The sequence below is a fragment of the Nyctibius grandis genome, chromosome 8 (genome assembly GCF_013368605.1).
Source record: "Nyctibius grandis isolate bNycGra1 chromosome 8, bNycGra1.pri, whole genome shotgun sequence".
Taxonomy (NCBI): Eukaryota; Metazoa; Chordata; class Aves; order Nyctibiiformes; family Nyctibiidae; genus Nyctibius; species Nyctibius grandis.
The window spans coordinates 16,653,760-16,758,077 of record NC_090665.1 but is presented as its reverse complement, the minus strand read 5'-3'; the positions used below and the strand labels follow the sequence as shown (position 1 = coordinate 16,758,077).

Sequence of the window (104,318 nt, the reverse complement as noted above, 5' to 3'; positions counted from 1 at the left end):
TTCCTGCACAAGTCCTGTTCAGCTGATACTATGAAATTATTTTAATTTAGATTTATGTAAATGCTATCAACAACAGCTCTTTATTTCATTTGAATCATAGAATGGTTTGGGTTGGAAGGGACCTTTAAAGGTCATCTAGTCCAATCCCTCTGCAATGAGCAGGGACGTCTTCAACTAGTTCAGGTTGCTCAGAGCCCCATCCAGCCTGTCCTTGAATGTTTCCTGGGATGGGGCATCTACCACCTCTCTGGACAACCTGTTCCTGTGTCTCACCACCCTTGTCATAAAAAATTTCTTCCTTATATCTAGCCTGAATCTATACTCTTTTAGTTTAAAACTGTTACCCCTTGTCCTATCATTACAGGCCCTATTAAAAAGTCTGTCCTCATCTTTCTTACAAGTCCCCTTTAAGTACTGAAAGGCTGCAATAAGGTCCCCCCGGAGCCTTCTCTTTTCCAGGCTAAACAACCCCAGCTCTCTCAATTCAGTCTTAAGTGCCAAAACCTTGATATTTTCACTTCCAAAAGAACTTTGATATTTCCTGGAATTGCAGATTGTCCCTTTTCAGAATAGTACTGGACAACATGCAATAGAGAGGGCGTATCCCTATTTTCTTGATAATCCTAGCACCTAAAATGACTCTTACAAACTGATGTACCCACCCAGTTCCTAGGATTCCCAAATTTGCTTTGGTCTGTAAGCCAAGGATTTGTCCATGTTATGCCTTTAATTGAATCCGCTACTTTATAGAAATAAAAAAACACACAAGAGTTGTCACTGGAAAACTTGCAGAGCCTCCACCCTTCCCCAGGCTGGAATTCCCACTTTTCTCTCTTTTTATATGTCAAGTTTCACTCTGAGTTCATTTATCAAATGACAGTGTGGTTTCTGGCTTTATATAAAAAATGGCTGTGATGAGTCACAGGCCTCCCCCTCCCTTGCTTTCTTTTGATGCTGAGATACCAAGTGCAAGTGCAGTATTGACAGTATTATTACACCTTCTTAGGAATTTAGGAACTTCTTAGGAACTGAACTTACATTCCTTAATTAACATTTTTTTTTGTCTCTTTGCTGACTTCACCTCAAATAGTAACATATTTAATATAGTTGCAAAGCTTCATAATTCATATTATCATTTAGCAGAGAGACCAGATGTGGTGCATTAATCATAAAAGTGGTACAGTTTTTCAGTATGGCTTTTCTAAATTACCTTCTGGTCCTTCCATTTGTCAGTTTGTGCAATTCTGACATCCGTTTCTACTTGCCTCTTCTCTTCATAGGAATAGCTGGTATCCAATTATTCTTTTTTTTTAATGTTTTACCCCCTGTTGTTCAAAGTCAATTGCTTATTTGACAGAATAAGAAAATATTAAGGACAATGGTGCTGATTTATCATTAGTTGAATTGTTTTTCATCATAATATAAAAATGATAAATTGGACAACTACTGCTAAACTGCAAATATTCCTGTAACCAAAGAGATCTAATAATTATTAACCAGAGTGTCTGCTATCGAGCAGGATGCTTGAAACATTCATAATGTTGTGAACAGATACTCCATCATAGTACAAGTCTCCTAAAGGATTGTTTCAACATTTCCAGAGAAGCATCCCAGGGTCCATTAACCACAAGCATGCACTTACAATGACCATATCACACAGCAGGTGGAGAAATTGCTAAAGTACTGATCAGACAAATGGATTCTAAAAGACTATTTTTAAGCAAGACCTATCTTCCCAATAGTGCATTTTAAACACATTGGTCCAAGGAGAATATTCAGTACATAAAAGGAACAGGAACATAAACCATGGAGTAGAAGGCCATAAAATTAAACAGGCAGAACCCCTGAATTGCCTGCAGATACCTGTGACTCAGGCAGTCCCATGGCCGAAACTTGCAGGAGCAGAGAGAGGAGCAAAGCACTTCGATCTCTGCAGGACAGCTTCCAAACCCTGGCACGGGGCAGGGCATCATCAACTGTCAGTAAATGCTGTTCTTATCTAGAGAGCTGTAAAAGCAAAGACAGATCAGCTACCCAGTCATTATCCCAGGCTCGATGTAATCTAAATCAGCAAGTACTGAAGTAGATAATATTATGAAAGAAAATTCCAAAGCAGGTTCCCTTTGCTTTGGCAGATGCAGGAAAGAAACATGAGACCATTAATTATGCTTGTGCTCAGGGAAGGAAATACGAGAGGAGTTAGAAAATTATGTCACTAAAATGGAAAAATAGACTTTCTGTTTCTGGTTACAAAATAGAATTACTTTTATGAGGGATATATTAAAAAAAATACGTGGATCCATTATCATTATATAAAGACAAGGCTAGCTCATGTCTGTATACGAATAAATTTCTGGAGACTTACAGCAGAGTCTGGTTTATAGATTGCAAAACGAAGAGAGCGGGTATTTTGAACAATCTACAGCACAATAGCATCCTCTCCCCTCCAAAAGCACCACTACCACCAGAGACTTTTAAGCTCAGCTCTGACCTGAATGAAGAAAGTGAGTGAGTGTGGAGTCATTGCTGTGTTATACGACACACTGGGCGATGCTGACAAACTGGTAATGATCACAGCCATCTTCTCTTCAAGTTGGCTGCAGGTGACACTGGAGGCATAAGGTAAAGGCACATGTGAATCCACTCAGAAGTTATGACTGTGCAGTGTGAGACTTTGATTCTGTATGTGCGGAAGCAGAGAAAGAAAAGTTGGAGAAGGCATCAAGGGTGCTCCAGAGAAGTCTCTTTCAGGCTTAGAGTGTACTTTTGGGAAAAATGCTGTCAAAAAGAAAACTGGAACCATGAGCAAAGAAGCTGCCTATTTTTTGGTGTGTGCTTTAATTATCTTGTGTTCAAGAAAGAGAAAGTTTTGCATCCTCTATAAATAAGTAGGTTTGTATTAAGGCACACAGCTTCAGTTTCTTTTTTTTTTCTATCTTCTGAGTGCTGTAGTTGAAAAATAGAGATATTTTTAAAGAGCATCAAATGTGTTATGCTGTCATACTACTATTGCACAGGTGATACTGGGGACCTGAGTCTCATGGTGCAATTTCACGTAATTAGTTTACTGTTACTGGCAACATAGATTGGAAATCAGAACTAAGCCTCGTGAGAAACTATTTCATGCCAATACTCTCATTGCTTTTCCTGAATTTCCCTCAACTACTCTTATTTATAAGGCTATACATAAAAAGGAGAACAGTTTGATCTAATTTATGTACTGCAAATGTTCTTAGGAAGAAAAGTTTTGTGAACAATTTTAGTCCGGCCAACTAAAATACTGTTTTCTTACTTTACTGATAAGAAAATTCACTATCTGCTTCCAAAATATCATAAAATGTATGGGAAGGGGAAAATGAGGAATGAACTCTTTACAAAATGTGCAAATGATATAATAGCCTTTGCAGCAAGAGATGGGAGAACACAAGGAAATTACCATCAGACGCAATCATTCCTGCACTTGTTTTCTTGACTTGAATAGGAGGCCCTAACTTAACTGAGCAGCTCAACAGCTACATTGGAATGATAAAATGGGGAAGTCTACATTGGAAGGACTTCCTTCCTCAAAGGTAAAAATCCAGAACAGCAAAAATACCCTTTCTTTGACTGACAGATCAAGTCGAAAGCGCTGAAGTATTTGGGAGGGAACATCTTGATACAGCCATTCTCTGCCAGGTACAACATTCATAGCGATGATACAAAAAGAGTTACTGGATTCCTCTTGTTGTTTGTGCTATGCCTTCTGTTGTCCTTATTCAGTCTTTGGAGCATAGAGTCCTTGGCAAGAAGGAGGGTGTTGCACCACTGATGTAAATTAGGACTGTTTCAGTGCAACAATAAATTGTACCAGGGCTGGGCAGTTCTGACTAGGAGAATTACAGTCAGTCCCTATGGCCTCCTTCCCATCAGAGTACAGGGGTCATGGAATGCAAAACTGGGGCCAGATTATTTCACTGGTGGCTGGAGCTCAGCTATCTGCCTTGTGCGTTACAATGGTACATTTACTTTTTCTAAATGCTGAATTACTGCCCTGGGAGATACACACGTGCGTTCCAGGCCAGAATTTGGAGTTTAGCCTAATATTATGTTTTTTAAACACATCTGGCATCTATTATGTTGCTGGGTAATGATTTTCACAGAATCATCATTACTTAATATGTAAAGAAATGTCATTGTCAGTATCAGTCTCAGCATGGTATTGCAGAGCAACATGCCTGAACGCTAGATAAGTGCTTCTTGCTATGGGCAAAATACCATATGTTGTTAAAATGCTAAAGTATTAAGGCTAAAAGTTACAAAAAAATGGATGGAACCTATATGGAAATTTGAGCCAAGTCTAGAGACTTGTAGAAAGTAGTAGTTTTGTTTACAAATGTATCACAAAAGTAACCTAAACACTGGAAAATCATAGAATCATATAATAGAATCATAGAATGGTTTGGGTTGGAAGGGATCTTAAAGATCATCTAGTTCCAACCCCCTACCACAGGCAGGGACACCTTTCCACTGGACCAGGTTGCTCAAAGCCCCATCTAACCTGGCCTTGAACGCTGCCAGGGAGGGGACGTCCACAGCTTCTCTGGGCAACCTGTGCCAGTGTCTCACCACCCTCACAGTCAAGAATTTCTTCCTAATAGCTAATCTAAATCTACCCTCTTTCAGTTTAAAACCGTTACCTCTTGTCCTATCACTACATGCAAAACAAAGCATTAGAGAAACAGCATTATAGGCTGAAATTAGATATACTTGGTATAAAAATGCTTCAGTGTTTTTAGTTATATGGAAACAATTGCATGAAACTTCTATGCAGTTTTAACTCAGCAACAGTCCTTCAGTACTTTAAGGATCAAAAGTGCAGGGCCAGAATCAAGCAGCAGTTTATCCTTTTTGTATTCCAGGAGTTACTTGTTTTAATCTTTTCAGGAGCCTCAGACTATTTTGGTTTTAACAGTCTGTGAGGAAACTTCCCATATCCACCAAACAAAATAAAGGCCAGACTGAGTCAGTAATACTGTTATTTAATTTCAGTGCTCCTAAACTATACTTAATTTCAGTTTGGAGGTGGACAGTTGAGCATAAGCAACTGTTTTGAAAGAGTCTTTGTGTTTAAATGCTTCAACTCACTTATTGAAAGGGTACTTTGAGAGGAGAAAAGTCATTCCAGATTCTAAGCCTGGTGTTTGGGCTAATTCTTGAGATTACAGTCGAGTTTCTTTTTCATCCTTGCAGGAAAGGAACCAAGAATGCCTGCCTCCACCACGTAACGTTTTCTGGCAGAGGTATAGCATCTTTGAATAAGGAATAAGAGAATTTGCAAGGACTGGTAAGTATTTATTTAAATTTCTATTGTTACCTGTTCTACAGTTGGAGAGCTGTACTGCTGTAACTCCTTCCACTTCAAACAAATTATGCCTGGCTTTCAGTGTATGTTGAAGACTAATCAGGCTCTTGTGCTCCTGTTTTATGTATGCTATCATTCTTTAAGAGGTGCAGTACTTTTTGCCTGAGGTATGCTGAGCCAGCGTTTCCTCATATTTCCAGATGTACTGCAGTGCACTGATAATAATTATTCTGCACAATGTCAAATAGTAGGGACTTCTTTGCTGTAAATAGGTACAGATGCAGATATGTGATGCTAGGTATATAGATTCTTGAAAGGGAATGAGAGGAAGAGTTTTATATGGAGCATGAGTGCAACCAATAGATCATGATTATTATACTATCTATCCAGCACAACATCTCTGTATTCAGCTAAGTTTTCAAAGCTCTTGGTTCTTAGGCTCTTAAACTCTGCTGACACTTCTCTCTGCCTTGACACCACCCTAAATACACCTAAAATATTTGCTGGCCTGTCTCTTGGTTATCACCCTCTCCTGGTTGCAGCTTTTACCCAGGTGAAATTGTGCTTCTACGGATTCCTTAATAATTTTCTGTTATTATTAACCCTGCAGTCTCTTCTTAAGTACCATTATTCAATTATCTGCTTTAAATGTAAGTGAATTTCAAATACATCTAATTAAGCTAAGTGGATTCTAAGCTCAGTGTATCTTCCGAAGCACTACTATGTCTCTGACCTGCCCTGGTTTGATAATTTATGAATTTATAGCTGTAGTATTGCTTCTACATTTTCTGTAACGTAGAAAAAGACTCCAGCATACATTCCCATCCAAGCTCTAATGCAAGACTTATACCCAAAAGGTTATAGCTATACAAAAATGATCAGAGGTCTGATCCAAACACAAAGTTTCGAACAGGACTTTTGATCATACTGCATCCTGGTTGTGTTCAAAGTTTATTTTGACAATTTGACTCCAGAATTCTTCAGATACTTTGTATTAATATGAGAATCAGGGGTTAAATGTGCCATTCAAATTTGGATACTTTAGCAGTCCATTCTACTCCTAATCCCAGTTTGTCTGTTTTGGTTTAGTTTTGTGTTTGAATTACCCTCAAAGTATTCTATTTGTGAAACCATGGGCCGTATTAAAGTCACACATATCCCTAGATGGGATGAAGTCAGTCTAAACACCATCAAAATGTGAATGCAAGCTCAATAGTTATTAGAAGCACAAGTGTACAAAACACAACAGAAAATAGAAAACCTGTATTGTTTGTTAAAAACAAATTGTTAAATTTTGTAAAACAAAACAAAACAAAAACAACCAACAAACTCAAACACTTGATTCTGGGATAAAACAGTCTCTTTTTTGACTTTTTGTATCCAGGTTTTAAGTCCAGAAAAGAGAAATACAGAACTGTCAAACCAAACAGACCTCAACTATGTTGCAGAGAAGGATTTGGGGGTACTGGTGGGTGAAAAAGCTGGACACGAGCTGGCAATGTGCACTCGCAGCCCAGAAGCCCAACTGTATCAAAAGCAGTGCGGCCAGCAGGTCAACCGAGGGGATTCTGCCCCTCTGCTCTGGTGAGACCCCACCTGCAGTGCTGCATCCAGCTCTGGCGTCCTCAGCACAGGGAAGACATGGACCTGGTGGAGTGGGTCCAGAGGAGGGCCACAAAAATGATCAGAGGGATGAAACACCTCTCCTGTGAAAAAAGGCTGAGAGAGTTGGGGTTGTTTAGCTTGGATAGGAGAAAAGTCCAAGGAGACCTTATTGCAGCCTTTCAGTACTTAAAGGGGGCCTATAAGAAAGATGGGGACAAACTTTTTAGCAGGACCTGTTGCAATAGGACAAGGGGTAATGGTTTTAAACTAAAAGAGGGGAGATTTAGATTGGACTTAAGGAAGACATTTTTTAATGATGAGGGTGGTGACGCACTGGAACAGGTTGCCCAGAGAGGTGGTAGATGCCTCATCCCTGGAAATGTTCAGAGTCAGGCTGGACGGGTCTCTGAGCAACCTGATCTAGTTGAAGATGTCCCTGCTCAGTGCAGGGGGGTTGGACTAGATGACCTTTAAAGGTCCCTTCCAACCCAAACTATTCTAGGATTCTATGTGTCCAATGTTAGGTTTGCTGTCAGATAACAGCTTACTGAATTGTTGCAAGAAAGAGTTACTGTTAAAAATAATTCTTATAAACCCCTCAGTATCCATGGGAATAGATGGAAGTAGATACTACGATCACTACCTAAAACAGCAAGTGGGCATCAGAGGAACCTTGCTTTTGCGTATTTCTTCAGTAGATAAATTCAATGTTTTCTAGTTGATGGAAATGAAGTTTTCCAGGCTGTGAATTCCCGCGTTGCCCTGTCTTTCACAGAAGCCCTTCGCTCTATGACAGCAGGTACAATTCACAGTTTTTAAAGCAGAAAGCAAAGAGTACCAACCTGAGCTCTGATTAGACTAAGATAGAAGGCATAGAATTTGTGGAGGCCATACTGGTAAACAAGATATTATTTGGAAAGACTTTCTAAGTTAGTTTGGGCTAATAATTGACTGAATACTTGGACAGGAAAGAAAATCTCAGTACCCAGGAGCTGAATAAGATTTTTTCATATTTCTAAATGAAATTAAGTCCCCAAACGCGGTTTCATTTGGTACAAACTATTCTGTTTAATGCTAAAAAATGTTTATGTAAGTGCTTGTCAAAATAATGACACAAATGGATGACACAGAGAAAGAGAAGATCATATTAGTGTTCCCGAAGAAGGCAGTGCATGTCTCACAAAATTTAGTTCTAATTCCTACCTGTGTTTGAGAGGAACTCTCTCCTCTCCTCTCCTCTCCTCTCCTCTCCTCTCCTCTCCTCTCCTCTCCTCTCCTCTCCTCTCCTCTCCTCTCCTCTCCTCTCCTCTCCTCTCCTCTCCTCTCCTCTCCTCTCCTCTCCTCCCCTCCCCTCTCCTCCCCTCCCCTCCCCTCCCCTCCCCTCCCCTCCCTCCCCTCCCCTCCCCTCCCCTCCCCTCCCCTCCCCTCCCCTCCCCTCCCCTCCCCTCCCTCCCCTCCCCTCCCCTCTCCTCTCCTCTCCTCTCCTCGTTAGGTTTCTGCCTCACAGCAGTGACCTGACCACCAGTCCCTTTGACTAGAACAGTCCTACTTTGTAAAATATACTTAAATATTCATGGAGCCAGTTCGTGAGAGAAAAAACAATGCTCTAGTTTGGTGGTTCGGTAACCCTCCTGGGGAGGGTGGAGGTGTTAGTCCCAGTCCCAGTGAATGTGTAATTATTTATACAAAGTAGAACAGTGTCAACCGGAGAAGTAACAAGTCCTGTCCCCCCTCCCAAAATTTCCTTGCAGGAATGAAGAAGGCTAAAGAAATAATAATGCATTCGCCAGAAATCTGCCAGCTATAGCTAACAACGGTTTAAACAAACTCTTAAAATAATGTTGAGATTATTCCTGAAATAGCTAAGCTTTTGGATGAATAGATGTTCTTCCACATCTCTGAGACAGGCCTTGTTCCTCATATTAAGTGAACAGACCTTTTATCCTCCAAAGCAAAACAGCTCTTAAAATAGAAATCATTCACAACATATTTTAAGATCTTAGCATCTCATAACATCATACCTCTATCCTTGCTCCTATTGACATCAATGGAAGGAAAAACACTATTTATATGTCCCACAAGCAGATCTGTCTCTTGGAGAATGCTGCTCTATAATGGTTTGTGTCTGACAGGAATAAAGAACTCTTGAGACCCGCCTGCCAGTTGAATAGTCACGGCTGTATGGAGCTCTGGCAATAATGTTTTTGCAGTGTGATTGCCGAAGACATCAAGCAAGGCAAGGTTCTTAGGCACAGATGAGTTTTCATTGGACCAACTGAAAAGACACAACATTTCAGGCAACAAATTCTTATTCAGGGCTAAGACAGAAGGAGCAAGCTTTAAGCTACCTGCAGGCTGAGGAGAACTGCTCTCACTTTATCTCAATTTGTGAATTAGACCATGTGACACACTTTTCTAACATTTTCTTACAGTTCATATGAGTTAGCATTAGAGAACTCACAAAAAGCATAGATAGTTCCAGTGCATTGCTGTGATTTTTTTCAGTATGCACATTTTGCTAAAGTCTGAGCCTTAGAGAGATATTTTGCATGAGGACACTTAACTGTTACTGTCACAAAGATGGTATCTTACTGATGACTTACTTGTGTATAACATGGCCCCTAAACCAACATTCTCCTGATGGCTAACATACAGCAAAAGTAGGTATATGATGGGATAAAAGAGTAGGAAAACAATGAAATCTGGACCACAAGATTAATATGCCAAGCAACACTTAGTAGGAAGTTATTACACTGATAAAATTTGCATTTTAAGAAGGTAGGTCCCTGTGACACCTCTTCTGCCACTGCATGTGTGAAACCTGGTCCTGAATTTGCTCTAGGTGTGAAACTCCTATGACTAGGGAGTTGAGAAGGCCTGGGCTTTCTAGCAGTGAGTCTCTGCTGAAGTCAGGTGTCAGATCCATCAGCTTGGCTTTTGTGGCAGTGGTGCTACACCTACTAGCAGATACACAAAGGGAACACAGACATCACTTCTCTGTTTGGCGCTCATGCAGAGGTTTTGGAGAAGCAGTAGCAAGCCAGGATGGGAAGAGTGCTGGGAGTTCCTCACCAGTCACAGCAAAGAGGAGTGTTGTGTCCAGAACTGGGGGGACAGTCACCTCTGAGTGCCCCAGCCCAAAGCCCAGAGACCTTGGTGCTGACACCTTCTTCATCACCCTGCCTTTAATCTCCCCTAAATCTCTGCTCGCTTCCAGTCAGTCAGGCTCCATGTGCTGGTTCTGTGTGGTTGGATATTGGATGCAAGCAGTGGAGGGTATAGCACAAACACCGTCTCTGGTCCCCCTCTGTCCACCCTCTCCCAACTGCACAAGTGCCATTGCCAAAAACATTTGGAGGATTGCAGTGGGTGACATTTGGCTGTGTGGTAAATTTACCCTGGGCAAAGAGAGCCACTGTTACTGCAATGAGCTGTTCAAGTCTGATTGAAGCTACTTGCTTAAGGCATCAAAACAAGGAGCTTGAAATAGGAGCTCTTCTCAGGGCTTCCGAGCAATGAGTTTCACCTTGTATGTCTGACCTAAAGACCCCTATGCCTAGCCTGACAAAAAAATGGCATCAGGAATTAGAAATTCACCACATCTGGCTTTAAGAAGGGAGTAAAAAAAAACTAAGAGGTTTAAAGCTTTAGTCACCAAAAGTAGAGCTGTCTGAAAATTGTTTTTAAAGCTCAGCTGTAAACAGTGTAATAATTCATATTACAGTAACCATAGAGTCATATCCCTTTTGTTAGTCATATGTTTTGCCAATAAAATGACTTTATAAAACAAAAAAAAACTTCATAGAGTGTGGAAGGTCTTTCAGGGGACTGTATAATTAAAGCACAGTATTGTCTGACATCTGGGAAGAAATTCTTCACTGCAGAACAATACATGACAGTTAACCTTTAAAAAATATATTTTCAGATAAAATATATATTCTATAAATATGTATTGTATAATATATACTATATAAAATATATAAATATATGAAATATATTTCAAATAAAACTTTGAAGGAAAGCTGCTGTAAAAGCAGAGAAATCCCTGTCTTGAAACTCAGACATGGAAGGAACACAGCAGATTTCTGCATCTATATGTCTTATGTAAAAACTGTGAAAGAACAAGCAGCTGTCAGCAAGATGTAAGAATCCACCAAGTGATATTGTGATGAATACTCAAAAGTTAAGGAGTTAAATATTACATAGGCTCTGTCAGATGGAAGGAGAATGACTGAGCAGCAAGAATTGCATTGAACCTAGTATATGTAGCTGATATAGCAGGTGAGCAAGTAAAAATTGGTGCAGAATCTGTATTAAGATTTAGAAAAAAGGAGATGTGTGGTGGAACTCTATCAACCAGGAAAAACATCTTGGAGAGTATAGCCATGTGTCTTTCCAGGTTCTGAGCTAAAGATGAACAAAACTTAGATTATTACAACAAATTAAAAAGTGTTAATGCTTCTAAAGCCATAGCAAGGAAATGCAGAATTACTGAATGTGCTGGCATCTTCCCTGTGTGGGGCAGGTCAGCACCTCAGGCCCTTTTCTATAGGAAGAAATCAGAAATTCTGTCAAAGAGAGACTGAGGCAATTGCAGTGGTCATAAAACTAGACGCTGACACATTTTTCCAGCACCACATTCCCATTGAAATTCAGTGTGAAACTGGCACACAGCTCTAACTGGTGTCTTTTGAATAAGCTCCAATGCCTCTCCGCTACCTCACTAAATTCCTTGAGTCAGGAGCGCACAATTTACCCAGTGTCACAGAGAAGAAATGGAGGCACAACCGTATACGTATATTCTAAATATAGTGTATTTTACTTTTGCAATTTGGAATGTGGAAGAAGCTAATTGCAGACATTACAATATGTACAGAAACGCAGTGAGGAAGTGTAGTGGATGCATGCATTTTTTGAGGAAGCAGCATTTCTCTGTTCCTGTGGCTGCTCTGCTGTGTGTGCCATAGCACCTTCCACAAAACCCAGCCCAGCCTGGGAAAACAGGCTTTGGGCTAAGGGGATGAGGGCACCTGGCCTTGGTAAATGAGTGTAGCGAGCCACTGCCTGACTGAGGTTAAGGCATCCTTCAGACTGGCTGTCACTGGCCAAGGGCTCACAGGAAACAAACTCCTCTCCTGGCCCAGGCCTCTGATGTGCAGGATGTAAAACTCTCTGCAGTTCTGCATGTTTGGTTTGTAGCTGCTTGTCTTTGGGTTTCTGATCTGGGTTTTCAACCATGACTTCCTAACTCTGTCCAGCTCTGGTCCTGACTGTGGGCTGTGGCTGCGGGACGCTGGGCTTAACCTCTCTCGTTGCCTCAGCTTGCTGTCCTGGTGGTAGCAGATAGAAGGCTGGGATGGTGGGTCTGCACAGCAGAAAGCGTGAGGCTGGGATCCTGTGTGAGAGCTGTGGCTGTGCAGCTGCAGGATATGGGGGATGAAAGTTTTGCATATCATTTGGAGACCCATGAAGCCGGGCACCTCTGCATCAATTTTTTTTTCCTCCCGTAAGTCTGTGGTGTCACACAAATTCTGTGTAGGCTTAAGATAACTATTCAAATGAGCATTGATGAGAACATTGCACTGTAATGCCAGATGGACCAGAGAATTAGTCTGGAATATTACCCGCAGTAGTCAAAGCTGAGCAACATGTTAAAACTATTTTATTTTATTTTGTTAAAAGCTAGTCCCAAAGCAACTGATACTTCTGAGATGTGATCTCTGCATGAAAGTAATTTAAGGGAATGTGGGCGTTTTCAAGAAAATTCTTTGAGTTAGGGGATAATGTGGGGAAAGTTATATTTCCCCGTTACATTCCTATTTCTTCCATTACGTTCCCATCATAAGATAAAAATCTTTGAATGCACAATTATAAGTGAGGTCTGAAATTTGAGACTTAGCATCAGCATACCCTGTAGATTCTTGTCCTTCCTACTTATAAAGGGCCTTACAAAAACACCAGAGTTCAATGCACGCTGTGGTAACTTGTGTAAGAGGAATTGTAAATCTTTCACTGTAACTCACTCTGCTAAATCCTCTAGAAGAGTGTGATAGATGAGAAAACTCCCCAACATGCGAAACCTTTCTGTTCTCACCATGTCACTAGAAAGGGTCACTGTTTACTGCATTAAGTCACTGTTTGCTGCATGACCTCTAATCTAATGAGATGCTTCCTGTGGCAGATCGAGGGCTGGAATAGCTGGACAGATTGTGGTGGTTCTATTATTAGAAGCCTGTTATGTTTGACATTGAGCATAAAAGATGGGGCTCATACTGCAGAACATTTCTCACACTCTTAGTTGAGAGTAAATCCCTGCAGTTGTTATTGGAAAATATGGTCAGGTCTCCAGATTCTCATTGATCAGACTCGCAAGTCAATCAGTCATGTTGAGATAAACAAAATCTGTTGAAAAAGAAATGATGACTGATATCCTAAGAACAAAATCTGACGAGAAAAGACAATAAGTCTTGCTATTACCAAAGCAAATTCTTCAGAGTCTAGAATTTCACTTGAGGATATTTTGTGTGTAGATATGTTGTGTGTAGACTTAGTCTATATAATGTGTGTGAAACATCCAGAAAAGCTTTACCTATAGATAGACCATGTGAGGAAATAAGTACATTCAGTTTTCAATGGTATGTCAGAATAAATTGATCATGATGTTATTATTGGATTCAACTGAATCTACAGGCATGATTGCATGTTGCTGCCTTTTGACCATACGTCAGGTGGGGTGTAGAGTTATTTACTCTTCTTTAGTGCTAATACAACCAATGGTATAAGACAGGAAGGACAGACTATCGAAAGGCCACAGGTAGTTAGGGAGTCAGTTGTATGTCCTATCTGTGTGACAGCAGTATGCGTGGCTACACAATGTTAACAAGACTCAGGCAGGGCATTGGTATGAGACTGACACAGGGGGAAGCGCCCCGTATACAGCGTGGGCAGTCTTACTATCTGCTCCACCTTGTTTTTTCTCAGAGAACTTCCACCCACATTCGAGGCAGTTGTTGGAGCTCAGCTCGCCCTGAAGGAGTCAGAACTAAAGAAACATGGCTCCAGGCTTCAAATTTGTGAAGAGAAGGTGACGAGATAGTGAAGCTGGGTCAGAAAGTATGAAGAAATAAATGGCTGGGGAAAACATTTTTGAAAGGAAGAAAATAGCATAGTAAAGAAATTTGGAAACACTTTGATGAGATACTAGATCTGCATCCATGCAGTGAGGCTGCTGACTCGCACGGCTTGTGCCAGCACAAGATGTATGCGTCATTGGGCAGCTTGCACAGGAGCTTGTACTGTAAAACACTTTCCCATATGTCAGTGTTAAATGAGAAAGGAGCGGACCAGGCTCGCTCATATCCTGACTTTGACAAGGGCTGTGGAGATCATCTGACAGCCTCGGGGCAGCTCTGGCTTGTGCCTGTGCTTACAGGCTTACAGAACAGGCTTATTCGAAGGATGAATAGCGGACAGGAAAGCACGGCCGTCTCAGAGGTGCTGTGTGATCTTTGGTTGCAGGTTGGGAGTGAAGTGCCGCTGGCCAAAATGAATTGGAGCTCCCCAGGAGAGCTCGAAGGTCATGGCAAGCCAAGAGCTGGTATCCGTGTCTGTCACCGAGCAGGAGGGATGAGTGTCAGCTCTGCTTTACAAACAGCATAGCTAGTCCAACAGCTTCTGCTCAAGTGGTAAACTATGAGCAGGGGACAATATGTATACTCTGCAGTTGAAGGAGAGGGAAAGGGCTAGTTAACTAGCAAGCAGGGATAATCATAGCACTGTTATGATACTTAAATTGATATTTCAATGTTGGAGCCAAAAAGAGGACTGCAATATTTCAGAAAGTACTTTTTAATGCTTTAGGTGTTGAACACTGTAGCATGAAATATATGTGCATTGTTTGACGTTAGCTGGGAATATGGTAGGTAGGCTGTAGTAACATGGACCTGTCTGAAAACTGAGTGGCAGAATAAAAAAGCCGTTCACATTCAGTAGGCGACAGGTCGGCTGTGGCAGGGTGGAGATGGCGTCGTGCCAGCCAGGTGTGTGCCTCATGGCTAACTCGGGCTTTACCAGGGCCAGTCCTGCTGACTTGCCCTGAATTTATCCTGAGAAATCTGCACAGAAAGTTCTGGGCCAGGAAGGCGCTATTTCTGAACTGATGACTTTCGAATGCTTGACCTTGCAGCCTTCCAGGTACCGGAGGATGAAATCCTGCATAAGGGGATACTTTCAGAATTTTTTTTGACTTATTTCCTGTTTTGTTTCTTTGCTTGTTTAGCACACACTAGTTTTAAAGCGATATGTAAGTCTAATAGGTATGTTAATCTGTATCTGCTGTGGTACGTATATGGTAAAGGAAACAGAACAAATGAACTTACTTTAGTCAATATGTTTAAATAAAAAGTCAACATGGCAAGACGCATACTCTCACTCTGACTGACTCATGCTCAGTTTAAGGTCCAGGAATGCCTAAGAGGGCAGCGTCATCCCCTCCAAAACAGTTTTTCTTTTCATATGGGATTATATCAGTGAGCAGCTGCCTCTAAGGCATTATTTTTTGCCAGACTGTCAGGCTCTCTGTGCCAGCTTCTCCCTTAAAGTATTATATGGATGGAGCATCCCTTCCAAATGAGCCCTGGGGGCAGTGGGGGTGCCCAGTGGAGGGGAGCCACAACGGGCAGCGCCTTCACCGGCTGCGCAGCGCCCAGGGGAAACGAGACGGTGGGCGGAGGCGCCCGGTGCGCGCTCCTCTGCTCCCCTCTGCGCGCTGCGAGTGAGAAATACCGCGGCTCGCTGCCACGGAAAAACGTGTCCTCGCTGCAGCCGCGCGGCTCCCGCGGGCCTCGCCGGGCGCCGTCCCCGCGGCCCGAGCGGTCTGCGCGCTCCTCCTGGCGGCCCCGCCGCCGGCCCCGGGCCTCGCCGCCGGCCAGCCCGGCCGCCGCTGCAGCCGCTGCGGTTTAGAACAGACACTGCGCCACGCTGCACTGCATTTGATCACACACAGTGCTGTGCTGCGGTTCGGGTCTGTGCATTGACTGGGCAGAGTAAAAAAAAAATCTGAATTAGCTGACATTTTTCAATATATGTGAATAATTTATTTTGTCTTTTTTTCATTTCAGGCTGGTGAAATATGAGAATTCAATCAAGCTCTGAGATTTCAGAGCACCGATGGCTGAGTTTGAAATCAGAGGTTTGTTTTCTTAAAACTAAGACCAAACCTTGTGTAGGAATCTCCTGCTGGTTGACCTCAGCATCCTCGACGGGTCTGCTGGGCACAGACTAACGTTGCAAAACTTTCTTGTGAACACCAGGCCTGAATCTCTTTATTCTGAGGTTCACTCAGCACAGCAGGCAGGCAGGGCTGTAAATGCCTGGTTCTCAGGCTGCTTTGGCTCGTGTGTGTGGGGGCAGCCCTGGTGGGATCATGGGGGGCTATGTGCCACGTATGGACCAGTGCAGTGTAGAGATATGCTGTGCCGCTCTGCATTCATGTTGCATCTTCTGTGCAAGTACTGGGGCGATGTGATTAAAGAATAAGTAGGGTCAGAGGGCTTTTTACCAGCCAGAATTATTCTCCAGCCTGTTTGTGCCTTCCAGGCAAAATGCAAAGGGAAGAGAATTGATTCTGATGCTTGTTTGTGAATTTAACTCATGAATCACTTGTGAAGGGAACCTCACTACCACTAATCTATTATAGAACACATGGGAAGTTTTCACCTTTGAGACTTCATTTACCAGCCTGTTTGTTGCAGGTTGTTTCATTCATGAGATATTGGGTGACTGAAATGGCTTTTAAAACAGAGTGCTTAATGTTGAGTAATAAGCTGGAAGTCACTCATGTCTGGGACATATCGGGCAGTTCTGCCCTGACACTGAAGCTAGAAATCATGACACTTCCAGAGCCTGAAAATCATAAGTATTTGTTAGCTATACGTGCATATTTGGCTAATGAATAACATTCCTTGGGGTTATTATAATGCATCAATAAACTGCATTTGATACACTGCTAGGTGAACATCTAGCACTTTCCACAGAGGACTTGCACTCCGAGCCACAACTGCTGTAAAGGTGAGATGGCCAGATTCACTGTGGATCTTCACTAACTCTGCTTGGAGAAAGTCACTGTGGCTTTTAGAAGAGCAAGCAGGGATTACTTCACTTGGTAATAGCCGTAAGTCAGTCCACCAGTTCATTCGCTTTGTGCAAATCTATGTAACAAGTCTGCCAGCAAAGTCAAAATCAACAAATCTTTTCAACTCGATGAGATTAATGTTTCCCTTTTTTTTCCTTTAACAAGGAAGACTTCTACAACGCCTTGTTGGTAACAGCTGGAGATCTCAACCAGAGTATGTAGGGCACTACCAAGTTTCTTATAAATGTTGCTGCCTGAACATATTTACCATGTAAGTAATTCAGCCTTATGTCTGAGTACAGGAATATACTCATCACAGCTTAACTGTAACGGAGGTATGTGCTATTTTCCATTCATTACATCAATTCACTATACCCTTTGGATTACTGGTCATCTCAGTAGAAGCAGATTCTAACACACACTGGCTGTTTACTCCCTCTGAGGTGTTAGGGCTGCTGAGTGCTGAGTTAGCCATGACTTTATGTGATCTTAATTATACAACCTGAATCTTGCATTTGAGCAGGTTTTCCACTCTTGTATACCCTCAGTTCCCTGTGTGTCACTGAAATCAGTTGTCAAATTGTTTTTTATTGTCCAAAGTACATCTGAACTTTAAAATAAAGGATAAGGCATACTCTGTTGGAGTGGAATACTTATAGTTTGAAGGAACATGCTCTATTACTGAGGACAAAGGTATTCTGCACAGAATATTTGGCTTCTGTGTTTAATCTTTGAGTCTATATAATACAGAAATAAACATTCTTTTTAACCAAGTTGGCTAGTGAATGTATTTTATAGTGCTCAGTGAGTCTGATTACTGTTCCAAACTGGTTTACTCCAAGCTATGGTTTTCTACCAGACTACAAGAAATGATGTTTTGTTATTGTAATTGCTATAGTTGGAAAATTTGCAGGTTTATTTCATGACTAAGCTGGTGTATTTCTAGCTTTTACATATGTATTTTGCTCTTTGTTTCATATTAAAATCTTTCAGACAATGGTCTGAAAGGAGAATGGTTTAAAGGACTAAGGCAGAGGAGGGAACGTGAGTCCTGGGTGCCAGAGGGTAGGACCCTGCCTAGGGCTGAATGGCAGAATTTGCTGTGCCAGACTCTTGCTGGCAGCATTTCCCTGGCACTGTCTGCTCATTAGGGCTCTGCTTCTGAAGCACGCTTAAACACGAGGAAAAGTTCACCCCTGTGAATGAACAAAGCATACGTTGATATTAAAGTTAAGCATGTGCTTATGAGCTTTGCTAAATTTGGGATAATGAGAGAGAGAATGCCTGTGCATACAATGGTATCAGAGAGGCTGGCCCAGGGACCTGTTTACCTTTTGCTCATTATTTATATTATTTCTGAATGCTTCAGATATTGCTGCTTGTTATCCACCCCATTGACAGTTCATAGGTGTCTTTCCAAGTGCTGCTACAAACAAAAGCTGAGATTTTGGGACAGTACTGTGTGCCAGTGATTGAATTCCATAGCTGTGGATGCAGAGAGCCCAGCATATAAAGAGGGGAAAAATCAAGGTTTTTCTTCTTGTACAAGTGACATTGCCCAATTGCTCAGGACAACAGAGGAGAGTGACAGAGAATAGATGTTTCCTAGCAAACAGAGGATAATAGATGAGAAGTATCCTTCAGACCAAAAATGAAGGAAAACTGTGTTTTCATATTTCGTCAGTCAGGACACAAAAGGATTAGATCTTGAGGGCAGGAGAGATTCAAATTAGAGAACTCTCTAAAATTGTTTACTCTCCAAAAAGACTGTGTGATATTGTTGTTGTCATTCTCCTGTGAAGTATATAAAGGCTGTGCTCCCTGGCAAGTGAAATATTTCCAGCTGGCCACCAACAGAAGTGTACTGCCACTCTTGATAAGAGATCTGCCTTGTAATAGAGGGCTTTCTGATGCAGAAGAGTGCACCTGTAGTGTCTGCCCCAGAGGCTCTCATTACTGAAACCAAGACTTAGCCTTAGCATTAATACTGATTTGCTTTTCATTTTTACCAGCTTTTTAATTTTTAATGTTTCATCTCCACTCACAGATTCTACTAACCATACATTATCCTACGATGAGAGAATAAAATCTGAAGGTTAAAGCTGTGTATCAGATGTCCCTTTGTTCCTCCACAAATAACACTGTCCTGACTTTTAGGGCCATTTGTCAGAGAAGTGATGTCATGGTAACAAAATGTAGATTGCCTTCAGGTTTCTAGTTGGTTATCAGAACAACTATGGAGCCATCTCAGCTGAAGGCTGAGGTACTGGCCTCAGTAAATTACCTGTCCTAGCAGTGACTTTTGTTGCCTTCCATTCTGCTCAGTATTTTGCCATCCTCAGTGACATCAGTTTTGTGAGGTTTTCCTCCGGCATGTTCATGTCCAGCAGTCAGATCCAGAGCCTACTGATAACATTATGAAAGGCCTTAATTGTTCACCGTAGGATGCAGCCTTTTGAAGCATTTGTTTATTTGTAGGATGTACTCTTTTGAAGCATCTATTTGTGAGGTGGCAACGGCTGCTTGTGCTGGGCTCATCAAATACTCGAAGTCATTACCATATTTCACATAGGATGTACAAACTCTGCAAATAGGAGCTCTCGAGAATTTTAGAACTTTTGAAGGAATTTTACAAACCTCAGCTAGAAGATCCTACAGTTTTCCATTGTGTTCAGCCCTTTAAGAGTACCAGGCGGTGCCTGCAATTACCTTGGGCTGCACCGTGTCCTGCTGAAATTTGACACAGAAGGCTTAAAGCAGATAATTTATGTAATGGCGGTTCATTGAGTGCTTTTTGGTGTCTGACTTGGACTGAAAACAATATTCTGCCACTTGGAACGTTTCTAGTCTGCCAAATGGGAGACTTTATTTGATGCCAAATAGACCTCTTCATTTTGCAGTCAATATTTTGCGTGATTCTTGACATAGCTGTTGCTACCAATTTAACGATTTTTCAGTGAGCGCTGAAGGCAGAACACCAATCTCCTTATACATATTAGTGAATTTTAATATAACAGGGGTGCCTATCATTGATTAGTTAGCACAGATATTGGAGAAGTAAAAAGGCAATGATGCTATTTTATTGCTTTAAAATATAAAAGGCAATAAAATGGCAACAATATTTTTGTTGTGGTGTAGTGTTTTCAGAAATACCAACACCACTACACAAGAATTGGAAGTTCCTGTACTTATGCTAACAACATCTGTGTTTGAAGATAACTACATTCAACACATTTCTGATCCTACAGGTGTCACAGTAATTTATATGAAGAAATGAAAAACCTTTATAAATGCATTCCTGCAAAAATGTACTCAGAATCAACTTTATTTATAGCTCACACTTTTTTTTTTTTGCTAAAAATGCATAGTCATTACATATACAGTAGTCAGCATCCAAAAGTGTACAAAGAGTAAATTTTCAAACCCTCCCAACAGAACCAAACAAAATTCACACTTTTTGTTCATTGCATGCACAGACCCTTTAATGTGATACCTCTTACTAAAGCGTGTTTGGTCTCTAGCAGACAGAATTGACTTGCTATATAAACTGTTTCTCCATACTATTAATCCCCAGCTACAACCACAAATCCTAAGGTGTTCACATGAAATAGCGAAGTCCTACTTCAGAATCCTCCATGTTCTGAGTATGGCCCAGGAAGCAATTGCCCTGAAAGCAGAAGTCTGCTGGTGGTGTTGCCTTACAAGGAACTTTGAGCAAAAGCCTGCTTCCTTTGTCTTGGTCATTAATTTATTACTGAACTCAGTGGAATGAAGCAGCATCTGTCTAAGCAAGCTGTGAAAATAATTGAACTTTATTCCACACCCATCTCCAAGACACTAAACATCTTGAATGGAGGTCTGTGTATTTCAGTGCACGTGACACTTCCTCAGCATCTAGCATCTCATCTGAGGAGAAGAGGGTAAAGTCTCAGCTGTAATTTGGGTGTTGGTTGTGTAGCCCTGACTTAGAGGTGTCTAACAGAAGCTAGGAATGTACTCGGATAGGGTGAATTTCTGATGGTAGAGGCTTTGACTTAATGAACCACTCAAACCCTTTGATGTCTTTGTTGTCTTTTATTTTTTTTGTCTCCACTACTGCTGCCAGTTAGAAAAGCTCTTAAAAACATTGTCCTCTACTAAGTGGTGCTGTTATATCAGTCCTTCCAGGAGAAGGGCAGAGTGGACTAGCAGGATGATTAGTCAGGGCTCCACGGCAAAGGAAGAGTACACGTATGCGATAAAAAGATCCAAGTTCAGTTTTCGCTCAAGAATAGGATTGGCTCCATGTTGTTGGTTTTGGGAAATGGGAGGGGAAAAGAGAAAGTTGTTTGCTGATCAATATAATTTTATGTTCCCAAATGATTACACATGTTTATTTAAAAGCTTAATTTATTTAAGGTCTTTTTACTCTGGTAAGAAGTAGCTTGAAGTAGGTTGAAATTCCCAATGGCAATTGAGACATAATCATAGTGTTACAGACACTGATGGGAAATCTTGCTCCATTGTTTCATGGTAACTGGAATACAATCCATGGCTAAATGAACAGCGAGGCCTCATGTCAGCATTAGAGTGCCCCTCGGTACAAGTCACCAGTGAGAATTTCTGAAGAGAAGAGTACTTAACTCATGTATGTTTTCTCTTTACTCCTGACCCTTACGCATTTAGTCAGCCTGTTTACTACTGCTTAGGTCTTGATTGCCCCCCATCTGAAGCCAGTGGAAATTTTGCCATCGGCTCCAAAGAACACACGATGTGAACCTCCTAGGAGTATGGCAATGACGAGGGTTTGTCCCAAGAGTTCATGATCTAGAAACGTTCACGTTCCTCTCCCTGTGAGATGAGGAGCTACGGAAAAATATCACATTCTCTCTGCCGGAGTTCAGTAATATTTCTTCTTAGCACCTAGGAGGGTCTTTGCATTTTTAAGTGCTTTACAAACATTAGCTAGTCTTCAGAGCAACCCTGCGAGGTAGGTAAGGTATATTCTCCCCATCTTACAGATGTGGAAACTGAGACACAGAGGGTCAAATTCAACCCTGGTACAATTCCAGTGTTTTACATGAATTAAATTCATTCAAAATGAACACAGTTTAAACAACTTGCCCTAGATTACAGAACAGGTAGTGGCAAAGCAGGGACAAGAACCCAGGAGTGCCTGACTCCTTCGCTTGTTACTGGCCACTTGGTCATTTTTACTCTCATAGGCAATGAAAAACAGTATAACCTGGGCAATTACTACAGGTATGATTTGCTTCTGTAAGGCATGTGGATGGTAATCAACTGAGTTAAGTGCAATAGTACTTTATGAATGTGCTGCCTCAGAGAGTTTACTTAAACATGAAGTAAAACTTTCATACTGTCATTTTCTGCAGGTGCACTGTTGACAAATACCCAACAAGAAGCTGGATTCAGCAAATAAATAATAAGCACAACACTTGGACAACTAAGCGAAACTATCATTTTAGCAAAAAACAATGTGTTTCTACTTTTAACTGCTAAATTTCTACAAGTGCAGCATGCAGATGAAACCTTTCCCTTTGTTTCCAGACTGCAGACTCCAGTTTGCTAATGAAGCAGCTCAGAGCTGCACAGGTATCCGGATAGTGACATTCAAGTGAATACACTGCAGGAGAAATAGTGTATCGCCACAGAATACGGGATAATTACTACAGACCAGATATATAAATCTTACACAAAGATAAGCTTGAAGCTTACAGGTTACTCGGAAGTGCCCAGAAGCTAGGCTTATTGAATATATGCCAAGGTGTAGACTGCAGTTCTAGGCACATGCTGATTGCAAGGGGGGGTGTCTGTGCCACCAACACTTCAGGAACTGCCCCCTTCAACAGTCAGTTCACACTGGCACAGGTACGTCAGTCTGAAGGTCAGTGTTGGCCAAAGACGGAAAGACACATAGGCGTTTTCACGCCATCCCCTTGTGCTCCAGTCCTCATCTAGTCCCCCATCCCCACACAGATTCTACCACAAAAGGCCTGAAAAGCCTTTTTGGTTTGAAAGATGAGCTGTGGAGTCCACAGTGTAGACCTTATGGCAGGTAGCCAGGCAATAAAAACATTATGACAGGTACTTAAGCAAAAAAGTTTGTTGTCTGGGATGTCCTTATGCATCTAGGCTGCAGGTTAGACCTCCTGTTTAAGCTCTGGACGTGCTTACGGATGTTCAGCCATGTGTGCTTTCATACCAAAAAGAGATCCTGCTCCCTTACAAGCCACACAAATGCTGACATTCACTTCTACATAAGCAAAATCAAGCACTATAAGTATAGATGTCTTGTTCCACTTTTAACCTCTTTAACTCAGTTTTGTTCTGTCCGTATTTATGGAGACTGGCTATCAGACATGGAAAATGGAGCAATTATCTACATACATGTCCTTCACTGACTAAACACAGACACTCGGATAGTATTTCCCTAGATACTCTCCACACTTATTGTAACTTTTTCATTTGTAGCCACATTTTAAACAGACAAACGAACAAACATACACTAATTAGAACCCTTAAAATCTAATCACATCTCCCATACCCATTCACTCCTGATTCATGCAGCCTGCTTACGGAGGCTGAGAGCAGTACTTGCAACCAGCATTTACAAATAATTCCACGAAGTGCTCAGGCCCATACACGTGCCTCAACATTTTGCCAATAGAAACTTTTAAATGAAGCAATATTATTAATATCAGAGCCAGGTACCAAATCTGCAGTGTGACTGGGGCTCGCCGGCAACTCTTGTAGCAGCAGCAAGATTCCAGTAAAATTGCAGTTGGTTGCAATCCAACCTTTATACTGTTATCTGTCGTTGAGATATATATAGACGACCCTGTGTGGCCTAGCTGCAAATATCAAATGTATTTTTACAAGTTAGCAACAGCCTTTTTTGACATTGCCTCTTGAGATGTCCTCTATGTTGTGACTGACAAGCACAAATACAATTCATTATACAGTATGCTTTAAAAGCCTTTTTTTTTTTACATTTGGCTTTTACTGTTGCTTGTTTCTAAGCTGTCTTCTAGTGCTGAGATTTGCTGTCCCCAGCCTTTTTGATTTCTTTATGAGTTTTTAGTTGCTGGTTGGACATGCTAGTGGCATCTCCCAGGCAAACCCTTTCTACATAATTAGTTTTGAAACTTGGATGAGTCATTGGGCTCTAACTACTATGCCTCTATTATTTTAACTTGAATATAGCACATCTCAAAGATTTTGGCCTCTTTTTGCAGTGGAAATTCATAGGATGACATTGGTGCAGGTATTGATCCGTTTGCTTTCTATTGTGAATTTCCAGGTTTTTTTTCACAATATAAAGCATATTTCAAATCATAACAGTGTTGTGAACCAGCCTCCTCTCCCAGTGGTGCAGGTCGTTTTCTGCTTTTTTGGCAGCTGAATAAAGCAATGCCATATTTATGACAAAAGTTAATGAAAATATGTAAAATTAAAAATACTTCATGTAGTTTTCATTTTCTTTTAATGCAGGTTGGCAAATGAAAACAGAACACAGACAGCCACATGGGGCCATGCTGTTTTTTATGGCCCATCAGTGACAACTCAAGAGGCCACAGTCTGGGAACTGCTGTTTCAGAAAATTCTAGCCAATCTCTTTAAGAGACCACATGTGACCCTACCACAAATTATATACTAGCAGAATTGTGGCTGGCAAAGAATACGTATTTTTGTTAGGCCATTCTCATTATTCACTGAGATCTAAAAGATCCAAACCATTATAGTTAAAATGGGTTGGGTATAATTTTCTTTTAGCTTATGCATTTTCATAGGGAAATTTTTACAAAGCTGGTATTGGTACAGGACATATCAATTGTTGCTTTCTGTGATGATTCTGACCCATATTAAGGATTTGACCTGATAATCCCTAGCTATTGTCCTTCCTATATTCCCATTATAAACAAAGGGGACTTTGTGTTACAGAAGATTATGGGACCGGACTCAAAACATTTCCTTGGGGTTCAGATGCTATGTCTGTGAAAATGGGAAAGACCCAAGAGGGAATGTATTTCCACAACAGGGGTAAAGAGGCTGAGTTAAAGAGCCACTACGCTATTGTGCGGTATGACACCCATGTTTCCGAAGGAAGTACCACCCTTCTTTTTGAAAATGGGGTATACAAGCAGTTTCTCACCTGAACTTCAAGTTGTAACCCCCTTGTGTAATATTATTGCATCCTTGTTACCTGTTCTGTCAGACAAAATCAAAACGCACATGTTTAAAATTTGCACATAGCTTACAAAAATGTCTGTATAGAGAGTAAGTTCAATCTATAGTTAGCTGTTTGTTGTGAGAGAAGGATAATACCTGGGTGGCTGTGAAAAGATACTGCTTTGGAAAATATCTCATAATTCTTGTCTTTGACCCCCCCACCCCCGCCAAAGCTTCTGAAAGAGGACTTCAAAACACTCATCTGCAGCCGCAACTATTCAAAATAGGAAAAGATGGGGAATGATGAGAAAGTGCCAGTATCCAGTACTTGTAGAGCTAGATTTTAGGTCCTGAACTCAGAGTCAGCAGTACCTTATTCTGCAACTAATTTTAGGATGGTGAATCTGACAGAGTGCTCTAATTAAAGAGCAGAAGAAACCAGTTCTGTGTAATTCTTTAAAAGATACAGAATGAGATCTCATGCATCAGTTACTCTCTTTACATCCGCACAACTCCCATCGAGCTTGGCAGGGGCTTATAGAAAGTCTGGCATCTGACTTTGACTCTGAAGGGCTGATCTGGGGGTGATTTACCAGGGAAGAGAAAGGGGCCCCTTAGCAACCCCCTTAACACAACAGATATTCCTGACATGCTGGGGGAAGAGCCATGCTATTATGCAGTGCCCTTCTTCTGCCCCCGCTCCAAACTAGTTTGACCCCTTTCTGGTTCAGTTATTTTACATATCCCTCTATTTTATTTTAGTATCCGAGTGGCTACTCCAAACACTCACTGCCTGTCTAATTAAAGTCTAATTAAAGTCTCTCCATCAACTGGTAATTCTGTAATAATTCACAGCTGTTTTTCCTCTCTCTGTTAAATCCATTGTTCCCTGGCTGAAAAGGCTGCAAGACCTTAGAAACTATAGATAGCTATCGATTTGTTTGCATTTAAAATCCAGTATGTGGCTGCAAAGGCCTGTTACAGTATCACAGAGGAAGATAAATGTCAGTGCATAATCTGCTAGGAAATTTCACATAGGAGTTGATTAAAAGTCTATGAGTAATCATTGCACAAGTGTCTTCAGGTGTATATATATATATACACACTATATATGTAGCTAATAAATATATAGCTAGATATATAAATATATATGTATATACAGAGCTAGTTTAAACCTAATTGTTATGAAATTAGTAAGTGGCATTCACAGTTCATGCATTCTTCCTAGTAGCAGAGCTAAATTATTTCAGCTTATACTCTAAGCAGCAACATACCAGTAAGCGTTTGCTTGCTTCCCCTGGTAACCTAGTAGTTTAAAGAGCACGAGCAGTTCCGCCATGGTCATTTTCTCTGGCAACCCTCTGCGAAAGGGACCTGGCTTTTCCACAGGGACGTTTCCCCCAGGTTTCACAGCATCTTCAGGACATGGTGGGGCTGGTCTGGGGGTCGCCAGTCTGAAGGTCATTGGCCCGAGGGTCTTCAGCCCAAGGGTCACTGGTATGGTGGTCGCTGTCCCAGCTAGTCCTGCTTGCAGAGGTCTGCGACGTTGAGGAACCTCCTGATGACCACAGCCAAGCAGAGCGTCAGGAGCAGCATGTACCCCACGGTGCCCAGGTAGGTGGGGGCGGCCAGGGGTGCCTTGAGGAACTCAGCCAGCCCGTCCTCCACATAGTGCACCTGGTCATAGATGCTGAGGAAGGTGAAGATGTGAAAAAGCTGGTGGCTGTGCCCCACGATATCAAAGAGCCCCGGCTGGATCCGCTCGGGGATTTTGCTGACGTTGAAGAAGGCGGCCACCAGCAGCCAGCAGTAGCGCCGGTAGAAGTAGATGAAGAGCGTGGGGTTGCGGGTGCGGAGGTCAAAGAGGAGGCTCTCCAGCATGATGGGGCAGGCCATGCTCAGCGGCATGGCGAAGACGAAGGTGCGCACGGCAAAGGGGTAGGCGCAGCAGGCGGCACGGCTGCGGCAGCAGGCGGCCGTGCAGCCCACGGCCAGCGCCAGGGCCACGGGCAGCACCAGGGCGCGGTAGGCCGCGATGGGCAGGCTGCAGTCCAGCTGCCAGCCCAGCCGCTGCTGCACGTAGTGGCTCATGGCGCTGGCGTCCAGCAGGCTCAGCCCTGGCAGCAGGTAGTAGGAGTAGGCCACGGTGCTGGCAAAGCCGTAGTAGCTGATGGAGGCGTAGTCCAGGTAGAAGAAGGCGGCACGGAGGCGCGGGGAGAGGCAGCTGAAGAGGTGGGCCGTGCAGCTCATGGCGAAGGTGAGCAGCACCCCCGAGGCATAGCACCAGAGGGGCAACAGGGCCGGGTGGTGGAAGGGCACATCCCCGGCGCCCCGCAGCAGCAGCAGCTGCCCGAAGCGGCTGAGGAAGAGCAGCAGCGGGATGAAGTGGGTCCAGAAGTTGAGGGTCTCGTTGGTGGGCTGCAGCACCGAGGCCAGGCACTCCTGCGCCGAGCAGTGCAGCCGCCGGTAGCCCGAGAGGATGAAGCACTCCACGAAGTCCTCGGGCACCTCGTCCCACCGCAGCAGGGCGGCGGGGCGAGGAGGCGGCGCCGCCTCCTCCTTGTCCCCCTCGCCCGCCGGCATGCTGCCGGCCCCGGGCCCCCCGGCCGCCCCCGGCCCGCCGCCCGCCGCCGCGCCCCGCCGCCCGGGCGAGGTAGAGCCGCTGCTCCCGCAGCCGCCGGCGGAGGAGCCGCGGTGGCTCTGCGCTTCTCCTTCTTCTCCTCCTCCGCCGCCGCCGCCGCCCCCGTCAGCATCACTCATTGCAGCAGGGGCAGTGGCGGCACCGCCGCGGCTCCTCCCGCCCCGCCGCCCGGCATCGCGGTAACTGGAAACCAGCGGCGCATCCAGCGCGGCCAGGGCTCCCGGGGCGCGGGGAGAGACGCCCCCGCCGCCCCGGGTAGGGTTTCCTGGGGAGGGAGGCGCTGGACACCCGAGCCGCCGTTAACGATTGATGCGGCCCCAGCGGGGGGTGCGGCCGGGCCCGGGAGAGCCCCGCGGCCGCCCCGGCCGAGCCTCCCCGCAGCGGGGTGTGCGGCCGGGCCCGGGCAGCGCAGACCCCTCAGGGCCCCTCTCCATCGGCAGCTCCCCCCGAGTCCCGGGGGTGGGGACAGATGGCACGGGGACACGCGAGCAGACCCCCACGCTCTGGGCGGGGCCCCTCCCACGGGGGTGTTTTGGTACAAAAAGCACCAAGGGGGCACCGGCATCGGCTGTCCGCGGGGCTGCGGGCGCTGCTGCCCGGCCCCGCGCCGGCGGCGACAGCCCCGAGAAAGGCGAGGGTGACCCCGCGGGCTCGGGGGATCCCCAGCAGGCGGGACAGACCCGGGGAATACCCCCAGGCAGAGGACAGCTGGCGGCTGGGTGGATTTCTGCCGTGTGTGCTTCAGTGAGGCCGCCCGAGACCTGGCTGCGTTGGTGGCATTATCCCAGGCAATGAACGCAAACGTTATTTTAGGCTACACGGTCCCGGCCAGGCTGCGGAGGGTGCGCGACGCACTGGCACATCGGGCACCCACCTTATCTCCGCGCTCCGAGCGGGGCGGCTGGGAGGGAGACTCGGTGACGGGCTGACCGTAGCTGCTCCGTGTTGATCCTTAGACAAATCCTACATTTATCGGCATTGCCGTTATGCAAGCAGCGCAGTTACATAATCGGAATGTGAAAAATACTGGGAAAAGCACTTTATGCGTGTCACTGTACCTTACCGCGCCTGAAGTAAATAAAAGGCAGTGTGGAAAGGTAACTGGTACAGGCGCAGGTAGGAGCCAGGGTAAGGAATTGCTCTCCGCTGTTTTGACATGTTTCCTTTTTGTTTGTTTTCAGATGGACTTAAACATCTGATAGCTCTGGGTTTTCCAATGTCTGCATTACATGGTGATATTCAGATATATAAGTATGGTCATATGGTATAAACCGAGGTCCAGTGGAGTCAGGACATTCTGCCCAAAGATTTTGATAAAAATCTTCTATTCAATAGTGGATCATGACAACATGCAACATCTTCTGAAGAAGGGGGTAATCAGAAATATGGTTTTAAAAATTGGCACAAAAAAAGTAGTAAAAACATGTTGCTGAAAGTGATTTTCAAAGCATTTTTCATTACAGTGAAAACATTGATTTTATGGAACTGTCAAAAGTAGGGCAGACTGGTGGCACTGCTTACAATCTTCATAAAAATTACACAGGAGTCCTGCTAGGAAAATAAACACAACTGAACAGTGCTGAAAAGCCAAGGGGAGGAGTAAAATATTAAACTAAGAGACCTATTTTTTAGATAATGGGCCTAACGTGCTCTGATGCCCACGTGTTTCAGAGGGCGAGAGGGTGGGCAGGGGTGGCTGGTGGTGTGCAGGGACGTACCAACCGGACACTCCTTGAGGAGCGGCTGACAGAGGGCTCTGCATGAGCCGCCGGCCGTGAGCCTCAGCTGCACCCAGGGCGAGCAGGGCCCTGCTCCCTGTGGGCTCTGCCGTGGGTGATTTGGGGAGAGGAAAGGCTCTTTGGGATGAAACGAAAACTGCTCAGCCTCTGGTAGAGGTCAGGATTCAAATGGGGCTGCTCTGCACTAGAAGGGCCACCCTGCAGAAGGGACAGGCTGGATGCTGGACCATTTGCTGCATCACCATAGATGCACCTGGTGGTGAGGGGGCTGTTAGAAGATACCCCCTCCCCTGCCCTGCTCCCCCCCCACACCACACCTGCAGGCGCTCCTCAGTAGGGCTCTGGTGATTGTTCTCCCCAGTCCCTAAGTGATTTATGGTGGCAAGTGCCCCTGCAGGCCCTAGGGAAGAGGACCAAAGTGACCATGATCTTCAGCCTCCCTCGTCAAGGTTAGGTAAGGAGAGGTGGTTGACTGGGAGCAATCTGGTTTTAGACCTGCACTAAAGAGCCTGTTGGAAAGCCACCAGCAGCTGTTGCAACAGATGGTGTCTAAAGAACAACAGCATACACGGCTGGCTGGGAACTGCTGGCCTTGCAGCGGCGGCAGGGCTCGTTCGACACGTTCTGACTTCCCTACAGCCTCCAGACTTTCAGGGATGTGGGAGGCATTCAGCCCTCTTGCCTTAGGGAATACTGGGGTATCACCTGGCCTCCTGGGAGAGACACCCATGGGGTTTGTGTTTTTGGGGGGCAGCCCAGGCTGGGAGGAGCAGGTGGGGCTTGCTTGTGGTTCAAGACTGACACAGTCCCGGTGGCCACTGGGCTGTCTGGGTATTGGTGGAGATATGTACTAATGCTGCAGAGAAGAGAAATATCTGGAAATTTCTCCCTATTATTGATGTCTTCCTGTCATATTTTAAGCGACCTTAATATTTAGGGGGATGGGGGCTCTTTCTGTTTCGCAGAGCTGAGAATCACTTGAGAAACTTGTACATACCGGCTCCTCTGGAGGAACCACAGGCCCATGGCAGCTATCTAGTTTTGTTTGCTTTGTCCCTGGTGGGTTTATCTGTTAACACTGTGCTACAGATACATACAAGCAGTGTAAAATAAATATAAATTTCCTTTGCCTCTGTACGGGGATCTAGCTTTGGCTTGTCCTAAGCGCTCTGCTGATGTCACACACGCATAACCTGGGTCTCCTTGTCTGTCCAGAAAGTGCCATGGAGATCTCGGAGCTTCTAAAGATCATGGTTCACATCATTGCCAAGTGACAGCAAAGTAGCTTTAGCAGCCACATTAATGAAACTCATTACTAACGATCTGGTTCTTTTGCTTTTTTCCAAGGCTGCCTCTTCACAGGGGAGAATGGTGTCTGAGGACAGATTGGGCTTTCATGAAGACAACTGCATACATCTTACATTGAGTTAATTATTCTGTTCCCAAGCCAGCTGTGGGGTAGTGTACTGGGAACCTTACAATTTAAAGCACTTACAACCTCAAAATAGCCTCTTACTCATATGTAGTCCATCAAGGACAGTATTACATGACTATTATGTGGTAGGCAAGGGAAAATCAGGGCATTTGGAGGTCACAGAGAGGAGTCCACGTAATGTAGTGCATGAAGAGGCCTCAGTGCATTTCTCTAAACCAGAGTTTTTATTTAGAAGTGCATGGTCAGCATATACCAGGGTTTCTTCCAGCACGTGTAGAATTTTCTGCAGGCTTTCCCTCCAAATAACCTTTGAGAAGACTCAAAACACTGATGAAGGTGATGCCTAATGAGGTAAGTAATGGAAGATAATGTTAATCAGTGCTGGCTGAAGACTCAAAAGAAAAAGATGTGCCAAAATACCAAATGTAGCTTCGTTTCTATTATACTTTTGTTTTATTCATTGTTGAAATGCTTTCACAAGGTGTCATTTTGTCTGAAATACCAAAAGCCCTATAAGATATTCTGAATTACTTCAACCCTCCCCAATGACATTATGCCTTTTAGTTAGAAAAAACGCTAATTTCATCTTTTGCACTCTAACGTACTTAGCACGCTAAGGAAGAGGTTGTATTTAGCCCTCCTATAATCCATTGCCTTTCTGAGTGAGTAAAGAAATTAACTTAAATCTAGCACTAGAAAGTCCTCTTGTGAACAAGCAATGATGGTGTTTGGAAGATTTAAGATGCTTTTGAAGATACACCTTCAGCCTCACCCAATTCAACCCACTCACACTGGCAAACATCAATCTTAAGAGCTCTTGCTTGACATAATCCTTTCCCATACAACGCTGTCTCTCTCTTTCATTTCTTTTTCATTTCTATTTTCACCTTCAAGACAGATTTTACCAATTTCTTTCTTAATAAGAAGTTTTATCCGAGTAAAAACATTTAAGCTCTTTTTTTTTTTCCTCTGGATTTTTATCCTTCTTCACTAAAATCTCTTTAGTAAATCTGATTCTGTTCTGACATCTTCTGTGGAACTCCACTGACCACGAGTGAGGGTAGAATTTGGCTCTGTTTCCTTAAGAAGAGTAGGTGTTAAAGAAAGAGAGGCTTTAGCCTCGTCTAACTTTGTCTAATGTAGCTAATGCTTGCAGTTTCTCTGGGAGAACATCTTAACAGATACACAGACATACAAACATGGTCCTTTTGTCCTATGTGATTTTTTTTTTTTTAATCCTTTCTCAAGTGTGTATCAATCTCATGAAAATGATGTCTCGACGGGTAACCTTCTACTGCAGCGATTATGATCTTTTGTAATAATTGAGTAGGCACTGTGCTTTGATCTAATACTGAAGAGATCAACTTTCCTTTGGAGATTCTACCCCACTATCTTTTTTCAGACTGGATAAACAGGAATCCTTGCATCATTTTCTCCTTCTTGAGTAACTAATTCAGGTCAATTATACTTTATAAACATAATTCCTTAATAGATAAAGAAAAGTGAAACTGACACTTGTGTTTTGAAGCCTCACTTGGAGATAAGAGAAGCTTGATATGGTAAAGGGAATAACAATAACTGACACCATCATGGTTGCATAGCTATGTTCATTTTAACCTCTTTCACCAGGAGCTTCTAATTTTCTGCCGTCTTTACCTCCAAGTTGAATATTTTCAGGTTTGTGTTCTTCATGCTTTAAAAAACAGCAATAAAACCAATCTGAAAAAAACTCTAAACACAGCAAACTGGGAAAACCCACTTCACACTTTAAGAAAATTCCTCTGAATGTGGGAAAAAAACAGGCAGAAAGACAAGGGTAATGCACCGCAGCATGTGGTTTACTTAATGTAGCTTAGTGTTAATTATTTATGATAATTCATGATTTTCCCTAGTATATTGCCTAATGATATCTGTCATTGTAACAACAGTTAATAAACAACTCCCAGGTCTGCATGCAACCAGACCTGCTGCATTATAATGAAAAATATCTAATATTTCCTTTTTAATATTATTATTAGCCTACTCTTTCCAGCATTAATTCTCTACAGATTTCTGCATCTCACTCATCTCTCCTCCCTCCCCTTTCTCTCCCATTAAGCCCAAGACACTGACATGTGTTGTCATTCACTGACTGTACACAAGTGGTACTGTACTATTGCAATGTGTTATAAATAGAACAGATTCAGGAGTACAGTTCATTCTGAAAAAGTATCTTTAGAGATGACCTTTGAATCTCTAACTATATACTTCCTGTTTTTCACAGAATGCTCTGGATCATGAGGCTCTTAATTTGGTGCAGTTTATTAATTACAAAAGAGCATAGAGGCTGAGCAGTAAGCAGAGGATTTAAACAATGAGGTGGATAATTAAAAAGGATTAATGAGGTGGATTAAATAAAGGGATTGAGGCCAAATGGAGCATGAATTTTCTAAACATTAGTGGCCCCAGAACTCTGGCATCCAAGGGCACGTTCCTCTTTCCAACTAGATGTTTGCTTTTTATCCAGAAGTGTAAGTCTTTCTTTCATTCCAGGTTTATTAATGCAGTCCCAGGAGAGCTGAGGAGCATCTAGTGCTCCTCCTGCGGCCCTAAGTGCACCTTCTGTCCAGTACAAGTTCTCCAGCTGGTTTGCTTCCAACTCATTGCTGCACCTGTTTCCACTACCGTGTTAAAAAAAAATCCAAAAGTGGGTCATAGATGACATTAATCCTATGCCTCTGCAGGCTGGTGAAGTGGTTCTCAAGAAAACAGTGAGAAAGATGGGGGAAGAGAAGGACTTGACTGGATTCTGAAGCAATAAGATCCTGCCTAAGCCATCTCTAAAGTTCCTTGGCCAACACCATTCCTTCCTGTGGAAGGGCTCCTCTATGGGCAAGTTTGGAGCTCAACAAATCCTAAAAAGACTGATGGAATTGTCCCCAAATCCCGCTGTCAAGGAGTGGGTTTTACTTCCCCCTCCTTCCTACCAAGCTAGCAGTATTTCCATTGCAAATCTGTGCAAAGCCTCGAGGTGCCCACAGAAAGCTGTGCAGGTGGTTGCAGAAATGGAGAACAGTCCTCCAGAGCAGAAGGTGAGATCCTAGATGGTAAGGTACTGTGTCAGCTGTAGGTATAGCAAACACTTATTGTTGTAATTGCTTATTGCTGATGGGGGCTCAATAAACCTCTGATATCTCTTGATCCTTAGCTGCCAATCCATTACCAGAAAATTTTTGCATAGTTATTTTGCAAACGGTAGAAGGAGGCTTGAAAAGCAGGGAGAAATGCATATTTCTGCCACACGCCCCTTCTCTGTCTGCCTCACCTTTTTCTTAGTTGCAGCAGCACTGTCTGGCCAACCACATATTTGATTGCAGCGTAAAGCAAGTTGCATCTACAGAATGGTTATTATTATTATTATTTTGCTATTTTTTGTGTGACTTGGGGAGTAGAAATCGTGCAATGTAGTAAATTTCACCTAAGGCGTGCGGAGAGGTGCAGCTGGGGAGCAGCCCCCGGGGCGGTGGGGACAGAGCGATGCGTGGTGCCCGGCGGCAGATGGGCCCTGTCCTCTGCCGGGGCAGGCGCACAGAGCGGCGGTCCTCGGCTCCCCGCTGTCCCTGTGAAGCTGCTTTTCACAGAGGAACAAGAAATGGTCGTAGATAGTTTTTACTTGTGCCTGCGGTGCTGGTTGTACGCATTGATCCGTGTTTTCCAGCTTTGAGGGAGACTTTTCTGCAGCTCCTGAGCGTTTGTTTTCATGACGCTGTAGTGTTATTCCACTAACCACTTCCTTGACAGTCAGCGTCAGGACCTGTACTATGACAGCAGCTGTGAAAAGACTCATGGCTAAACCTTCACCCTAAAGATAGCTGCTGGCAGGGCAACAGGCTCTCAGACCATCTCCGCGTGCACCTGGATTCACACCTGCAGCAAGCGAGGTTTCCTGAGGCTTTTGCCCTCCTCTCTAAACTCCCAGTCCTCTGCAGTTGCCCCTGCCCTTCTCACCCTCTCTTTTTGCTTTCCTTTTGCCTCTTCTGGAAGCTCCTACTTCATCCTCAGCTGACAAACGTGGTTATTAGCGCAGGCCATGCTCTCTCCTGCTGCTCACAGGGCAGTAGGTGTTGGGAGTTGGTGGATTTAAAGTTCTCACTCATTTCTGTGGATCTATCTACTGTCTTTTCCTTAAGTATTATCTCAACCCCAGCGTCTTCCACATTATGATGAAAATCTATAAAAGCAAGGAATGCAAGACTCATTATAAATGCAATGTGACCTCAGGTTACAATCTCTAGTTAAGCAATGTTCAATAAAGTAAGTTGCTGCAGTGATGCGCTATCAAGCCCAACGACAGAGGATTTGCCGTTGCTATCCTCTTCACTGTTCCTGGGCTGTTCTTGATTTGATGTAACATTTTGGTGGTGTTCAAAACAGTGTTCTTTCTGCTTCACTTGGCTAGATGTTTAGGGGCAAGCCCTGCCTCCAAATTGTGTGACCACGTGCTGCTCAGTGCCTGCGGACCTGGACGAGGAGAGCTGCGCGGGGCGGCTGAAGCGCGGGGCGGCTGAAGCGCGGGGCGGCTGAAGCGCGGGGCGGCTGAAGCGCGGGGCGGCTGAAGCGCGGGGCGGCTGAAGCGCGGGGCGGCTGAAGCGCGGGGCGGCTGAAGCGCGGGGCGGCTGAAGCGCGGGACTCCGCAGCCGCGCAGCGCCCGGCCCGTCCTGCCCAGCCTGACCCTGCGTGAGCACCAAGGGCACTCGGGGAATTGCCACACCACCCACCCCGTGGGCCTTCCAGTGTCCTCAGCCGAGTCCTGCTACTGCTCTACTCATCCCACCGGCACCTGCTGATGTCCTGTAGGAAAACGGCCGATGATTTAAAAAGGCTCCGTGTGATCCTGCCCTCCGAGGGGCTCAGTGTCTGAACGCCGACCCCTGCGTTGGGGTTTCTCCCGCGGGACCGCGTGTCCCCCACAGGGGCAGGAGAGGGGCTGGTGCCCGCTCACAGCGCAGCGCTCAGCAGCGCGGCCCGTCCTCGCGCGGTGCCCCGGGCCGGCCGCCGAGGGCTGTCGGGGTGCCTGCCGCACCGCAGCCGGTTGCTAGGCAGATCTGAGCAGCCTAGCGACTTTTGGGCTTTCTTCTGCTCATGTGAGAGCAAGAGACCCGGGGGACACAGACGCCGCCCGCGGCAGACGGTGCGGGGGCGGCGGGGTGTCGCGGTGCCGGTGCGCTGCCCCCGCCTCTCCGCTGAGGAGAGGGTACGGGGACCGGCCCCGCCCGCACAGAGGCCGCCCAATCGGTGGCTCGGCCATCGGCTTCCCGCCCTCCGCTCACGGGCTCGGTGGGATCGGCGCTCGTTTCCTCGCCGCCAGGGCTGAGCGAGGGGAGAGGCAAGATGGCGGACAAGGCGCCGAGCGGCTCGCAGAAAGCCAGTGGGAAGGTGAGGCCGTTCCGGGGGGCGGCCTGTGGCCTGCCGGCCTGCTCCGCCGCCGGGGGCACGGCCGCCGTCTGCTGGCGCGGCAGTGGGGCCCCGGAGTGGCGAGGCGCGGGCGGCGCGGCCTGCTCCGTCCCTGCTCTTTGCTCGGGGTGACTGCGGGCCCCGGGAGGGGGTGGGGAGGCGGGAGGGGGGCGGCGCGGCGAGGCCGGGGGCCCGGGTCTCTCGCGGGGCATCCCCACTCCTCGGGACCGTCCTGGGCACGTCTCTATCCCGGGCCGGCGGTAGCGGCCTCCTCGCGTCCCCGTGCCCCCGGCAGAGGGTGCGTGGGCGGGCGGGGCCCGCGGGGCAGCGGGGTCCCGGCGGAGCGCGCTGTAACGGCACGCGCGGGCCGGCCTGTTCGGACCGGCGCATCCCCGGGTTTGGGTGCGGACGGTTAGTTCATGCCCGAGTCTTACAAGGGCCCGTGTACGTGTCTGATTTCGCTTATGCTGGGAGTCCTGCTCCCCGCGTGGGCTGGAGCCCGCGTGGGGTTGGTTTCCAGCTTGCGAGTGTGAAGGAAAACGATAATTTGAGAGATGGAGTCTCTTGATTTGCGATGAAATTACAGCTTTCACAAAACTACCGTGGCGTTGCCCGCTCTTTGCACCGGCCCCGCTCTACTTCCTGTAATCGCTGTTGGTTGGGTTTGCAGAACAGCAGTCCAGGTAGTGCAGGAGTTCTGGGCAACTTGTCCAGAGCTGTGCGCTGAAACCAGCGCCTGGCTGGCTGCGGGCGAGAACAGCCCAGCGCTTCCTGCTCCCTGAGCATCCCCCTCCCGCCAGGAGAGCAGAGGGTAAGGTGTGTTTTGGGGGATGCACTGGCAGCTGATGGTTTGAGGATTAGTGGTTAGTGACACTCCCTTTCACTCAGCTTTGTTGCAGGTTTTACACTAGAAGTATATAAATCTTTGAGTTTTGTTGTTGGGTTTTGTTGTTTTTTTTTTTTTTTTTTGTGAGTGTAAATCAATCAAGGGAGAAGCCATATGTTGGCTCAGGAATTTCCAGTGCTATATAGATGAATAATTTTTGCCCATTTTTGTATTCAGCTAAACCAGGATTATTTTTTTTTTTTTGCTGCTAGGAAACTAACCGAAATGTAGTTACCAAGAGCCTTTGCATGTTTATCCAGTTATTAGAGTAGGAGAGTTTTATTTTTGTTTCCCTTTTATGATCTATTCAAAATATTTTCAGGATACATTTTTTTGGATCTTGCCTTTGGCTTGAAGCTGCAAGTAAGAGCTGGATAGAAGACTTTAGTAGTAAAGTAGGTCTTGATTTATGGCAAATGGCTTCCAGGGAATAAAATATTTTGAGATTTCGAGTATAATTAGTTATAGAATAATAATTTAATTATTGATTACTGCAACCAATAACATGGTGCACAAAACCAATCCAGATGTGATCACTTTCTTTTCAGTTACATCATAGACTTTTTTGTTTTGTCATTTACTATTTCTGTACTGATGATATTATTTTTTTAATATAAAATAATAATTAATTTATAAGAATTGTTTTCTGTCCTAGATCGCAGTTCTGCAGAGGTATGTGCAGACACTTAACTCTTCATACTAAGTAATCCATCCCATTGAATTCAGTGAGACTACTAGAGAATGTAAAGTCAAACACGTGTGTTAGTCTGTCGAGGCCTGTTGAGGAGGTCCCGTATCTTACCATCTTTGTGTAGTCCCCCCTCACCCCTCAATTTCCCATTACTCTAGATGTATATGCAGTGTTTCCAGTAGTCTTATTCCCGTGCTTTACATTCTAGATCTTCTTGTTTTGTGTTGTCACTTTTATTTTATGTGCCAAAGAAAATAGCGATAGTACATACCTGGATCCATGAGAATCTTTTTGTTGAAAAGTGAAATAAACTAAGACATGCCCAGCTCTTGGGGTTTATTTCCTTCAGAGTCAACTTTCTCTGGGTGAGCGGAGTGTATGCGGTGTCTGTCTTTGTCATTTCATGACTGCTTGCAATGTGTATATCCGTAGAGATACTTTTCAGATGTCTGCAGAAAGAAGTATGCCATAACTACTGAAATTAGTACTATTCTTATTTTTTGAAATTAATTTATTAACACAAGGATAAAAATGTGTATTTTTAGTTGAGCTTGTATGAAAATGTTTATGGTTTAATAATCTAAGCAAATAACCATTTTGCTCAGTTTCCTAAAGTCATTATTTATCAAACATTTTGATTTTTTTATTCATTTAAGATTCATTTACTTACATACCAAAATTGAAGTTTTAGGCTGCATTTCTTTTGGTGCATTGTATTTGCAAGCTATAAGAATAATTGTACTTGCAAAACAAATATGTCTCGTAGACTCCATAGGATATGTTTCAGTGGCAATTCCAAGATGTGCCTTTGCTGGCTTCTAGCCTACCTCCTGGGAAGACACAGTGATGTTTTATTTTCTGTGTTCTGGGAAGAGCTGTGGCCTAGCAGTTGAAGGCTTGAACACTTACAGTAAGATACGGTTTCTCCCCTTCAGAACGTGTGGTGTTTGTTCTTCGGTCGTAGTGTCCAAGTACTGATTTTGAACGTCTAGCCAGTTATTTTGTTTTATACTCTAAAGTCAACCTTGCTTCAGTCAGGCGTTGTCTATTTGAAAACCATTGCTGGAGATGGTGCTGGTGCAGGAGCACCTATTGCGGATGTGGCTGTGGTGGTAGCTGCTTTTTGTGATACTGTCAGCTTCTAAATAAGTTTAAGAGTCTCTGATGTGAAATGTGTTGCAAAAGCATCATCTATTCCTTTGTTACTTTGAGATTAGGATAGAAAGATATGTGCTTGAGATTTCCAGAAATCTAAATAGGAAAGAAGGACAAAATTAAGGGAGAGAAAATAGAGATTGCCCAAGACTGCCAGGAGGTCAGTGTAGGGTATGATTCTAAAATGGCAGATACTGATTATGTTCCATTATTATTTTGATGTAATGAAATATTAGCTGCTCAGTGACTCTGCCATTTTCTTATTTTATCTTCTGAGAATAGTGACTTATTGCATGTCTACTGCTCTTACGTATAATACTGTACAAATTGGGTACCATGTGGCAGAAGAGATTATCTACTTGGACTAAGGTGTAGGTTTCACATTTTTCATTCTAAAAGATGTTTTAACAACATTCCTTAATCTTCAATGCATTTCTCAGGCTTTGGAGTAAGTTATGTGTTAATGAAATGTTGCAGAACAGTGATTACTTGCTTATGAATGGACAGCTTTCCTTGGTAAGTTGGTATATGAAGAGCAGCAATGTAAAATCTGTATGTGGTGAATTCCAGTTAGATGTAGCATTCTGCAGGACGGGGAAACTCGTGATCTCTAACTTTCCCTGTATTGTTGTTCAACTGGTGACCAGGAGCAGGAGAGGCATAAGTGTGTTACTCTGTTGATGGAAACCTAAAAGGAGATGTCTGTCCTTCTCATTTCCTCTCTAGCAGTAGAAAGTTAAATGTTGGCAGCTCCTGTTCATCTGAGTGTAAGGTTATAATGGAATAGCATTCCTTGTGCGTACCTTGGAGAAAATAATCTTCCGTTTACTTTTGTGTCTGCAAGTGATGTATTGAAATAGTGAATAATATTAATGTGCACTGTTCCAGTGATTGTAAAGAGTAAATAGATTAGCTGTAAAATAATTTGCAGGTGTTTGCAAGCATTTGTGTTCTAGACAGTTTGGCAAAGAAAGGAAGAATGAGAAAAGACAATTTGGGCTGGAAGCCTCCCCGCCTTTGCTGGATTTTAACGTCTTAATTTAGGTTGTGATACCATTTGCTTTTCTTTGCTGATACAAAACAATCCCAGCCTTAGCTACTTTTTCCCTCCCAAACATTGTCCTCTTTAGTTGATTTGGCATGATTTTGGGGGAGTAGGGGAGCCTGCTATGAATTGGAAATTGGTTTGGCTGAACCTTCTCAACTCTGTTTTTCCTAGGTGATCAGTTAGATCTGGAAAAGTGATCTAGCTCAGTGTGAGCAGCTGCCCAGTATGGGGGAGAATCAATGGAAGGTGTTGAAACACGGCAAGAGTGTCTTACACTGGAGTCTCTTGTAAACACTTTACCCTGAAGCTATTAGTTTTTGCAAGGGCAGGGCTTTTATTTATGTCCAAGTTGTAGCCATTACAGTTGTAAAAATAACATTCAGCATTTGGAAGGCCACGGGATTGTCTTCTGGGTTTTATTGGCAGCTTTTGTTGCTCTTTGTTGTTTTACTAAATTACATCAGTGTTAATTATTAAAAAAAAAAAGATATTTGCTTATGTTATACAGTGTGTTTTAAATATTTGTGAAATAACTTGATCATGCCAGTTTTACCCAGAGATCGTTAAATTTGGAGAAGCTATGAAGAGCTGGATTTGTGGGCACTTGCACTGCTGACAGGAAGGAAGATTTGGGAGAGCAGTCGTCTCTTCTCTGTTTTCTTTGGAAGCTGCCATGAAGCTGGAAGAAAATTTAAACATCAGAATCGGAGAGAATGCTCTTTGCTTTGGCTTTCTGATAGGAATTTGTCATAAATCTCACTCTCATAAATCTCACTCCTTTGAAGATTTTTTTTTTTTTTTTTGAAGGTTGTGTAAACTTCACTGGACTCAGTAATGGAGCTTTCAGCCACCTGACCTCCAAGACTGTGGTTTGACAGGGCCGTATTTTACTGGAATGCCATTTCAGCTGCCTGTATTGCTACTTGAGTTATGCTGGCACAATTCTTTGAGGGACCTGTGCATTCAAAGAGATTGAGAAAGGGATCCAGCTGGAAAATAGTTGGTTAAGGGAAAAAAAAAAAAAGATAGGTTTAATGCAGAGTGGTAGAGGCAGTGAATTGGGAGTAAGAGGACACTTATAGATTGATTATGCTGGCAATGACTGAAAGATGGACTCAACACATTTTTTCTGTCACTGATTTGAACCTGAAGGAGCTATCCTCACATCTCAGTCGTCATCAGGTGCAGGACAGAACTTCGGTTAGGTTTCTTTCAACAGTTAGTTCAGTTGAGCTACTTAACATGATGAGAAGAGGGGAAAAATAATTCTGTTCCAGGTTTCAGAACAGGTGGGTAACATCTTCTGAAATGCTCCTCTCTGTGAATGTTAGACTTTGTGATTCTGCGGGGTCAGCTCAGCTGGTGTAACTCTTAAGGAAAATTGCCCCTTCTGTCAAGGTGATGCAGATGCCTGTGAAGTGCAGTGCTGTGAGAAGTAGTGGTTTTTTAATAGCTGCTACTTAGAAACAGGCAGATAGCAATGTGTAATTTTGTAAAGAATTATTTCATCTTGTGCTTTGTGCGTACAGTTGCTTGGATGGTCAGAAGCGGTACCAAAGGTATGGACTAAATTTATAGTTTATAGTTGGGAAGAGAAGATTTTATTCTTAAAAAAGAACTGTTTAAGAAGCAAATAATGTGCAAAACTGCTAGTTGCTGTGGGAAAAAGTTGGTCTAAAAGCTAAAACTGCTTTTAGAAGTTTTCAGAGTGCACCTTAGTAGAAATTCTGCTGCTTGGCTCACATTCGGGGTGCCTTGCTCCACAGTGCCGTGGTCCCTGTTGGTAGGTTGGGAAGCGCTGCTGTACTTCTAGCTCAGCAACCTGCAGGCTTTTCTGATTGTTGGCCTGCTTTCCTGGTGTTAGCCCGCAGAATCTCTTGTGTGCTGCTGTACATTGAAAGCCTTTCCAAGCACTATCATTTGCTCTGTTGCTGGAGAAACAGATGTGGTGTCTGTTACTTTTTTTCCGTTCTTCCTCAGGATGTCGTGTTTTAAGTGTCATTGTACTGAGCATTGATGCTGTTTGTTACTGTGTGTGATGCCTTGTTTGTTGTCCTCCCTGTAAGCAGCTTCAGCGCCCGTCCTCATTGGAAGGTGTAGCTTCCCAAAACTTCTATGAATGAAACAGATCTGGAGAACTGAGAAATGATCATTTCACAGAATCACAGAATGTTAGGGATTGGAAGGGACCTCGAAAGATCATCTAGTCCAATCCCCCTGCCGGGGCAGGATTGCCTAGACCATATCACACAGGAACGCGTCCAGGCGGGTTTTGAATGTCTCCAGAGAAGGAGACTCCACAACCTCTCTGGGCAGCCTGTTCCAGTGTTCGGTCACCCTCACCGTAAAGAAGTTTTTCCTCATATTTATGTGGAACCTCCTGTGTTCCAGCTTGCACCCATTGCCCCTTGTCCTGTCAAGGGATGTCACTGAGAAGAGCCTGGCTCCATCCTCTTGACACTTGCCCTTTACATATTTATAAACATTAATGAGGTCACCCCTCAGTCTCCTCTTCTCCAAGCTAAAGAGACCCAGCTCCCTCAGCCTCTCCTCACAAGGGAGATGTTCCACCCCCTTAATCATCTTCGTGGCTCTGTGCTGGACTCTCTCTAGCAGTTCCCTGTCCTTCTTGAACTGAGGGGCCCAGAACTGGACACAATACTCCAGATGCGGCCTCCCCAGGGCAGAGTAGAGGGGGAGGAGAACCTCTCTCGACCTGCTAACCACACCCCTTCTAATACACCCCAGGATGCCATTGGCCTTCTTGGCCACAAGGGCACACTGCTGGCTCATGGTCATCCTGTTGTCCACTAGGACCCCCAGGTCCCTTTCCCCTATGCTGCTCTCCAACAGCTCTGTCCCCAACTTGTACTGGTACATGGGGTTGTTCTTGCCCAGATGCAGGACTCTACACTTGCCCTTGTTATATTTCATTAAATTTCTCCCCGCCCAACTCTCCAGCCTGTCCAGGTCTCTCTGAATGGCTGCGCAGCCTTCCGGTGCGTCAGCCACTCCTCCCAGTTTTGTGTCATCAGCGAATTTGCTGACAGTGCACTCTAATCCCTCATCCAAGTCATTAATGAATGTATTGAATAGAACTGGTCCCAGTACCGACCCTTGCGGGACTCCGCTAGACACAGACCTCCAACTGGGCTCTGTCCCATTGACCACCACTCTCTGGCTTCTTTCCTTCAGCCAGTTCACAATCCACCTCACTACCCGATCATCCAGATCACACTTCCTCAGTTTAGCTGTGAGGATACTGTGGGAGACCGTGTCAAACGCTTTACTGAAATCGAGATAGACCACATCCACAGCTTTACCATCATCTATCCACCAGGTAACATCCTCATAAAAGGCTATCAAGTTGGTTGAGCATGACTTCCCGTTGGTGAAGCCATGCTGAGTGCCCCTAATGATCCCCCTATCCTTGATGTGTCTAGAGACAGCACCAAGGACAAGTTGTTCCATCACCTTTCCGGGGATGGAGGTGAGGCTGACCGGTCTATAGTTGCCTGGGTCCTCCTTCTTGCCCTTTTTGAAGACTGGAGTGACATTCGCTTTCCTCCAGTCCTCAGGCACTTCTCCTGTTGCCCACGATTTAGCAAAGATGATGGAGAGTGGCCTAGCAATGACTTCCGCCAGCTCCCTCAGCACCCGCGGGTGCATCCCATCAGGACCCATGGATTTATGGACGTCCAGGTTGCTTAATTGGTCCCTGACCCAGCCCTCATCAACCAAGACAGATTCCTCCTCTATCCTGACTTCTTCTGAGGCCGCAGGGGTCCAGGGCTCCTCAGGACAGCCTCCAACAGTATACACAGAGGCAAAGAAGGCATTCAGTAACTCCGCCTTCTTTTTATCCTCTGTCTCCAGGACCCCCACCTCATTCATCAGTGGGCCTACATTGCCTCTAGTGTTGGCTTTACCTGCAATGTATTTGAAGAAGCCCTTTCTGTTGTCCTTGACCTCTCTTGCAAGGTTTAATTCCAAGGAGGTCTTAGCTTTCCTAGTTGCCTCCCTACATCCTCTGACAACAGACTTATATTCCTCCCAAGTGGCCAGCCCCTCCTTCCATGATCTGTACACCCTCTTCTTCCACTTGAGTTTGCCAAGCAGTTCCCTGTTTAACCATGCAGGTCTCCTGGTACCCTTCCTTGACTTCCTACCTGTTGGGATGCTCTGATCTTGAGCTCGGAAGAAGCAGTCCTTGAATGCTAACCAACTATCTTGGGCCCCCTTACCTTCTAGTAGCCTGTCCCATGGGATTTCCCCTAGCAATTGCTTGAAAAGGCCAAAGTTGGCCCTCCTGAAGTCGAGGGTTGCGATTCTGCTAGCTATTCTGTTCCTGCCACATGAGATCCTGAACTCTACCATCTCATGGTCACTACAACCAAGGCTGCCCTCAACCTTCACCTCTTCAACCGGACCCTCCTTGTTAGTGAGGATCAGATCCAGCAGCGCTCCTCTCCTAGTTGGCTCATCCACCATTTGCATCAGAAAGTTATCATCAACGCACTGGAGGAACCTCCTGGACTGAGGATGGCTGGCTGAGTAGGCCTCCCAGCAAATATCAGGGTAGTTGAAATCCCCCGCAACAACCAGGCCCTGTAATTGCGAGACTGCTCTCAGCTGCCTGTAGAAGGCCTCATCACCGTCCTCATCCTGATCCGGTGGCCTGTAATAGACACCCACAACAGTATCACCCCTGCCAGCCTGCCCCTTAATTCGCACCCACAAACTCTCAACTCGCTCCTGATCCGCCCCTGGACAGAACTCAATACATTCTAGCTGCTCACTCACATAAAGAGCAACTCCACCACCTCTCCTTAGCGGCCTGTCTTTCCTGAACAGGACATAGCCATCCATGACCACATTCCAGTCATGCGAGGCGTCCCACCAAGTCTCTGTAATTGCCACTAGATCATAGCCCCCCGACCGAACACGGATTTCCAACTCCTCCTGCTTATTCCCCATGCTGCGTGCATTGGTGTACAGGCATTTCAGGGAGCGAGCTGGGCACACCGATTTCACCCCAGGGGGATGGGGGGCCTCCTGGTCTACCTCAACACTAGAGCGTTGCCCCAGTGGTGCAAGCCCAGCTACTACCCCATCCCCCTTCGAATCTAGTTTAAAGCTCTCCGAATGAGCCCTGCTAATTCCTGTCCCAGAACCCTTTTGCCCCTACGACATAAACCTTTCCCATGTATCACTGTCACGCCTGTTGTCTTATAAAACCAGCCATTATCAAAGAACCCAAAGCCCTGCCTGTAGCACCAGTCTCGTAGCCAGGCGTTAATAGAGAGAATCCTACTATTCCATCCCGCGTCATCACCTGAAAATGGAAGGAGGGAGGAGAAAACAACTTGTGCCCCAGACTCTTTCACCAACCGTCCTAGGGCCTTGTAGTCTTTCTTCATCCCCCTCAGACTACGGGATGCAGCTTCTTCCCCACCTGTCTGGAAGATCAGCAGGGGGTAGTAGTCTGTAGCCTTCACCAGGTTGGGGAGTTTCCTGATGATATCCCTGATTCGGGCTCCAGGCAGGCTGCAGACCTCCCTGTGATGGGGGTCAGCTCTGCATATTGGGCCCTCAGGTCCCTTTAGGAAGGAGTCTCCAACCACTAAAACTCTTCTCTTCCTCCTTGTGGAGGAGGTAGCTATACGCCTGTCAGGTTTTTCTGACTGTGGTGGGACCTCTGATATAGGTTGCCTCTCCACCACATCCCCGTTGGACCGGCTGTATTCCACTAGGGCTTCATATCTATCGCTCAGAGGCACCTGTGGAGGCAAAGTAGGCAAGGAGGGCACTCGCCTTTTGCCATGGCCATAGACTTGCCTCCACTCACTCCTCTCTAGGTTATTGTTTTCCACCTGAGAGGGGCAGAGTACAGGGGTCCCTTGATCCTGGGAGCTCTCCAGCAGGTGCTCCCATTTTTTTTGTTGCAGGGAAGGCAGAGCCTGGCTCCACCAGTCTATCTCCATTTCAGCCTCCCGAATGCTCCTAAGCCTTTCTACTTCGGCTTGAAGCCTTTCAACGTGGCTTTGCAGCTGTGCCGCTCGGCCGAGCAGATCATTTACTTGCTCACAGCGCACACAGCCCCCTGACACCACAGAGACGCTGTAGCATTCCCTGCAGCCTGCGACCTGCACCATCGCCTCCTTCCGTGGGAGCTCTGTCTGGGTTCCCACATCCATTTTGGTCTTCTTCCACCGGGTAGATACCATTGTTCTTTCACTGAGCTGGGAAATACCTGTTGGTGACACCCCTGGTTCACAGCTCCTTGGCGCCTTCCTCGCCTTGTGCACTGGGAGGGAGTCAGAGCCTCATTCTGCTGTTGCCAAACAGCCTCCTTCCCCTAAGCAGTGCTAGGTCTTGACTCTGTCAGTACACTAAGGCAGACGGTATTGTATCAGTCCACCTTTGAGACTTATCTTTTTAACTGCAGGTCTGGAAATTTTTTGGTTTAAGGATGGAATTGTAATGGATGTGTTGGTTGCTGCAGGGTGGCAGCTGGCAGCAGGAAGAATGCCCTTTTCAAGCTCTGAAATTCTTTTGCACAGTGTCTTTTATCTGTGTGATGTTGTGCTATACATTCATAAACTCTCTGGGGGAGGGTTTCCTTAAGCTACGTTTTTGCAGTATGTAGAACTGTGGATAACAGATTACTGATTTAAGTGCCATAGGCAGTTGTGAATCACGAAAAAATCCAACACCAAATACAGGGGAAAAGTTTGCAGGAAGCGATATTAGTAAAAGATGCTTGTGGTATTTGCTTCCACATGTATTTTAGTGAACTGCTACTGGAACACGTGAACTAAACTTTTTATTAACTTTTTGCAAAGATGTGCCTTGTGAGTAATGTATAGTGTTGCAGGTAAGTGGATTTGGGAGGTCTTTGAGAATAAGATGTAATTGGGTTTTTTTGTTTGTTTGTTTTTCCCCTTTCTCTTTCTTAAAAAAAAAACCAAAACCCAAACATATATGCCTAGGAGTCTTTTGCTTCTCCCTTTTGAGGATTGTATCTTTGTGTCTCTCTTTACATTTGTGGACTTAGTTGTGGTTCTTGAAGTGCTGTCTACCTTTTTTTTCTAAACTGATTTCACTGTAAAACATAGAGACATTTATCTTTGGACAAGTGTATTCCTATCTTAGTTGATGAAAAAGCATGATGCAAAATGAAAACGAGGTCTAGTAAATTATCTTCTAGAGTAGCATTTGGTGTTTGTCCGTTTTGGAAGACTGGAGATGAGCACCGTATATTACTATTTCTGGTAGAAACTATAAATTCCTGGTAATAAGGAGAAGTGCTAGTGTTCTGTAAATAATGAACAGATTTTAGCCAATGAGAATGTTTTATTTTGACTTAAACTTCAATTTAGGGATGAATTGTGCATCAGGCTGTTATGTCTTAAGAGTAGATGTTACGTCAGTGAGGTTTTCTGAAATTTAGCCATTATAGAATTTAAAAGTGTGTTTAGTCCTGTTTGTTGGAGTGTTCTCCATCACTTAAACTCATTTAAAAAACTGATTTTAAAAAAAGCCTATGCAAATTTTGTGTATATGGTGGTTTATGTGTTAAAGTTCAGTTACAGTTTAAAGTAATAATATTAATTAGTACATAGTCACTTAAATTACTGTTCTTGAGGTGTCCAGCTTCCATCTATGCACAACATACTAAGAGCAGTTTTGGAAATGATTTTATAGTAAGGCAAATATAATTAAGCACTTCATGTAATCTTTAACAGCCTTTAATGACAACTCTTGTAGATTCAGTGTAACAAACAATTTTTTTCTCCATGTAGTGGTGTTACTGGCATGTTTATAAAATCCAGCTGTGGAAATTTAGATGTTTTTAATGGTAGCTAGAACAGTCTATCTTCAATCCCTTATTTGCCTTATATTGACATTGTTCATGCTGTGACCCTGTTCAGATATATCATTAAAATACATTATGTGTATCTTTATTCTTGTGTATTTGGACGTTGAAGTCGAAATGAAAAGTGTGTTCGAAGACCTGAATAAAAAGAAAAACAGGTTGTTTGTTTCCTTTTCTGTGCCTCACCTCCTCTTTATTCTTTCTTCAGGCCAGAGTGCCAGATGCAGTACACACCACTGGATCTGCTGATACACAAGTGAGTCCAAAATATTTAAAAACAACACCACCAAACAAAAAAATCCAGCTAAACCCAGAAACTCAAAATAGGCTTGTTCTCTAAGGAAAAGTACTTGCTGCAGGCAGTCTGGTGCATTGGGTATCTAATCTGTAGGTGTTTGTAAATGAACCATTGATTTTCATGTTTAAAAATATTCCTTTAAACTTTCAAACAACTGCTAGTATAGGAAGCTCTGCTGCATTAATATTGCATTCATAATAGGTACTTGAACAGGAAGAAGCTGTAAGAACTGTATATGTTTATCTCTTACACTGAGGAATAGTTCAAAATAGGAGGTGATTAATCGTAAGAGTCACTGTATATTGAAGTGTCTTTTTGTATACAATTGGCTTCTCAAAAATGAGATAGTGTGGCCCTAATTTCATCCTTTATTTGTCTTTCTAACAGAATTTACTTAAAGCAAAAGGTGAAAATAATTACCTAGTCTATTTTTTTTCCCCCACTGAAGAGACCTTCGCTTGGTCATGTGGTTGGTGCATTGCTTGAAGGCCTACCTATTTCTGAGCTAAAATGAAAACAGGCAGCAAGAGCCAAACAGAGTGTTAATACCAGACAATTCATTCTGTGGTTTGAGTTTTCTTCAAGGTTTCAATTTGATTTTGTATATGAAAAAGTCAGTTACCAGCTGTTAAATTGCTTGTAAGATAACATTTTTCAAGTTGTGATAGCAGAAACTTTTCATAAAGAAGTAGGTCCTTCTGTTGATTTGCTTTAGTTGCTACAATTTGAAAAATTACACGTGAATCTCTTTTTGAATATTTTGTGTTGTTGATGGAACTGGGACTTCAGTACGTTGTGCCTTCTTATAGTCGATGCAGCGTTATGTTTAATGGGAGTTTGCTTTCGTACAGTGATTTGATTACTCAGCTATAAGTTTTCTCTTTGCTTCCATCATTTGCTTTAGCGTTTTCATTGTATTGTTTTCTATTTTTTGAAGGAGGAAGGCCTTCAAGTTTTGCATAGCTCTGTTGTTAGGAATTCTGCGAAGCTGTGTATGGTTAATAATAATGTTATAATTGCCTACTGGAATGTAACTTGCAGGCATATATTAGTTCAATCCTATTACCTTTATATTGCTCCAGCCACTTTGAAGGTTGTGGAGGTGGTGTTTTGTTTGTGTGTGTGTGGTGTTTTTTTTTTTTTTTTCTCTGAGACCCTTTCTAAACTGAGGAGATCTTAGTGCCAGAACTCTTGTTATCTTACAGCTGCTTCCCTTATGTCACTAGAACATATATTCATGTGGCTGATGTGCAGGTATCCTGTAACAGTATTGTGAGAGATTATTTCCTGATGTCAGAATAAGCCTTGGGTAGGAGTGTGGTATTTCTTTTGTCTGCATTGCTGTGCCATAGCAGTATGCCCATGTTTTGCCAAGGTTGTATATTGTTTGTCATACTGAAATATAAGCTTTCAGACAACAGGAAAACTGGATTTTATTTACTTTAAAAACACCCAGAAGCATGAAAATTTCCTGATAAACCTGTCACAGCAGCTCATGTTGACAAGCAGTGACATAAACCAGCTAACTCCACAGACAACGCTGCATTAATTTGTAACTGATAGTTTTCCTTTTAATGATGACATAGGGAACATTTTTCAAAGAAATATGAGCTATTTTGGTCATACGCTTGGCACAGATCTAAGAGGTGTTTGTGATGCTAAACAAGGATTATAAACTAAAGGTATTTCAAACAGTTGGTTTTCACAGTGCTTTTTCGTATGTAGAAGATTCTGAATAGGAAGCTGATACTAGAAATAAAATGCTTTACAAAGAAAATTATTCCTGGAGGAAACTCTTTTTGCAGTTGGCATCTGAAATTTTTTAATAATATGATGGTTAAGTTGTTCACCTTATTTATCTTGATGTTTTATTAAACTGAACTTTTTTTAAGTACTGTCATTGCAAATGTGGTAGTTTTAAGCATCACTGTGCCCTGTGTAAGAGCATCCAAACTATTTTGAAAATAAAGTCTAATAGCTTATGTTTTGCTCTTCTGGGGCTTTTTTATTGTTCTTGGGCTGATTCTCTATGAATTACTGTGTTAAGGTAGGAGTTTCCAGAGGAGGTTTTCATCTTCTCTCTCCTTTCCTTCCCACTGCCCACGTCTTTTGAACGTGGTCTTCATCCTGTTGTTTTTCTTCTCTCAATGCTTTCCTGTCTGTTAACTACCTAAATAGAATCTTAAGGATTCCAATTCCATACTACCCAGAAATGACTGTTACGTGGAGTCCATCCTTCGTCAGGATTTCAAGAATGGAGGAATGGAGGTTAAATTACCTAAACCAGAAAGAATCAATAGCTAAATGTGAGGGGTTTTGTTTTATTTAACTAGTAGCTGAAAACCTCAAGAATGCATTTTCTTTTTCAAGCAAAAATATTCCACTTAACCTTGAAGTACAACTGAAATGTAGCATCCATTTTGTTCTTCAGTTACAACTGTTCAACCTTGCGCAAACATTCTTCTGGCCAGAGTAGTCAGAAAAGCTTTTAGACATTTTCTTTGTGTGGTTTGTGTTATTTTGTGTTTCCCCACCTGGAAATTGCAATGATCAAAAAGGAACTGCAGTGCAAAGCATGTATTTCCAAAGGTTTAGAAACTGTGTTGTGTAGTGATAAGATCTCCAGGCTCTTACAGCAAGTACCTTTCAGATTTCAGCTGTGTATGAATGGTGTATTAAAAGCTTTCTCATTAAACCAAGGATGGTTTGTTTTTAAAAAAAAAAGTAGATTAAAATTTTTTTGTTGTGTTGGATAATGGCAAGTTCAGAGAGAAGTACAGGAAGCCTTTTGTTTTGTTTAGGTTAAGTCACTTCAGGGAGAAAGTTTCTGGTCTAGACAAAGGTAAAGAGTAACATTATTTTAATTGTTTTGTAAGCAGTTTAATGTTTGTTTTCTTACTACTTTTGCAGCCTTTAATGGAAAACAAACTTAAAGCATTCAGTATTGGCAAAATGAGTGCTGCCAAACGGACTCTGAGCAAGAAAGAGCAAGAAGAATTAAAAAAGAAGGTAATGGTATACAATGAAAACTTTTATTTTTTTATGCAGAGCTGAAATAAGTTTGCTTTTAAATTACAACCAGCGTTACCACCAAATTTCTTAATTTTGATAATTGCAGCTTTCTAAGAACGAAAGTGAATTGTATTTTATGTGATTAATTCGTTCTTGGCATCCATGCCGTTAAGATAGAGACAGAGGCTTGCTTCTCTTTCCTTCTATGTGAGAAATAAAGTTCTCTGGCTCCTGAAATGCTGAATTACAACAATTCATTGATTGTTGTATTGCTCAAAATGAAGACAGCCATCACCTTAGTTTTTTTTTAATTCGTTTGCTCTCTATCATTGGATTTCAATAATTAGAAAGAGTACCTGTTGTCTCTGAAGTTGTTTCAGTATGCATCCTTGTTGTTCTGCAAAACATATTTTTGTCTAATGGCTTCCTTTGGAATTAATAAAAACATTAAAATTTGATACTGAGTTTTAGGACACTCAGGAGCATCCAGATATTAGGAAATATGTAGCTTATAGTTGGTAAGGTGCAAGTTTTGAAAATTTTGGGCTTTGAACTTTACACACACAACTCTTACTATATTTCAGTGGGATATCTCCTGCTAGGTTGTTGGAAATACTAGCCTAAAGAAACACGTTAGTGCTAAACTTAGTGTCTCACTCAACTTTATTAAGTCATTGAATTAACTTCTCTGGGAAATACATAAAGGTGATCCTGTTGTTAATCTCCTTCAGTCATATGGGCTGATGGTAATGGGTGAGATGGATTATGTACTGTTCTCTGATGCTTAGGTCAGGAAAGCTCCAGTCGCATAATGCTGGTCTTCCATATGATCTTTTCCCTTTGACATCTTTTGAATGTTAAATTGCCATGTAAACTCTTGTAAATGAACAGTCATATTTGAGCATTATTTGCTTTACGTATTATGTGCTATGTTCTTCCCACATTTCTCAAGAAATCTTAATTCTGTCTAAAATTGAAACTCATTTGATGTAGTTTGTAGCATGAACTCTAGAAAATAAAACGAATGTCACATATCTAATTTAAGAATAGCTGTCTAGTGAAGGTTGTTCTGTGATGATAGTAAATAGATTAACATTTGCTACGTAGGAGGATGAGAAGGCTGCTGCAGAAATTTATGAAGAATTCCTTGCTGCCTTTGAAGGAAGTGATGGTAATAAAGTGAAAACATTTGTAAGAGGAGGAATCGTTAATGCGTCTAAAGGTATAACTAATCTTTTTTCGGAGGGAAGGGTGGGATCATTTGACTTTGAATAAAGACGAAGATTGGCTTTGAATTGCATTTTAAAATTAATGTTGCATTAGAAACAGAAAGGGAAACTTGATGCTAAAATCTGCTTTATACTTTGACTCATTAGGTAGGTAGTGGCGTGATTTGTCTTTTAAACTTCAGAGGGAAAAAATGCTTTGTTTTTAAAATACCTAGTCTTTGTTATTTTTCTTCATATTAAAAGATGTTAAATTACGGAATGTTTGTATTATCACTTTTTTAAATGAAATAATATATTGAATTGAATTAACAAGACTAAAGAAGAACAGCATTCTTTCTAATGAACAGTATTGTGCAGCATTAGTTAATACAATTTGTTTTTAATTTGCCTTTAATTTCAGAGGAGCATGAAACAGATGAAAAACGGGGTAAAATCTATAAGCCTTCATCACGATTTTCAGATCAAAAAAATCAACCAAGCCAGCCATCTAATGAGAAGCCTCCATCCCTCTTAATGATAGAAACCAAAAAGCCTGTAAGTTTCCTATTTGAATATTAACCACATACTTAGGAAGTATTTAGAAGTACTTAGGAAAAGGTCTGTGTGATCTTGCAGAGTAGTTTTATCTGCATTTACCACATATTAAAAAAGGTGGAAATTTTGATTTGCTTAATCCCATAGCAAATAACAAGATGATGAAATGCAGAGGTCCAGTAGCCCTATATCCAGCATGATATACTTAGTACTGCACTTTGATTTGACTGCTCTGTGTTTTTACTGTGTTCCTGCTAACTGAGACTTCTCATGAGTACAGATTTAGTGACTGTTGCAAAGTAACAGTATTTCCAATCCCGAGAATTTGTGAAGTTGTAGAAGCAATTCTTCTTGCTGCCATCTGTTTTTAGGTTCTTATAACTTAAAAAAAAATGGACCTTTGCATTAATCTAAGTTTTTCTTAGTGAGGTTTTTTGATTTTTTTTTTTTTTTTGTGGTAATGTTTGAGAAGTCCCTTTAGCTCTTTGACTTGTACCGAATAATTTGTAGAACTTACACATTTTTGAAGCTGAACAGCTGAACACCTTGTTTTTATTTATTTATTTTGACTTCTGCATGGTTTCATACCTTTTTTTTTCCCTTAATCTGGGATTTTCATTTTCTGAACAAACTTAGTCTTCAAGTCAAGTGATAATTACATATGATTACTGTTACTACTGTATATGTGTAATGTGTAATTAATATCTTGGATATCTTTAAGAAGTCTTTTAATAGAGCTTACTACAATTTTTAAGCTTAAGTGAAACATATATGATACTGCCTGTTAGGGTGGGAAATGAGATGTAATGTGATAATTGTGGGTAATCCCATCCTAACCTCCCTCCAGCTTTAAACAAAACTCAAATTTAGACTAGTGGGTTAATACTGGATGGCAGTTTTGATTTTTCGTTGTATGTAAAGCTCTTCAGTTACAGAAATTAATTGTATCATTTTTTTATTATGCTGAGCTCTATTCTGTCATATGCAAGTATTTGTACTGTAAGAATATTACTGCTTTTCAAATTTGTCATAAATACTTATCAAGTAATGCAATGAGTTTACTCACTTGCCCTGTCCAATGGTGATTGAAGATAATGAGGTAAAAATGATTTTATTTATTTGGCAGACACTCCCCAAAAACAAAAACAAACAAACAACTTTGCCTGGGGTGAGTAGGAAGTCCAGTTTTTCCAAAGCTGTAGTGTGTAACACAATAAATATTTTGTATGTCTGCCTATTGGAAAAGTTTTCATTTAAATTTGGTTATATAAAAGCAATGTTGTTGAAGATGAGTTCACATGAGTTAATTAAGGTGCATATATTACAGTAAAAAAAATTACAATATCCATATTCTTTGTCATTCAAGAGTGTTTTTTCTGAGGATCTTGAACTATTTAGAGTAACTGTATCTTCAGACCTGTATTTATATTAAAAAGGAAGCAAGAAAAGGAATTATTTTCACGTAGAATGTTTGTGGCTAAAATAATTGAATATATATGTAAAATAATTTACATATATATGTACACACATATATGAATTTAATTAGAGCATGATGGTTTGCTAGGGGTGTAGTCAGCTTCTAAGTGGAACAAACTGACAAAATATATTATAGATAATTCAGACTTGTATGTTGTAGAGAGTGTTTGATCACACATGCTGCATTGCAATAATGAGAAGTAACAAAGTTCAGTTTAAGCTATCCTTAATTTTATATTTTCTAGCTTTGTGTTTGATAGTGCTCAGTCTTAATGTTTTCAAGTCTGTTTTTTGTTTGTTGTGGTTTTTTTTTTTTTTCTCCTTTAGTTTACTTCGTTTGAAAGCTGTGGGTAAAATATGCATGGACATTATCTAAAATTTTGTTTTATATGTTTAATTTTTATTTTTGTTTCATTTTATCTGCTGAAATGTTGGCTGATATATCTTTCATTTTAGCCTTTGAAGAAAGGAGAGAAGGAAAAGAAAAAGAGTAATTTGGAACTTTTTAAAGAAGAATTAAAGCAGTAAGTTTGACTAGTTTTTACTGTAAATAAAGAAGATGCAAAGTTTTTACCTTGTTTTTACAGGCAATATTTAGGATCATTCTTGATCAACCGTTTCCCAAAGTAGCTTTTTGTTTTGTTTTTTTCCCCAAATGCTTATGGAGTGATATGACTTAATTAACAATGTCAATGATAGTTAAACAGAGTACAAACCCGTGCTGGTAGATGCTCGGTGTAGGTGTCTGTGATTTGTCTGGATAATCAGTTGCCATCTAATTAGTTCTGTAGTGTTCCTTGATACTTCTGCCCTCTCTTACGCTGATTGGTGAGAGGAAGTGTTTACCACTATTGCTGAAAAAGGACTTCTGTTCTGAAATCTAGCATTGACCAGAGGCTATAAAATGATCAAAAAACAAACCAAAAAAGCCTGGTATGCTTGCCTAAATCTTTGTTGAAATGAATGGATTTCTTGGCATGTCAGAGATGTTTGATTGGACTTTTGAAACAGTTTGGTACTGCCTTCTGAAGGAGAAGACTATCCAGAGCAATTAATGCATAAAGTATTTCAGAGATCTCAGTACGTGAATGGCTGGCTATGTTTCCAAAGCTATGCAAGATGATTTTTGGATCAGTTAGGTGTGAATAGAAGCTTTGATGGTTGAATCAACCAGCCATCTACGAGGATAAAAAATGGAAACCTAGGTTTGTTTCTTTGGCAGCTGCTGTCAGTATGGTACTTAGGAGTGGAACTTGGGATTCAATTTGTTACAAATTAGCAAGTGTGAGCCTGTAAATGAGAAGACTTGTTAACATGGTCTCATGCATTGTTAAAGTTAGTGAAGATTCAGCAAGACAAGTAGGTACTGTAATGGATGAGGATGTTCAGGTTTTTGGTGTTGACTTTTTCTCTTGATGGGGGTGTAGCAAAGAGATAGCAAATTGAAATGTGTATCAGACTCAGGAGGGAGTTGTAGTATGAGATTGAGCTTTAGTATTAATGCAGAAATAAGACTTGTGATTAAAGTTTAGAGATGTGCTTCAGCTTGCATAATTTTAAAACCAAGCTGAATAATGCTTCAAAAAGCAAATTCTTCCACTTTTAAATGTGTGATACAACAAAAAGAGCAGCACATGTGTTGAGTATAAATAAGTGCCATATATTTGCCATAATGTTAGAGATGGAAAACAATCTGTATGCATTAGAAAACAATAGGTACTGCATTATAAATCCATAAATGGCTCTTGTGAGTAGTGTCTGAACTTCACTGCTGTGTGTTCATTAGTTCATGTAAATGAATTGAATTGACAGCCTTGTATTCATGGTACACAATATCTTTGTACAAGGATTTAAGGCCAAGCTACAAAGAACCAAATAGTTACTTGTGTGAGTACTATCCTCAGAGGTATAAACTGAGACAGGGTCCTGTATGGTCATATGGGAGTGTCTGTTACCCTACAACGTGACAGCCTACATGAATAAGGCTTAGAAAAGGTAGGAGGAGAAATAGACACTAAGGAGTTATGTGCATCTTGAAAAGTCATTTGAATGGTCAGTGGGTCTCTGGCAATCGGATGTGGAATTCAGGTCACTTTTTCAGAGCACAATTCTTATTTCTGGTCTTGTGCTTCTCTACCCAAGTCAATTCTGTTTGAGATTAAAACACAGTATGAATGAGAAAGCATGCAGCTGGAATCATTCTGGTGCATATATTCCAGTTGATTAAACAGAAATTTGAAATTTTTAACAAGTCCATTGTTTAATATTAAAAATTTCCCCTATTTCTAAAGTTAATTGAAAATTTTAGAATAAAAACTTCAAAATGGTATTAAGTTGTTACTTATCTTAAACTTGTTTTGTAGAATACAGGAGGAGCGTGATGAAAGACATAAAACAAAAGGCAGACTGAGTCGTTTTGAACCACCCCAGTCAGATTCAGATGGCCAGCGTCGTTCGAGTAAGTAGATGTTATTTTTTACGTTTGTTCGGGATACAAAATTTGTAGGCTAAATTTATATATTTTTCTTCTGTTTATTCAGTGGATGCTCCTTCAAGAAGAAACAGATCATCTGGTGGTAATATAGATTCTTTTCTCATTCAATATAATGTTGTCACTTAAATGCATAGCAAGGATTATGACTTCTTTTTTTTCTGTGTTTTCCTCCATCATTGTAGTACTGGATGATTATGCACCAGGGTCACATGATGTTGGAGATCCAAGCACAACAAATTTGTATCTTGGAAACATTAATCCTCAAGTAAGTTTGGAGCCAAGGAATGAAGTGCAGTGTTGGCATGTGTGGGTCCAGCTGAACTTTGTTTTTAGTGGCAGTTTTCCCCCTTTCTTATTTTGAACCATATGCATGTGTTTAAACCCATATACTAGGTACAGTTGGTGACTGCAGAGGCAGTATTCATGTAAATGAATGCTCTGTACGTGATGCTGCAAAAGTTAAGGTTTAGACTTACCACTTACTAGATGCAAAAATGCTCAGTTAAAATTATTTTTGCATGGATATCTCTGTGCAAGGTGGATCATATCTCAAAAAACTGAGTGTGTTCAGATTAAAATGCAATTTTTGAAGTTATTACTTTTGCAGTAGATCGCATTGGGGAGGTATCAATGAAGTGTTGTTCTTCAGGAAACTCAAAAAATTGAAATCTTGACATTTGGACAATAATATGAACGAGTATCTTAGAAATACAGTAGCAAGATGCTAAGTTTTACCTTTTTTCGTGTAGATGAATGAAGAGATGTTGTGTCAAGAATTTGGACGCTTTGGACCGTTAGCGAGTGTTAAAATTATGTGGCCAAGAACTGATGAAGAAAGAGCAAGAGAAAGAAATTGTGGCTTTGTTGCTTTTATGAACAGAAGAGATGCTGAAAGAGCATTGAAGAATTTAAATGGTAAACAGATTTCTCAGTTTGGAGTAGTAATTATCTTTGTAGGAATACTGAGGAGTAACTGTAAGCATGTCTTCAAGTTGTTTTATCAGACTAGTGATAGATATACTGTAACTCCAGGAGATACTGCACTAGCAGTGATTTTAGTTTACACTGACTTTTACTGGAAGCTGAATGTCATTAAACTGTAGTGTACACAAGGGCTGGAAATACTTATCACTTTGCTGTGATAAAGATGTAAAATTTCTGACTGTTTTGAAATGTGAGCAGGAGGTAATGTTTGATAATCTCTCCTCTGTAAACGGACTATTTTAAGAAGGAATCTATTACTTGTAGTTCTTACCGACAGTGTATTTTTTGTGAATAAATTTAACTAGTGGACAGGATAAAATCAATAATTGGTGATAAATATGTTATGGTCTTTTGGATAATGGCTAAATTCCTTATACTGAAGAGGTAAATGTACTATACCAGACATGTAATTTTGCATATGGATTATCTTGTCTATCTTTCATTTGAAAAAAAAAAAAAAGAAAAAAATACCTTAGATGATGAAGAAAGCTATGTCCTTACAGTTCAGCAAGAGCATGAAAATCAAAAATCATCATCCTTGACAAAAGGAATAGAAAATGAAAGGTTGCCCTTGCATAGCTTACTCAAAATGGTCCTTTACTAGGACCATTAGTAAGTAGGCTTACAGTATTTAGGAGGTCTAATTGGTTATTACATTTGGTTTTGCATAACCTCATTTGAAATTTGTTATTATGAACAAAACATTTCGAAGAATTGGAGTGCAGAAATAATGTAACTTAAAAATTACTCTGTTCATTCTGATGTGCTGAGTATCAAAAGTTTTAAATTTTTTTTCCCCCAACAATTGAAGTAATTGTGTACTGTAGTCTCCTGAAAATGTACATTGGGGGAAGATTAATAAAATATTTCATGTAATAGGCTTTCGTTTGCACATGATGTATTTCGATAGATGTGATACACTAGTCAACAATGTAAGCAAAAAGTAAACCAGGGCAGGCAAACCTAAATGCTTCACTTGCATGGAGAAATCTAAAGCGATGTGGAACCAGTGTATAACAGAATTCTGGTTTTGTTTTGGGGTTTTTTTTGGTGGTTTTTTTTTTTTTTACTTTCACTTTTTCAGGCAAGATGATTATGTCATTTGAAATGAAGCTGGGCTGGGGCAAAGCTGTACCTATACCACCACATCCAATATACATTCCACCTTCTATGATGGAGCATACCCTCCCGCCTCCTCCGTCAGGACTGCCTTTTAATGCCCAGCCTAGGGAGAGATTGAAGAATCCTAATGCTCCAATGTTACCACCACCAAAAAACAAGGAAGATTTTGAGAAGGTAACTTACAGTACCCTGGGCCATAGTTCATTGTTAAATACTACATCTGTCACAGTATTTCAATGGCTTCATAGACTGGCATTGTTCAGGCTGGCTTTGGCGGCCGTTAGTGTACCAACTCACTGGCTCCCTGCTCTAGCCCAAGGGAACCTACGTAGTTCCTGAAGCTCTGTTTCATGTCTGTGTTAGGGTACAGCATATTGGGTCTTGATTTATTTTAGTGTTGCTTTAAATCTGGCTATCATTTTCCCCCTCCAGGCTCCCTGGATTTTTTTCTCCTACGTCCCCCCCTTTTGTTGGCTGCCAAATTGCAGTATCTAAATTGTTTTCTTTAGAGGAAATACTACGTTTTAATTTGCGTAGCATTATTTTTACACTAGAGGAATGATGTATTTTGTGTTAAAGGTAATTAATCTGGACATTGAGTAAGTATTTTATGCTACTTATGGAGTCAGTTTTCAAACTTTTTTTTTTCTGGAATATTAGCTGATTAAAAGGGTAAGTATCTTGTAATCACAAACCAACTTGATTTACATTTGTAAGAATTTGTTGATTCTTTGAATGACACTTAAATATTAGGACTGTTTTTTGTAAGACTTGGGTATAAAGTAATACCAATGTGATCCAAGTCAACTAGTTTAGAATCTTTTCATAAATTTAAGAACTCCTTTCTTAATTATATGCGGCGTAGTACCTATTCCATGCATCAGTGTACATTCTGACAGGAATGTTCTGATACTTTGCAATTAGTGAACCTTTATGGTTCACTGACACAAACATTTGCATTTTGTGTAATTGCTTAGTTATAACTTCACAGCAGTGATTGCCTGCAAAACTTGTGATAGATGTGTAGTATTTTCATTGCATATGTATATTTTTGCTTGTTACTTGTTAACAATACTCACATATTCTATGTTTATTATCTGATGTGACTTCATATACAGACTCTGTCGCAAGCCATAGTCAAAGTGGTTATCCCAACAGAAAGGTACATGTTTTTCTTTATTATTACTGATCTAAATATAGAAAATTTCCCCTTCGGAATTTTAAAGAAAAATGGTAATGTTGAGGAAAAGGTAATGGCTTGACTGAGCAATGGTTCTTTCGTGACACTTGAGAGAAATGTGTGTATTTTACAGTCTTACTATCCTTATCTTAATAACGCTGCTTTTAGTGAGGATAGATTTAAATAATTATCTTTTGCATTGAATTTGAGCACTAGAAGTAGTTGCAGGGTAATTTTGTGAGCGAACACTAGGGTGAAATAGCTTATCTTAGAGGCGCTGTGTAAGTCCTTACATAAACCTCTGAGTACTTCATAGCTAGGATGCAGCTGTCTTCAGTGTGGTGCTGTGGGGGTTTTTCTTTCTCTCTCTTTTTTTTTTTTTTTTTTTTTAATTTGTGCAATTTGTAACTGATTCAGTTAAAAAGCGGTTTTGATTTCTGTTTTTTTTTAATGTGCAACAGTTAATAATTTTGGTCATTGAAAAAGGTAGTTCTGTATTGCAAGGGTATTTTTACATTTTGGTCCCCATCAGTCCTCCTGCCTTCACATTAGTGTAGGTATACTCTTGCTCAGTTAAGCTAAAACCTTTTCCCAAACACAGGAACACAACACTGTTTTAAAAGTAAATAAGCACAAAAGATTACCAAATTCTCTTTGACATTGGCCTTGGTGAGCAACACCAGCTGAACTGTCTGCGGCAGCGGGGGACCAGGAAAACATCATGGGATGGATTGGGAAAGTATACAGTTTTTGACCAGACATTGGTACGATCGGCTCCAATAAATGTGGTTTTATTATAACTGAAAAACTCTTTTTTTGTTGGCCAACTTACGCTAAATGACATTTTAAAATAATGCACTTAAAACTATCGTCTTTTTTTACTACACTGTTTTAATTGTCCCAAAGTATTTTTTTCTTTTTTTTACGTGTGTATGTGGGGGGGAAGAGATTTGTAAAGCTAGTTACAGTAGTATATTAACGTATTTGTCATTAGGTGCTCAAATGCACTAGTATTTTTGATGAAATTTTAGGACAGTACAATTTTTGTTGAGTAGAAACATGAATAATTAGGGTGGCCAGGAGGCGTCTTGATTTGAGAAACATACTGAGTAGTAGAACAAGTACTTGTAAAACTGTACAGTGCTTACAGAGTAATTAACTTTCAGAGAAAAATGCTTCCATTTTATTTACTGTAGCATTTTGAAAGCCTGTATCATGAGAAAAGCTCATGTTAATTGAGTTGTATTTGAAAATACTTAAAATTTTTTTTCCTGATGAATTTAAAAGGTGCTCATGACAACTGCTAAGACATACAGTGCATCACATCATGCAAAAACGTCGACTGACTTCAGTGGGATAATACATTTAATTACTCTCTTTTCTTTGAAAATTTTCAATATTGGTTTTTAAGGTCTCTGACTTCTTAACATTTACTAAACAGAAGACCTTGAGTATACACAATCAAGTTTTTTCTGAGAAATTCACTTTTAGGTCATGTCTTGTACATACCAAAATGCATGTAACACCCTCTTTCACATATGAGATGTACTGAATCTTTTTTCATACATCTGAGGTCATTCCAAAGCAAATGTTCTTGTTCAAGCATGAACTGATCTTAAACAACTTTTTTGTACTCTATGAAAGAAAAATTAGATGAAAACCAATGGTATGGTTCTGCAGGAAGCCAGAAATGATCACGTTGAACTTGCCTTAAAATAAATGAATGGTATAATAGCTCAGAGGCTTGAAAGCTAATTGTATTTTTTTTCTTACTGATGTTTTCAAATACAGCTCATATTACAAGAACAGTCTTGCTATTTAAACTTTCAGAACATTACTTTAAATAAAATGGTTACAGAATTCTTGAGACTATGTCCATTTACAATGTTTCTGGGATTATAAAAAGCAAACAGACAGGAAAATTGAGCTGTAGGTGGCTGTTTTGTTATCTTGTGTAATATTTGAGACAAATGTAGATTTAATGCTAGCTGGTATAAAACAACATTTGCTAAGTTTGCAGATGGCAGGAGCAGGTTGTTACTATGTTTTTAAGCTGAAACTTTTTTTTTTAATCTAGTGCATTATATTTGTGGCAAAACTTTGAATACTCATGGTAGAATATAATAATCACCTCATTACTAAGAAGTAATAGAAAATTGTGCAGGTTTTCAGTGTAACAATTTTTGAATTTTAATAATTTTAAAAATTGCTAGAAGTAAATCTAATGAGATATATGTAAAGAACAGAGATCCATTTGTTACATCTAAGAAAATAAATTTAAAAATGTAAAAATCTGCATTTTTTTTTTGTTTGCATCACATTCAAAGGACACGTGCTGTGAAGCTTTTGATATATGTAGGTAATCTATATTTGGAAATTCAGGATCCTGTTTCCAAAAAACCCCAAAAGGCTGGAAACTGAAGATCACTATTCTTTATAAAGCTTATATGACTGTCTCCTGTTAACATGCTTATAAGTGGCTCTACATGTTCAGATGTGGCTTGAAAAATGTGCACTTCACATCTGCTTCTTGCCTGCCTCAGGATGTAGTGCTGAATGAAATGAATACAGATTTTTAATTGTGATTTGGCTCACTTGAGTTTGTGAGGGAGGAAACATTGGATGGTATGACATGAAATGATGGACAGGTTTGTTCTATGTCAATAGTTGAGTCTTGACCAAAAAGAGATCATCTAAATTTAATAAAGCCATTGCCCTCTTTGGCATCAGGAAGGCTATTTGCTTTTCCTTTCATACTTGCATAGTTTGAAAGCTGAATGCAGTTTCTACTGAATATTCAAAAGTATGTGTGTTTACTTTTAAGCATAATATTCAGCCACTTGTTCCTCTGTAGAACTTTAGCTAAACACTTTGGTCTTAGTTCTAGACAATTTAGATGAGGGCCTAGTTTTTGATAGTTAGTTGTACTTTGGTGTCGTCCATTTTTATGCATAAGGACTATTAAGCTTCTATTAAGCAAGAGATGGTTGTAGGCTAAGCCGTGGAAATTCAGGAAAGAGGTGTCCTCTTAAATTCTTACTCCACCACTCCTAGGCATGTTTTTATTTTAGAATGCCCATGTCTATGATGCAAGGCTATAATATGTTCCATATTACCTTATCTTCTATATGGTTTTCTTAACAATACAGCAAAATAATCTCCTGCACAGTTGTAGTATCTTAGGTGGAGTGTAGTTTTATATAGTGTTAGGTCTGAATCAATTTTTCTTTAACTGTGTTGTTGTTGTAGGAATTTGCTCGCTTTGATACATCGAATGATAGAGTTTGTGGTACGGGAAGGGCCTATGTTTGAAGCCATGATCATGAACAGAGAAATCAACAATCCAATGTTCAGGTGCTTATTACTTTGCTTCGATTTGTAGTGCTAACTATTTTCACTGTTGCTAATGCTTTTCATTTCTGAAATACTAATAAGAGTTGTTTTTACTATGTCTATGTGCAGATTTAAATCATACAAATTGTACAAATGCTTGTGCTATCTTTTTGTGGCAAAGAATGCACTTTTATTCCAGTTGTTACTAATGTGTGCATATAAATGCACTATAAAATACATTTGTACATATATAAAAATATATATAATAAATACAATTACATTTAATGCCTGCTCTTCTGAGGCATTCAAAGTTATCAGTGGATGCAGTAGCATACATTTAAAAAAAAAAAAAAAAAATCTCCCCCAAAACAGACAGACTAACTCAGTGTAAAGTCCAGTTTTCCTGGATCCTAATTTCTAACCTTTAGCAAGAGCTGGGAGTCAATTTTTTGATGTCAGTGCAAATAGAATTAAACTTTAGCTGACATAGTGAAGTTGTGAGAATTTCCAGCTTTTGTCATTAATGGAATGAAAAAGGATCAATTTCCAAATTTCTTGTGGAATGCAGTCTCTGAAAAACTTTTTCAGGGAAAGACTCAATAACCTTTTAAAAATGTTTTATTTGCAGTAAGGTTGAAGTGCTTCCTTTTGATTTTTATATACAAATTGAGAAAATACCCAGGTCAATTAAATCCTGGCCATTAAAATGGACCTTTTTTTGTCTCCACCCCCCACACCCCGCCCCTTCCCGATCTTGTCAGAGTGTTCTGACTGACAGTTTACTGGTGGAACACTTCAGGTCATTTAGTATTCGATGTGAGCAACCTAACTGTATAACTAAGAGTTCCTGCACTGCTTGTGCTAAGGTTGCAGTTGCTCCAGTAGTGACGCTGATGATTCTTCTGCTTTACTGTGGGGCTGCACAGTTGTTCTTTCTGACCCTGCTTGTTCTGCTTTTCGCTTCTGAGAAGTGCTGTGCCTTTGTAGAATTCTGCTCTCTGCTTTGCAGATTGCATGAGTATGTGCGTGGAGTGGTTGCACTAGTTCTTCACAGCTGTGCTGTAGGTGTATGTGATTTTAGCTATCTTGAGTTCACTCAGTAGCTGAGATGGGATTCTGAAAATGATTTGGTTGTATTGTTTTATTACTTCCTTTGAATTTGCTTCAGTTAAATAATTTGTAATATGCTTTGTGTCTTTTCTTTGCTCTTCGGTTTAGGTTTTTATTTGAAAACCAGACTCCAGCCCATGTGTATTATAGATGGAAGCTTTATTCAATTCTTCAGGCAAGTAGAATTTTAGTGACAATTCATAACTTCAAGCAGAGTGAAATAAAAAGAACACCAAAATAAACACAGTTTTTTGTAGGGAGATGCTCCAACCAAGTGGAGGACAGAAGATTTCCGTATGTTCAAAAACGGATCATTTTGGAGGCCGCCACCATTGAACCCATACTTGCATGGGATGTCAGAAGAGCAAGAAACAGAAGCGTTTGTAGAGGAACCGAACAAGAAGGGTGCACTTAAGGAAGAGTATGAACTTCCATTAATTTATAGTGCTGTTGTAACTGCTAATCTGCTTAGTTTTTTCCTGTTGTGTTTTAGTAGTTAAAATACGTCATCCCTAAAATGTTACCATGCTTGTCGTAATATTACTTAGAAACTCTTAACCTCAGTGCTTTTCAGGTAGTCTTTTTTTGATGATACTTGTTGCTAAATATGTTCTGGAGTTGGTTAGATTTGTCATCGTTGAACAATGAGTCCTTTCAATCCAATTGTTATTAACCCTTTATTTGAAGGGGATTGGGAAGATGAGAATTTTTCCCTATTTTCTGTTCCTGTCTGTTGGTGGGGGTATATAGCACCTTTCTCAACACTGTAATGATCTCATGAACTGAACAGTTATGGTCTTAAACTTACTGTTGCTGTTCATCAGAAATTAAAATTGGGAGCACTTGTTACTAAGTGAGAAGAGACAGATCATCAGATTTTTTTTTACTGTGAATTGGAAGTGTGGTGGGGAAGGCTATGGTAGTGGAAATATATACACAACTTTCTTAATTTTGCTATTGTTCCAACTGTGTTCTTAGCATGTGGATTTTTTTTTTGTTTTATTCTTTTAATCATATTTATGATACTAGTCATGGTTCTGAAGGCTTTAATACATAATTTATTTCTTATCTCTTCTTTTCGAAAGGCTCAAAAAGATACTCTTTTGAGTGTTCTCTACATATGGGGGCAGGGAAAACCTGAAATAATTGTTTCTTGCTAGCTTTCTGAATCTCATGTTTTCTTATTCTGCATCAGAAATTACTTGCATGCTTTAGATGTATCTGGTTTGATTTAGGCTTAAACTAAATCCAGAAAAATAATTACTTCGTTAGACATACTGATCTACTGCATTAGGTATTTCTCAGTTATTTTTCTTTGATTTCTGGATGTAGTAAAGACTTGAGTGGGATTTTTTTGCACTTTGTTTATTTATGTAATGTGGATGCATATGTTCATGAGTCATTGAAAAAACTTGGGCAACAGAATATAAAAATATTTCAAATTACTTTTGATCTGAAAATGGAGAAATCAAAACCATCATTAAATGGAAATTCTCCAAAGTACTGTTAATTTTATATTGAAAATATTAAAATTCCTGGTATTTCAGACAGAGGGACAAATTAGAGGAAATTCTACGTGGATTAACGCCTCGGAAGAATGATATTGGTGATGCAATGGTTTTCTGTCTAAATAATGCGGAAGCTGCTGAAGAAATTGTAGACTGCATTACAGAATCATTGTCCATTCTGAAGACTCCTCTTCCTAAGAAGGTGGGGAGATTCTGTATAATCTTATATTTTAGGGGAAGAGCTCACTTAACAGCACATGCATGTAATGTACAAGTAGTATTTCATAAATTTCAGCTAGTGTTGAGGTTTTATATTAAAATGTGGGCTTGGATATAAGTATGTTCTTTTCCTGTGGTATTTTGTTGCATATATTTATTCTTTCAGCCCTTTGTAATATTATGTAATAATGTGACAGTGGCTAGTACCCTGTAGCATAACAGGGGGCTAATTACCTCTTAGCATGTTTATTAACAATATGGCTCTGTTACACTTAGTTCTGATTTGATACTTCTAGATAGTTCAGACTACCTTGTATTCTATCTGGAAAAATGCATGTATTTTCAGGATAATTTAAACTCTCATGTTATCTTAATTTGAACATTCTTTATTGTAGATTGCAAGATTATATCTAGTGTCAGATGTGTTATACAACTCTTCAGCTAAAGTTGCCAATGCTTCCTACTATAGAAAATTGTAAGTATCATATTTTAGGTGATTATTAAAAAAATCCTTATATTCAGTTTTGTACATGTCTGGATACATGTGGTTGTAGAGAAATTCACGCTTTTCTGTGAGGATACTTTTACAACACTGATGATACTTACATCTCTTTGCATGAAAACGTATAAGATGTAGCATGTTAGTGCATAGGATTGCTCTGTAATGCAGAAAGAAGTGTGTATGCCCTGTGCAAGGGTCCACTTGGGTGGAACCTCATGGGGGTGAGAATAACTCATGTGCCTCTTTACAGAAAGATAATATGCCTGTAGATAATATTCAAGATATGGTGTAGCAAACAAGCAATGTGAAGAGATCAATATTTGAAATAGAATTGTTTTGGTTATGAGGTGTTTTTTAATTCTCCATCAAGTTTGGAGAGCCTATAATGGAATTAAGTACTTGTGTTTCTAAGGTGCTGAGCAGAATTTATGAAAAATGTCCAAGGGAGAGAGTACCTTTGTCCTATTTAGATATTTGATTGTGTCTACTTCCTGGAGTCTCTCTAACATTATAGTAGCATGATGGGGAATATTCAGTGTGTTACAAGACTCCAGTGATTGCAAATCATGTTTCTTGTTGCAGTGTCTCTTTGCTGTACTAGTTTATTTTTTGCACATTGACAGAAGCTCAAGGGAAGCTAGGCAGCTGTTACTCACTGTGCTTTCCTTGAGGGCCTCATTGAGTAAATTAGAATAGAAACATAACTAAGAATTTTTTGAAAATACAAATTTAATTTTGAGACCATTCTATCGTTGTGTGTAAGGTTGTAAAACTCCTTTTATCCTCCTCCAGTCCTTCCAGGCTGTATAAAGAGACTGCAGCAGATGTGAAGATCTCCCTTCACAGTTCTGTTGTTGTCCAAGGTGATTTAATATATAGTAATCATATTTACGTTATAGTTCAGTTCATGGCTACTATAGGGATCAGAACCTTGTGCTTTTGAGTCCTGTGTCCCAAGTATTTACGTTAATTATGTATGTCCAGAAAACATACATTACCAAGTTTAACTAAAGAAATGTATATGTTTAATTCTAGTTTTGAAACAAAATTATGTCAGATATTCTCTGATCTCAATGCTACTTACCGTACAATACAAGGCCATTTACAGTCTGAAAATTTCAAGGTATGTATTTCATTGTTATTTACATGACGTAGAAGTCAAATAAATAGATGTTCCTGCACAAGAGGTTGCATACTCTGATAGGTGGTTTAAATCTCAAGCTTCCTAATTCAACTTTAAAAAAGCAAAATAAAAATAATAACATTAAGTTTTCTCTCTTGCAAAGATAACCTTGAAATTAAGGAAGAAAATGAGCATCTAACAGCTGAAGTATACTGGTAGATATATAATTGTGGAGTTGAGAAGATCTCTGTCTAGTACTTGAATTGCAAACAAGGCCTTCTAGCTTTTTGATTATTTTTGGACCACCTATGTTTCAGTTTCAAAAATAAATTTGGGCTGCTCAGTGTGGAGAGAAACTGCTGGACATAACAGCATAAAGTTACATTTTAGCATTTTTGGTGATAGGCTTTATTTTTTGAGGTCTGATAAGCAGTCTGACCATGGGTAGTTGAGAGTGATTTTTGAGATAAAATGCTCAGATTCTCACCGTCCTCACGGTCAGCCTAGCTTTTCCTTCTGTTTTAAAGATGCCTCTACAGTTCTTTTTTTCTTTTTTCTCTCTCTTTTTTTTTTTTTTAAATCAGAAACTTTAAATACAAAGCTTATGGTGTAGTTAGTTTTTCTGTATGAAGGTCTTTATCCTGGTTGTCCTACCTTCTCTGCTTCCATTTACTCTTGATTGAGAATCAGTTTTGGTTATCTGCTGTTCTAAAACTTTATTAAATTATATGGTAAAGGCAGTCACTAGATTTATTTTTTTTTTTTATTTAATAACTACAACCCTCTCTACATTTAATGTGTGAAGCTTGAGCTGAAGCCTGTCATTTCAAATATGCTTCACTTCTACAAAAAAAATGAAAGTAGGAATATAATTTCAGTTCAATAATATGAATAAGCCCGTGTTAATATTTTATTTTGCGAAGGGAAAGATATTTTCTGTTATATTTAGTAGAGACACCTGCTTTGAACATCTGAGCAGAATTAAATTTACTATTGGGATAGGAACTGTGAAGAGCTGAAATTGATAATGTAACAGGAATTTAAAGGAAAAATTAAACCCAAGTGAAGTTTTAAAAAAGTAGTTCCTATGTACATATTTTTGTAAAATTACTGGTCTTGCCCAACATAGCATCATTGTAACATACTCCAGTATCAAACTACTTAGGAGTAGCTCTCTGCAGTAGTAGTCCTCTGTCGTGTATTTCTGATCACTTAAAATTTCTTAATACAAATTCATTAGCTTTTTTTTTCCTATTGCTTCTAGCAACGGGTAATGACGTGCTTCCGAGCATGGGAAGACTGGGCGATCTACCCAGAACCATTTCTGATCAAACTACAGAATATTTTCTTGGGGCTTGTAAATATCATGGAAGATAAAGAAACAGAGGTAAGTGACCTTGGTAGTGATGCTACCAGATGGTGAGGAAAAATGTGTAAATATAAAATAGGGCTGGCAAGGATTATTTTGATTTCACTGTGTTAGGGTGAATAAACCGTTTGTTTTTTTTTTTTCCTCTGAATCCTTGCTCTTAAATACAGGTGTAAAAGATATTTTCAGATGCAGATACTGTTTAATCTCTTTATGCATTTGTTGCTTGTAGGTTAGGTGCTGTGGTGGAGTTATATTCTGAAACCATTTCAGAGCAAAGACTAGTGCAGAATGGCAGGTATTTCCTTTTTGTTGGAAGTACTCTGTAGTATCTGTCTGTGAATTTTGAGCTCGAATTTCAGGCATTAGTTTTAGCGTCTGAGAGTTCTAAATAGCTTGGCATCTGGCTACCTGAATCATCTGCTCTCTTTTTGAGAGTGTCATCTGAGCTTCCTTTGTTCGAGAGGAAGGTTGTGATAGGTCGTTTACACTAGTGATACTCTACTTTGATCCTTGCTGTGTTGTATTAGAGCAGTAAGGTGCGAACTTTCTGGTTATGCTACAATGTTTATCTTTTTTTTTTTTTAAAAAAGAGGTTATTTTAAGCAGGCTATGTAGTGAGTTTCAGTTATTGCAGTGACATGTATAAATTATTATTCAATATTTTGAAGCTTTATGCTTAAAATTTCTAGAATACTGTTAGCACTGAGTGAATGTGTACTGATCTGTTTACAATTACATGTAAATATTATTTAAGAGGATCAAGACAGTGGACATAAATAAATGGATGTGTGTTTAAGATAAGTTCATTTTGTAACTGGGGAAACACGCCTTTCAGGACAGTGGGAGGGAGACCTACAGTATAATTGGAAGGTTAGAGCAGGGTGGATGTGCATGTATGAAGGACAGTGCCTGTACCTGACAGGTTAGAATATGTAGGTGTATTTGTCATTTATGTGTGTTCGTTTAATTTGTGTTCCTGCTAAATTAGCTGATTTCTGTCGGTTGTTCAGATTGCTGGTTCTCAGGGAATCTTTCGTATGTAGTAAGTATAATTTATCTGACGGTAATTGGCTCATTTTGAGCTAAACCACAGCTTAACATCTTTTCTTTTGAATATAGGTATTGCAAAGCTTCCAGTACCTTGTAGACAAATTCCAACTTCTTGTTTATATTTTTTTATGGGAGGATATTGTTGTATTTTTCCTCTGCAATAAGCAACTGCACTTGGTAGCAAAAATTGTTAAAGTTGAGTTTTTTGGATTTTAGGTATTTTTAAAGGTACTCCTTTAAAAAGAAATGAATCAATAATTGGAGAAGTAAAGAAAAGCAGTGTAGATTTGTTCTTGAAATAATTAATTATTATTTGCTTTCAGGAAGTACCAGATGATCTTGATGGTGCTCCCATTGAGGAAGAGCTTGATGGTGCTCCACTAGAAGATGTGGATGGAATTCCTATTGATGCTGCTCCTATTGATGATCTGGATGGAGTCCCAATTAAATCGCTGGATGATGATCTCGATGGAATTCCTTGTAAGAAATGTTTCAACTTTACTTTCAATTTGAACCTTCAATTTTTGATGATATTTTTTTTTCCCCTGAGTAGTTTTTTCAAGTACAGCCAAGAATTAACATGTCATGTAGCTTCATAAAATGTTGAATTGATTAATTTCAATTTGTTATAGGAAGAATTAGTTTAAAAACTGCTTTTAGATTGTAATTGCTTCAGAGACACAGTAGCTGTCTTGTGATTTTATGCACATCAGGTTCCAAATCCTAATTTCTTTGCAAATAATAAAATGGTATAATATGCTTCAGTGTTGAAATCTCATTGTTCTATTAGGATTTTTCTGTTTGAACTTTTGAAGAGCTTTGGAAATGATTTTTCTGTGTCTCTTTCTCCAACAGTGGATACAGCTGAAGACTCAAAAAAGAATGAGCCTATATTTAAAGTTGCCCCTTCGAAGTGGGAAGCAGTGGATGAATCGGAACTGGAAGCTCAAGGTTAGTTTTCAAAGTATATATTAAACTAAAACACTTCCCTAAGTAAACTGAAACCTTAATGTCACTTGCCTATTTCATGATTATTTTAAACTGATCTGTTTAAAAGTGTTAATATGATTTCTGCAGTAGGATTTTCAGTTGTAACTCCTTATTTGGTTATAACTTCAGTAAAGAAAACAGTGTATTCTGGTTTTGTTTTTCTACTTCAGTAACCTACCAACCTTTAAAAATAATTTCCAGTTCATTAAGAAAAAATGTTGAAGAAAAATCTGGGTATGTGGTTGGCAGTCTTTCTAAATATTTGTTTGGAAGGTAAGATTTTGCAAACTGACAAATACTTGGCTGCTTTTGACGAATTTACTGAAGCATGATATGCTGTGTAAGTGAATACCTCTGTAAATGGTAAATGTTCTGATAATGTGCAGTTTTGACTATTTCTATGAAATAGAAAGTCTGTATTAAGTGTTAGATGCTGGTGAATTTTATTACATTGTAATTTCTATTATATCTATAAGTACTAATTTTCAGATTAAGTGATAGCTTTTTCTGTTGTCAAAATGATCTTACTGTCTCTTCTAGCTGTTACTACTTCTAAGTGGGAGCTTTTTGACCAACATGAAGAATCTGAGGAGGAGGAAATTCAAAAGTAAATACTTTTTCATTCTGATGAAAACTTACTCATTTTCTGCCTCTAAGATTGTCTTTGGAACTCCCTATAAGATATATATGTATATATTATAAGAGGAGAACAAAAATTAAATTTTGAAAGTAGGAAAATAAGAAAATGGAGAAAAATCAGGATTTTAGTGCAGCATGCTTTCAGCCCCCATATTTTTTTTTCTAACACAATAAATTACACCTTTTGGTAGAGTTGTTAACCATAAGCTTTAAATTGATGCTGATTTGATAACTGAATGTCAAATAGTGAGAACTAAGGTAGTAGTATTTTACAGTTTGGAAGTCTTGATGTCAGAGATATATGAATGTATCTAAACCTCCGCCTCTTGCTTTTGAGACAAACACAGTGAATAATGTTCTGATGTGTGTGTTTCTTTGGATGCTAATAGACTCCATGCCATCTGTTGGTTTTGAGCCGTCTTTTACTTTGTTCTTGAGGCAATTGGGAGCATCTACTAGTAATGCTTTAAATATTTTACTGCATTGCATGTAGTACTGCAGCACTCTAGTGGCCAGTCTGAGAATATAATTTTGAATATCTGCCATGTCTCGGGTTTGTCTCCAAAAAGCAAAAGTGTAGTGAATTTTGTACTTTTATAAAACTTACTATATCTGAAAGGCACGATTACAGCACTTAGAGATTTTGTTGAGGTAGTGGACTAGTTTTGTAGCTGAGTTAGATATGGATTTGGTGACTGTAAATTTCAGTAATTCTTCTGCAGTCTGTTTATATGAAAAGTGTAAATTATCTGAGTAATAAAAACTAATGATTTAGTTAAATGAAAATATTAAGATATCTGTCTCACAGATGGAGGCTGTTTTGTAGCTGCAGACTTTTGCATAACATAGTCTTACTTAACAGATTTCAAAACTAGTAACTAATCATAGAATCTAAGTAGGAGAGATGGTAAATTTTGTAACAGATAATTGTCATAAATATATATATTGGTTAATTCTGTGTGTTTTCTGTAAAGTCAAGAAGAAGAAAGTGAAGATGAGGAAGACACTCAGAGTTCTAAGTCAGAAGAGCAACACATGTATTCCAATCCAATTAAAGAAGAAATGCCGGAATCCAAGTCGTCAGTTAAATATTCAGAAATGAGTGAAGAGAAGCGTGCCAAACTCCGAGAGATAGAGGTCAGCATGTGGTGTTTTGTGCCACCCTTCTGTACCTTTCCAATCCTTCCCCTTGAATTCTCTACGTATAGTAGAGAGTTATTTTTACTGAAATAATTATAGATGTATTATATAGTGTTTTTTGTAGTCCAGTGTATTTTTATGAAGGTGTGTTTGTTTACAGCCTTGCCTTGCCTTGTTTTGGCTTTCAAAATAATGCAGGAAAAAAAAAAAGAAAAATGGAGTCAAGGGGTATTGCACGTTGAGAATTACTCTTCTTTTTCAGTGTCCTTTTTCAGTACCGCTGGTAGCCTTAGCTTGCTTGGGTTCCTCTACACTTTCTTCCTCTTTGCAAGTGGGAGTGACTTTTGAATGTGGCCTTAGTTCTATGCCTTTCTTGTTCTCTCTGTCTCTTGCCTTGAAGTGTCTGTATTTTATTGCATTTAAAAATTGCTCTTTTCACTGTGTCATCCATCAAACAAAGAAGTAGATGCAACTAAACCAGGTGGTCCTGGCAATGGGACATTTTAATTGAAGACTTCCACGCAGTTTATAGGGCTCACTTGTTCTTCTGTCCTTTCTCCAAGCATAGGTGTAGTATAGCTGTTAAGGTTGATGAGCACAGTTTCTTATGTCTTCATGCTGGCTTCTGAGCTTGTAGTTGACTGAGAAGCTAACTAGAATGTGAATTTAGCATGAACTTTGTCTAGCAGTGAAGCCTTTCTGTCATTACAGTGCCATGCAAAAACAGGTTTAAAATTGCATGCGACTTTCCAGCTTGTATTCAGTATTAAAACCCATGATACATTAAATACTGAAATGCTTGTACCTTCTGTTCAGTGCATTAAAATGATATTAAGAATCTGCTAAACTACTTGTTGCCGTTGTAGCATCTCCAAGTGACACATTATAATTTGGGTAATATTTTGAAGGTGGAATTGTGGCTGCCTACCTATTTATGCTATAATGTAGTAGTTAGCTAGAATCAGAGATTGGCAAAGCTCCATAGTATTCTTTTAAGTTGTACAAGCAATAATATTTTACAATGTCACAACTGTTGTTTCTCCTAAGTATGCTTCTGTTAAATAATTCAATTATTAAAATTAATGGGCTATAACTAAGCACTTAGAAACCTCTTGCTTTGCATAGCAGTTTGAACATTCATGATGCATAGCGATTTGAAGTGAGTAAATTCTGAATTTGAGAAAAGCTAAATGGGATTTATGTCTGACTTGACTCATGGTGGCAGTAGTTCTGTAGAAAATATATGACGTTAGACTAACAGAAGTACAACTGAAACTAGTTTTAATTATGCTGTAATAATAATTGTAGTGGTTACGGAAAGAGCTTTCAGATTGAGTATCTGTTGTATAGATGTTATCATGGCAGTTGTGGAGGAAGGTTAGGAAGTGTTTTACTGTAACTATTGTCAGTTTTACACTGCATGAGTGTTTTACGTTCTTTCATCAACGTATCCTTGTTAAAGAAAATTGGCAGAGTCCGGGTCTCTAGGTTTGCTGGTTTTATTAAACAACTCAGAGTTGGACCACCACCGCAGTGAATGGTACCTGACTCAAATTCACTATCGGTTTATATAGAAACTAATAATCAATTACATCATAAACATTTCATAAGCTTCTGTTAATAATCCACTAACTATTTCAATTCCTCTTTCTTCCTTCGTCAAGAGTCCACAAAAGTCCATTCTTTTCCATTGGTTAGCTGATCTTTATGTTCTGGTTCCGCTCCGATTCCGGTCAACACCCCGTCCTCGATGTTCTTGCTGTGATCGGCGTCCTTAATGTTCTTGCCGTGATCAGTGTCCCGTCTTGATCCAGGTTGACCAGAGTCCGGTTCCCACCGCCAGTGTCTCCTAAACATTCAACCTTAAAAACAACTGAAGTTATATTTAAAACCTTATCTATACTAATTTTTATTTCTAAGTGTCCTATATTTCTTTTAAGGTAAAGAAAAGGGTAACCATACATCCCCTTTACTAAAATCATCAGAAGGTAATACTTCTAGGCCTACTCCTGCTTAGCTACTCATTAAGCTCTGATTGATGATTTGTTCAGTCATAGGTCAGGATTACACAAGGAGCTTTGAGAACAATATATTCATGGATTGTGAAAGCCCACCTGTGTTTATTCAGATAGACTTATGTTAATTATTCTATTCACTATTCTATTTCACCCCTATTGATTCTTGTCTCCCTAACTCATAAGAACTTTCACATTAATTATGTGAAAATTTCTATAACAATCCTGTCTGTAACAGTTTCAGGTGGTAAATATTTGAGGTTTCAATGTGCATGTTGCCATCTTTATTCTTTGTGGTAAGTAAATTACCATCTCAGTTTCAGACTTTTGGAATCGCCAGAAAAGGATTGTAATTTTTTCATTTTCAGAACATTTCAGACACCATGGGGAAGTACTTAAATTTTAAAATTTCTCCTTGAGTTTGTCATTGACAGGAAAGTACTCCCTGTGCTACTTTACATCATGCACACTCAAAGTTTCTTCTTATTATGTACCCAGTCCCTGCCAAAGAACACATCTGTTATTAAATTTAACAATTATGCCATCTAATATACACTGTTAAAAATGTCATGTAAAATCTTTGGCAAAAAAAATGGCAAAGTCTGATTCTCTAGCAGTTTACACAGTGACTACCAGGGAAGACGAAACACATTTTCTCAGCCATTTTTTTGAAATTCGTGAATACAAACAGCAATTCTTTCTCTTGGCACAGTTAGTAAATTAAATTTGTCAGCTGGGAGGGGAAAGTGCAGTAAGAAACAAACTTTGGCCACAGCCATCAGACAGGTGCCATCAGAGAAGGCAAGTTATTAACCCTTTGTTTGCCTTCCTGCATACTGCTGTTAACCTTGCTGAAGTGTGAATTCTTTCCAGAATTTAGCAAGAGCAGAGGCTTTTTTGTAACACCCAAAGAACAGTGATTTCTTTACTGTTTTTAAGTGTGGAGAGATTGGCACTTCACTTTACATTATAACTCAGATTTCAGAATGGTCTTTATGGTGCTATACATGTGTGTCTCTCTTTTTCCCTGCCCCAGCGACGTATAAAAGAAAGATATATTCCTCTTTGTAAAGAGACCTCAGTGCTGTGAAGGATTAGAAAAATGGGAATTTTGTGTTACTTTAATTGTTCATTAAACTTGTTTCCTCAGAACGTGCAAAAACTCACAGACAAAATGAAGCAGCATTGTCCTCCTTGGACCTTTCTCTGAGGTACTTCATTTCTGTCTCCATCTGGCTGTGTGAGATTTTATAATCCTACCCCAAAAAAAGCACAGCACAGGCTTCATCAGCAGCAGGAGGCAGGCTCTTCATGAATCCAGACGTATCGGTGCTTCCAAAACGGTCAAACGGGAGATTTGCCCTCTTTAGTAACTGCCTTTACTCATCTTCATGTTAGCCAACCGAGACCTCAAAGTAGTGTTTGATTGCTTAATCAGAGGTAGAAGATTAATGGTCTTTGGTCTTCCTGTTCAGCCTTTCTGCTACGTACCACTGAGCTCCAGGAGATGCAGGGTTGGATTCTGTTATGCCATCCTGTGTCTGTCCTCTGTCAGTATCCCTCTGCCCAGTGCATAAACTGAGATCGCACCCCCAAAAATGCGTCATGGTATTTGAGGTGCAGCTTATTTTTCTACTAAGAGCCAAAGAAGTTTTTCCTGCATGTCACAAAGGAAAGGATACTCTCCTTGCTTTCTTGATACAAGTTGCTGTACTGGACAAGATCAAAGTTCCTTTAGTGTAGTATTCAGTCTCCAACAGAGGATGACTAGAGCACAAGATAAGAATAGATTAAGCATAGTCCACAAGAGCTGATTGTATCTGAGGCCTGTTCTGGATTTCAAGGCCCTATATACCGTTGTCAAGAAACTGAAGTTCCATACAGTTTCCATTATTTCTTTCTCCAGATTATGGTGCTTAGTATGCAGGATACTCACTTTTGTGTATTTGTTCATCAAGTCATAGGAGCTATCTGAGGCTTTTAATCATCACTAGAACAATATAACCCTTTGGTCGTTACAATCCGTGGAAGTTTCTGTACCTAGCTCATTTGAGGCCACTGCCAAATGGCAAAAAGATATCCAGTTAAATATCTTTCTTACTGCAGCTTGATAATAACAGATGAGACAAATTGGCTCTTGCTTGACCACTAGTTTCGCTATTTACAGCAGGTGTTCCTTCGAAGATAATGACTATCTTAATTCAGCAGGTTCTGGTCTATTTTAAGTCTTTGAATCTACTTCAATCTAACACAAAGACAAAAGCGAGGAATTGCTTAGCTCCAAGAATCATGGCATCCTGTGAGTGTGAGCATGCCAGAGGTCTGTTATGGCTGAACAGATATTTCACATGTGTACATCAGTATTGCTGTCATCTGCTGTTGATAATGTTGTAGCTGCAGAAGTTCCCCTGCCCATAGGCTTGCTGGAAAACTCAAGCTTTTGAAGAAATATTTTGCTCTGCTTCTGGCAAAGTCTAGGACTTGTTGCAGCCGTTATTGGGGTGAGTCTCTTTTAAGGAAAACCAAAACACTTTGGTCTGCTTGCATGTCTATCCTGTCTGTAATCAGTCTAGATTTGAGTGCAATTATGTATCAAGCAGAAATTCCTATATTTCATCAAGCATCTGGTGATCGACTTCCTCGTTAATCCTAGTATGTAGTATGTAGTTAATTTACCTCAAATAAGTTGTGTTTGAACCTGGCCACTTGAGTTCTGAGGGTGTGTGATGGTGGAATAATCTGTGAAAAAGCCTTTTTTTCCCCCTGAAGACCACTGTGTATGGACTCAGTACCAGCAGAAGATTAGAAAAGCAAGAACAGTTTTTGAAAATAGATACATTTTAAGCAAGGGAGGCTACCCACGGCACATCTGTGTGTGTCAAAATGTAGAAAGCTGTGGGCAGGGCTTCAGTTTGTGTCAGTCTGTGGTTTCCCTGAACCCTGGCAGCAAGATGTTGCCCTTTTCTGTAACTTGCTAGTTTACTGGTTAGTCTGTAATCAAGGCGTCAACTTCTAGGAAAGACTGACTCTTAAACTCTCCGCAAATGAGTTTGAGGAGAGAGGGAGAAAATTTCAATATGAGAACCAATAGACAAGGGGCATGTGGAGCTGTTTATCTTGAATTGAGAGAGATACCTCCTCATGGTTAGTGGGGATTATGATCCCTGCATTGGAGCATTTAGTAGAGATTGCTCACAGGAACTCCAGGGGTATTTAACACTTCTGCAGTCTCTGAAAACCTCTACGCTCTCTCTGCTGTGGGAGACTGCTGTATCTAAGAAATCAGTATTACAAAGTTTTGGCACAGGGTTTTGAAAAATTTTCACCTTCCATATTACTGTGCATATTACTGACTCCAGAGATACATTGACTTTGTCGAGACTATCTGCTCCTAAGGATGAACAGGCTTAGTAGTTTTTGTCTGTTGGACAAGAATAGTTAAAGAATAACCAATTCAATGACAATATATTAGTTTTTTTCTAAATGCAAGTTTACAAAGTGGAATGCTTACAAAATTCATCAATTAGATGCTTAAGAAGATTTAAGCCTAAGTCTTAAGGATCTGTTTCTCCTGGGGCCGTATCTGGAACCATATGACAGGAATATAAGCATCATGTACTCTACATGAAAAGATTGATAAGAAGAGTGTTCAGTATGGCCAATATGCTATGAATAGTGAAATGGTCAAGAGAGATAATCAAACGTATAAGTTTATATAGTAATTCTGAGTGGTAGAATTCTTTAGAGAATTATTTTCTGGACTTTGGGACCTAAGTAATTAATTTTCTTTTAAAACATAGTTAAGATGGTGGTGTTTTGGAGCAAGTAGCAAAAGCTGCTATACATGAAGGTGTAGAATGAGCTGATCTGATCTAACTGCTTACCTCTGCTGAAAGGGAATATCCTGATCGTACCTGTGAGCTCTGGCACTTGCTCATTCTACCCCTGAGCCAATACATCTCACTAATGCAGGGGGGAAAAAAACTGAAGGTGGGGGGGCGGGCTTCTGCTAGATTAGTGAATTGATCTGCTTATGGAAGGCTCAGCCAAGCACTGCAGCTGCTGCAAGGGCAGGGTGGAGGAGGAACCCTTTGCTTGGAGTGCAGGAGTGGAGAAGGAAGGTGGAAGAGAATGACCTTTCTGTAGTGAGCTGTTGATACTATCTCAGCATTTTGTAACACTTAAGTCACCTTTTCCAGGGGATGTACTAGACTCTACCCACAGCATCTTTCTAAAAGAAGTCAGTTTACATGGGTTCATAGGGAGATACAGCAAGTATGCGGAACAGAGATCTATTGATGATTGGTCTTTAGAAGACCACAGCTGTCTCGGGAAACCATATGATCATAACATAGTTGGAGTTTGGGGAGGTGTTGAGTCAGTGGTTATTGTATAGGCTTTTCCTATTTTTCCTCTCTTCCTCTAGGCACCTGCTAATGACCACCTTCCCTGCCCCGCATCTGTTCATAGTTACTGGAAAAGTTACATGCAAATAGTTCCTCTTGGCATTTTAAATTTCATGCCAGCAGTGGCTTGTGTGACATGCATGTAAGACAGGCTGCTAGAAGTTCAGCATTTCTTTGCATCCAGATTAGCTCATTAAATCAAGTAAAGCATGTTGATCGGATTCCCAGTTTTTCTTCATTTCAGGTTACTTTGGGCTATAGACTTCTGCTTCCTTGCTTTCAAAATATGGTTAAATGGAGATAGTGTCACAGCTTTGGCTAAAAATGTAAAGAAATCAAATTTTGTTTTGGTGTTTTTTTGGTGTGTTTTTTTTTTTTTTTTTTTTTTTTAATTATCTGAGTGATTTAGCTGGGAAAACAAAGTAGAAGTCTTATGGGCATGTTCATACCACGACAGCCTGGGAGGCCTTCTGGATCAGCTAAGGCTCCTCTGTACTCCTTCTGTTCAGTACTGAATGTGCTAAGCAACCAGCAGCCTTGGAGTAGTTTACATGATGGTAGAGAATGCAATCTTGATTTCTTGCCACAACAGGTGGTACAGGGTGACACTGAATATATGGTTCCAAGAGGTATTCCTGCTTTTGAAACTTCTGCATTTGAAGGGAGGGAGAAGGAAAAAAAAATGCCTTTATGGAAGGTGGAGTGGTATGTGACAAATGGCGATATCAGTTTTCCATTGGCTGATGACTATTTAATTGACTGAATTGTAAGCAAAAAAGAAAAATGCTCAACCATAGGTAGAGCGTACTCTGTAAATGAGGGAGGTAAGCAGAATAGTTGTCAGAAATTTATTGTGGTACAAGATAGCAGTGCCCTTTTTTTCCCCCAGAAAAGTTGGTGGATCATGTTTGAGACTAAAATGAAAAATGTGTTGTTGGCATAAGCTCTGTAACTGAAGGGGGTCCTGTTCAAAGTAGTGCTATCCTTGCCTGGGTTTTATGTTTCTTAACATATATTCTGATCAGCCCTTCCAATTATTGACTAAGGAGAAAAAAAGGTATCACAAAACGAAGAACAAATATGCTAAGATACCTTTTCTGAAGGTATCTTCGTATCCAGTCTGGCCTGCTGCTTTTGAGAGGGAAGAAAAAACCTTTAGGGTTTGATTTTTGTGCCTACTTCATATTAGGGAATTGAGGACCTGGAGAATAAGAATCCTTTCAGATAATCAAAATGGACATAGTTGCAGTCTTTTTCTTTGTGTGTTTTCAGTGTGTAAGAGTTAAATATTTCTAAAGAGAAAAGTATTTTCTGTGTTCACTAAAAATGAAACCTCGAGCATTGGAAAAATCTACTCATATATATAACTGTGCAGGTCGGTATTGAAACAGGAAATACAGGAGGGTCAGAGCATAAACATTTGTAAAAGGGCTGACAAATACAACATGACTTATTACCAAGCTCTTCCCCACTGCCCCAAAAAAGAGACACCTCCTCATCCAAAAAAATTGAAGGCCATGTCAGTAAGAATAAAGAATTGACAAATGATCAGAGATGTGAGTGAAGTTTTATTATGTGAATCAACTTGGAGAAAGGTTTTAGTGTATCTAGACCAAAAAAAAAATCCATATAGAAAAATTCTGACATTTGCTTAACTTTGTGACTCAGTTTTGGGTATTATCGCAGTAAATTTAGTGTTACACTTAGCAGCACTGGTGAACTGAATTTTGTTGCTAAGCTTGATAGCACATGAAAGAGTATTATGTTAGTAAAAATCACTTCTCAAATCAGCCACTCTGTGCAAACAGCCCTGAAAAAGGAGATGCATTTGGTTTATGTCCTAATTATGTCAGTCATTTGATTTTAATATTTAGGGTTAAATGGAAAAAAGGCAGTTTCTGAAGGAAAACTTGGAGTAGACAAAAGAAGTTGAAACAATATATTAAGACACCTGCAGTAAATGATCTCATTTTGAAAGAAAAAAAACAGATAATGATCTAAGAAATATAAGGGTACAGTGTTCTAATGATGGAAACATAATTTAGTAGAATAACAGAAAAAATCCCTTTATTTTTAGTTCTTAACATGTCTGTAAACAACTGCAGATGCCTGCAGATGAGTGTGTGGTTTTGTTGCTTTGATCCAGTTTAAATAAAATCAGTAACTTTTTGTGCACAAACTTGTATAGAAAGAATGAAGAACACGGATGATAAATCATGGAAATTTCATTTTCAGCCACCTGCCTAACTGGATAATAATAAGCCAAATAATCTAATGGTCAGTATTATTTTCACAGCTTAAGGTCATGAAGTTTCAGGATGAGTTAGAGTCTGGGAAAAGACCCAAGAAACCAGGCCAGAGTTTTCAGGAACAGGTTGAACACTATAGAGACAAGCTGCTCCAGAGGGTAAGAAATGTTCTTTATGTTTGGCTCTGATTCTGTGATAGGCTTTTATTGAGTTTATCAAATGTAAGGTGGCATTAAGTGTAACAACACATGGGTCTCGTTAAAATTCTATGGTAATGTCAACTGCATGTCTAAATCCAAGTGCTTTCTGCAGAGTAGATGTAATCTCTCTTTTTAATCAAAATAGTATAGTATTTCACACTGTACAGATGAGTATCATTAGAACATATTGAAAGCTTAAAGAGGTCACTTCTGGATCTACTACATAAAGCAAACTGTTAGGTGTGGGAAAGGAAAGGGAGAGCTGTCAATTGAAGATCTTCATCAGACCTTGAATTTTGCTTTTAGTAATTGATCCATTGTGCTAAAGGCTTCCAAAGGAAGAGAGAGAATAGTATTAAGCAGCATATGTGTTTCTGATTCTCCAGTGTCTAAGATTTCCTGGGTAATTCCAGCTCATACTGTCACACAAAAGTGAATAATTCTGTACCATTACCATTTTTAGTAGTCCTCTCTGGACTATGAAGTCAGAGCAGCTATAAAAGTTAGCATCATGTATGTGATGTCACGGGATCTTGAATCTTTGAAACTAACGAAAGAACATGTAACCTGTTTGGACAATGTATTTAGTGAGGGAGAGTAAGTGGCAGTTGCTTCTCTAATATGGTTTCCCAGCCTGACAGATCAGTGATGAAATTAGGTACCGATGCAGTTGCTTGGAAGCTAAATACAGTAGGCAGTTTTCACCAGGTGTTTGTCTGTCACTTGCTTGTGTTGTGTGGTGCTCAATATCTGACTAATTCACTAAAGTAATTTTGCACAGTATCTTGAAGAAAGAGATGTGTAAAAATTAAGCAAGCTGATCCCTGAAGGAGATTTACTCATTTGGAGGTTGATGTTAGCAGTTAAGACTTCAATTTTTACAAGTAACTTTCCTTTTAAATGTAGTTGTGTCCTAAAACTTTTCACTTCCTCGGTGTTTTCTGTAATTGGAGAAAGAAGTGATCTGTACAGTAAGCACAGAATGTTTGGTGAGACAGTAGCTTAAAAAAATAGAAACTGTAATCCTGATAACTTCATTAGATGCCTCGTGTTGAATTAGTTCAACTAGATTGCAATATTTTAGATATTTAATAATTATCATACTTTTCTGTTTTCACTTTCAATGATGAACACCTGTTATCATTAAAATGAAGTATTTCTTAACTAGCATTTAGTTAAGAAATACTTCATTTTAATGATAACAGGTGTTCTTAAAAAAATAACCACCCCATTGTTAAGGGAATAACTTTATCTTTTGTTTTAGTGCCATAATAAAGTTAGTTTGTATAATAAGAATAATAATGTAATACTGGTTCTGATTGCATTTCCCATGAACTTGGTGGTTGGTCATTGTTTTTTGTCTAATTTACTACAGAATAAGCTTTCCAAGAGTAAATTTCCTACTAGTATTGTATTTTGTTAAGAGAATAGGAACTTATAGCTATTTAAAATACTGCTTATTCCTATTTATCAAGATGAAATAATTAGTTATGCTATCAAATAAGCCAGGGACATCTTAAGATCCCATTGATTTTAGTGGAATCTAACAATAGTTTGCAATAGTAGGTATAATGATAAGGGACACTTTAAAATTTTACTGCTAAGTCTTGCATGTAAAGAAAATGTGAGACTAGATTAGTATAGCTGTCCTGGTATTTCCTGCACTTGTGTTATTATCTTCCCCCTTCCTTTTTTTTTTCCTCCCCTTCCTCCTCTTTCTTTCACTTAGCTAAATCATCCCTTCTTTGTCTTCTTTATGGGGTATGCAGGGAATATCTGTTTATTTTTTGACATGGAAGAAATTTGTTTTTATGCTAGTACTGAAAGAAGCACATCTCTTGATCTTTGTGTTCAGACTTGCTGATCGTTCAGGTTTATTTTTGTGTAACTAATTTTCTTTCTGTTTGACAGACAAACAAAGTGTGCTCAGGGTATATATTTTCTTTCAAAATGGTCCTGTTGGTATATAGGAATGGACCATATTTGTGTTTTTTTTTGACAGAGTAGATGTTATTGCAGAATCTTGTTTGTTGTATTTTTGTTTTGTCTTTAAATGTCTTGTAGTTATGAGATTATCTCAATTTTCAATCTGGATTAATGAACATGAATGCATATGTTTTAAGTAGAAAGAGGTTACTGGTATTCTTTCACCTTTAATTCAGTTTAGAAAATCTATTGCAGCTGTAATGTTTCCCTGAAATTTGTAAAATTGAAGACTCTTCATTTCCAATTAGATACTCAGACTTGCTGACATAGGGTGACATCGTTCATGTTTTTGTCAGTGTTTGTGTTACAATAAATGTTTCTGCTGTGTACAAAGCAGTAGCAAAGATTTGGAGAGCGGCTATAGTGTGACCATTAGTTCCTTCCCAGATTATGTGCTGTGTTCCTTCAGTGCTTGCTTTTTTGCTGTTTGTGATTAGCTTGATTGTCTTTACTTAATAATTAGTCACACCTCATCTAAAATCATGAATGCTTCTAATAATTTAGGAAAAAGAAAAAGAGTTGGAAAGAGAACGGGACAGAGACAAAAAGGACAAGGAAAAATCTGAAACCAGGTCCAAAGATAAGAAAGAGAAGGAGGAATGTACACCAACAAGAAAAGAGAGGTATGGCTTTCCTTGGAGAAAAGTGGATGGGAGGAAAAACCTCATAGTTAGTATCTTTGTATAGGGTGGCAGCCTTGAAATTACGTTGTATCATGCATCTTATTTTAAAAGAAAAACACAAAACCACCCAAACAAAAAACCCCACCCAACAACAAAAAAAAACAAGCTTTGGATATTAAAATGTGTTTCAAAATTTTAAAGGACTTGTCATTTTTATCCTGCCCCAAGTGACCTGTAGAATACGTCCTTTTGAATATAATCCCCTTTTGGCTCATTTAGGCCCTGTGGAAACATGGTAAAATAATGACTAGTTAAAAATGGAGTATATTTAACTCTCTTTGGCAGTAAATTGGCAGCAGTGTAGTACTCCGAAAACTGTACTGAAGTTGTACCACAAATTATTTGCAGTAGTTTACATGTTATTCATGTCATAGTGAAAATTCTTCAAAACAGCTAGTTTTAGGGTAGTTGACTGTGCGCTCTAATCTTGTATAGCCAAACTCTTGGCAATATACAAAGATCAGTCACAGGCCTTAGTGTTTTTTGTTATTTTTTTTTCAAACAGAGAAAGTCTGGGGGGACATTTTGAACTTGATTTTTTTTTTTTTAAGTAATAAAAAGCCTACTGCTTTTTAATTACTTGAAGGAATCTAATGTTACATTGGCAAAAGAAAATATCTACAGGAAGGAATCCATTTTCTTAATATACATTTTCATGTCTTTGCATGTGTATGTACGTAACTGTTTGCTTTCTTTACAAAGGAAAAGGCGACACAGTGCTTCACCTAGCCCATCTCGCAGCAGTGGCAGTAGACGAGCAAAATCTCCATCACCGAAATCGGAACGCTCGGAGCGCTCTGAACGCTCCCACAAAGAGAGTTCACGTTCTCGGTCATCACATAAAGATTCTCCCAGAGATGTCAGTAAAAAAGCCAAAAGGTAAGCTGGTATCTTCTCTATTTCAGGTTGTAGGAAAGTGAAGTACATAGGTGTGTTTTGGTTTGGTTTTTTTGTTTGTGTGTTTTGTAGCAGAGCATATTTGATACACAAGTATTTTCTCTCATAATAGACTATATTGCATGTTCCTGGTTAATATCTTTGGACACTTGGTATCTGAAATGTATACAGCCTCCTGCCTTGATAGCTCAAGACTGTTCACTTCTGTGTTCTTGTTTATCTGTTTACTGATAATTTTGAGAAATACTGCTTTAAATGAAACCACCTCTCTGCTTTGTTAGCTCTTTATTTTCAAAGGACAAATCTGCTGTAGCCCATAGAACTTCTAGAATTATAGTGAGCATGCAGTCTTTCACTGATGATTTTCTTACATGAAGCTCCTCTCCCATGGTTTGTTTTTTAATTAAAAAATCTAGACTACATACTGCTTCTGGTTTTTTTTGTTTCCGAAGTAGGTGTTGTCTAATCTCCAGACTGACACAAATATTTGTCTCTAGTTAATGGTAAACTTGGGGTGAGATTTTATTATTATATTTATGCTTTTGTAGCTCAAAACTCAAAAGTTCAGCTTCCACTTCTTTTAGAGGTGTAAAATATCTTATTGATGTAAGATTCCTCAGACATACTGAGGAAAATTCTCTTGATGCTGTTGAGAAAATCATAGTATGTATTTACAGTAACCACATTCTTGTGCTATAAGTTAGGAATTCAAATAGAAGTAGAAAAGTATTTGAGATTTTTTTTTTAAAGTTAATATGATGGTCATTCAATTTAGATGATATCAGATTAATGTATGAGGTGTGGGGTAGATGACAGTAAGTTTATTCAGTGTACATTCTTTTTCTGTCGGGTTACATCACAAGCTGAACATGTTTGAGAATCAAAATATTTCAGCATAATATAATTCAACATAATTTTTCATTTCTGTTCCCTTCTGTATGGATATAGGCTGCTATTAGTACAAGAGCCAAGGTGACTGAGGCATATGTGGAAGGTTGTGAATTCCTTATGTTGGTTTAAGAGGGAGTTGGTGTTATTTTTCTTGTGGATTCTAAGCACTGAAGTTATGCACAAAATATATTAAAAACCTTATGATGCAGAAGTTGCTTTCTTCTCAAAAGCAAGATGCTGTTCTGTTACTTCCCCTTACAAGAGAAAAATACTTTCTACCTTGTTTAGCTCTATAAATGAGTGCCAAATAACTGTGGATAAAGTTGGTACTATCAATTAGTATTTGACATAAAACTTCATTTTTTTTGCAGGTCACCATCTGGCTCCAGGACACCCAAAAGATCAAGAAGATCACGATCCAGATCCCCTAAAAAGTCAGGGAAAAAATCCAGGTCTCAGTCCCGTTCTCCACACAGATCTCACAAGAAGTCAAAGAAAAGCAAACACTGACAATGTTAATATTTTTTATGATGCTGTCACTTACTGGAAATGCGGTTTTGTTTTTGTGCCTGAACAGTCTGTTAAAAAAACAAAAGAGCATTCCTGATTTTTTTTTTTTTTGTGAATGCACGTGTATACTCATGAGTATCAGCATCTGTAGACCTGTCATTGTTTTATATTGTACAAAATACCTTCATTGTGACTATTTTCCAAATGAAACATTTTTGTGTTTAGAAGATTCATCAGAAATGTGTGTAACTGATCTGCTGGCAGTAGTGATACTTTGTTTTAGAATGTTGTGACATAGCAGAAATAACTCAAATGTTCCCCCTTTTTGTAGCTTTGACAATTTGAATTAGATTTCAAATAAAATCTGAACAGAAAATTAAGATGTTGTTTTCTTGCCCCACTGGTGATACAGATTTCTAAAGGAATTCATAGTTTGTTTGGAAGTACTGTGTATTTCAGACATACTATGGTGCTTAGATCTTTCAGTATAGTGGTAGCACTGTTCCTGTTTTCACTAGTTTGACTATCCAGGTAAAAGCACTCGTTATCCAGTAGATGGGTTTTCTTTCCTCCCATGATATTTTACTGTAAGAATGGTTGAACAGTCTGGTACCTACTGTGATAAGCTTTACAAGTAGATTTTTGCTTCATATTTCTGTTTTAATTGCAGGGAATATTTGTGACACCAGAGTGATGTTTTTGTTCATTCTTAAAAAAGGGCCTCTGCAGACATGCATCATATGTATGTGTATCTATATCATATATATATGATGTATCAATAACAAGCCATATTTATGGCATGCATGCAGAACAATAAAAGGACAGCAAGCCTGAGGCTGAATGACTTCTTCCTTAAGTATAGGTACAATAATTGCAACCTACAGTACACTATTGTTTTCTAAAACTGATTTTAAGGACAGCTTTTACATTATTTTATTGAATTTATTCCTCTCTTGTGGAAATTCTTCAAAATGGGGAAAAAAATTTTTTTTTATTACATACTTTATTTATTAGTATTTTGGAATTAAGGGGCTGTTTTAACTTCTTTTTTTTTAATGTTAGGCTTTCCCTTCTCCAAAGCTGTTTTGTGTTAGGCATTGATGTGGCTTTAAATCACTTCACCTTGGTCTCTTACCATGCAACCTTTCTGTGGGTGGAAGGCGGGGAGGGATGAGAAATGGGGAGGATTCGATGTTTATACTTGGAGGTGTGGGGAGACTAATAAAAATAGAAAATTAAAAAGGGATCTGGCCTCCTGTGAACTGTTTCTAAAAGCAAAAGCTGTATTTCATTACAGGCACAGAGTGCTGGATGGTGGCCTGCTATTATACTTGTGTATCTACAGGTTTTACATTGTTAGAATTTTGTAAATGTGCTGGGGAAAATCTTATGTTGTACATGTATATAGCTTATGAGGCAACACTTTCAGAAGCAGGATCTAAAATGTCTTTTGAAAAACATGCATATTTAATTAAAAAAAATTTTCTCCATTTTTTTCCTGATAGAAGACTTTGTTATAAGATTATATAAATAGTTGCAAATGTCAGAATTAAGTGGAGAATTATCTTTGCTAATGAGAACTGAGAGATGATCTGGAATACTGAAAATATGGGGAATGCATGAGTAGTATAAAGACTTTATTAGAATGAGTATTAAATAGATGTATTAGTGAGAAAAGAATACACCTTATCTGTTTATATTACATTGTAAAGAATGTTGTAGAAATATGCAGAGTTTATATTTTTCTTTCTCCCTATAACATAAGGTGTTTCAGATGTACAGATTTTGGTAGCTAAACTATTAGAAACTAAGTTTGTTTGTTTGGTTTTTTTTTCTTAAATGCTGTGTATTCACACCTGGCATAGACTAGATGAGGTTTTCTAGAGCAAAAAGTAGGCACTAAAATAGCTGGGGACAGGGAGAATTGTAACTTTCCAATAGTAAGATCTTCACTTCAGATCTGGTTAACTTCTTTAAAACTATTACTTTTTTCTTGTAGCTGTTTATAAATAGAGAAGCGATAAATGGCAATGTTCTAGGTGAGGTGAGACTAAAGGTAGTTTGCCGCAGGAATATTCTATCTTCAGAATCAATTGTGTATTTCATTTAATAGCTGAAAATCCTCAGGGTAGAAAATCACTTAGCATTATAGGTTAGCCATACTTTTCAATAATTAATTTTGATTTCAGCTTTTGTAAAATTCTCATCAGTGATTATAAAAAGCTCAAGTCAATCAGCTAGAGAGCCAAAGGAGCACACCCGTTAGACTTTATTTTGTAGCAGTTTTATTATGCAATACCTTTTTTCAGTATCTTTATTCTCTAAATACCATTCTCATACCTTTTGTTCTTTCCTTCATATACTGGGCTTTAGAAAAGCTGTTTTGTACCTAATAGTCTTTTAAGAGCAATTAAGAATCTGTATACTTAACTGGATGCCTGTTTTTTCTCCTGTTGAACATCTTTTGCTCCTACTTACTCTTCATTTTCTTCCCTTCTTTTAGAAATACTTTTGTTTATAGCTTGGCTTTTCTGCAAAGAAACGGGTTGGGGAGACAGCATCTGGTAACAAATCTTTTGTAAAAGATGCAAATTAATATTGAAGACTAAAAATTAGGCTGCCTGTGAAATGTATTTTTCCTTGGGTCACGTTGCAGTGACAAGGTGTAGTTGCAGTGTGCCATTACAGTGTGACTTGTGTTTCTGCAGCTCTTTGGGGTGAAGTGGTGAAAAATCATCTAGGTGATGTAGGATAGGGGTAACTGAAATACTGATCCTGGGATTCAAAAAGTAGCACTGAGATGAATCTTTGTTGGGAAAAAAAGCACCTCTGCGGAGGTGCAATGCAGTGTTTGCAAATGGATTTTGTGACTACAGGCAGAGAGAGCCCCTGGGGCTCTAACACCCCTTCAGTGAGCGGCTGAGCCTTCGCTTTGGGACGGGGAGGAGGCGTGAGTGGATAAGGGGCTTCTCTGTCCTCTCCTGCCCTGCCTTACAGATGATATCAGAGGTAAATATTCATGCTTTAGTGTTCAGGTTTATCCAAAGCAGCGAAAGGGAGCGTAGCTTGCTACAGCCGCATTCTGGTGCGGCTGAGTAACCCCCCTGCAGCCTCAAGCAGCGGCTGGTGAGGCCCATCTCAGTGTGGGATCACATCAGAAACGGAACGTACGTGGTATAGACCCAGGTGTGTGCTAGAGACTGTCGTGCTGGTACGTTTTGGTGAAGCCTCTGCAGTGCTGTACAGGACACTCAGGTATTTATGCAAAGGCCTTCTAGGTGCGGAGCTGCAAATTCATCTCTGTTTTTTCTGAAGCGCTCCTGGCCTCTGCGAGCGTCTCTGTAAGGCTTAGACTCTCCTGCTCTGAGCGTGTGGGCCCTGTCTCAGTGGAGAAAAGCTACTTGGTTGCAGAGAGTCTCCTTCTGACAATTAAAATCTTTCCTTACCAGTGTTACAGAAGTGTTTATATTTGAACAGCCTTTTTAAAACTGTGACTTCCTTTGACATTTCTGCACACCAGCTGCATATACCTTTTGTAATACTATTTGAGGAAGAGTTGGTTTCTGAAAGTCAATGACAGGTTATTATTTGGGCACTAGGCCCCACGCAAGTGTTCTCCCCCCGCCTCCCCCTTGGAGTTTTTGAAGTGTAAGAATAAACCACTTACGAACAAGGGTAACAAATGATGTTTTCCAAAGCATATATTTAGAATCGCAACTGTCGCTAACGTGAGTTCATCTGTCCCAGTGACACTTAATGTACTCCTCCTTTTTGCATTTACAAATCACCTTCTGTAGTAATACAGCAGCTCTACCGAAGCACCTTTGAAGTTGGTGCATGTAAAACTACTCCCAAGTTTTTTCAGTTATGAACTTACAATTATCCCCACCATTGGGATAGCTTTCAAATTTGTGCTGGTTTTATTTAATAATTTTCTGGGGCAGATTTTATAGCTGAAACTGTGTAAAAATTGTATCAGACCTCCACTGTGGCATGAGTATTGCCTGAGACGTCTAAGTTATGGAGCACTAAAATAGGAAATCCCGTTTTATCCTTAGGGGATTCTTGGGGATCAACCCGTGTCTGAGGCGTGTTCTTGGCATGTTGAAAAGAAAATGGTGCTGTCTCTGAACTGTGCCTGTGAGAGGAAGGTATCTTGAAGGAGTTCGTGCAACATGACTTAAAAAATAGAATCTTGTGATGAGAAAAGCAAGATCAGCCAAAAATGGCACATCTGTTCTGAGCATTGTTGATCACTTTAGGCAGCTTGCGAGTGGGTTTTTCCTCCACAGGCATTTACAGTCCTTTGGTGGAATTAATGCTTTTAATAAATAAAAATTGGAATTGTTGTATTTCTGCAGATAGATTAAGGTCTGAACTTGTATCTGGTTTTAGATTGCTGGCTTGCTGTACTTTCATATAGCCGCTTGAGGAGTTTGGGGTGAGATGTTTCTCAGCTGTTGTGGGTCTACACTGAATACTTACCTAAGGAAACACACATTTGGCTGTGTTAAAGTAAAGGTAGTTTTGAAGAGTATTTGAATTGCTGCCTTTTTAGTAAAGATTCATCTACTTTCTATGTATTTTCTTTGTTGAAAAATCTAGATTTTGGGGCAGTTATGAAGGTCCCACAAGAGAAGTGAATACAGGTGAAGACAGCAGCAGTGGAATAATCTAGATGAGAATTTTACAGGTTTCTTTTAAAATCAGCTGCTGAGTATCATGAGATTTATCAAATTACAAACCTGATACTAGCAGTCGAACCCTGAAAATTATCTGAGAGTTTACTTTTCTGAATCAGGCTGTTGAGTTCATAAACTTGTATTTTATTTAAACAGCTTATAGTAGTATTTGAAAATTTCTTTTTGTTCTCATTGCGGCATGAGCTATTGCAAGACTTTCCATATACCTCTGGTTCATGCCACTGCAGTAACTGCTGCTCCTCAGTAAAGCCACTCTTGTAAGAACCATAACTAAAATGCTAATTTAATTTTGTCCACGTGTATTTTTCCCATGTAGGATGCAGAAGTCTTAAACAATTGCATACTATTTTTTCCTCCACCTGCTTTTGTCAGCACAGTCAGTTTTCATGGGTCACTTCTGATGTCTAATCTTGTGCAGGGATGTTTTACCGTGTAACTGTCATAAGCTGGAAAGTTTTCTGTCTGTGGTTATTTAAAGAGGAAATGGTAGTTTGACATGAACTTTTTTGTCTTACTTGATTTTGGTTTGTATTTTATGCAGAAAATTTTTCCAATGACATGGCGACAATAAAATTGTCATTTTGCTGATATCCAGAAATGGCTTTATTTTTAACCTGGAAAAGAGTGGTGTTCGTGTGTGTTATGCTAAGGGCAGTTTCTTGGCCTTGCCAGCTCTTCTGCTGCTTGATGCTGATTCCGCCTGAGCTGTTGAACTGTAATTGCTGTTGCTGTTCCACTGTTAACAGTGACCTCTTTGCTTCTCAGAACCTCATTAACGAGGCATGGGCTGCTCACTGCGTAGTTGCTTGTATAATCCTCTATGGAACAGACAAAACCTCCCACTTGGAACTGCTGCTCGGATATTGAGATGATGAGCAGCTTTTCAGTACCTGTAACAGTTTGCAGGAACATCAGGCGAAGGAAACGGAGCCTGTGTCATGCTGTAGCATGAGGTTGGGTGTTATGGCTGGGCCAGTGTCACAGCTTGTTGCTGCTGTGGGGTGCAGGCCCTGTTCCTGCCTTCCCTGTGCCTCCTGTTCTCTTACTTTTCTGTCCTCGGCTGCCTTTTGTGCCCTGTGAGTAGCCAGTTCAATTCATTAAGGGAAAAGGCTTTTTTGTGTGCTTGTTTTCACTTGGTTGACTTTCTGGTGGCTTAGTGAGTTGAATTGACTCAGTGCAGGAAACAGGGGCGGACACTGAGAAGGATGGTCCTCGTTTTTGGTAATGGTTCACTTGTAACATGCAACTTCATCTACAGTATTTCCATTTGGAGCGTGTGTTTTTATAAGATGGGCTGAATTGATGCTGCATTCTGCATCCTTCTCACTTTACTCTGGTCATATACTCCTGTCGCTTTCCCACCACCAGCTCTAGCACTTGTTTAATCACTTTCCATGTGGAAAGGTAGGATGAGCACAGGGTAGGCAGGTTTATGTGATGAGGTACGTGGAAGGAAGGAAATGCAGAACTGGAGCCATCTCTCTTAGCAGTGGTGAGCTGTTACACTGGCTGTGCCTCTCTCTGTCTCCCCTTTTCCTCAGTGACGCTTGAACCCATCAGCCAAGTCTGAGAGGAGCAAATGCCTCCAAGATAACTTAGTTTCTGCAAGATCTGTGAAAGACCAAAAAGAAGAGAGAGACCTCATATGCCCTTACAAGATGGGAAATCCTGGAATATGAACTTCTGATGTGTTAGAGCCCAGAGCCTTCATTTGGGGGAGAGATTACAAGTCCCAGTTACTGACAATCTTCACTTAGAGCTCACAGTCAAGAAACACGGTATGTTGTGATATCCCTGGACCTACTTGCTCTATTTTTATTTTTTACTCTTGTGTGGACTGGAAAACTTCCTGTAGCTGCTTGCCTTAAATACAGACCATCAATTTTACACTTCAAGACCTTGTTAAGAGGTTGCCTGCAAGCAAGTGTGGAATCTGTTTCCTGATTCTGGTTCTTGGGCTTCTGAGCGTGGACCTAGGTCTCAGACTTTGGTCATTAAAAATTCTGTATGGTAAGTGGCCTGCAGAAAGGTGAGCATGGAGAAAGGGTAAGTGTAAGGTCTACATAATAGGTCTCAAAAATCTTTCATGAAAATATTTAACCTAGCAGAATAGGTTAATTCTGTATGACAAGACTGTTCTGGGTATAAAATGTAGCTGGCATGGGAAGAGGAGGGTGGAATTCATGAATGCAGTTTGGATTTGTGGAAGATGGATCAGGGAATTAGGCTGTGCTCAGGATTCGACTTCCAGGATCATTACCAGCAATCAAGATCATCACCCATGTCATAACTGGAGGTGGAAATCAGTTTTCATCTTTTTAGCAGTGCTAAAAAGGTACATCTTTGATGTTTCAGGAATGATTTAGCCAGATATTTTTTACCTGCTAGATGCTATGACAGCTAACAGCACAGTGTTAGAAGCTCAGAAACTGGAGATGAACCTTCTGAACTTATTATGGTATAGAGGTTTTTATTACAGCTGATACTGGTCATTTTCATAATGAAATCTGCATCTCTTGGGTTGCTGGTGACTTATTTTTTCCTGGCATTTTAGTTTATCTTCCCTGCACTATGGGAAAAGAACTGTCTGCTGATAACTGAATGGAGAATATTGCCTTGGGCAAACTCTGGAAAAGAATTGGCTATAAAATTTAAGACATGAGACTGGGATTGAATTCTGGACATTATTGAACTGAGAGGCTGTGGAGTCTCGTCCTCTGTTTTTACAGAGGGTAACCATACTAGATAATTTAAAAAAAAAAATGTTTACAATAATGCCTGATTTCTAGGCAGTGAGGTTTCACCAGGGGTGCTGATCTTTCACACCAGCCTGTCGAAAGTCCTCACTGTGATATGGAGTAGAAATTTGATAATGTTACAGATAAAGAGTCCCTTTTTCTCAAATCCTGAAGATTTTCAAGAGTTAATAGTGAATGATTTATGTTACTGAGTTTTCAAGAGATGCAATGGATTAATTTCAAGATCTTTCCTAGACAGTCATTTATAGCATGTTGCATGTTAGTTATGTGAGAAACACTGAATTGTCACTCTCTTTTGTCCTGAGCTCTGTATTTAAATTTTAAGACAAGGATTGGGGACTCTCTTCCCTGGGATTTAAATTTGTCCAATCTGTAGTTGAGGACCAGCTATTTTGCTCCACCATCTGAATGCTTAGATCCAAGGAAATGTGGTTGCCTGGCTTCTGCTGCCTGCTTTGCCCAGGGAGGCAAAAGGCAAGTGAGGCTCCAGAACCCTGCAGTGTAGCAGGAGGTGTGGGGTAATGCCCTGTGTGGCACTGGCGCCTGGGCAGAGCCCCCCGGTGTGGGGATGCTACCGAGGGGGAGAGGTGCACTGACCAGCTGAAGAGATTTAGGGGTTCCTGGGCATGACAAACCGGGGGGTGGAGGGTGCTAAGCCGTTAATTAACTCTGGTTGATGGTTTTGGTTATAGGGAGCCACACCTAATGTGCATGGCTAAGGTAGCTGTTACGTGTGACCTGCAAAGGTTTTGGAAGCTCTTGATGTGAAACAGTACGTTGCCTGTTGTTTTAAGGTACACGGTTATAAAAGCAGAATCTCTTAATTTCCTTTAGAACATAAACTGGTTACACAACAGCTGAGAAAAGATTTCTAATTTTAATAAAAGTCAAACAGAGACTTAAAGACACTGCAATGTCCTCAGGATGTTCATAAAGTTCTGGAATTCCTTCAGCTGCACAGACAGGAATTTATAAATATTTATTGAAATTAACTTTATTGAAAATATCACCTGTGCAGCTGGAGGTGAATATAAAGGAGAAATGGGGAGGGTGGGTAGGGGAACAGCTTGCTACAGACAGGTTGTCCACTTTGCTATGTAGTTCTGGTTTATGACCAGCTGGTTTAATTTTAGTCCATGCCAGCTGCTGCTGCCGCACAGCTTCTGCACGCACGCTTCAGAAGGAACACCTAGAAGAAAATGAGTACTTCAGAAGGCAGCTTGCTGCACCCATCGCTTAATCGAATGGCTGCTAAAAACTTCAACATTATTGAAAATAAATGTATTTTGAGGGAAATCAGCTGCTACTACTGCATGAGACTGAGTAAACTGTTAGAAGTTATGCACCGTACTAAAAGGAAGGGTGCAAAATATAAACGTGTCTAATTTTAAAGGCTATTGTGCAGTTTTTTCTCACCCATTTCTAGTGGTGATGACAAAATATAGTCTTAAACAAATTCATAGATCTCTCAAAGTTTGGGCAGCTACTCAATTTCATATAAACTTTGCTCACATTTTGCAATCTGTAACTTGCACGTTAGTTTTAAGAATCTCATTTTGAGCAGCAGCTGAGGAATTTGGCCTCTGTATTTATCCTGGATAGATTAGGCTAGATACAGGAGTTTTTAACCAACACCCAGAATTTATCACACACTAGGTGTATAACAGCATAAACCTCCATTTTTCATCCAAAAATGATTTGTTTTAAAAGATAAAGTCTTGCTGAAGTTTAACTTTAGGAAAAACTTCTTCACCTTGTGCCCACTGCATCCTTGTGAACATGAGAAAGGCAAGTCTTAAAGCATAAAAAAATCAAGTTGGGAAGCATTCCAATAAGGATCAAACCTTTCACAGCCCCATCACTTAAATGAAGGGATGTTGGGGGGGAATCTCGGAGAATCCTGGCTGGGGTGGTATCGCTTCGGGGAGGGGAAGAAATCATTCAACTAGCCAGGATTTGGGTTGTCTAAATATTACACGCAAAAATCATACATACAATCACTAAATATAAAATAGTAAACTGTAACATAAAATAATTAAGCATTAAATGTAAAAAATTACATTTTTTTTCCTCATAGTTTAAATTGGGGAATTTTAATCACAGTTACTTACCCCTCACTTTTCTACATTGCTCGTTGCAGGGTTTGAGGAAAATACAGCCACCTTCTTGATATCTGAGCGATGAGTGGGTTGTAGTGTGTAACTACCTGCATAGGAAATTATGCATTCTTTTCTGCTCTATCAATGCCAACAAGATGTAATGTTTAAAAAGTAAAGCCTAGAAATAAGTGTTGGGGTTTTTTGATTTTATTTTTTAATGGTAAATTCTAGATTTTGAGGAAAGGAAAGTTTTATTATTTGACATATGTGATCTAGTATACTGAAACTAATGAGCCTAAACTAGACTGGTAGGAAGTAAAATAGAGGGTGGAAAATGTACACTGAAGTATCTGAACAAATTTGTGAAGGGCTGTGTCTATCTGTTCAGCTGCAGAATGTTCCTCTTTCACACACTTATTGTGGCTCTTACCACTTCAGTTTTTATTCTGTTGGTTTTGCACACAGGCGAGATGGTAAGACCATGCAGAGCCTGAACCGTCTGCTGAGATACCCTCTACCTGCGCTCTGAGCTAGGTTTGAGAGACTAAGCAAAACACTTTACCCTATAAATTATTTGAAAAAATATAACTCTTTCACCATGGTGCTGATTTAAATTCAGTTTTCAATTGGCTACAGTAGTATTAAAGCCCATGACTGAAATCAAGCAAATACTTAAGTATTTCACTGACTTGGTATTTTTTTCTAAGTCTGGGGGCAGCTGTAAAAATCATGGAGGTTGCTCTGCAAGTGGGGTAAGTTACCAGAGTCCTCTTTGGCGAGGATCTTGTCCCTGGGCTCATTGTTACAAAACCCTGCCCCACCACTTTCTTTTATAATTTTTTAGCTATAATAGTCTACATATCTTTGCTTTACTCCAGTGCAAAAACCAAGAGAAGTTCATAACTGCCAGCTAGCTGCCTGACGATTTTTGTTGGCGCTTGGAAATAGACGGTTGATTCATCGGTACAATCTCTGGATGCTTTTACAAATCTGTCTTTTAAACTTGGGTGTGTGTGAACTTTTCAGCTACTTGTGGGAATTAAAATTACTGTTTCAGCCCATTGCTCTGGCTGCACACTCTGCTGTGCCTTACCAAATAGTTGACACCTGCCAGCCTGCAGCACAGCCAAGAGCTCACCATTACAGCTCTTCCTGACTGCTGCCCGCTTGCCTGCCTGCACTCTTACTCTCGAAGATCAGCAAATAGTTTAAATCCCAGAGTGCAGAAGAAAAGGAAAAATTCAGAACCCCTTTGAGGAGAGTTATTTGTATACGATGACCATGGCCCAAAACAGTGTGCCTCAGCTTCATCAACAGATCTGCAGTGAGTGATCTGTTTTTTTGCTGTCGATATTTGTAATACTTTGCATCAGATGTGTAGATGATTTTAAAAAAAAAAAACAAAACAAAACACCAAACTTGGTGTGAATTGAAAGTTGGCTGCATAAATCTTTTCCATATAAACTTATTAAAAATTTATTGATACTGAGTTGCTTAAAGTGATAACTTGACTACCAGGTCTGAAACTTGTTCTGGGAAGATTGAATATTGCAGCTGCACTGAACCTGATTGATTTCAGTCGGGTTCTGCATGGGTGCTTGAGTCCATCTGTGCAGAATAAATACATTTATAACTCCAGTTTTGAAAAATAAGATTCCATTTTCCAACGTATAGGTCGAATTAAAGAGTGGCTTGGACCCACGTTTTCCTAGGTACAGGCAGAGCAGTGTAACGAAAGCAATGTTACTGTCAGTACTCATACACTCACTGATTCAGAGAGACGTAGCTGCTGGGTAACGGTGGGGAAGGTGCGGAGCCAATTACAGCTTTGAATGTTTGGGTGTACCGATTAGATTTTTCATTTCAAATGTTATACTGGCAGTTCATGTTTGCTTATCTTTATTTGCTACTTGCTAAATTTTAAATTGTGTAAGAACTGGAGATGGCTTTGTAGGTTTTTTGGACAAAATTTCATACCTGTCAACCAAGTGAAATGGAAAGAAGGGATTAATTTGAACTTCATGGTATTTTAATGATTTTTCACTGCTATGAATTGTTTTTGCTCCCTGTAGTCTGTCCTTTATTGCATTAGTGCTGCAGTACAATATTGGTGGGGGATACTGTTTTATGAACTATGTTGTCTCAGGACTGCTGTTATTCATCATTTAATACAGCCTAATTGATGCTATTACAGACTGTTCCAAAATTAAAAATAAACATTTCTGCTTTAGCTGGGTGAAGGTCACCTCATCTTTAGTGAGCGTGTAAAGCCACATAAATATTTGATTCATACCTTTATAAAAGGCATATAAGCGAAGTCCTTTTGTATATGAAGAAATAAAGGTTTAGGAATAAAGAACAAAATAACTGCAAGAGTTTTATGCTGCAAGGTGCTTCAAAGGTATATCCTTTTTCATTATATACTGTGTTTGGAAAGTTATAAGTCAATTGTTCTAAGCTCATCAGGTTTAAACTTTGCATTTATTTTGGCAACTAGATACAAATTAGTTTTGCGGAGCGTGGCTTTAAATGCTTCCTCTGGAGTGCTGTAGGTAAAAAATGGCTTCCCCTTTCCTCTCACTGTTTGATGAAACACTGACTTTTCTCAAATATTTAGTGGTTGTTTTAGTTCTGCTATTAACAAGTTGCTTCTATATGAAAAGTCACAGTAACAGTTTAATACTGCTACCAGAGTCACTGGCAGCTTGTGCAATGACTGCCCTGACTTGTCCCGTGTGGTTTGATGGCTGCATCTCACACAGGACAGTGGGGTGTGGGTGGCAGTGGTGTCTCGGAGCGGGGGTTTGCCTGCTCCCCTTGCACTGCCACCCAGCCCTGCGAAGCTTTGTGGCTCAGAGGAGTGAGCAGGGAAGAGTGGAGCCCTCCTGCTATGGATGTTACTCTTCACTTTGGGGCTGGAAGGGGCTTGTAAGGTTTTCTGCAGAGGCAGCTTGGCTGTTAATATTCCTGTAGAAAAACTGGGAGGAGTGTAGAAATCCTTTTGATAAGGGGTATAAAGATCGCTTACACATTTGGCTCCTTCACCCTCTTGTACTGTTTTCTTCCTTTTTTTTTTTTTTAAATAGAGTGCTACTGGACAAGACACAGAGCAGATGAATTTGTGGTTTAGCCACTCTGTGAGTGTAGAAGTGTGTGCTGAGTGTTGGATCCGTGCCATTCAGAAAATAAATGTTCAAGTAAAAACTATTGTCAGTGTCATCCATTGTGGAAGGATCAGTCTGTGTCTGAGCCAGACGCAGCCCTCCAGCTCCTCAAACCTACCACCTGCCCTATAGAGGTGGGCCATATGTATCCTGTGAGTGGTGGGAAAGGCTACGAGGATGTGAGAACTGCAGGGTAAAGAAAGCAATGGAAAAAGGAGAGTCAGCAAATGCTTCTGTAACTTGTGATCGCCCCTCTGCCTGCTCTGGTCTCCCTCGGGGGGAAGGAGGAACCACTTGACATAACAGAGTCACTGGGCATTGCCCAAAGCCCGGCGGCATGGGGAAGTCTGGGGTCCCACAAGTGGGCCGGTGCTGTTTTCGGGTGCGTTCGAGGGCTGTGTGTCTTCTTCAAAGTACCTGTGCTGCCTGGAGCTGCACTGCTGCTTGCATTACACTTCTTCACACAACGCTGTGGCTATAAAGCATAGGAGTTGTGAAAAACTCCTGCTCGTATATAACTGCCCTGGGGTGGTGAGTTTCTGGGCACATCGCGGGCTGGCTGCCGCGTGGGGTGTCTGGTGTGGGGCTGTGGCTGCAGCTGGGGCCGGGGCAGGCCCCGCTCTCGGTTCTCACTGGGCAAACGCGGGGCTGGGAGGGTTGAGCCGTGGCCGCGGGACTGGGATCGATCCTCTCCTGGCTTGTCCCCAGCAGAAAACCCGCCTTCGTGCCAAGTTATCCATCCGCTCGGGCTCGCTGCCGACAAACGGTGGCACTCGCCCCGGCTGCAGCGGCGGTGCTGGAGCAGCTCTACCGAGGCAGCACCGTGCGCTTCGCGGGCCCTTCGTCACCCCGGCGGTGCCAGCTCAAGGGGCCTCAGCAGGCACCTAAGAGTTACACCGGGACTGTGTATGTGTAGCGGTTTTAAAGGTATTTTTGAGGAAGGAAGAGAGATTTCTGTCTGAGCTGTATCAGGAAGATTCAGTTTGGGGTTTTTTGATGTTTTTGGAGAAGTGATGAGAGGACCTTTGAGAAAGAATCTGAGTTTCTGCAAATCTCAAGTTAACGATGCCGGGGGCCAGAGCTGGGACCTTTCGGGCCTTCTATGGGTTTTTTTTTCCCGTTCCTGTTACCGACGCAGCTTCCCTGTCCGAGGCGTAACTGGGGACGGAGCCTGCTGCCCCCGGGCAGGGCTGACGAAACCCCCCCAACAAGAGAACAGCTTTTCACAGCGGCCATCGCACACCGGCGTTTCAGACCCGGGCGGGCCGGGGCCGGGTGCCGTAACCGCCTGACCGTTACCGAATGGAACGGGCTGTCCCGAGAGGCGGGAGGGGCCGGGCGGGGACAGCGCTGCAGACCGCTGCCGGGCGGCGGGGCTGGCTCAGGCCCAGGGACACCTCCACCGCCGCCTCCGCCGGCCGGGCGCGGCGGTGCACGGCGGGGGGAGTGACGGCGGTGGCCGCCAATAGGGAGCGCGGGGCGGGGCGCCGCCATTTCGGGCCGCACCTCCGCGGCAGCCCGGCGGCGGTTGCCTGCGCGGCGGCGGCGGTCGGGGCTCTCCCCGCGGCGGCACGGGGCGGGGGCGCCATGCGCGCTGGCGGCGCGGCGCGGCGCAGGGACCTGCCCGCCCTTCCCGTTCACCGCCCCTTGCTCCCGCCCCCGCGGCCGCGCTGCGGGGCGGAGCGGAGCGCGGCACCGCCTCGCCCCGGCGGCCGCCGTGAGCTCCGCTGCGGCGGCGCCCCCGGCCGCTCGGCGATGGCGGCGCGGCAGAAGCGCGGGTGGCCGCGCGGCTGCTAAGTAGGGCAGCGGCGGGGCGGGGGCGGCGGCGGGGCCGTCGCGGCGGCTGCGCCATGCGGGCCGGGCGCGGGGGGCCGGCCGGGAGACGGCGCCGGGGGCGGCGCGCCCTGCTGCCCGCCGCGGGCCCCGGGGCGCCGGGGCGCTGAGCAACAGTTAGCCCCGCCGCCGCCCAGCATGAAAGTGTGCCGGCGGAAGGCGCTGGCGCTGTGCCTGGGCTACGCGCTCCTGCTGCTCCTCGCTGCCCTCAACCTGCTGGAGTACAAGTGGCGGCGGGAGCCGCGGCGCTGCGAGGAGCCCCCGGCCGCCCCCCGCCACCGCCCCCCGCCGCCCCCGCCGCCGCCGGCCGGGAGCCGCGGTCCGGCGGGCGACCGGCGGCAGCTGGTCTATGTCTTCACCACCTGGCGCTCGGGGTCGTCCTTCTTCGGGGAGCTCTTCAACCAGAACCCCGAGGTCTTCTTCCTCTACGAGCCGGTGTGGCACGTCTGGCAGAAGCTGTACCCCGGGGATGCCGTCTCGCTGCAAGGGGCGGCCCGCGACATGCTGAGCTCCCTGTACCGCTGCGACCTCTCTGTCTTTCAGCTCTACAGCACGGCGGGTGCCGGCAAGAACCTCACCACGCTGGGCATCTTCGGGGCGGCCACCAACAAGGTCATCTGCTCCTCGCCTCTCTGCCCGGCCTACCGCAAGGAGGTGGTGGGCATGGTGGACGACCGGGTGTGCAAGAAGTGTCCCCCGCAGCGCCTCAGCCGCTTCCAGGAGGAGTGCCACAAGTATCGCACGCTGGTCATCAAGGGTGTCCGTGTCTTTGACCTGGCCGTCCTCGCCCCACTCATGCGGGACCCGACCCTGGACCTCAAAGTCATCCACCTGGTGCGGGACCCCCGGGCTGTCGCCAGCTCCCGCATCAAGTCCCGGCACGGCCTCATCCGGGAGAGCCTGCAGGTGGTGAGGAGTAGGGACCCCCGCATCCACCGCATGCCCTTCCTTGATGCTGGACACAAGCTGGGTGGAAAGAAGGAGGGGGGGGGTGGCTCGGACTACCATGCCCTGGGTGCCATGGAGGTCATCTGCAGCAGCATGGCCAAGACCCTGCAGACTGCCCTGCACCCCCCTGACTGGTTGCAGGGCAACTACATGGCTGTGCGCTACGAGGACCTGGTGGTTGAGCCCATCAAGACCCTGCGGCAGGTGTACGGCTTCGTCAACCTGGCAGTCAGCCCAGAGATGGAGAAGTTCGCCCTTAACATGACCAGTGGCCCCGGCTACTCCTCCAAGCCCTTTGTGGTGTCGGCCAGGAACGCCACCCAGGCGCTGAGCGCCTGGAGGACTGCGCTTACCTACCAGCAGATCAAGCAGGTCGAGGAGTATTGCCACCAGCCCATGGCCCTGCTGGGCTATGAGAGGGTCGGCAGCCCCGAAGAGGTGAAGGACCTCAGCAGAACGTTGCTCAGGAAGCCACAGCTGTGACAGGGCAGTGGGTGCCCACCGATGGCCCTCGGGGGCGGCTGAGCCCCGCCGGGGAGAAGAGTTGCATCGGCTGGCTTGAGGGAGGGAGGGAGAGAGGGAGCCGGGAAAAGCACCCTGGTTTCCGACTTCCTCCAAAGACTGCTGAAGAGTAACATACAGTAATGTGATGATTTATTTCTTTCTTTTTTTGATTTTTTTTTCCCCCCTTGCATTGGGTTAGATACGATTTAAAAAATAAATAAATAAAGTGGAACTGAAAATATGTGTAATAAGCCCCCTTCCCCTTCTCGACAATGCCAGGTAGTGATTCAGTACCAAAATCTCGTTTATGGAGTTCTTGTGGGTTTGAAGATGGTAACAAAAATTCTTGCACAATTCCTGACACATCTTTTTTATCTCCCTTGGTGCAAAGGGGATGCCCTTGCAAAGCATAATACTGAAAATCAGACTTTTGTATGAAAGCAAATGTCCAGACATGATAGTAATTAAAAAAAACAATAAATGATATTCATTTTTATAATTACCTCAATTGTTTGGGAATTACAATGTTGCTTATGTACAGCTGGAGGGGATGCTTGCTTAAAACAGCAAAGGACTTTTTTAAGGGTATGGGTGGAGGGCTGGAGTGCAACGTGTGACATGTTCAAAGATTAGGAGCTGCTCTCGGAGAAACAAGTACAGATCTCACAAATGTAGCACAGGTTTTATGGCTATGTCAAAGCAGGTTTCTATTTAACTATTGTCTTTTTTGTTGTATTTAAAAAGTCTTTTAAGTGCCACTGTATTAGGTCCGAAGAGTTTAAAACATTTGCCATCACAGCAGTATTTATTTTTGTCTTGACATGTATGTCCAGGAGTCACTGTCAAATAGAAGTGGATCTACAGCGTGACAAGAAGTGCAGGATTTAAAAAGACATTTATCATACTGGAAACATTAGCATGTGTGAAAACAAAAATAAAATTATATATGTTATATATATTCTATAGTGCTAACAGTACATAAGATATTTAAGATGTTTCTTG

The 104,318-nt window shown here is 41.0% G+C and overlaps 3 protein-coding genes across 8 annotated transcripts; 2 read left to right on the top strand and 1 right to left on the bottom strand.

The window, feature by feature from the left end:
* Nucleotides 1–26,370: 26,370 nt before the first annotated feature.
* Nucleotides 26,371–28,007, bottom strand: PAQR9 (progestin and adipoQ receptor family member 9). The gene has a single exon (XM_068406880.1). The coding sequence runs from the start codon at nucleotides 28,005–28,007 to the stop codon at nucleotides 26,766–26,768; it is 1,242 nt and encodes a 413-aa protein (XP_068262981.1). The 3' UTR covers nucleotides 26,371–26,765.
* An 8,399-nt stretch (nucleotides 28,008–36,406) lies between these two features.
* On the top strand, nucleotides 36,407–92,567 carry U2SURP (U2 snRNP associated SURP domain containing). Of its 6 annotated transcripts, none has more exons than XM_068406008.1 (28): nucleotides 36,407–36,477; nucleotides 48,363–48,410; nucleotides 51,363–51,461; nucleotides 52,572–52,686; nucleotides 53,094–53,227; nucleotides 54,354–54,395; nucleotides 55,160–55,227; nucleotides 57,067–57,161; nucleotides 57,244–57,276; nucleotides 57,380–57,462; nucleotides 57,947–58,112; nucleotides 59,266–59,477; nucleotides 60,422–60,465; nucleotides 63,733–63,837; nucleotides 65,035–65,101; nucleotides 65,184–65,347; nucleotides 66,474–66,636; nucleotides 67,049–67,128; nucleotides 68,191–68,278; nucleotides 69,543–69,665; nucleotides 71,024–71,180; nucleotides 71,556–71,651; nucleotides 72,231–72,297; nucleotides 73,304–73,466; nucleotides 82,187–82,297; nucleotides 84,830–84,948; nucleotides 85,711–85,887; nucleotides 87,168–92,567. In XM_068406008.1, exons 1-28 carry the CDS (start codon nucleotides 36,433–36,435, stop codon nucleotides 87,304–87,306), a joined length of 3,003 nt encoding a protein of 1,000 aa, XP_068262109.1. In that variant the 5' UTR covers nucleotides 36,407–36,432; the 3' UTR covers nucleotides 87,307–92,567. The 6 variants fall into 6 exon arrangements, with proteins under 6 accessions (XP_068262109.1, XP_068262108.1, XP_068262111.1 ...); XM_068406007.1 differs by having other exon boundaries at nucleotides 57,244–57,279; XM_068406010.1 differs by lacking the exon at nucleotides 54,354–54,395.
* A 9,369-nt stretch (nucleotides 92,568–101,936) lies between these two features.
* CHST2 (carbohydrate sulfotransferase 2) lies at nucleotides 101,937–103,802 on the top strand. Its single transcript, XM_068406488.1, has one exon. It carries the CDS (start codon nucleotides 102,003–102,005, stop codon nucleotides 103,293–103,295), a length of 1,293 nt encoding a protein of 430 aa, XP_068262589.1. The 5' UTR covers nucleotides 101,937–102,002; the 3' UTR covers nucleotides 103,296–103,802.
* The last annotated feature ends 516 nt before the right edge of the window (nucleotides 103,803–104,318 follow it).

Excerpts from the sequence above, each read along its gene's own strand:
- PAQR9 (XM_068406880.1), bottom strand. The coding sequence starts at position 28,007 with ATGAGTGATGCTGACGGGGGCGGCGGCGGCGGCGGAGGAGGAGAAGAA.
- U2SURP (XM_068406007.1), top strand. The coding sequence starts at position 36,433 with ATGGCGGACAAGGCGCCGAGCGGCTCGCAGAAAGCCAGTGGGAAG. Across the intron at positions 82,298-84,829 it reads GAGACAAGCTGCTCCAGAGG|GAAAAAGAAAAAGAGTTGGA; the intron begins GTAAGAAATGTT and ends CTAATAATTTAG. Across the intron at positions 84,949-85,710 it reads ACACCAACAAGAAAAGAGAG|GAAAAGGCGACACAGTGCTT; the intron begins GTATGGCTTTCC and ends TTCTTTACAAAG.
- CHST2 (XM_068406488.1), top strand. The coding sequence starts at position 102,003 with ATGAAAGTGTGCCGGCGGAAGGCGCTGGCGCTGTGCCTGGGCTACGCG.